The sequence below is a fragment of the Drosophila gunungcola genome, unplaced genomic scaffold (assembly GCF_025200985.1).
Source record: "Drosophila gunungcola strain Sukarami unplaced genomic scaffold, Dgunungcola_SK_2 000099F, whole genome shotgun sequence".
NCBI classification, from domain to species: Eukaryota; Metazoa; Arthropoda; class Insecta; order Diptera; family Drosophilidae; genus Drosophila; species Drosophila gunungcola.
Window position 1 is genome coordinate 39650 of NW_026453261.1, and position 121896 is coordinate 161545.

The 121896-nt window shown below is 43.0% G+C and overlaps 11 protein-coding genes and 1 long non-coding RNA gene across 24 annotated transcripts; 5 read left to right on the forward strand and 7 right to left on the reverse strand.

Moving 5' to 3' along the window:
• The first annotated feature begins 13848 nt into the window (after positions 1-13848).
• Positions 13849-24055, forward strand: LOC128265180 (delta-sarcoglycan). The gene is made up of 6 exons (XM_053001034.1): positions 13849-14273; positions 17852-18433; positions 18504-18624; positions 19921-20182; positions 21335-21458; positions 21559-24055. Exons 2-6 carry the CDS (start codon positions 17918-17920, stop codon positions 21745-21747), a joined length of 1212 nt encoding a protein of 403 aa, XP_052856994.1. The 5' UTR covers positions 13849-14273; positions 17852-17917; the 3' UTR covers positions 21748-24055.
• A 1866-nt stretch (positions 24056-25921) lies between these two features.
• Positions 25922-26893, reverse strand: LOC128265181 (uncharacterized). Its single transcript, XR_008268814.1, has 3 exons — positions 26346-26893; positions 26215-26270; positions 25922-26156 (listed from the first exon to the last, which is right to left on the reverse strand). It is a non-coding gene; the product is annotated as an uncharacterized LOC128265181 (long non-coding RNA).
• A 33157-nt stretch (positions 26894-60050) lies between these two features.
• On the forward strand, positions 60051-61730 carry LOC128265187 (trypsin eta). The gene is given in 4 exon segments (XM_053001044.1): positions 60051-60430; positions 60480-60610; positions 60613-60749; positions 60811-61730. Coding segments are annotated over 4 exon segments (960 nt in total). The 5' UTR covers positions 60051-60107; the 3' UTR covers positions 61180-61730.
• Positions 61731-75710: 13980 nt separating this feature from the next.
• On the forward strand, positions 75711-77965 carry LOC128265185 (protein a6). The gene is made up of 2 exons (XM_053001042.1): positions 75711-76078; positions 76132-77965. Exon 2 carries the CDS (start codon positions 76134-76136, stop codon positions 77349-77351), a length of 1218 nt encoding a protein of 405 aa, XP_052857002.1. The 5' UTR covers positions 75711-76078; positions 76132-76133; the 3' UTR covers positions 77352-77965.
• Positions 77966-80162: 2197 nt separating this feature from the next.
• On the reverse strand, positions 80163-81652 carry LOC128265197 (alpha-ketoglutarate-dependent dioxygenase alkB homolog 7, mitochondrial-like). Its single transcript, XM_053001060.1, has 3 exons — positions 81269-81652; positions 81048-81215; positions 80163-80989 (listed from the first exon to the last, which is right to left on the reverse strand). Exons 1-3 carry the CDS (start codon positions 81500-81502, stop codon positions 80741-80743), a joined length of 651 nt encoding a protein of 216 aa, XP_052857020.1. The 5' UTR covers positions 81503-81652; the 3' UTR covers positions 80163-80740.
• A 60-nt stretch (positions 81653-81712) lies between these two features.
• Positions 81713-102118, forward strand: LOC128265193 (coiled-coil domain-containing protein CG32809). 12 transcript variants are annotated; one of them, XR_008268828.1, is made up of 19 exons: positions 81713-82072; positions 83033-83186; positions 83280-83333; positions 83404-83546; positions 83596-84204; positions 88648-88738; positions 89068-89160; positions 89576-89690; positions 89751-89855; positions 90963-91126; positions 91378-91443; positions 91504-91587; positions 91844-91906; positions 91998-92460; positions 92517-92699; positions 92788-92881; positions 94831-94874; positions 97955-98110; positions 98176-98313. XR_008268828.1 is itself a non-coding variant. In XM_053001048.1 (18 exons), the coding sequence occupies exons 2-18, from the start codon at positions 83081-83083 to the stop codon at positions 99271-99273; spliced, it is 3687 nt and encodes a 1228-aa protein (XP_052857008.1). In that variant the 5' UTR covers positions 81714-82072; positions 82949-83080; the 3' UTR covers positions 99274-102118. The 12 variants fall into 12 exon arrangements, 9 of the variants coding, with proteins under 9 accessions (XP_052857015.1, XP_052857008.1, XP_052857006.1 ...); XR_008268827.1 differs by lacking the exon at positions 94831-94874 and adding an exon at positions 99908-102118 and having other exon boundaries at positions 81714-82072; positions 98176-99834; XR_008268829.1 differs by lacking the exon at positions 89068-89160 and having other exon boundaries at positions 83283-83333.
• On the reverse strand, positions 84219-88102 carry LOC128265196 (uncharacterized). Its single transcript, XM_053001058.1, has 6 exons — positions 86973-88102; positions 85808-85901; positions 85590-85710; positions 85243-85464; positions 84485-85176; positions 84219-84402 (listed from the first exon to the last, which is right to left on the reverse strand). The coding sequence occupies exons 1-5, from the start codon at positions 87481-87483 to the stop codon at positions 84496-84498; spliced, it is 1629 nt and encodes a 542-aa protein (XP_052857018.1). The 5' UTR covers positions 87484-88102; the 3' UTR covers positions 84219-84402; positions 84485-84495.
• On the reverse strand, positions 89865-90956 carry LOC128265177 (uncharacterized; the record flags this gene model as incomplete). Its single annotated transcript, XM_053001031.1, has 3 exons — positions 90532-90956; positions 90263-90452; positions 89865-90207 (listed from the first exon to the last, which is right to left on the reverse strand). Coding segments are annotated over exons 1-3 (549 nt in total), but the record flags the coding sequence as incomplete, so codon positions are not given.
• An 88-nt stretch (positions 102119-102206) lies between the features above and the next one.
• On the reverse strand, positions 102207-105471 carry LOC128265195 (protein halfway). Of its 2 annotated transcripts, XM_053001057.1 has the most exons (5): positions 105120-105471; positions 103820-104398; positions 103542-103759; positions 102962-103472; positions 102207-102901 (listed from the first exon to the last, which is right to left on the reverse strand). In XM_053001057.1, exons 1-5 carry the CDS (start codon positions 105135-105137, stop codon positions 102509-102511), a joined length of 1719 nt encoding a protein of 572 aa, XP_052857017.1. In that variant the 5' UTR covers positions 105138-105471; the 3' UTR covers positions 102207-102508. The 2 variants fall into 2 exon arrangements, with proteins under 2 accessions (XP_052857017.1, XP_052857016.1); XM_053001056.1 differs by having other exon boundaries at positions 103542-104398; positions 105120-105470.
• A 1313-nt stretch (positions 105472-106784) lies between these two features.
• LOC128265179 (protein C19orf12 homolog) lies at positions 106785-107680 on the forward strand. The gene is made up of 2 exons (XM_053001033.1): positions 106785-107265; positions 107337-107680. The coding sequence occupies exons 1-2, from the start codon at positions 107064-107066 to the stop codon at positions 107555-107557; spliced, it is 423 nt and encodes a 140-aa protein (XP_052856993.1). The 5' UTR covers positions 106785-107063; the 3' UTR covers positions 107558-107680.
• LOC128265178 (vacuolar protein sorting-associated protein 18 homolog) lies at positions 107633-111046 on the reverse strand. The gene is made up of 5 exons (XM_053001032.1): positions 110671-111046; positions 109946-110604; positions 108460-109885; positions 108245-108396; positions 107633-108186 (listed from the first exon to the last, which is right to left on the reverse strand). The coding sequence occupies exons 1-5, from the start codon at positions 110951-110953 to the stop codon at positions 107716-107718; spliced, it is 2991 nt and encodes a 996-aa protein (XP_052856992.1). The 5' UTR covers positions 110954-111046; the 3' UTR covers positions 107633-107715.
• Positions 111047-116472: 5426 nt separating this feature from the next.
• On the reverse strand, positions 116473-121176 carry LOC128265186 (broad-complex core protein-like). Its single transcript, XM_053001043.1, has 2 exons — positions 120981-121176; positions 116473-117263 (listed from the first exon to the last, which is right to left on the reverse strand). Exons 1-2 carry the CDS (start codon positions 121174-121176, stop codon positions 116473-116475), a joined length of 987 nt encoding a protein of 328 aa, XP_052857003.1.
• Positions 121177-121896: the final 720 nt, after the last annotated feature.

Below are 121896 nucleotides of genomic sequence, written 5' to 3' on the forward strand. Positions count from 1 at the left end.
GCATTCTGCATTCGAAACGTACAGCAGGCAACCGGAGGGCTGTGAATCGGAATTGAAATTGGGGCAGGCGTGAAAGTAAGAGCGGGAGCGGGATTGGTCGAATGCAAAACGTGATTGCCTTGTAAGAACCAACACTAAATCGAAAAAAAGACCAGGCAGAAAAAGAACTACATTGCCGCAGGGTGAAAGCTAATTTCCTTAATAGTCCCAACAATTACATGATATCTGGCCAGGTCAGTCGATTCTCCCTACCTGGTGGTGTACCAAACCATGACGGTGCATAAGCTATCTAGATGGATGTTTAAAATCATGAAGTTTAATTTCCTTAATTCGGCCAAACCCAAATCGAGACAGTGATTGACTGGCACTGGACACTGGACGAATCTATCGCAATCTATTTGCTTGGTTTTTGGCGTTGGTATTATTTCACAAGCATCCTGGCGATGAATTGCCTGACAGCAGGTCATAATGCTTGTGACCCCCGCCCGGGCATTTAATCAACTTTAATTAAAATTGCACACAAAACCCAAAAACGACTTGATAAAACACCATTAACTCAGGGCTCAAGTGACAGCGGTTTTATCGGTGGCTTTTGTGCAAAGCTTTTAATTGTGAGTGTGTGGTTGGCTACAGACTCGATGACTCACCAGTCACTGTGCTGCTTGTCACGGATGTAACAGTCGCAGTTTCTGCGTTTGTGGTCTTGGGGGCCAATGTATGACGAGGAATATTGGAACTCCATTCAAAGTATTCCTCAAATACCTAATTTAGTTTCACCCATGAACTATAGGGAGCGTCCGGCGACCACTTTGCGCCTTTTCCCATATTGTTTCAGGGCTTATATCGCGCCGGAACGAAAGCTCTACGAAATTACTCTCATTTCAAAATTGTTATTGAATCTTCGGCGAAGTAAATAATCCTTGTTGAAAGGAAAGGGAAATCCCGTTCTGGCCACAAGTGCCTTTACCAGTTCTATCCCAAGACATAGTCTCCTTTCACTCCATAAACCCACCCCTCAGCATTCGCCACTTCAGCCCGACTCTTCGGTGGTGGCACCCACTAAATGCTGCCAAATTATACGCAATCATTTTGAGCTTAACTTAAGTGCGGAAAGTCTGTGGCCAAGAATAGAACTGGTGAATCCTTGGAGGAAGTGGAAGCCCTGGGTCGGGTGAGTGGGGTTGTGTGCGGTTCAGACAACAGCGAATTGGTTAGTCGGAATGCTTTAGCTCTGGCCTCAGCACTAGCTTGGAAAAATACGATGACAATGTGTCATCGTAAATTGTTTGTCTGCCTAGGAATGGGGTCTTTCAAATTTATACCTTCATATTAAATTGCTTATTGTACATTGAGCAGCTCCTTATATTTTCAAACCTGTCCTTGTCAAAAGAAAAATGATTTTTTTCCAATAGGAGAGGCTCTGTTCTATAGTTCTTAGAGTTTGTATATTTGTATACTTAAGAGCATTTAAATTAAAGAAGTTTCTCGAATTGCAAAAGGGAATTTTTCGAAAATAAACATTAGCCCTACTTAGAAGCTTTTCGCGCTAAGTGACCATCCAAACAATTTACACAGTGTGGCAAAGGGGCTTGCGCGGAGTGGTGGACAGAATAATATGCAGCTCGCAGCCAAGTGTCAGAGCCCAGCAATCTGTGACACGCCTCAGATTTAGCTCAACAAAACTCCACCCCAAAAGTCTTTTAAGCGCCAGAAAGACATAGAGAAAATGGTTTACCAGCAAAGAAAACTCGCAAGAAATTTTGAGGTTTCTGGTTCGTCGCGCATTGTAAAATGTATATACATTTCTGAGTATTTTCTAAAATTAAATGCGACACTTTGCATAGTTGTTGGGATCATAGAGACGAAAAGCAAAAAAGAAAATGCCGCTCAATTTGCTGCACAAACAGAACGCAAATCAAATAAGAGCCTGGCAACAAAAAGCAGCCACGCAGGAGACTCCGGCGGAAAGAGTAGGGTGGCAACGAGTCCCGACTGAGACATTGGACAGATGGGTGTGAGAACACCGACGGATGGGACGAAAGGGAGCTGCATGGGTACAATTTATGACAACTTAATTGATTTACTTTACGTACGTGACCAGAAAAATGAATATTGCATTACGATGGGATTTTCGTTAGAGTTTTTTCCGTTGCCGCCGGAAGTTCTATTTCAACGTTCCGCTGTTTGCCACACAAACACCAGCACCACAAGTAAAACCATCCTCTTAAGTAACAGGAGTTCTGTAGTCTTTGCTTAAATCGCGCAATTAGCAATGTCGCTACATTGCTTTTTGAGCCAGAACGAAGGAAAAAGAGCGAAGACCTAATATAATTTGTGTATTCCGCAGATAGTGTTGTGTTCATTTCAACCACTGGCACACTTGTACGCTCTTAAAGAACTTCTACCCACAAAGGAAAAGTCAAATGACCAATGGCCGTAATGTTAAGGTAACCGAGATTGGAACCTAACTTCGGTAAGAAGTTGTTTTACTACCGAAAATTATTAAAACTATGCATAATATAGATGTCAAACAAACATAAACAAGAGGCGTGACAATAGCAATTTCAATGTACAACATTTCTAATATCAAATTTTGTGAGAAAAAATGATTAAGAATTCAACTAAATAAATACACTTTTTAAAATGTTCTCTTTCGTCCCGCAGGCATTTTTATTGCAGCGTGTCATTTTATGTTATAATTTTTTTTCATTTATTTTTCCGATTGCTAAAGTCGTCCGATCCGGCTCGTTCCGACTTATATACTACCTGCAATAGAAAGACAACTTTTGGGAAGGTTTTATGCGATAGCCTTAAAACTGAGAGACTAGTTTGCGTAAGACGGACATACATAACAATCGGAAAGAATTCAAGAATGTTTCATTCTTGCAATAGCGGCAAGGGTAAATGAACTTCGGCTTGGCGAAATTTGCTTCCTTTCTTGTTTTTCATTAATTGGGTGTCATTGGGTGTCATTCAACGCGTATTTTCAACTAGACTGCAACCAGAACTCAGCTCCAATTTTCTAAATTGATATTTTTATACTTTTACCGCTTTTTCTATTAAAACAATTTATTTTCTTAAAGTCTTGGTATGTAAACATTTTATTAAAGCGATACATTCCGGTCAGTTTATAACTCGTTTCTGCAGCTATATATTAGAGTATTAGTGCGTGTACTGTGACAGCTGTAGGATATAATCAGCCAATTTTGCTAAGACTCAACTAAACAATTAAATCTCTGAATTGCTTAAAATTCAGCAGAAATTTTCAGCATTTGAGGGAACGACACAATGTTTACTGGTGACTTTGTCAAAAAGCTGTTTCGTCAAACAGCCGTTACAGCTGCCGTTTGTCTTAGCTTTTACTTGAAGGAAAATGTCAAGGAAAAGCAAAAAGCCGAACCATGGATTTATTCATTACTTTTCAGCTGCCTCTAGTTGCTGAAGTTTCAGCCAATTGAATTTGTATGGAACAGCTGACGAGCAGCTGACCCAATTTCAGCAGTTAAAAAAATCAATTGTTTTTAGAATACCCAAATGGTATTATTCAGATCAGAAAAAGCAACTTTCGGAAAAGTTTTATCCACATTGCATTAAAACTGTGAGACTCGTTTGCGTATAAACGAACAGACAGACAAACGAGACAGACAGACAGACAGATAGAGAGACAGAGACAGATGATCTAGATCGGCTAGATCGACTCGGTTAACTACAATGTAATCAAAAAAATATTTTAATATTTATTGCGTTACATATTTCAAACATTATTCCCGTTTACTCTACAAGTAACGGGTATATTTAACAGCAAAAACACTGCACTTCCATGCAAAATAAAATAAGCCTTTATTTTCGCACAAAAGGGCGAATTTATTAATATAATTTCGTAATTAGGAATATTATAAGCCGTAGTTTTTTTGTACATTGTAACTTACATCAACATTATCATATTTTGTGGCAGCCAGTGTGTTTTGTAAACTCATAACTGTCTGAGAACCACAAATCCAAAAAAAATCTACAATTTGTGATTATTTGAAGATTGTTGATTTGTCCTAAAAAACACTCAGTGGTAGTGGGCAGCGGTCACGCACCCGCGAACGTCAGCCTACTTCTTCGTCTTTGTCTGCGGCCTCGTTATCATCAATATGGGGTTGCAACTCCGCGGGATGGAGAGAAGAGCCAGAAAACTTTGGTCGTATGCTATTTGAGCAAGTTAAGTAGACAAACTTATCCCGTCTTAGTTGCTTTGACCTTTTTCTCTTTTGTGTGTGGCAAGATTGCTTGGAAATGCGTAACGGGTAGTCGAAGCTAAGGCATAGGGATATTGACTAAGTTGCTTGTTACTGGCTCTTTCTAGGAAAGGTTTGCAAATGTAAGGCTACACAATCCACGGTCCGATGTTCCACTGTCCCATTGCTGCGGCAAAAGTTTGCTTCATCGCTTCATCAATTCACTTTGGCTTTGACTTGTCCTAGACAAAACACACACACACACACATGACTCCCACGCACGCTCAATTCTACTTGCGTCTACTTTGGCTTAATCGCACATAAGCGGTGAGTTTTTTTTGGTGTACTTAAGAAACCACTTAAGAAGTCGTTAAATAATCAATGAATAAAGATTCTGGCCGCCTTTCTTGCCTTTTCGCTGTATTTCTTCTTTCCCTCGCAAAAATTGTCATAAATAAATGAACAAGTCGTGGCAGCAAAGGCTTGCACTCGTCCTGCTTGTCGTTGTGCGCTGTCTCTGTAAAATAGTCAGACCCACCACATTCATGCCGAAAATTTCTGGATTGACGGCTGGAAGAGTACAATCGTTTTTGAATCAATGTGAGGGAAAAACAAAAAAAAAAAAACTTGTCTAGGAGGGAAAACCGTCAGAGAACATTTTTTTAGTGGAACCTGAGTCAGGTAATTGAGCGAAAACGAAGGCAGAATTGTTTATGCAGTCGCATATGAGTACACGGGGGAAAACTGGCATTACGAAGTTACCAGTTTAAAATATTTTGTTTTAGTTCGGCAAATTTATAAGTTTAAGCACTGAACCTATGGGGCCCATGACTGGTTCAATCGGATTCTTTACTTAGAGTGGTTTGTATTGACAAACGTATTTACATAAAAAACATAAACAATGCTAACGGGTCCTGAAAATACAACAACAAAAAAGCACAAATATATATACGATTTTTTAAATAAATCTAAAGCTATGTGTAATTCAAATCCCTACAAGGGTGCAGTGTAATGATAGTATGTTTGGCAGGGGAAGATTTGCGTGACCCATAGGCCTTACAGAATTATCATTAACACCTAAAATTTATCCATTAAATTTCTCCATGAGCGTCATTGTGCCGGGTAGTTTGATAAGACTTCTATAGGCAACTTAGTAAAAATAAAATCAGTTAATAATTTTAACTCATAAATTCTGGATATCCTATTTTGGTTGAGCGTCTCAAACTAAAATGTAAACTTTTGAAATGTAGGCGATGGAAAAGTACATAAAGATGAATGTGAAACAATTAAATATTGCTCGTTGTTTTCTGGTACTGCTGCCAACATTTTCGCTCGCTATTTCCCTTTCTGTTTAAATTGGCTTGATCATTGCCACTTGTAATTCCCTCTTTTGTAGCATCCTATATTTAAATCTAATAAAGCGAATTTGCGTTGGTCCTTGTTCTCCTGAGTTTTATTGCATTTGAACGCTGTCTTATTTTTCTTGATTTTCATCATTTATTTGCTCCTTCTTTGTTATTTACTTTGATTTTACTTTCGGTGTTGGCTTTGTGGCTCCTGCAGCGCGATTTTACGGTTTTTAGACAACAGTCGGATGTCAGATAGACGACCAGCCAAGCACAAAGGCAGTTGGGAGTCGACATTCGACAGCTGTCGTGACACCCGCCCTCTGCCCCAAGTACTTGCGACTGCGGCTGTCTGCAGAGAAAGTGCCTTAATTTGTGGATTTTGTACAAATGGTTCGGAAGAATTGCTTTAAGTAATTGTTTTTGCCCCTGTCTCTGGAAATATTGTGCCATTTGGCGTTGGCCTTGCCGCGTTCGCTTTTCAGATATTGCCTTTGTTGTTGGCTTTCCGGCTTCTGTTTATGGCATCATTGCGTGCTTGCGGGAGGTGTATATATGCGTGTGATTCAATCGAGTGCTGCAGACCTAAACCTATTTTAATATTGTCAGGTTTGGTGGATTGGTTTCTTCATTTCAAGGACACGTTTGTTAAACGTTGACTGCCTTTTGATATAATCGCACGTTTAAAGCACTTTTAGCTTTTTGTCGCCCAAAGAGCCACCAATAAGAACGCCAAAGGGCCTTTTCAAAGAACTCAATGGTGTTATAGGCTTTAATGAGACCCGGCTGGTCCGGAACAGGTGGGTGCAGCGGCTAAGCGGTGGCATTCGATGACGTCATGGGAATTACGAACCCTGCGGATTCGGACGGCAGTAGTCTGTGCCATGACTACCCCTCTTTGCAATTTTCATTTTACATATTGCCCTCGGAGTTGTATATTTTTTACCTTTGTGTGTTTGCCTCACTACCTTGCTGGGTCCTCTGCCTATTGGAGGAGTGGGCGCTGAATGTAGCTCTTAGAATCCGGCAGTGCGCCCTTTAATCGTCCAACGTCGCCACCCCAAATGCCTGGATGTCGGACTGTCTATCCGTGTGCCATTTTCCTCTCTGTTTGCGCATGCTGCCTTCGTGCCGCGACTCTCTGTTTTGCACCTTTTGTACGTTTTTAATTTTCCTGTTTTATTTCCGGTTTTACGATTCCCATCTCAAAACCAGATTGCAATAGCTCTCCTCACCGCTCGCACCTCGCTTTCATTTGTCTAACGGCACTTCATCCTGCTACGTCTCAATGCACCAGAGCTACACAGGCACCTACAGCACTCGCACCAAAGATCGTTGTTTTATGGGGGATGCACGGCGATCAAGTAGTTAGCTTATAATCAAACGCAATCGTAAAAACCCGTGTGGAAAATAATTTTCACCCTAAGCTAACACTGTTTACATTAAATGTGCAGCATTGGTTTTGGATTACTAATGGACCCCCCTTACATAAGTCCATGCCGGTCCAGTCCGTATGACCTATTGTATATGATTGGGCAGGTATTCCATTGACGTTGAGAGATAAAGATTAGGATGGTGATAAGGCCGAACGTGAGACGGGTGAGTGCTCGCTAACTACTAAACTTTTGTGGGGAGAAGCAGTTACCGCTTATGTGCAGGCTTGGCCCAACTGCCCCCGGGAAATATTTGCATTAAAAGGTCACTGGCACCCAATGTTTGTGCTGCGCAAGTATGTGTTTCGCAATGAGGGAGCAAACTCTGTGTGTGGTACTGTCAGGTGGCAGCATTTGGAGTGGGTCCAACCTCAGTTTCGGCCAGTACGCGGGCTGGGATTATTCAATGCGCCATTTAATAAGAATATTTTGAAGGATTATTTTTAAAGCGGAATTAAAAAATTATGCAGTCGTTGCTTTTTGAACAAAGCATAGCAAAATAGTCCTCTGTACTCCACACCTCCATAATGGTCCGGCAGGGAACAGCAAAAGGCAATTTGCAAAATAGTAGCTGCGGAAAAGGGCTGACGGATGATAGACAGTGAGAAGTAGCTAGGATACGAGACGAGCGGCGGACGCAAACGCATTGCGAAGCGCAAAACAAAGCATTGTTCTTCGCCGCTATCCCCTGGACTTCCTTAACTCTTCGACGATTGTTCCCGTTTGCTTTTTGACGCCAACTGCCGGCTGGCTGCTAGCGGCTGCATGCCAAAACAAATAAGTTGTGAAGCACCAGAGCACAATCTTTTGAGCTCGCTAAGTTGGTTGCTAGTCCGGGCTGGTGCCAGGCAGATTTCTATAATAACAAGATTGACAGCGTTGATAGTCGAAATAATTAATTGAACAAAACTGCTATAACAAATCCCTTTAATTAGTGTCGGGTTCCGTTTCTTCTCGGTTAACGAACCAGGTCCAGAACCATCCCACCCACACGCTCCTGGGTCGTGCAACTGACTTGCTATTCTTACGGTCACTCTGCGTCGGCCCGTTTTATCTAATTGCTGTTTATTTCTGGTCAATCTTAATTTAAAATGATTCTCTGGCTCAATTTAGCGACTACTCGTTCTATAGATGCGCCGTTCACGTGCAAAGCTTCAGCGAGGCTGGAACCAATATTCTCACCAGCAGCGTGGTATTAATGGTAAGGCTGGATACCGTCCTCGACGCTCTGTCGCGTATTTCTACGAAAATTATTCAAGCAGAAGGATATATGATAATTTCCGTCGGAAGTGTAATCAAAAATCGCTTAGACAAGTTCTGCTTCCACTCTGCACCACGCAGGACCAAAAGCATATACGCGTGCATACACATTAGGAAGTGTATAAGTACACTGAGAAGGAAACTGCATATGGTTAAACTGGGTTGTCCTCTCGAGTTGAAGTGTTAATTTTTAAACTTTAATCAATCCCATTAAATATTTTTGAAGTATGTAAGTTTTTAGATGGTATCAGATAAATACCAGTCAAAACGTCGTCAATGGCTTCAGGGGCACTCACTCTTCAAACCCACGCTTTTGCTATGACGAATCGCGTTAGCGGACTGTTTTGCATTCAGCAACACATCCTGGGCGACGGAAAATGCCGCACTGTGGCTATCGTGTGTGATTTCAGTTGACTTGTATGTGAAGATGCCACTTTGCAGTGTAGTCGACTATTTGCATTGTGTTTCGTTTGAGCCCTTTTCCTGTTTGCTGGATTTTATTTTTACGAATAATCCGCTTTTGTCGGGCCTTCTGATCCTAGTCAGCTTTTGTCCTTTTTCACACCAACTACGTACGGCAAAGGGACGGTGCTCTTTGTTTTCCGGTTTGCGCTTTATCGTTTCATTTTCGCTTTCACCTCGTTCAAACGGCCGAAAAACCAAAAGATTTTAATGCCATAAATTCATATTCCCATCATTCAATTGACAAATGGCCATATGTGGCCAGTGACATGGTTTCTTCTCCTCCTCCGCTGACAATGCATACCCCTCGCCCTCAGCCTTTTAGGTTTTTGTGTTTGCTGCCATTGTCGTCGATGCTGTTATTGTTGATGCTACTGATGCTGCCACTTCCACTGCAGCAGAATTTTAACAGGATTTGCAATGCATTTTAACTGAATAATTGATAAAATTTTGACACAAAAGTTTATATAAGTGCAGAGAGATGGCATAAACATACCAAAACAGGCCAGAGTGCAATATCCCGGGATACGACTAGGGGATACCCGTTACAAAAAAATCCAGCAGGTTACATAACTTTCTGCGTTCGATATATAAGAAACAAAACACTTTGAAAGCTGGAAAGTATGGAGGAGCAAAATGTGAGCGTGGGCACATGGAATATAGATTAATTGCGCCGGCCGAAATGGCGGTCCCTGAATTGTTATTCAATAATGAGGGGATAAGCTCGAAATGTTTGTGACTGAATCTCGGCAGTCAGTCAAACAGTCAGCCATCGAAGCCAATTGCCGTGCACGTCATTTGCCCATTGTCTGTCGTTGACGCTGTTGCCGTGATGTATGTTACAATGCCTGCAAAAATGAAATGCACAAAGTGGAATTGAAGTGGAATTATTCATGGGTTCTCACTTTGGCACCACAACCAGGACCTGCTAAAAAAAAAAAATGACAACGGCACCACTCCTCCTCCTTCAGCCGGCTGGTTGGGTAGCGATGCAATATTCTTATTCGCAATGGCGCTACCGATTGTAAGCTGTTTGGTTTTTGGTGCCCTTCGGCGGTAAATCGGCTGTGCGGCAGGAAAAGCAACAGGAACCGGAAAGATATCAGGACCAGCGCGCGAATCAACGATGGAATGATGCATATTCAGCAGCTTTTGTAGAAAAGTCAAAAATAACTTAGTGTTCGCGCTGAAACAATTGATGAACCACATGCCACGACTAGTCGATATACCTAACCGAGTGAATCTATCCTATGTCTTTTTGGCGGTCTGTTTTACGGAAGGCCAACTTGGAGTGCAGTTAGCCTGCGAATTAAGGAAGTCGCTTTTTTATTTACCAGCTTCTGTTTTCGTGTCCTGGGGTCATGATAATAAAACAGGAAACATCGCCCTATCAATTTTGAATTTTAATCTACGTTGACACACGCACGACACTTCGAACGGCTTTAGTAGGAGAATGCCGCGTTTAGTGTCTATTAAAGCCAAATGGTTTGGCCAATTAATACTTCCCCAAACTAAAAGGAACAATGAAATGAAACCATTCTCCGAAATCAATTTGTCATATTTATGACTATGTTTTGAACGAGCGAAAACTCCCCTTCAGAACAGTCCAGAAGGGTCCTGGGGCCGAAGTACGGATTCCGCGGTACGAGGATCCTATTATCGACAGGGCGCATGCAGTGAGATGTGAATGTGTGCGCAAACACATAGCTACATGTCATGCGTAGGGCTGTGCGTGTGGCTACGTACTTATGTCATATGCATGTTTGACTACTTAAAATTCAATCGGCTCTAAAATAAATGATTGCCAAATATGTGCGATGTGCGGCTGCAGTGCTTGATGTTGCTCTTGTTGTTGGCACCCATTGTAACTAAGTGTCAATTGTCATGTGTCAAATTGTGGCATACAAATTAGGGTAATCAGAGAACAGCAGCATGTTTGATTGCTTGCTTTATTTATGATTGTTTGCACAACTTGGAACCACGCCGGTCGCAACATCGTGTATCCGGACGCTTTCGCCAGTCCGTAGTCCAGGTGAACACACACAACCCACATACATTTGTACCCACCTAGACACAAGTGACGCACGACTTTTTGCTTTGAATGTGTATAAATTGTCAATGACATGAAGGCTCGAGCGAACATCGTGACCACCAGTCCGGATAGCTTTCCTAACTGCCAAATCAACTGGCTAGATTGCTCATTATATCTTTTAGAATTAAATACGTGAGCTGTGGTTTTATCCAAACTCTCAGTCGGTAGCAGCTGAATTTTAATTAGCTTTGAGGAAAAGTGTCTTTTGTGTTGCCTCCTAGATTTAAATTAAATCTTCTTGGGAGGCTCACAGAACGCCCTTACTACTTATGAAAAAGCAAAGGCTCATTATTTTTCCAGCACGACCATGCTGCTGCCAAATAAAAGAGCCAATCCAGTTGAAAACAAGTTAAGATATTATTAATGCATAAAGGGACAGGCGAAAACTATGAGGACGACATCTGTTTCGACCATCCAAAGCTAGGACCAAAAACCGAGCCTGGTTAGGGAGTCCTGAGTCCGGAGCACAGTATATATGTGCGGAACCTGTGTGTTGGTTGGGGATGTGGCTGTATTGGGACGGGCATACCTACTTAAGTTTTAGCCAGGTCCCCGGGACACTCCCTTTCAGATTTGTTCGAGTGTGTGAAGCGCTACAAAGGTTTTTTGGGCACACACGCCCACTTCCAGCCGAGCCGCTGAAAATAGTGTTTTAACAATACACAACGGGGTGGTTTTTTTTCACATTCTAACACTCTATTGTCTTTTGTTGCTGCTGCGTATGCAAGTGCAACGGTAAGGCAGCCCTAAACAAGGACCGCACTTATTCCTTGACTTGATCGCCCTGAGCCAGATCTCCTGGGAAAATCGTAGACCAAAGTCCCGCCCAGCCGTGTTCCGCATCTGATCTGAACCGACCCGGCCCATCCCACATCCTTTTCCGGGTCCATCTCAACGGGCGAGCAGCAGGGACAATCAGCAGGACCTGGACCCGAGGCGTTGTGCGTGTGTGTATACGGAATTATGTTGGCAGGCAAAAGCAAGCGAGAACGCAAGCTTGTTTGTCAGGCAGCAGTTACCCCGTCCTACAAGCGTGCTTCTAATGAAAGCTCAAGATATATGAACTTTGGCCAACGATGAACATGGTTTTAATATTTTAATTCCGTTTGTTCGGGAAAAGCAAAGGGATGAAACTCCCTAGATGGGGGATAGGATAGTTCCACTTTAGGCAAAGACAAGACCATTTGCCACAATCAGAATAAAAGTGGTAGTATTAAAATAAGTATTTTGAATACTGCCTCAATGATTCAACATAATATTTGTCCGTTTGTCCGTATCTACGAAAACTAGTCCCTCAATTTTAAAGCTGCGTGAAACTTTACAAAAAAAAATATTTTAGTATTTATGTCGGACCGAACCGGATGAATATGAATATATATGTATATAGGAACAATCGGAAAAAAAATTAAAAAAAAAAAGGAAGCAAATTTCGGCAAGCCGAAGTCCATATGCTCTTGCAGCTATTGCAAAAATTAAATATTCTTGAAAACAATAAAATTATGATTTACTTGCGCATATGTTTAAAAACATTGAAGCTATGATGATTTGCAGCTCAATTATTTGATAGTTCCTATGGCAGCTATATGATATTATTTTTCGATTTAATAAAATTAAAAGCGTAATTCTGAACTGTCAAGTTATTAATAAGTCAAAAATAACTAAAAAAAAAATTAAAAATAAAAAAGTTACATTTTTAAAATTTTTATACCCTTGCAGAGGGTATTATAATTTCAGCCAAAATATTGCATCACAGTGAATGAGACATTTCCGCCCTATAAAGTATATATGTATATTCTTGATCAGCATCACTATAAGAGTCGATCTAGCCATGTCCGTCTGTCCGTCCGTCCGAAAGACAACTTTTGGAAGAGTTTCATGCAGATGGCTTTAAAACTGAGGGACTAGTTTGCGTAGAAACGGACGGACAGACGGACCGACGGACGGACTTGGCTAGATCGACTCGCCTAGTGATGCTGGTCAAGAATATATATACTATATAGGGTCGGAAACGTCTCCTTCACTGCGTTGCAAACTTCTGACTGAAATTTAATACCCTCTGCAAGGGTATAAAAATTATTACTATGCTGTTTTTTAATTTTTTTTAGTTCTTCGACATATAGTAATGGTTAAATATTCTTTTTGTCTTATTAATAAATTTACAGTTCAGAATTACGCTTTTAATTTAATTAAAATTGGAAAACGATATCATATACCTGCCATAGGAACTATCGAATAACTGCAAATCATCATATCTTCAATGTTTTTAACCATATACGCAAGTAAATGATACTTGTAATGTTTTCAAGAATATTTAATTTTTGAAATAGCTGCAAGGGTATATAAACATCGGCTTGCCGATGTTTGCTTCCTTTATTATTTTTTTAATAAATATATATCCCAATTCAACTTTTTTTCTCAAGCAGTTGATTTTTTTAGAGCCTTTGCATGTACACCTTTTAGTTAAAACAATACGTTTCAATTCACAGTATATTTACACTTTTCATAAAATATATAGAAGGCGGCTTCAGACACTCTTCCGGTGCTTTTCGTCACCACGTGCACTGCCATCTACGACGCTTAAACATTTTTTTATTCGGTGTTAATACAATTTTCGGCTTATTAGAAGAGACGCATGCTTCAGAACACAAAATTAATTTACAGACTCTGTCAAAACTTTGATCACTTGGAGTCGACCCGAATGCGATTTCGAACGAAAATAGAAAAGACCACCTAGTTGATCAAATTTCGTATATTTTAGAGTCAACCCAGAGTGAATCGAAGGGCAGGGCCGACAGTAAAGAAGCAGCAACACGTGGCTACTGCAAGCCACATGTTGCTCGCTTCGGCCAAAAGGTAAACAACTCGCCTTTTCCGAGGGCCGTGCCACTCGGTATCCACTCGAGAAGTGCCGAGCATGGACGATTCAACGGTAGGGACTGGGGAACCAGCTTCAGCCAACCGATGTTTGAGTGAAAACTGGTCGGAAGCACCGTTCGGCAAAAGCTTTGCGGATACGAAACCGCCTCAGCGACTAGCTGCGCCGTGCCTCGGATGAAATGGCTGATATTGCGGCTAGTGATTCTGCCGTTAGTTGTTGTGCTGGCGTGTACGAGTACGGTTCTCGTGCGCGCATACGGCAGCGCTCCTTCAGCGTTAAATCAAAGACAGATTTCAAAATTCAAGCGGTTTTAAAAATTATGTTTGAGTGTTTTTTGTATGTGTTTTGTTCATTGCTACGTGCTGTGCTTTTTGAGTTCTGCAACTTTTGTTTATGTCTGGAGACTAAACTTGTGAAGGTCAACGCGTCGCCTCGATCGGTCTCAAATTTAAGTGTTTCGTAATAAGGCCAAGAGACCAATAGCTGCGAATTTCATTTTAATTGTATTTTGTCAAGGCTTCAAGTGAAATTAGTTAAAAATCCCTTTAAAGTTTGCGATAAAGGCATTCGAGTGTAACAGTACGTATATGGGTCTTGATTATGATTAGCTCTTGCATCGATGTTCCATTAAAAGATTAAAGTCACCAGCAAAATGCAGCTACGTCTTTATCCATTTGATTTAAATAAGTGGTATCCATTTTTTTTGTGTGAAATGCGATCAAGTACACCATGAAGATCAAGTGGCACCGCTCGCCTTGGTGTCACGTTCGGAACACAAAGATAACGTTTCAAACTCAAATACTGCCTTTTTGGTAATTTTTTTCACGTATGGCCCAAAAAGATCTGGAGCAGTGCCAATTACAAGCCGTTTGAAAGGCTTGTATTAGTTTGTTCCCACATGATTGCAAAAAGTTAAGAATTACTGCCTTACGCCACATACGCATGATTGGAATAAAAATGTCCTACAGGCGGCAACAAGGACATAACAATATCCATACGAGTACAGCAATGAAAAGACAACAAGTGTTGTCTGCTGGCGTAGCCGCTGCTGTTGCCAAAGCGGACGAAACGCCATTAAATGTGGCAACTACAACCTTTCGCACAAAACACAACATGAAATTGTTGCAAAATATGGAACTGCTGTGTTTGAGTTGGAAGGAGAAGTGTTATGCCAAGCCACGACTTCGACTGGGACTACAACTCAGTGTGCAGAACGAGGATTTAGGTCCGGGTCCGAGTCCCTTGCCAGGAACGTGCCGCAGCACAGCCTGCTCAACCCCACGTTGCTAGTTGGTAACAAAACCCATTTGGCCCAAACCACATATACATATGGGTCTTCGGCCATGTCTACGCCCGTGTCTGCTTCCGTCGTGTGTCTGTCTTCGTTGATAGCTTAATAGCAAGACAATGCAATACTTTCGGTTTACGAGTTCATTTCTATAAATGGGTGAAATCAAGAGCGCCGTCTAGATGGGCACCTGATTCTATTCTTGGCATCCGATCCACCTCCGTCTGTGTTTTTGCAACTGCGGTTGCGAAATCGGTCAGTGCCTGCCTTGACATAAGCCCATTCCGCTTTAAACTACTTACGGCAGAAAACTATTATTCACGAATGCGCAATGAGCGTGAGATGTCCATGGGCAGCAGGAGGCCAGTTGCCAGTTGGGCCATATCAACCACGATCGGTTGGGTTGATCCTTATACCGAGTTAAACGAACGTCCGCAAAACTTACGTGCTCCTGAACACATCCGGCATACGCACGGCGAAGGCAGTAATTTACCATGAACATCACACAATGTAAACGGAAAATCTGCAGCCAACATATGCATGGATGTAACAGAAGTCGTAATAAAAACGTGGGGCAGCAATAGCAAAATTAAGTGAGCGGCAACTGTATGGGCAACTTTACTATAACGTGCGGAACGTGCTGCTTGTGCCCAGCGGGGTTGATATTTCACTACGTTTCTACCCGTCGACTCCCGATCCCGGCGTCATATGGTGCGTGCTTTCGCTCACCGTCTGTCTGCAGACACTAAATCACCTTCAGCTTCCTTGAACGGTTCTCAGAGATTCTTGGAAACTGGCCGAATTTTCAGATTGTTGGGGAGAGGCTGGTTGAAAATGGCTACATCTGCTGCTCTCTTCCCTGATTTGTACGGCGGTGGGTCTGCACTAAAAGCGTTTCCAAAAAAAAAATATATATATATATCAGACTGTGTAAGTTTTTACCGATAACTGCTTATCTGCTGGGACTTTGCTATTTACTAAGATGTTGGGGCAGGATTGAAAACATTTAATGCCTCTACGGCTGTGTTAATCCTTCTCTTTTTTACATTTAGTCGAAAACCCCAAATATTCCCTTTTGCTTTTCCGTGCGCTTTGTAGTTTGCAGTTTAAATTAATTCCATTTAACTGACAAATACTACCGCCCACCCTCCCCTCCGCTAACTGCCGCTGGGGGCTTTTGGTGTTGCCCAACAGCTGCCCTACGGATTTGGTGTGGAAAAAAGTCGGCAAATGCACCTCAAATTTGTTTTGTTTTTTTTCGAAATTGACCGCTCTTGTGCAAATTACAATCCCTTAACATAAATTGCCTAAATTATTCACTGAGAACCCTTCCCTGTTCTCAGTTTTTTGTTCTATGCTCCTCGCCACTTAGAATGCACTGAGATGGAACGTAAACAATTGAAGTAATTACCGACGCAGACTGTATAAATATTATGATAAAAATAAACAAAATTCGGTCCGTGCTGACGGAGAAGACGGAGAGCACTTTGGGAGTGTGTATGTATGCTCACGAGCAAAAGGCAAGAGGTGAGGTGACCAGAACAGAATAGATCTTAATAAATACTTACGGGCAATTACTCACAACACATGTAAAAACTGTTCTACATTCTAACATTCAACATTCGAACATCGAAATAGACTTTGAAAAAAAGTTGGACTAATACATAATTCGTACCAAGGCGTACCACACACAATTTTGTAGTAAACACAAGAAAAGAAGATATCGAAAAAATGTAAGATCCGATGTGTTTTAAAAAAACCAAGTTATGTCGATTTTCAGCAACATGTGAGGTATAGTATAGATAAAAGAGCGAACATGGCTAGATCGACTCGCCGGGTCGTAAATGTCTCCTTTACTGCATTGCAAACTTTTCACAAAATTATGCTTTCCTCTGCCAGGGTATAGTAAGATACTGAACCAAAAATATCTATTCATTTATTTATACATTTTTGTTGAGCGCACACAAAATGTATCAAACTGTTCAAGCCGTTGGTTTTCGAGATAATTAAGAAGCGACGTGTCGCGATGGACGCCATAAATCTTAATTAGAGACACGGTTCAGAACTCGCGAGCATTGTTGATCGACCTGGTCAGTCGGAGAACCCGAATTTACTTTACCATTACCTTTTCATTTGGTATTCTACTTAACCCTTTAAAGTAGCAAAGGCAACACGAAACAATCACATTTACCAATTATCTTTAACATCAGATTGGCTGGAAAATAATTATTTTGCTACTCTAGAACTACCTATTTATTTATTTATAAGTATCATGAGCAAAAAGTCTATAATATATTCATTTACAACTTTTTATTTTATTTATTATTTTTTCCTTTGGAAGTATGCTTTAATAAATACTCCGAACCCACCCTGTCGTCAGTTTCATAGCTGTTGCATGTAAATTCGCCCACGCAGCACACATATTCCCCAGCATTTCGTAAATGTAGCTGCAGGCATGCATAATTGAATGACTCCACGTGTGAAGTCGTCAAAAGCTGACGTCACTAAAGTCATCAATTGGTGCATTTGTAGTAACAGTTGCAACCGGAGCTGAAGCTGCAGGTGGAGGTGAGGCGAAGATGGATGCGTGATGCTATTAATGAAGGGTAACTGCAGCAGCCTACTGCATATTTAAATGCAGCATATTTAAATGTTGCAGTTCGTTCCGACAAACGAGGACTCCATAAAGGAGCGGCAACACTTAACTATTGCTGGCCAGACTTATGGTTACCCATGCGAAGGCTCCCAAATACATAGGGACATCAGCTCAATTTGGCACACACAATACGAGGGTCGAAAGTGGCTCTCAAAATTATTCACTGCACCTTTATTGAAACTACGAATTTTGTTACAATTGGTTTCTTTGCAGAATAAAGAAAACCAGACAATCATGAACGCCTCATGCAGCTACTAGCTGCAGTGCAGTAGATGAGCAATGTTGGCTGCTGACAGTAGTGAGATCAGTGACTTCGGGCCAACCTCGCGGCCACTGCAAGCCAGCTCCGCTGAGAACAGCAGACACCGATTAACGGTTGGTACTACGGCCAAGCGACCCCCTAAAACCAGCCACCGTTCTGGCCCAATGACAGCCAGCAGCACCGGCGGAGCAAGCGGCAACGGAAACGGTAGCAGTGGCTCCGCAAGCGGCTGTGGCGCTCCAAATGCCCTATCCTCGGCTAAGGGAGGAGGTACCATGACGACTGTGACAGCGACGACGGTCAAGGCAACGGTCAGCCACGGCCAAATTCATGGGCGAAACGACAGAGGGGGTCGCAGCGCCGCACCTGGGGGCTCCAACGTAGACGGATTTGTCGGGGGGATCGAGATTTATTTAGGCCTCATTGGATGGCGAAAGAAGTGCCTGTACACTCTGCTATTGCTGCTAATGCTGCTTATTATCACAAACCTCGTGCTTACCCTCTGGATTCTCAAAGTGATGGAGTTCTCCACGGTAATTGCGTCATATACTCCGTCCCCCCGTCCCAGATTGACCCCACTAACTATTCGCTTACCGCTTTTAGGAGGGCATGGGTCAGCTTAAAATCGTACCCGGTGGCATACAGTTGTCGGGACAAGCAATAATTATGGACATGCTGCGCGCATCGACAATCCGTTCGCGTCACGGTCAACCCATCTCGATAGGTGAGTGTGAAATGCGTTACCGAGGGCGATTAGTTGCGAACAAACACCGTCATACAGGCAGCCACCACCCCATTCAGCATTGCGCCTTCCCTTACTATCCCCACCATGGGGTCTACTCAGTGCGACGCCCGCGAGTATTGCATATCATAAATTTTTACCATTCACGTTCCCACATTCTACATTTGGTTGGTTTAATCGTGGTCACGCCGGAGCTCAGCATTTCAGGTTTGAGGGACATTAACCAAACGACATTACCACTGTTGAACCTCCTCTGCAAATGTTAAAGTCATGGACGTCGCCGTGCGCTGCCTCCGATGACTGGCTGAATGGCTGGCCGCTTTTACGCAGCCTCTAAAAAGCGTTAGCAGACTCATTTGTTGACTTGTGCTTAAGGGCATGTGTACTGAGCTTACAAATTCATAGATGGTCGGTGCACAGGCAGGTGTTTAGGGACGGCGATGGACAACGACAAATGTGTGCCGTTGCAAGTCAAGACATAAATCAACAGATATCATACATTTTGGCCACGAAGGCGAGCAGGAAAACAGAGGCGCAAAGCGTCGGCAAATGAGATCGGGGCGGCTGCTCCTCCATCTAAAACGGCAGCCGATTGAACAGCAACCAAGATGTACAATTACAGATAAACCATATGAAACCACGACCAAAGAAGACTGATGCGATTTCCAAGGAACCTTCGTCCATTGTCGCCAGGAAAATACTATCAAAAAGGAAAGCAGGAACAGCACCGCAAGAAGCAGAGCATTTCCCGCAGCGATAAGCAGCCACAGAAACACGCGCGGAAGCTGGGACCGTGAGTGTGACGGAGAAGTTGGTGCGATGGGCGACGGATCCTGACCGAGAGGGTGAGTCGGTGGAGGGTCATGGCGGAGGACAGCCCAACCAGGTGACAGCGATGGTTGATAGTTGATAGCCAAGAGCGATGGTTTCGTCCGCGGCGCGGTGCACTGGGCTGAGACAATAGCGGAGAGAGGAGCCAAAGGTTTGATTTTCGTTTCCGCCGTCTTGTTATGTCCTATCTTTAAGAGGAACCCACTTCTATCTGCATAATCGTGTGTGGCGACTGCTTGGCGGTGTGTGTTTACTAATTTATATTGCAATTACTGCTGAAATTATCCGCATTTGTTATACTATCATTTGGATTAATTTTCCCTTACCCTTACCTCTATAAAACAATCCTCCGTAAATATCTATCTCATTTATGTCGCATCTCTTCTTCCGTTTCCATTTCTCCGACTTTCGTGCGACTCCACGGCCCATCGTCGCCATCATCAACAGAATCATCACGTAATTTTTCAATCAATACACGTGACCCGAATGGTATGATTGAGAATCATTTATTTCTGGGACACGATAAGTTCGAGTGCCTGTCTGCGGGATTTCGCATAAACGACACCAACGGTCGCAGCCTTTTTTCCGTAAACCGAAATGAAGTCACAATCGGAGCGCACGCCCTGCGGATCGACGGCGAAGGTGGCGCCGTATTTCGGGAGTCCGTGCAGACGCCGCATGTGCGCGCCGAGCCAGGTCGGGAGTTGAGGTAAGTGCAGAGCCACGTCCATAGCCAGAGGTCCAGACCCTGAAAACCGAGGACTGCGATTTGGCCCAAACGATCTACCGTTGAAGAGGCAAGGAACGGAAAACATGCCAGTGCCAAGTCCATGACCAATTAAAGTAAATGAAATCGAAAGCCAATCTACTGCAGCCACTCGCAGTCCGGTGTTGAAATTCAATGAATGCAATAAATTACCAGGAATTCGTAGCAGAGCAGCGACGGGCATGGTATACTGTGGTCGCATATTAGTCGTTCTTCGGTTGGGGAAATCTGAGAAATAAAAAATTAAAAGCAAACACTCAGTTGCGTTCGTGCGCCTCTGTCAACGTAACCTTTGCGGTATTCAAAACAACAGTCAGACTACCGACAGTCTTCCACATCGCCCACAAACAACAGTCAAGTGTGGGACAGGTGGTGGCCTGGTGGTGCACTGCACCCTTACCTGCATCGCCATCAACACCCACCAACCTTTTCATAAGGTGTCGGTATTCAGCTCACTGAGCGCGGGCTTGGGAAGTGCAAATATTTATACACATTTGTCAGAATGTACACAAGCGATGGCAGTGAATTAAAAAGCGCTAAAGGGGCCAGACCTTTTTCCCGTTTGACTAACGCCGGACGGGAATCGGACTGAGATTGGGGCTTTGACTGGGATTGGGAGGCAGTCATTGCATTATGCGCAAAGGCCCATCCATCGCCCATCTGTACGTGTGAGCGCGTGTGTACGCATAAACCATTAACAGGATCGGCGGCTTGTAATAACATTTTCATTGACAAATTTGGTGATAACTGCCTGTTGGTTCATGAAAATTACAAATTGTCTGGCACCAGATACACACTCGGATATTTCAGTTAACGAGCTGGTCGGCGATGCCAACGCGTAGTCATATCAGCAATTTAATTTAAATTTGAATTGTTCTTTGGGCATTATTCAGCGGTCCATTGGCGACACCCACGCAATTGAGTGACTTTCCGTTTCATTAGGCTGACGATCGGGGAAAACGGCTTCGTAACCATGTTCAATCTCTGAGACTCTGGTCATCCACCTCCTGCTGACTCCTCTGGGACTGGGCAAACGCTGTTCCCATTAACTTAGTAAGGCGGCGTCGCAAAGCTTGTGTCCTGATTTAATTACAGACTCGAATCCCCCACTCGCCAATTGGAGATGACGGCGGCCAAGGACATCAACTTGCAATCCCGGGCAGGAGGAATAGAAGTTGTGGCCCTGGAAGACGTCAAGTTCCGAGCCCTCGATGGGAGCGTAAGTATGATTTTTTGAAAGGCAAATTGGTGTAGTAGTAGGCACAGCAAAGGGCTTACTTCAAAATCACTTGCCCTTTTATGTGCTTTTATCGATGCAGCTGCGTTTGGAATCCTCGAAGATACTTATGCCCAACCTGCGAACGGCCCAGCCTCCCATCCTGGGCAACGCCCAGAGTCGGGACCATATGCACCGAGTCTTCCAACTCTGCGCGTGCTCGAACGGCAAGCTTTTTTTGGCAGCGTCGCATTCGATATGTGCGGGCGATGACTCTACCGTCTGCAGATGATTGCAAGACAGCACGCGCTGGCAGTCCACGTCCACGTTCAATAGCGATGCCCGAAATGAAGGCGGTTTGGATACAGAGTAGGCTACCGGACAACCAGTATACAAGTATGCGGTTCAAGGCAATGAAGAGGACAGATCGCTCACTGCTCATTACCATAACTTTAGCTGTATGCACAGAAATCATGTTAAATTATTCATATGCTAACTGTAACATAGAGTGGTATACCTAACTAGTAGAAAAAACTTAAAAAAATATGATTAATCATGCATACGCGTATATCTGCATCCATAATCGTTTATACCGAAATTTAAAGAACAAAATCAAGAGCTTCTTAGACATTTGGATGTTGTGTATACTAGTACAGATGGCAATTCAGAGGCATAGGCATGTCCTATATAGATACATACTATATCAAGAAAGTAAATATTGACGGAGTATACATTACAGAAAATAATAAATTTATAATCAAGCATAGGCTACCACCAAAGGGCAGTCTCGTAATAAATATATTAACATTGTCGTTATTGCGACGTAAAATCCTTTAAAATAAAATGGTATAGACTCCCAGGTTTACTGTATTTACCCCTGTGAATGTGTGCCTACCCAATTGGGATCGGTTTTAAAGGATCGGTTCAGAATACAAATTTTTTTTTATGTTAGAAATCGCTCCAAATTTTTTCCAAACATAAGTCGTCACATATATCAGTTAAAATATTTCCAAATATGCGCAGTTTGCATACCCTTGCGGAGGGTATTATTATTTTCGTCAAAAGTTTGCAGCGCGGTGGTCACTTTTCATTTTCCATATTTTACTTTTTTCATAATTCATATTCTTAATCAGCCTAGTCGACTTTCTGCTGTCATACCTATTGCTAGATCTGCTTAAAATCTAAAGGCTTAACTTTTGCAGTTACATTTTACGAAGATCTAGTTTTGAAAACTCAGCTTTTTGTCTAATGTTTTGTTTTTTATTCCATTTCCGGACCTATACCTTTTGGACGAAAATCGAATGACTAATTCTTATAGCTGTTATATTTGTGTCATACTGGCCGTATGCATTTTACTAGCGTAATGCAAAAACCTTTAACACGAAATATATCAAATCGTTTATTACGTCTACACCGATTTTGTTAAAAAGTCTTTGTGATCAGACGAATATATTCTATAGATGCAAGAGGAAACGATCGTGTTAAATTTTTAATGAAATATGCAAATGTTTTTTTTTTATTTCTTATATGATGGTTGCACATTAATTCAAATCCACCTCTTGAGTTGACTATATTATATATCTGTCTTATGTATATTCGCATAGTTTTTATTTTTAATAATCCTCCTTTTTATCAAATCAAAAACTTTAACCATGGAGGATTATGATTGATTAACAAAAACCCAGAACCATTTACACAAAGCAGTCCAAAGATATTGCAAATGTGTTTTTTTTATGTCTTATATGATGGTTGCACATTAATTCGAATCCACCTCTTGAGTTGACTATATTATATATCTGTCTAATGTATATTCGCATAGTTTTTATTTTTAATAATCCTCCTTTTTATCAAACCAAAAACTTTAACCATGGAGGACTATGATTGATTAACATAAACACAGAACCATTTACACAAAGCAGTCCAAAGATATTGTACATAAACTGTGCATCATACTGAAATACAAATTGACTCGGCCGTAATCCTAACTGTATTCATGTAGATAATCTTGCAACGACTATTATTATTTAGAAAATGTTTGTATGATAATTATGATCAGATGCATCATGCTGGCATTAGGCACAATACGAAGACAATGAAATATCATCCAATGAATCATAAGAGCTATTTATATCTAATCGTATACCTATGTACCATTACAGGTACACATATGAAAACAAATACGAATACCTGTATAATTATGCACAAAAAAATAAATATGAGTAAATGAGTTTGAACATGGATATGGATATAAATACATATATTAATACAGTTGAATATGAAATTGTCGTTGGATTTTTCAAGTGCGGGAGCACTGATACGTATATATTAATATTAATGTATCAGCGTTTTCAAACTTGAATAAATAAATATATATAAATAATCAAATGTATTTGTATCTGTATCTATGTTAGTAAATAGCAAATGCTTTGAAAAAGGCAATAATATTAATTTGTTGTTAATTTTTTTAAGGACGGATAGGAAATATAAAGTTTATGTATAAAGTGTGGAGTGGAGGTACGAAATCTTTATATATCATATATTGTAATACTGAAAGTACAGAAAGATAAATACATGCGTAAACAACAATTAAACAATTAATGTTTTTTAAAAAAGAAAATTCTGAAAACAAATGCCAGGATATGGAGTTCTAAAAGCGGAAAAACAACAACTTCTGTCCCTGCAATTGGTTGGACATACGGATTTTTAATTCGACGGCTAGGATTGTGCGCACTTTTTACAGCAAAGCGCTCAAACGAGGACTCAAGCCGAGTGCTCGTTGGTTAACGCCTTCTAGCACCACTTAAATTGAACCGTAGAACGTTTGAAGTGTTTTGTGGGTGCGTCTAAGCGACGCCGACGATGGCTGTGTGACGATGACGGGACTTCAACGGCATCGCAAACGCGGACTCAGACATAGGCCCTGCATGGCCAGCCGGGACAAGTGATGAGGTCGTGGTTTTGTCTTCGTCCTTACGGTCGTGGTAGTCGTCGTTGTGGGAGTTTCCGACCAAACGTACGACGGCACACGATGACTCCTCGGGCGGCTAAATTGAGTTATTCTTTCATCCAAGGACTGCTTTGAGCTGAAAACGAGCTTGCCAAGCGCTGCCAGGAAGCTTTGTGAGCAGTGAAAGTTACCTCGCGCGCTTGCCAATTCAATTTAAAAGCTTCTGTAGCCGCAACTTCACGGACTGGATCCAAGTGCAGACGCATCGTTGGCCTTTGCCTCAATGGACTTGCCATCGTCAATTGCTCATGCATCATTTATGGCCTGCTCAGCAGCCAACAGATTGAATACGCCAGCTGAACCCTTTAAATTGGCCTGCGGTGCATTGTGATGGGATGGGTTCAAGTTTAGTCACCGAGCTCCCCATTTTGTCCGCTCTGCGGCAGATTCATCCTATCCGACAAGCAGGTATCTGGAGTTTGGACAATGCAGTGGGTATGGAGGGAGGCGATGGCATACCTGACGTTTTATTTAGTATTCTATTAATATTCTAATAGGCGCTTTTGTACTTTTCCCTCCTCATTGGCGCGGTTTGCTAACGCTTTCGTTCTTTTCGTAATACGGTCCTCACACGTGGGTATGTGTGTGTGTACAAGCAGTAATCACATAAAATTTTGTAATTACCACACTTACAAACTGTTAGCTAGGAAGCAGCTTTCGCGAGCCTTCCATTTTGACACTAGAGTTGCGTTGCGCCCCTTCCCACATGTGCGTTACAGCCTTGAGCACATACATAGTTTAAATTACAATGCAAACTCAACTGCTAAAGTGGTGGTGCTTCGACCTGTCTTAAGTCGTTATAAAATTTAAATGAAAACACCTTGCGGCCCCATATGTGAGTGACTATAAATTCTGCAGGCCACCGTTGCACGAACCCATCCACCTTCCGTCACCCACGTCCTCATCGGCCGTCAACGGCAGAAAGGAAGCTTACTGCCTCCCCCAAGGACGTGTTCTTCCCGTGGGGGAGGGGGTGAGGGAGACGCAACAGTTAGTTAGTTAACGTATTATAAAATGGGTGTAAGCCTGTGCCAAGCTGACAAATTAAGTATGCATGAAAGTGGCAGAGACGCACACTCAGGTAAGAGCTATGTATAAACTTACACTTAAACGCGTGAGAGGGAGTTTCTTTTAGGTTGCAGTTAATAGGATTTGGCTGAAGAGTGGAACCAATTTAATTGTTTTATTTGTTTACAAAACCCTAAAGTCATTGTACATACAACGGTGTTGACAGCGAAGCGTTGCGGGACTTAAGTCGGCATGTGTGCACGTTTTTAGGGTGAGTGTGGATGGGTGTGGTTGTATAGGTGTATGGATCTTTGGGTGCATGCCGTAACTGACGTTTAAATCGGCAATTAGGCAAAACTGTGTAATGTTTTAATCGTTAAGGACGTACGTGGCAAGGCCACCCAGAAAGCCCCCCCCACCCCTTTTCCGCCACTCTTCTTGCAAGGTCGATTTAGGCATTGACCCAGTCTTTGTGGCCACGAGTGGCTGAATCGTTCAGCCGGGCAGCTGCTGACTTGCCCTGATGGTAATTTGTGTAGCAGGTCAAACTTGCACATACACCGACATATGGAACTGAGGTTAACATATTGACGGGTTGTATTGCTCTTCGGAGGCCAGTCTCCACGACTCAGTCAGTGCAGCTCCACCCAAGTATCTTTAAAGAGCATCTTCAGCGTCATCCTTCCCTGGCAGCAACGTACCGTGGCCTCATTCATTTATTAACTTATTAAATTACACACATACTTGCACAGGTTGCCGGGCCACAGCCACATCCCAAGGTGGCTGTCTGGCAGAGGAGACTGCAGCCGGGCGGGGTACATGGTTAATTTATTTGCATGAAAACATATGTACAAAGTTGCAACTTGCAGACTTACGACTATATAGTGAGTGCTCAACTCTCATCTCTTGGATCCCTGTGGCAAGGACGCACTTACTTTACGGCCCTTTGCGCCGTGCGGAGCTTGTAAATGGAGACCAAGAAATAGTCACTGTCGGCATTGGCATTTGCGTCTTATCTCGTCCTTGGTGCCAGACCCGGGTCCAAGCAACTAAACGAATTTATGTCGTAATGAACGTCAGTGGCCGCATATCTCCGTGTCTATCAGCGCTTTATGCACAGTTCAGCACTTCTTTTACTACGATTTCAGCCTTTGGGTTGTACTAGCATATGTGAGTTCGAACGTGTATCCGGCGGGATTTTGATGTTGTTCGTGTTATTTTTATTGCGTTGCGGGCTTGGCAGTTTAAGCAAATTTAAAAGTTATTCAAAGCATTTGAAATGTATTCGTATCTGGGGTTGAGGGCTGGCAGCGGAGATACCAATTCGCTTATAAAGATGTTGCGCATTTGCGCTGGCAGCTTATCGGCAAAAGTTAACAAAATGAAAACAACAAAATTTTTTAGTAATAACCGATGAAGCCAAGCTGAGTTCTATGTTCTCAAGGCGAAATCAAACCAAACCTCATAATTGCATTTGAATTATAAGCTGCTCACTTTGTGCTTAATAGTTTCCCCTTGTTTTAACTTATTCACAATATCCAAACGTTTTCCTTTTCATGACCTTTCCTAGGCAACATTCGCTTAAACACATGCCTTCGACCGGATTTCTCCGAAAATAATTTTCTGGGATACCCTAATTCGGTCAACGTTAAAGAACTTGTTCTTTAATTCTCTTCGCCCCAAAAGAAGAGAGTATCTTTGGTACGGCTTCCCATTGTCCGGGGTAGGAGTTTGTCTTTTTTCGCCCCTTTGCGCGTTTTTTACGAGCTGTTACCGGTCGTGCCCGCGCGAGTGCGTGTTAAGAGGCAATTAAATCCGAATTACATTGCTCCTTTTTTGCAGCCCCGTCAGGTATACCCATGTGTGTATGGGGTTGTTAACATAAGTTCCTTTCAGGAGTTAAGCGGCAGGTGTGCCGAGCACCTCGCTGCCTGGTGCGACTTGGACGCCACTTCCATTTCAAGCCCCAGTTCCAAAACAAGCCCTGGCCCCCAGCAGGAACCGAGTTCATATGCCGATAAGGCTTGAAAAGTTTAAGAAGCTAGTTGCCATTTTGCTGGACTAGCCAGCCGAGTCACTGCTCTCTTTTCATGGGCCAACTGGCTGCACGTGCCAATTAAAGATAAATTTAATTGCCGCTACAGAGTGGAGATTTATGTGTTAAGCATTAACGAAGCAAATCTGATTTATTTATCGGCTGTTTTAACTTAATTGAACACACTCACATACTTGCAGACGATCAAGAATAATCATCAGAATGTCAAAAGCGAAAGACCGCAAAAAAGTTAGCTAAATTGAATTTGGGTTACTTTTCCCGTTCACATTGTGACTGGTCATGCAAAAAAAAAAGTTAACAAATGTATATAGTTGTGCTTCAAGACCAAACTTCACTCTGCAAAAGTTTTATATTCGCCACCCGTGCACTCGGAAACACTTTTGTTTGGAATAAAAAGCTGTTTAGAAGAACTTTCATCTATTATTATTCAGTTATTATAATTTCATTAAGAAGTTTGCAACGCAAACGCAATTAATGAAAATTTTTAATTTTTCGAAACATAGTCATGGTTTATTAATTTAGAATTGCTGTTTAAATTTGGCTCAAATCGGACGACTATATCATATAGCTCCCATGGGAAGAATCAGAACATTACAAAAAAATAAATTTTGGAAAAGTCAAACTTTTATTTTTAATTTTTTTTTTATTTCATTTGGATAATATAATGGTTTAATAGTTCAGAATTACGCTAGTAATTTTATTCAAATTTATTTGCAAAAATCATACTAAAATTGGTTGAAAATTCTTGAAGGTATAATCAAACAAAATAGTAAAAAACGTGATTTTCTTATATTAAAGATACCAGAGCTGATTAACTAAAGGTGCAGAGGGAAACTATGCTCAGAAAAGACTAATTTATCATAATCAAAAGCCAATAATTCTGGCCACTATATATATTATACTGAAAATCAGCAAAGATAGTCCGATCTTAAAATAGCTGCCATAGGAACTATCGAATAGTTGAGCTGCAAATCATCATGGCTTCAATGTTTTTAAACATATTCTGGCCACTATATATATTATACTGAAAATCAGCAAAGATAGTCCGATCTTAAAATAGCTGCCATAGGAACTATCGAATAGTTGAGCTGCAAATCATCATGGCTTCAATGTTTTTAAATATATTCGCAAGTAAATGATAATTTTAATGTTTTTAAGAATATTTAATTTTTGCAATAGTTGCAAGGGTATAGGGACATCGGCTTGCCGAACTTTGCTTCCTTTCTTGTTTATATTATTTTCCCCACCAAATTAATGATACATTCCTTTTGGATACATTTCATGTCCAGGCATCTTTAGCTGCTCTGAATTGAGAAAAGTAGCCGTTTTTGTTGCTTAATAACTTTTGAAAACGATTTCTTACGCATATGGGTTATACATTAATGAATCTCAAGGGCTATATATTAAAAATGTTACAAAAAAAACTGGTGGACCGTTTTTGAAAAGTATGCTTTAAAGTGTTGGAAAAAAATGTTATAATATTAAAACTTTTATATTTAGATAAACTTTGTTAAGGCGGCGTGGCTAGCATTTGAAGAAACATTTTTATCGGTTTGCCATATTTACCATCTGAGAGATGTTATAATCTCCTTGTTTGTTTTAATATGGGCATGTGCTCCAAATTAGCTGTTACTTTTTAAAAAGAATTTATTTGTGTATGATCTCTGATTTTTAGCTATGAGTTATTAAATACATTTTTTTCTATGCAGAGACCACTTTTGCAGACAGTAAGCTGCAATCGTGCACAGTGTAGAAAAGCAACAAAAATTCGTGTTATGAAGGCCTGCTGGGGCGGTAGAAAACGGGTTTACCATATCGCCATCATATCATTACTAAGGCCCAAATAAAGCCATTCCTCCATTTACCTCAAACTACTCCCTGCGGAAAGGGAGTCTGCAAATGGAAGTCAATAGAGGGGGTGGGGCTCCAGTTTGTCGCTGTGTGTTCAGACCCAACATAATCCTTTTGTAAGCGAACATACGCTCTTTAGCTCGATGACCGAGCCTGGCGACTCTGTTCCCGAATCAGAATCAGAATCTGAACTGGTACTGGCTCTGTTTCTGTTTCTGACCTGGGGCGGAGAGGAGGTCACAAAAAGTGTGGCAAGCGGAAATCAAATGAAAAACTCGTGCGTCGCCCCAAAATAGCACAGAAATAGTATAAAACAAAATAAAATAAACTTTTCCGAACGCATTTCTATTGTCAGCGGCACAGTCTTCGCCGTCGTCGTGGCTTTCGGTGGGTGAAAACTTTCCTGGGCCATTGTAGCGGTGTGCGGGTGCCCGCCTTTTGTTTGTTGTTCTCCGGCAGTAAGACCGTTTGTTTTCTTTTCCCCTTTATTACGTATTTCATTTTTTAGCTGTGGCTGTGGCAATGGCAGTGGCAGAAGCAGACGCAGAAACCAAACCGTTCACTTCATTTGCCTACACGAACGAGTCAAGGAGCACTTTATATGGATGGAATGGTGCAGGCGTCGTTACTGCGGCTGTTTCTGGCACAGCGAGGAGGAGCAGGAAAGGGCGAGCTTGCGCCGGCAAAAGGACAAACTTTTGTCGCTTGGTAATGATGGCATTTTGGCATTGCTGCTCCTATCGTTGTTATTGTTGTTTTTAAAGTTTCGTGCACACAAGTTTAAACAAAGCAGCCGCCAGTCCCATAAACAGTCGACAGGCGTTGCGTTCGTTCATGGGTGACTTGTGGGAGGAAAGGTGGGCATCAGCTGCAATCGCAATTGCACCGCGTTACGCTAGTCGTATACTTAATGCTCTAACCGTTTCAGCGGCATTAAGTATACGCCCGCTTGAGGCGAAGAAAGAATCACATCAAGAATAGAATAAAGCGCTTTGTTTGCCCTAACCCGGTAACAATGCCAACCAATTTGGTTGACTTGCCCCAGGTTGTGTGCTTCGGAAACCTACAGCTGGGCGTGGTGCGGAGCTGTTATCACTTAATTGAAAACATAAAACTTGCTGTCATTAGTGTAGCAAACCCATAAGTTCGCCGTAACGGGCTGGCTAATCAGCTTACGCACTGCGCTATAATTTTTCCTTTGCCCCTCGCATTAGCACTGGCAAATGGCAAATTATTTACCACGCAAACGTTAACAGTGACCAACACGTCGGTCAGAAGTTTCATAAAGCTGATCTTATCGAACGCAGGAGCTGTACGCTTCACTAAACACAGTATTCTGGACTGGGGACTTTCGTTCGCCGGGCGCTGGGGACGTGATAAGGGACATGAGCAATGCTTATGGGTGAGCTAGATAACATAATTGTGTCCAATGTTACGGCAAAATTTGCAATTACATAACATCGCTGGGAAAGAGATGGCTAGCAAGCAGGTCATCGGGTAAATTTTGAGCTTCAGCTGCAGATGCTTTGTCTCCAAGTCGCTCTATTTTAGCGTTTGATTAACTCTTTCATCACCGTCTTATCATCAGTGGAAGGAGCATCCGCCATTGGTCGATGACAACTTGACTCATTTTTGAGATGGGACGCAATGAGGCATAATGACGTGGCTGTCGGGTCGCCGTCAAGTCTTAAAATGCGTTTAATTTGTTTTTCAAGAATTCGCACAAAGCGTGCAAAGTTGTTTCATCCCTCTGCTCCTCTCGCCGCTTGACTGCCACAGCCTGAGTGAGGATAGCACTCCGCAAATGCTTCTCCGCTAGCGCCCGGCTATCCCAACAATGATCCTTCTTCCTCGACCCACTTTGGCGCGTTTCTTTTTATGAACTCTTTAGCGTGGCTTGGGCGCGTTATCTCCGATTCCAAGTCAAGTTCGCTGGCACGCTTAATTACCGTCCCCCCGCTGCCCGTTCTCCCAACCATTTCCTTGGATAACCGACAGTCGGAAAATATGCTGTGACGTCATTTAGCTTCAATTAAAATAGCTAAGGATTGCATGAGGATTTTTAATTAAAATTTACTTTGTAAATTATACGTTCAAGGATTTGGTCTATGCGTGCTTCCACATCCTATTCCCCTTTTACGGATGACTGTTTATCGTTTAGAGAGTTTCCATTTGCCAGTTTTGCTATTTTGGACAAAACAAAAATCCCATCGAAAGAGAAATGTCCTATATTCATTCAATCAAGAGGAAGGTCCAGTTAAAGTTTTTTAACCGCTACTAACGGTGCTTTTCGACATTATTTTTGTCACATCGACATCACAGTTAGAAGTTATTTTAGGCCCTGAATAAATTACCTGGCTGGTCAAAATCAAAACAAGGTAACATTAAGAACATATCGGGAAGAGCTTGGGATTCCAACAAACACACATGCAGATGTTTCAAACTTGTTTTATGTGGAGAATAAATTGGTTTTTCCATGGCATACCATTGTCGATGCTGTCATTGTGTTGTAGTACGCTATGTTTTGCTTTTGTTAAGGATGTCGATGCTTATTTGCCAAACGAATTTACAGGCAAAAATGTCTGTTTATTTGCATATGTTGACCATAAATAAATAATTTCCGTTAACCGATACAATTTATGCATATTTCAATATAATTTTATTGCAAATTAAATCGGTGGCCAATTGCAACAATTAATCGCTAACTAGTCCCCCCGTTTGCTCTGTCTGTTCCTTGGCATCACGACGTGGTTTCTTCTGACTGAGGATTAAGACCAAAAAGGTTGCGGTCTTGGATCACATGAGATGTTAGAAATCGACTTGACTTCCCCAACCCAAGTCGTATCCGTTCGACCAACAGCTTGTTGTATCAATTGACAGCGAATAAAAATGTCAGTTGGTTAGCAAACATGAGGGTGAATATACAAGGGCCATGCGAGCAGAGCATTTAAGTGTCCAATTTTTAGAACCCACAAACAAGACAACACGAGGAAGACAAACAACACAAAACAGAAACACAAATGCCAATCGAATCCAGACCTAGCAATCTAAGCCGTACAGCTCGGAAACACGCAAACAAAACGGAAGAAAAAGAGCTTGACAGCACGCTGAAGGAATATAATAATGATGTTGGCAGCGGCAGCAGGACTGGGTACTGGGTCACAGTCACAATCGAACACCGAGCAGCCAAAGGTCGCCCATCGACAGACAGCCACTTACTTGAGCTAGATCACGCTGGAGTAAAGGGGCCCAGGGCCCAGGGCCGGGGGCCGGAATCCGGACTCCGGAGTTGGGCTCCACGATGCCGAGAACGGTGTGCGTATATTGAAACGTATGAGCATATTATCTACGTGTTTACATCCCAATTTGATTTCCCGATGATTGCCCTAGTCTCCCTCTCCGCCTTCCTTTTTGTTTTGTCTTGAAAGATTTGTTGGCAATTTCTTTAGCCCGTTCACAGCTCAATACGCATACAACGCCACCCGGTCTACGGAGACCGTAGACAGTGGTGTTAGGTTTGGCTTATTTCGATTTCCGTTCGACAGCGCAGGATATCCTGCGAGCTTAGTCACTTACCGCCAAGTCTCAGGGACAGACATCCCAACTGCGTTCCATTTATATTTCCTTGCAGAAGGTATTATAATTTCAGTCAAAAGTTTGCAACGCAGTGAAGGAGAGATTTTCAACCATATAAAGTATTAATTTTTCTGGTCAGCATGAGTTTTAAAGCTATGTGGATGAAATATGGATGGTCTTCTTTCAATTGTAGGTAGTATATAAGTCGGAACGGTCCAAATCGGATCGGATCATATACTTCCCAAGAAACAATTGGAAAATAAACTTCGCTATTTTTTTAATAAATTCGAATATGTTCAAGTTATAGTAATGGTTTCCTAGTTCAGAATTGAGGTTTTAGTTTCATTAAACGATAGCATTAGCTGACATAGAAACGATCGAAAAATTCAGCAGAAAGGCGACATCGATTCAGGGTTTTTAAACAAAAGAACATAAAAATCGAAATATATTTTATTTTACAGTATTTGACTTGCAAGGGTATGTAAACTTCGGCTTGCCGAAAGAATGCTGCTTTTCTTGTTTTACGTTATTTTTACTGCCGCCAGCCTGTCTTATAACTTCCGAGGTAGCCCTAATAACTGCTGATTGTGTGATTTCTTCACAAGCCCAACTTTGTCCACCCGGTTGAATTTGTTGTGTACCGTCCCGTCCTGTACGCCCAGCAACTTCGCCTACAGCCTTGCCATACCGCTATTTTTGATGGCTGTCAACGTTTCTGTTGACATTGACCCTCCGGAGACCTTTTCGTACACTCATAAATGTCTTTCAATCATAATGTTTCAATAAGTCAAAATCGATTACGAACTTCATATGAAATTTATTGCACTTTCGCAAATATGACATTGACTGGTTGTTGGTGGCGATGTGTGTATCGGCGTGTGTACATGTTTACCACTCTCTGTGTGCTGTGCGTGGGCACATAAGAACAGCCGGATGATGGGCTGACATGTAGAAGAGGGTGTGGGCAATGGGTTATGGGTGGTTAGCGGTTGGTTAAGCATCGGCATTGCCATCGAGCCGGACTTCAATATGGCGCGCGTGTGTACCGCATTTGTGGTTTGTTTATCACAAGGTGGGCCGCAATGAAAGTGGCAGCCTGCACACAAAATTGAATTTGCCGAAGAGGCAAAGTGCTTAAATATTTAGTTAAATGATTGACAAGGATTGCTCGACTGTATTACCGTGGTCCGACCCGCCCACTCGTCCACGTTCAGGTAACACGGGTGCACCAATGAGCAGACACATGCCCACGCACTATCCATTAACACATTGACTGTTCGATTATTTGAATATTGACAAATTATTAACTGCTGAGCATTTGGGCGACTAAAAGGATTAGCACGTGATCCCCTTAGTTAATGGGAGTAAAAGCTACACCGGTTAAGGCGTTGTTCGCCATTTCATTTGCTGCTTTGGATCCTTGCCGCATCTGACAACATATCTTTTCATGAGCTATCCCATTGAGTTTGCTGAAGCGGAAAGTCGTTGGACACCGTCCAGTCGCAGCTGTGAGCAGAGGCAAATCATCTGCTAAGAGCATAGCAATAGGGCCGCACGACAAAGCCCACCCATAGCCACAATCACATACGCATACTGGGCATGCCAGAGTTCGCTTGAGCAGTTTTCCTCGCATTTCCTTCAAAACCGCCTTTGCGTCTTTTTAATATCGCATTTACCGGGCCTTCAGCTCTGGAAGGAGCACCTGCGAATGGAATTGGAAGGTGAAAACAGGTAAATCTAAGGTGCAAGGACTGCTAGCAGGCGGCGCTTAATCAAAATCATACGCGACGCTGCATCGCATTGCACAAACAGTAACATAAGCAGCAGCCGCGAGAATGGAGGACAATAAGTCGTAAAGTGGGCCGCGCACAGGCTGAGACCTGTTTTGTGGCCATCCAAGCCTACTGTTGGCGAACAAGCCAAAACCTGGTATAGAGCACTATAATGGGTGGGGTCGGAATCGGGGTCGGGAACGAGGCATTCATTATTTTGAAATTTTTAGCGCGCATTTCAGCGCTTTCCGCTTCCGTCGCCAGCGACACCGAGCGGGAAAGAGGCGGGGCAGTCATAAGAGAATTAAAAGAATACGCAGGGCGAGAAAAGGATAGGACAGGGCAAATGCTTCCACAGGACCCGCTGCCAATGCCACCAGAGCGTGCGGGAAAAGCCCGCAAGCTGGTTTAAATAACAATTTCGCGATAGCGGCTGGCATGAAGGTGGGGGGGGGTGGGGTGTTTGCCAGGCAGCTGGTACCGCAGGTGTGCATCACCTGCTGTTCGGCTTAATGATTACGACATAATGCTGCTCCGACGGGGAGCAGCAGCACGAAAGCCCAAGTCCTTGAAGCGGATTAGTTTAACTCAAGCCCGGTCGCACCAACCAGTCCACCCACCCTTCATCCACCTTTTCATTTCGCTAACCACCTTGATTAGTATAATGCGCAATAATCGCTGAGGCTGCTCAGTTTGGCTTGGCTCGGTTAGCGCAACTGAAAGTGAAAGGATTTTATTATTATTACCCCTGCTGTTGTTGTTGGGCTCTTGTTATGAGCCAAACCAGAGCTGCATAATTACATCCGGAGACTCGGCACTGTCAGCAACTCGTCAGTCAGGTGGCCGCTGAATATTAAGGACCTATAACAAAGTCTGCTGAAGAATTAAATGATACCATTTTATTAGGAGCAGACCAACCGAAGCACTGTGGCGCAGTAGAACGACATCTAAGGTAAAATAACACTTTTTCTACATGCATGAAACTTTCCCAAATATTTTCTTTCTCAGTATATATCAGTAAATAAGTCGGAACAAGCCGGATCGGAAGACTATATCATATACCTCCCAAAGGAACTTTGCTGTTTCATAATTTTTTTTTAGTTCTGCGATATATATTGTGTTAGAACTACCGTTTAATTAGGATTAAAATCGGACACTACCGTTTAATTAAGATTAAAATCGGACAACTATATCACTCAGCTCCCATTGAAACATTCGGAATATTAAAATATAAATGAAACAAGAGAAGAAGCTAACTTCGGCAAGCCGAAGATTATATACCCTTGCAGCTCGGTGCTCTCCATATCCCCAAGAATACGTTAAGGAATAAAAGTGATACCAAGTTTACTAGAGTAAGATGGTAAGATAAAGTTTGCATCGCATTTAAGGCCCCGTAGAGCAAATATTAAAAAGTTTTTTTTTCCCACAGACTCTATTTGGCTATATGTACACCATATTAAGGACTCCAAACTGGTGAGCAGTACTCCAGTATTGGACGAACTCATGAAATAAATAAGGTATTTGAGTTCCTTAACATCCTTTTTATTAATCTAAGCACTCCCCTGTCTTTATTCACCAGGGAAATATGGTCAGAAAATTTAAGTTTTGGGTCCAGAAGGACGCCAAGGTCATCATCATCATCATCATCATCATCATCATCATCATCATCATCATCATCATCATCATCATCATCACCATCATCATCATCATCATTGTGTAGTTCTAGTCAATTCACAAACACCCAAAGCTTACGTGGCATACTGTGGATCAGTCCGATAGAATGTCATTACTTTGCATTTAGGGCTTTTTAAATCCAACAGATTTTCACATCACCATGTTGGAAAGGCATCAAGATCCGTTTGTAAATCCGGACTGTGGAAAATATCGCGATATTGCAGGCTTAACTTGACATCATCTGCGTGCATTAGAACGCGCGACTTTGTCAAGACTAAAGGCAGACCAAAAAACAATTTTATAATTTTTTGGTTCCCGTGGGAGCTTTATGTTATAGTCGGTCGGTTTTGATGAAATTTATCCATGATTCTGAAACTTTCAATCATTTCTACATGTCTAAGACCTAAAAAAAACAAGAAAGAAAGAAAGCAAACTTCGGCAAGCCGAAGTTCATATACCCTTGCAGCTATTGGAAGAATGAAATATTTTTGAAAACATTTAAATTATGATTTACTTGCGTATATGTCTAAAAATATTGAAGCTATGATGATTTGCAGCTTAATTATTACATAGTTATTTATATATTTTTATTATTTCTATGGGAGCTATATGATATAGCCGTCCGATTTTGATGAAATTTAAACCGTAATTCTGAAATATTCAACCATTACTATATGTCGATGAACTAAAAAAACAAAAAAAAAAAAAAAAAAAAACAACAACGATATAATTTTTTTTATTTTTTTTTCGATTGTTCCCATGGGAACTATATGATATAGTCGTCCGATTTTGATGAAAATTAAACCTTAATTCTGAAATATTTAACCATTACTAAATGTCGAAAAACTAAAAAAAAAATTAAAAATCAGCAAAGTTATAATTTTTTTTATTTTTTTCGATTGTTCCTATGGGAGCTATATGCTATAGTCGTCCGATCTGGCTCGTTCCGACTTACATACTACCTGCAATAAAAGACAACTTTTGGGAAAGTTGAATGCAGATAGCTTTAAAACTGCAAACTTCTGACTGAAATTAGAATTGCAGAGGTGCAAGGGTATAAAAATTTAAAAACGGCAGACTTATAATTTTTTTCATTTACTTTTCCGATTATACCTATGGGAGGTATATGCTATAGACGTTCGATCCGGCTCGTTCCGACTTATGTACTACCTGCAACATAAAGACAACTTTTGGGAGTGTTTCATGCAGATAGCTTTAAAACTGAAATACTAGTTTCCGTAGAAACGGACGGACAGACGGACGGAGAGACGGACGGACAGACGGACATGGCTAGATCGACTCTCCAAGTGACGCTGATCTAGAATTTATATACTTAATAGGGTCGGAAATGTTTCCTTTACTGCGTTGCAAACTTCTGGCTGAAAATTTAATACCCTCTGCAAGGGTATAAAAAGAAGTGGTCCAATGTAGCTCCCTTGTGAGACGCCTGAAATAATTTGGACCACTCAGATAACTCAAAATCCATGTAATATCATTTGAAAACCCTAATAAGTCTAATTTCCGTACAAGAAGCGATTGATTTAGGGAATCAAACGCGTTGCTAAAATCCGTTTAAACTACGTTAGTCTGAAGGTTATTTCTAAAGCCAATTATAACGCACGATTTTATCTCTAAAGCTTTGTCAAATTTAAGAAAAGGAAGCTTTCACTTAGACTCGGACAACAGATTAAGTTCGACATGGCATCTGAAAAAGACTGATTAGGACGGGAAGAAACTTAATTCGTCGTTTGGAAAAACTGGGCGAAAAGATAGGCAGTTCTCTGATTGGTGTTAGTTGTAACAAAATTATAACGAGTAAAATAAGCCCTATAACACTGGGCGAAAAGCTCGTTATAGTTAGACCGATCACTTATGTATCTTGAAAGGCAGCTTGTGATCCACACTCCTTATAGTTATTATATTGTAATATTGTAATGGAACACACAAATAAACAAGGATATTAATGACATTAATAAAGTTCGGACCATTTAAAGCCAGAAATATAGGTATATAAGCGGTCAAAGTTTGCCTTGCTAGCAAGCCGTCCATAAAGTCATACTGCGCTAAAGGAAGTAAGATATTAGTTTTTTCATCAGTAGAGCAAGTCGCATTCTAAATATTATAATCACCTTAAACTATTAACTGATCTCTTTATATGTATGGACTGAACACTGGAAAGGAAACTCAGATGCTGGCGGAATGTGTGAAAAAGTAATATATATAAAACTACCGGGGAACAATAATTTTATACATTTTATATGAATTGGTTCACTTTTACGTTAACATGATCGGCTTTAGTTTTGTCTTGTATATAAGACAGCACATCCGAAGATGTCTAAGCAGGGGAAAGGCTAAAAAAAATAATTTTTTTCTTGAGTGAGACCACTGAGTTTAAAAGTATATCAGTTTTTAAGTTTTCTCCATATAGGCAGAAGGGCAGCTTTAATGTATTTAAACCTATAAGCACAGAAAATCGAAATATCGTCGTTTTGTATAAAACTCGGCTATCCGAAATTTACTTTCTTTCTTTTATTTTTTTATTTAAACAGCATATCTGTCAGGATATTGAAATGATGAATCACATTGAGCCGTGTAAATGTACGACCAATCAGATTAGCGTTCTGTATGGCGAATGCGTAGTTAAAATAATTAAAATGCCGAAAAATATTCGTATGGGCTCGGTTGAGGCCCAAGCGAGGGGTACATATAATCAAAAGCAGTGCGGATGGCAAGAAAGTGACAGGGCTAAAAATGATGGTAAAATGAGCAGGGCGTGTCTGGTGCATAAACAACAATAGCAACACCAGCGGCGGAAAAGAGGTAGGGACGTTGCTAGGGTCATGACTCTAGATTCCACGTCTGCGGCAAACAATGCTGCTGCTTAGCCTCAACAAACAAACGCAAACACCGGCTATAAGAGTGGTTCCACACCCACGTTGGTGTAGGTGGGCAGACCGCCTGCATGGCGACTGGCTTCCGTTTCCTGTTTCGTTGTACTTTCGACTCTACCCGAATCCTGTTTGCCGTTTAATTAGAGACACACACAGACGCACACTTGCCCACAGACAGATGCACACGGACAGACACACACAGATGGGACCTCCTTGCGTTACGTCAATGCCGTCTGTTTGTGTGGAGTGTGGATTGTGAGCGTATAACGATGTGGTAGGTAATCAGAAACTGCTTTTAATTATTCAAGGTTCCATTCTGATAAATGAAGACAACAACGATAACAGCGCCGACCAGCACCAAACTGCGCAATAATGGCCAAAGTGAGCGGGGCAGCAGCAACAACCAATCGGCAACAACGAATGGAAAAGAATCTTCCCGCTGTCCACGGTTCATGCTCGGCATTGAGGCACCAACAACTCAAAAAACTCCAACTGACTGACGTTCACAGAAAGGGGATTAAAATTCAGGGCAACAACAAAGTGTCCTGTGCATGTGTATGTGGATGAAGGTGTGTGGGTGGATAGGTTCTGCTTTTTAATGTTGATGCTGTCCACCGTGGTTGCACTTGCTCCAGCTCCGCCTTTTGCTCCCGGTGACGCCGACCCATGCCATTTAAATGTGTGCATAAAAAAGTCAAGCACTGATGCCAGCGCGGCAATGGACTACAGCGACGGACAGCGACAACAGGAGGACTGACCACAACAAACGCAAATAAGTCACATAAAAAATTCACATCGACATGGAGATGGGGGTCAGGTGCTGACTGACGGGTGTCTGGTGGCGGTTGGCCAACAATAAGACGCAACACAAATAATTTTAATGCACTGCCTAGCTGCGCTCCACCCGTCGCTTAATCCGAGAAAGACCTGTGGATAGGCTAACTGGTCTCCGGGTTGAGCAGGTGTCCAATCCCCGAATCTTGAAACCATTTAATAATTATAAGTAGACAAATTTGTTCTTTATGTGTCGCTCGGAAAAAATTTATCAACTTCCTATGCTGTAGATTGGGGGTGCTCAAAGTTCATTTATACAAAGTTTGTTTTACAAACTCTGACCGACTTGCCTGAAACAGTTTCATGGAGCACATCGGAATATAATCGTTTTTATACCCTTCGAGAGGGTATTATAATTTCAGTCAGAAGTTTGCAACGCAGTGAAGCAGACATTTCTGACCCTATAAAGTATATACATTCGGTAACGTCTCCTTCACTGCGTTGCAAACTTCTGGCTGAAATTACAATACCCTCCGCAAGGGTGTAAAAAATTAAAACTTAGCTGCTTTTTAATTTTTTTTGAGTTCTTCGACAAATAGTATTGGTTAAATATTGCAGAACTACGGTTTAAATTTCATTAAAATCGGACGACTATATCATATAGCTCCCATGGAAACAATACAAATATATAAACAATGTTTTTTTAAATGTAACTTTTCTATTTTGTTATTTTTATACCCTTGCAGAGGGTATTATAATTTCAGTCAGAAGTTTGCAACGCAGTGAAGGAGACATCTCCGACCCTATAAAGTATATATATTCTTGATCAGCATCACTAGGAGAGTCGATCTAGCCATGTCCGTCTGTCCGTTCGTTTCTACGCAAACTAGTCTCTCAGTTTTAATTCTATCTGCATGAAACTTTCCCAAAAGTTGTCTTTCTATTGCAGGTAGTATATAAGTCGGAACGAGTCGGATCGGACGACTATAGCATATAGCTCCCATAGGAACAATCGGAAAAATAAATTTAAAAAAATTATAACTTTTCTATTTTTTAATTGTTATTTTAGTTCTTCGACATATAGTAATGGTTAATTATTTCAGAATTACGATTTAAATTTCATCAAAATCGGACGACTATAGCATATAGCTCCCATAGGAACAATCATAAAAATAAATAAAAAAAAAATTATAACTTTGGTTTTTTTTAATTTTTTTTAGTGCTTCGAGATATGGTATTGGTTAAATATTTCAGAATTACGGTTTAAATTTCATCAAAATCGGACGACTATAGCATTTAGCTCCCATAGGAACAATCGTATAGCTGCCATAGGAACTATCGAATAATTAAGCTAGAAATCATCATAGCTTCAATGTTTTTAAACATACACGCAAGTAAATCATAATTTTAACGTTTTCAAGAGTATTTAGTTTTTGAACTAGCTGCAAGGGTATATGAACTTCGGCACGCGTAAGATTGCTTCCTTTCTTGTTTTAAAAAAATTCTTTTTGACTTATTAATAATTTGAAATCGAAAAACGATATCATATAGCTGCCATAGGAACTATCGAATAATTAAGCTGCAAATCATCATAGCTTCAAGGTTTTTAAACATATACGCAAGTAAATCATAATTTTAAGGTTTTCAAGAATATTTAGTTTTGCAATAGCTGCAGGGGTATATGGACTTCAGCTTGCCGAAGTTTGCTTCCTTTCTTGTTCTAAATGAAGTGTTTAAGTTTGTTTTAATAGAAAGACATCAAGAACACATTTTCCGTTTTACTGGAATTTTGAATAGATACTGATGGACTTTAAAATAATAGATAAATCTAGGTAATAGGTAAATCTTTTTCAACGAAAAGTAAATTTATAAAAAGGTTGTTTTATAAACTCTGACCGACTTAGGCTGAAACAGTTTTCTGAAGCACATCGGAATATAAACTTTTTTTTTAAGTTAAGTGATTAAGTTTGTTTTAATACAAAGACACCAAGAATACACCTTCCCTATTGCAGGAGGTTTGACTAGATACTGATGGACTATAAAATAATAGGTTAGAATATAGGGTGGTCTTCTTTGCTTCCAATTGTAACCTCGTGATCAACTCGCAGGCAACTTACAAACAGAATTGACTGTGTATCGCCCTACCCTTCCTTACGGCCCTGACGCTCCAATGCAGAGCTCCCCAAAAGTCCAAAAGTATTTTGTCACGCTCGTTAAAGCAGGGAAAGTAACGGCTTAGCCTTGGCCGCCATTTGGACTGGACGGAGTTTGCGAGCAGGTCGCTTAAACTTGGGTTCAGGTTGGGTTCGCTCTTTTAATGGGTGGCACATTGTGATCCTGATTGCGATTGTGGCAGTGTGAAGTGGAATGGGATGTGGATGCTTTTATGTGCGTGTCCGTGAAACGCGGCCTTGCCAGCTTTTGTTGTTAATTCTGTTTACTTTAAAATGTCCAACTTCGCCTACGCCAGCGCCAATGCGAACGTCAACGACGATGCCTCGTCTGGTCTGGCAAATATTTGTCGTATTAATGAATGCACGGGTTAATGTGTTTACATGCGGCTGCCCCGGAGTGGTGACGCGGGGGTCGGCAAAGCGGTCGGGTGGAGGGGTGGGGGCAGCAGTTGATGTGGAGGGTATGAATCTGACGACGACAGCCACCGACTTTGCGAGCAGAGGCATAAAAAGACCGCGTGGATTGATCTTCTCTCGTCGCTTTTTTCTGGGGCTAGATAATCAATAAGACGTCCTTTGTCTGATGCGTATTTGGGGGATATCTCCAAAAGAAACAAAGTGGACCGGCTCAAGAAGTAAGTAAAAATGAAACAGACGACGGCTTCAACGACTGCCCGCGAATTATTTGGCCAGAGCTCATTGACCGTATTCGGTTTACTTTTACTCGCTGCGCAACAAATTATTGTACACATGAATTTCCACTTAAGGCCAATGAAAATGTTCCAACAATGCCCAGCCAAGTGCCAGCGAGTGGCGGAGTGAGAGGGCGGAGACTGGGGAAAAACAGTAAACTGTTTTAAAATGTAAATTTCTTTAGCGAGCCGGCATTAAGGCCAATAAACAAAGTAAATGTGCCATTTAATAAATGCAAAAAAGAAGTACGTAATCCAAAATACAAAATACGAAGTACGTACTACGTACTACGTAGAACAACCGCGCGGCAAAGTAGGCTAACGCCTTGTGTGGGCTGGCAGATCTGGGAGTAGGACCGGCCAGAAAAAGGCAATAAGTTAAATTGAATTAAAAACAAATTAATTAAATCCGTCCTGAGCCTCCTGAAAATGTGCCAATGAGCATGGCCGAACAAGAGTTGCGCTTTTCGAACTGGGGTTTCATTTCCGAGAAGCTGATGTTTAAAGCTAGATGTGTGCAGAGGGTATACGATGGGTGCACATGGAACACGAATCGTGCCCGAAACGAGGTTGTAAAATGCCCGAAAAGCATTTAAGCATAATTAGCAAACAAATTTTAAAGCCCAATTGACGGCACACCTGATGTTTCTTTAGGCATCAATCATACGGCCCTGACACAACAATCGCTGGCCGGAGTAATATGCGCTGCGAGCAAAGAGTCTGCGTCCTAACAAGACAATAAACCGTTTATGAAACGGGAAGAAAACTAATTCCACTAATAGGAATCATAAAAAGGGTAACACGCAATAAATAATGGCAGCGAAAACTTCTTTATTGGAAATGCGGCTCACGTATATATTCAATTACTTGTTGAACAGGTTTCGCCCACTCTGCTGCGAAGAAGTCTCAATTGACTCCCATCGTCCATCGGAGGTCGTGGCTCGTAGCTCTTGGGTCGTCTGCCGTGGTTGGTTCGTCATGTGCCCCAAGACGGGAGGCGTAAGGATCTTTAGATTGTGATTGTTCGAAAGAAAATCATATTTTCTGTTTTTGTGGCAAAATGAGATTATTAAATGGGTTTTGGGTAAGACCCAATAAGGCGCCGGACTGGCTCGAACCAAAACAGCAGACGACGGAAAGTACATAGTAAACCGACACGGGGCACCTTCAGATTGCCAGTTCTGTAGTGGCTGAAGAAGCGGAAACAGAAGCAAGAGCCACGACAACGTCAACTGTCTGCTCGTGAAAGTGTAATGGGTTGTGGTGTAAGCGCGTACGTGACATGTATACAGTACTCCCAAATATATAGGTATGCATGTGTGGATCCCTCCGCTCGTCACCCGTTTTCCCCTCTGGCCGGGAGCAACCCGCGTCCGGCATCTTTGGATGAATTTTCAAGGTTCATTTGTTGACTTCCACCGCTGCCGTCCGATCAACAATGGCAACAGTTGTCGGAGTTCAAGTTGTGACTAAGCCAGGCCAGCTGACTGTCTGCAGCAATTTGTAACCAAGTTTTGATGGCCCAGCGACGCCCCAGACGGCTGCCATCCCCGATCCACACAGTAGTATCTGTTGCTCCTCCGAAAAAATATCACGCAACTGGGAAAAGGTAGAAGGCGTGCTCGGCACGTATTGTTTGTCCACTCAATCAGGCCACGATTATGTGTGTACTCGTATATGTGGGGCTCCGTGCCATTCTTGGCTTTGGCATTCAATAAATATTTAAGCCCCAGTGCTAAATGAACTTTGCCACGTCTCCAATCGGCTGCATAACCTACCGTTCTGTCCACTGGTAAAGGGAACGGGCTACAAATACAGCCTTCGGGCCAGGCACTCAAATTAGCATCCAGTCAGCGTCAAACGGAGCGTCTCGGCATCTTTGCCCTCGTTAATTGTGGACGGAAATTGGCGCCAAGAGCCAGACCCGACAAAATGTGCAAATTGCACTTCAATTGTCTGGCTGCAAACAAACGCAGATGAAAAACGAATCATGGAGAATGAGATTCCCGTCGGGGAAGTTGCAGCTGCAGGTGGATCTAGGGATGGTGATGGAACTGTGTCGGACGTGAGTTGGCTAATTTGCGCGGGCCGGCACATTCCGCTGAAATCACACTTCTCACGACACCTTACCCGTTCACCTCTGACCCTCGACAGTTGGTGAAGATATGGCAAGCGGGCGAAGGGGCAAAAAATAAAATCTCACAAAGCGCAGGGAACCTGGCGGTGCAAAGCTTATGCAAATTATTCTGCAATGAGCCGCCAGCGAACATGTCTTTGAACGTACGGGATGCAAACTGGGAATAGCGAAAAGCGAATTGCGAAATGAATGTCATCTTTCCACTCGGCTCCACTCAATCTTGGGCAACGCCACTTTTGCAATGTTGCAGCGTAAGTTGGTGGGTGTGCAAATTAAAATTCAAGCAACGACAGCACGGCGTATGGAAAACATTTGCATTTGCATGCTTCTCCATCTTATTCTTCGTGTTCTTGGCCTGTCCTCTCCCTCTTTGCCAGCACTTATCCCATCCGCAGAGCTCGCTGCTCTGCTCACCTTTAGGTTGACTTTTGCTACACCTGCGGTGTTCTCAAAATGTCGAAGGTACGTCTGTTCGCTGCTCGTCTGTATGTCTTTGGGTGCTCGACGACAAATACAAACTGCTGATTACAAACGAAAATTGAAAATCTTAAGCACTGGCATATTGAAAACGGCAAACGGGTCATGGCAGGGGCGTTTGGCAGGGATGAACCGCAATCGCAATCAGAAGCCCAAACTTTATTTCCAGCAGCTGTTTAGACTATGAGCCACGTGTGCTTTCATTTAAGTCAACTGTCAATGTTTTGTTTTCTGTTGCCTTCGTTTTGTTTTCTGTCTGTTTCGTCTTCCCTCAATGATGTTTTCATAGTGGTCGTTGTTGTTGCCATGCCCCGATTCCCGATTCTGATTCCGTCTTCGTGGCAGTTGCCTAGAGCACCCAGATAAATTCAAAATTGTGTCGAAAGTTGGAACCGATTTTGGTGCCGTGCATATTAATGAGCGGGGAGATCAAACAGCTTGGCCTGGAGTTCAATCTAAAAGCTGGCACGGCTGCATCGGCAGGACTCCATTTCCATTCCAGAGCAGCCAGCAAAAGTAATAAAGTTGCGGTAAAATTAAATTGTGCAGATGTATCGATAAAGCTTTACGAGCTACTCAGCGAGCACTAGGAAAACGGCTAAAAGGGATTGTGCTGTAGAACTCCACCATGCAACATTTTCGAGTTCAAGCCCAGTTATTTGGGTTATCATCTATTGATAGCATGTGCTTTTCTTCGCTGTGGCACTGGGTGGCATGCATTGGGGTCGGTCAAAAAACAACTGATTAAATGTTGGCCACAAAACATATTAACATGTCGGCTCCAGAAGATCACTTTGGCTGGCAGTGACAACACGGGGCAATCCTGAAAGTCGGCGAGCCACAGACGATGGCGACCGGCGGAGTGCAAAGTCATTGAAAAGAAAACAGCCGCAGCGGACTCAGAGACAGAGGCACAAAACATGGAAACGCAGGAGTAAACAGACAAAACAAATAAGGCAAGCATAAAAGTTTATATTGCGGTCTATGATTCACTCCCGGCCGGTTGGGCGTAGATGTGGATGCTGGGTAGCAGGGGAGTGATGGAAGTAATGGGAAAGCGGCTTGGACCGGGCTCTGCGGTTGGCTTTCCCTCGACCTCGAGCGACAGCCCAGACCATCTTCGTCGGAGGCACAGCTGCAGCAGAGCCATTCGAAAATTTTGACATTTTGCGCTGAATGCGTCGTGGTCTCCGTATCCGAGATGCTCCAGCTGCCTGTTTACAGTAAAGAGCAAGGGCCTGGCTGGTCGACAGAGCAAATGAGTCATAGGTTTGAGAGCCACCAGCAGGCAGCCTGCCAGCCTTGGTAGATTGTTCGAAACCCATTTACTTAATGGATATAATAAATTTTTCTACAAATTGGAACTCGTTATTTCCATTGTTCTCGCGCTGCTTGCTCCCCTCCCACCTTGTCCTCTTTCCTCTCCGCCTCGCCGTTGGAGATTGTTTTGGACCGGAGGTTGGTCTGGTCCTTGTGGCCTAGCCAAAATTTTAGATAAAAAGAACAGCCAGGTTCTTGTCGTGTTGTTGCCTACAGCCCAAGCGTACAACTACTTGTAATTACATTAACCATTGTGGCTTCAGTGACCATTTTTATTCTAACGTCTGCTCACATGTGCGGCTCCCACCTTCAAGGGGGTTTCCGGCGTTGGAATTGCCCGTGTCCAACTTGTAAGGCCAAAAAGACTTCTTAACTCGTTGACAGCCGAAAGTCAGAGGCGATGTCTTGTCTCAGAGGACCAACGAAGGGTGTCATTAGGCCGAATGGTTCGGGATAACATGAAAAAGAGCCGCAGACTACTCTCAAGGATCCCGACCCATCTCCAGTCCAAGATCAGCAAGGCGTTATTTTGCACTGCCACTGGGCTGGGTGTTCTAATTTGTAACAAGGATAAGCATCAGTGATGTAGGAATTAGTGCCAGTAAAAATGTAATGTTCTTAATTCGCTTTAAGGAAAGCACACAAGCATACAAGAGGGAAGAGTCAGGGCCCAACGGTCCAAAGAAAATATGTTTTGAGTTTCTTGCGGGCCCCCGACTTAATGTCTGGCTTCATAAATTTTATGTCGGTGATGTTTAATTTGGCAACGGTAACTCATGTCTGCTCGGACTTAAGACCCTCAGCCTGCAGCCCATGCCTCGTCTCCGGCCGACTGCTTCATTTGGGTGTATAAATAAATTTGCCTTATCCCCATCAGACCCTTGCCATCCTATCCCTTCCCTGCTGGTAAAATAACACCGAAATGAAAACGACAACGACACGTAGCGCTGCTAGACAAGAGATGGATTGTTATCGCTCAAGATTGGAGCACACACAGACACAAACACCGAACAGCAGGATCCCAACCGCCTTTTTGAGCCGACCGTTATTTCATTAGTGTCTGAGCTTAGCTAATGCCACGACAAGCAGCCTTGCCACCTTGCCATTTTCTCTAAGTACGTGAAAATTTTTCATCAGCAAATTAAGAATACGTTGAGCCCTGCGAAACAGCTGCGAGTACCGGGCGCGTGGGTAAACCAAAGTGGAAGATAATTTCCATGTTGTTTCAGGCCGCGCTGCTGAATGCTTGGATTGGATGTACCCCACCACTGTCTACCGTCTGACCCGAAAGACAGGGACTAAAGGCACTACCCGATATCGCACACATTTTTTGCCTTCGTGTGGACGTGATTGTGGCCACACATCAAACGACGAGGAGTAAACAAAATTCGTACATATCGATATTAAGATTTATGAGCTATTTAATAAGTAATTACGTGCACCCTTCCAAAGGCAGCTTTGGGGGCATGTGTATGCATGATTATTTGCCGAGGCATCAACATACTAAAAAATTCAATTAGTGCTGCAAAGCCCGATAGTGAAAGTTTAATATGCATACCACTCTGCGGCCGAACCTGCTTATTATATTTATAGAATGTGTGTGCGAGGGGGTGCGTCAGTTGGGAAACGCGCCAGTATTTATGTGCCTAGGTATGCGTCCCACAAATGTTAAGTCCAAACAATGAAATCAAATGATTTAATTATAACAGACAATAAAGCAACAGAATAATTGCGGCCGGTGAATGCAGCTGCAAGGGCTGTGTTCACGCTCCCTCTCATACCGCTGATCCCGCTCCTGCAAGCCATGGCCAGGCTGCACTTTTGGGCGTTGCAATAACCACAAAATACACGAGACGGCCGGACAGAATGGGCTGAGACTCGACAAGCAGTGGCGGACGCGGCAGCAACAACTACAACAATGAATTGCAATAACAATACAAACGCAACTGCAATAACAATTGCAATTAAAATGCGTGCAAAAACAACGCATTGAGCCGCGGCAACATTTAGTCGGCCAATAAAAAATAATACAAATAATATACGCCAACAGCAACAACCGACTGTTACAACAGCAACAGTATGATGTAAACTGTTAAACAATTGATTAACAACAATTAGCCGCTTATTAAATTACAACAACAACGCAGCCTCAACAACAACACCAGTGATGCGCTGCCCATGAACAAGTCAATCGGTTAGAATTTAACGCGCATAAATTATTGCCTCTCACACTATGCATGTGTGTGTACGCAGTGTGACCTGGTATCCAGTGTCATTCTGTCCTGGTAGGCAAATTGGTGGCAAGTGATGTAATTTAACGATGTGAACGTTTTAAGCCGGCTTTTGCAGGCAGAGAGTGTTGCCAATTACACAGGCGGTTTGGTTTTGGTCGCGTTGAAGTATGGCCGTCTTTTGGAAAGCCGCAAGACAAACTTTGAAAAATGTAGCATACTTATGCCGCCACCTTTCTCCTAGATGTATATACTGGTACAGGGCACGAGTAACGCATGCAAATTCTAAAGCAACACATGGTGACAGAAATGGCAACAACATGGAAGAAGATGGGCCAACGTAAACAGAAACAAAAGGCCGAACAGAGCTGAGCAAAAGTTGCAAATGGCTAACCACAAAATGGGCGACAAATGTGAAAAGTTTTTTGTTTTAATTTCCGACACTTTTTGAAGCCACCACTCAAAGTGGGCCGATCAATATGTCCCGCACACAAGTTACCAGGACACTATTGAACGAGAGAGAGACACACCCATTCACACTCATTTATGTTGACCTTCTTGAAAGTAATTAAAAGTGACCATCAAGTATTACGCTTAGTAATTTTTCAATACAGGAGCGACGCACATTTAAGGATCGCTGCAGGCTACAAAAGTGACCGCAAATCCGAGCGAGCAGAGTCCTCAGGACAAAAACAATTTCCATAAGCAATTTATGCATAGCGATAGTTTTTGCACACGATGACCCACACCAACAAACACAAATACACCCTTCACCCGCATACCTTCTTACAGGCAAAGCTGCAAACATTTTGGTTAACGAGACTTTTAATCTGTCCAAAGGTATTTAAAGTTGGCTAAGCCCCAACACTGACTGACTTTTATGGTTACGGAGCAAGTGTCAAAATGTTTGTTAACGACAATGACCGCCCCTGCCGCAACCACCCCAAGGAGGACAACATGAGTGGTAATTTATTTTGCCTTTGCCGGCAGCAGCAGCAAAACCAACGCCCACAGTGGCAACAACACGGAGCACAAAGGATAAGCAAAGGTGGTCTCCTGGAATAGACCTAGCCTAGGGCTCAAGTTGCATGTGGCCCAAACGACCACCCACACACTCGCGGCCAGACGCAGGAAAAGTGGAGGTAGAACGGTCCAACATTAGGCGCTAATCTTGATATTGTACAAAAGTGACCAGGCTGGCCTCAGTCATCTGGCAGTGACAGGGACTGGCGGCCAAGGTTAAGCAATTAAAGCAACAACAGAATGGTCCCATTCGCATATGATGGACTCAGCCACGCCCACATTCAGGGCTAACGGATGGCATGCGAATGGGGGCTGAACGAGGGATGAGTCGCCTGGTTTGGCGAAGCGTCGGAGATTTAATTGAGCAGGCGTACATAAAGTCTGGACCAACGATGCTGCAGACATTGTTGACCCTGATTCCCTAGGTCAGCATTAGACGAGGAAGCCCCCGCAAAGGCAACATTGCCGCTGATGGCTGATGACTCGTGACGGCCCGGAAACTCGAAATTCATCCTATCCTTTTCACTGAGCTGTGACAATATGACCAGCAGGACCAGCTCCATTGTGCGGTTTATAATCCACCGCTGTCTAAAAGTGGGCGGAACGAATTTTAAACTGTTCGTTAAAAACCTTTAGGATTAATTTTAAACGTGTAAAGACGAATCGCTCCAATAGATGCCCTGCGAGTATGTGTCCTTGATGTATCACTTCCGCTGTCTGTTAACTTACGAGTGCGCCATAAATACGCTTGGCGGCCAAGAGCACACGCGCCAAGCGTTACGATGCAATGCCAGCGACGGCACTCAAACCATTTGATAGCAACACGTCTTTCTGGTATTTTCACACGCCTGAGCATCGCATTGGATTCAACGTCACGTTTTAGTATCAACCCTCTTCCCAGTTTTAGCCTTTCAGTTTCAAGCAACCACCCACCAAACACCGCCCCTACGCCCGGCCACCGTCAAATGGCGACGACTAATATGCTTATGCTGAATGCTCGGCCAACTGTCTGGCAGCCAAAAGAGAGCCAGGCACGACGGCGGGGACAGATGGGTGGACTAGTCGAGGGGGAATTGAACCCTTTTCGTTTTCCGGCTTGGAGTTGCACTGGAATGAGATTGGAGCGCACACTAGTGACCACGTGCCGCGCCGCACATCCAGCGGGCGCAAACCACCCACACAAACCCATACGCACGGAGCACGTCAATGTTGATATTTCAACTACAATATTATTTTCACTTTTAGACAGACAAGCGGGTAACCAAAGCATACAGTTAGTTTATTTTGGAAATTATAATAAGCCACTTTGTGGCGTCGACGCCTCCCCCGGGCCTGTCGGTGGGTGAGATGCGGGCAGGAGGTTTTTCGTGAGATAGGGAGCAAGTCTGCAGGCCCCTAACCTGTTTGCCAAACTTAATTCAAGTTGAACGTGCCGTCTGCTGACTTCTGCATATTCTCTTGGCCAGAGGCAGCAACCCCAGGAATATTTTCTACATTCATTTTCTGAAGCATTGGTTTTCTCGTCATAAAAAATCAATGTACTTTTACTTCGGCCTACATGTATCAAGAATAAAATGTATTAGTGAATTAAGCCGGGACCAATCAAAATCCGATATTCAATAACTTTTATTTTTAAGGAAATACTGTGATTTTTATTTATAAACGCCACAAATTAAACCTGTTTTACCTTTGTCTAGAAATTAAAATGGAGCCAAATAGGATAACGAGTAAACCGCTATAGTCAAATTATACACAAGAAAAGAAAGCAAACTTCGACAAGGCAAATTTATATACCCTTGCAGCTATTGCATAAATTAAATATCTTTTAAAACATCTAAGTCTTAAACATTTTAAACATATGTGTATATGTTTAAAACATTAAAGCTATGATGATTTGCACATTAATTATGTCATATAACTTTAAACAAAAAACTTAAAAAACATCAAAGTTATCATTTCTTAATTTTTTCCCCGGTTGTTCCTATGGGAGCTATATGATATAGTCGTCCGATCTGGCTCGTTCCGACTTATATACTACCTGCTGAAATACAACTTTTGGAAACCTTTCATGTAGATAGCTTTTAAACTGAGAGAGTAGTTTTTGGACGGAAATGGCTAGATCGACTCTCCTAGTGATGGTGATCAAGAATATATTTACTTTATAGGATCGGAAATGTCCCCTTCACTGAGTTGCAAACTTTTGACTGAAACTATAATAACCTCTGCAAAAGTATAACAAAACCGTGGTAAAAATCTATACAAATAAATAACCAGAAACTGCGAAACGTTACTCAGAAAATACTCAGAAAACATCAAAGTTATCATTTCTTAATTTTTTCCCCAGTTGTTACTATGGGAGCTATATGATATAGTCGTCCGATCTGGCTCGTTCCGACTTATGTACTACCTGCTGAAACACAACTTTTGGAAACCTTTCATGTAGATAGCTTTTAAACTGAGAGAGTAGTTTTCGTTAAAACGGACGAAAATGGCTAGATCGACTCTCCTAGTGATGGTGATCAAGAATATATTTACTTTATAGGATCGGAAATGTCCCCTTCACTGAGTTGCAAACTTCTGACTGAAACTATAATAACCTCTGCAAAAGTATAACAAAACCGTGGTAAAAATCTATACAAATAAATAACCAGAAACTGCGAAACGTTACTCAGAAAATATAACACAAACACTGCACTAACAAACTGCATAGAACCTGATGGCCAATATAATAGTGATATATGTATTTTTTTTAACTTATAACTCTGTTTTAAATTTTGTGTTGCAATTTCACTTAAATCGAACCAAATCTTAGGAAGCTACAGCCTTTGACGCTAAATGTACCATTACAGTCAACTTTAAATCGATTTTTTAACGAATGCACAAACTATAACAAATCGATTTGTTGAAATCTAGTTTTTTCTTATTTATACAAAAATTTAGTAGTAACTAATGAAATATATTTGACTATAAAAGTTTTAGATTTAAACGTTTTATGTAAAATAAGTTTTATAGAGTTAAAATAATTTTGTTACTATAGAAATGTTGTTAAAATATTTTAAAGCCAGATAACTATATACTTACTCACTTTTTTTTAAGAACCCGAAAAAATTCTTCAGAGAAGCTATGATGATTTTCCAATGAATTATTCGATCGTTCCTTTGGCAGCCATATGTTATCGTTAATAAAATCCAAACCCGCATTCTAAAATAATAAACCATTATATTATAATTTCAGTTAGAAGTTTGCAACGCAGTGCAGGGGACATTTCCGACCCTATAAAGTACATTCATTCTTGATCAGCATCAAATAAAAACAAGAAAGGAAGCAAACTTCGGCAAGCCGAAGTTTATATACCCTTGCAGGTATTACAAAAATTAAATATTCTTGAAAACATTAAAATTATGATTGACTTGCGTGTACGTTTACATATAAGCTATATGAAGCTTATTTGATAGTTCCTATGGCAGCTATATGATATCGTTTTCCGATTTTAATAAAATTAAAGCGTAATTCTGAACTGTCAAATTATTAATTAATCATAAAGAATTCCTAAAAAAAATTACAAAATTAAAACGTTAAATTTTTTTAAATTTTATACCCTTGCAGAGGGTATTATAATTTCAGTCAGAAGTTTGCAACGCAGTGAAGGAGACATCTCCGACCCTATAAAGTATATATATTCTTGATCAGCATCACTAGGAGAGTCGATCTGGCCATGTCCGTCTGTCCGTCCGTCTGTCCGTCCGTTTCTACGCAAACTAGTCTCTCAGTTTTAAAGCTATCTGCATGAAAATTTCCCAAAAGCTGTCTTTCTATTGCAGGTAGTAAATAAGTCGGATCGAGCCGGATCGGACGACTATAGCATATAGCTCCCATAGGAACAATCGGAAAAATAAATTTAAAAAAATTATAACTTTGCCGTTTTTTAATTTTTTTTTTAATTAAAAAAATGTTTCAAATTTTTATTTCTATGAGCATAGTAATAATATAATAATTCAGAACTACACAGAGAAAATTAATCAAGTATATTGCACACAATCAGTTTGAGTACAAATTTTGAAGAATGAAAAAAATCAAAATGAGAATCTACCAAAATAAATCGGTCAAAAATGTCGCTAACATTTTCTTTCAACTTTGTTGTTTGTTTTACTTACATATGTATAGAAATTTAATTTGAACACTATCGTCGGTCTTTGTTGTCCATTTGTAGAGCTAATTTGATTCTTTATAAACTTAATAATTCATAATTAAATGTTACATTATGAATTAACGTGTTATATGAAATCATTTTATGAAAAGTACATGCCTCGCCTGAGATTTGAATTCGGGACCTTTTGCACTCTAAATGTAAGCCTTAACCACTCATCACTTTGCCGTTTTTTAATTTTTTTTTAACTAAAAAAATGTTTCAAATTTTTATTTCTATGAACATAGTAATAATATAATAATTCAGAACTACACAGAGAAAATTAATCAAGTATATTGCACACAATCAGTTTGAGTACAAATTTTGAAGAATGAAAAAAATCAAAATGAGAATCTACCAAAATAAATCGGTCAAAAATGTCGCTAACATTTTCTTTCAACTTTGTTGTTTGTTTTACTTACATATGTATAGAAATTTAATTTGAACACTATCGTCGGTCTTTGTTGTCCATTTGTAGAGCTAATTTGATTCTTTATAAACTTAATAATTCATAATTAAATGTTACATTATGAATTTACGTGTTATATGAAATCATTTTATGAAAAGTACATGCCTCGCCTGAGATTTGAATTCGGGACCTTTTGCACTCTAAATGTAAGCCTTAACCACTCATCCACTCACGCCCTAACTTGTCAGTAAGCAAGAGCAGCACAACTATTTTCTTTGAAAAGTCGAATTCGTATTTTAAGCAAAATATTGCGGTATTTTTTAGAAATGATAAAGAGTTACATAAAATAAGCATTAATAAAATAAAAATAAAACAAGAAAGAAGCAAGCTTCGGCAAGCCGACGTTCACATACCCTTGCAGCTATTGCAAAAACTAAATATTCTTGAAAACATTAAAATTATGTTTTACTTGCATATGTGTTTGAAGCTTTGTTGATTTGCAGCTTAAATAATCGGTAGTTCATATGGCAGCTATACGATATTGTTTTTAAATGCGTAATTCTTAGCTATCAAATTATTAATAAGTCTAAAAGAATTAAAAAAAAAAATAAACAAGGAAGAAAACTTCGGCAAGCCAAAGTTCATATACCCTTGCAGCTATTGCAAAAATTAAATATTCTTTAAGACATTAAAATTATGATTTCCTTGCGTGTATGTTTAAGAGCATTGAAGCTATGATGAATTGCAGCTCTATTATTTGAGTTCCTATTGCAGCTATATGATATCGTTTTCCGATTTTATTAAAATTAAAAGCGTAATTTTAAACTGTCAAATAATTAAATAATCAAACAGAATTTCTAAAAAAAAATTACAATAAATTTTTTAAATTCATCAAAATCGGACGACTATAGCATATAGCTCCTATAGGAACAATCGGAAAAATAAATGAAAAAAAATTATAACTTTGCTGTTTTTTAATTTTTTTTTTTAGTTCTTCGAGATATAGTAATGGATAAATATTTCAGAATTACGGTTTAAATTTCATCAAAATCGGACGACTATAGCATATAGCTCCCATAGGAACAATCATAAAAGTAAATAAAAAAAAATTATAACTTTGGTGTTTTTAAATTTTTCTATAAGTTCTTCGACATATAGTAATGGTTTAATATATCAGATTTACGGGTAAAATTTCATCAAAATAGGACGACTATATCATATAGCTCCAATAGAAATAATAAAATTATATAAAATAACTACCTAATAATGAGCTGCAAATCATCATTGCTTCAATGTTTTTAGACATATACGCAAGTAAATCATAATTTTAATGTTTTCAAAAATATTTAGTTCTTGCAATAGCTGCAAGGGTATATAAACTTCGGCTTGCCGAAGTTTGCTTCCTTTCTTGTTTTTTATTTATTTTTCCGTTTGTTCCTATGGGTGATATATGCTATAGTCGTCCGATTTTGATGATATTTAAACCGTAAATCTGATATATTAAACCATTACTATATGTCGAAGAACTAAAAAAAAAAAATTAAAAACAACAGTTATAATTTTTATACCCTTGCAGAGGGTATTATAATTTCAGTCAAAAGTTTGCAACGCATTGAAGGAGACGTTTCCGACCCTATAAAGTATATATATTATTGATCAGCATCACTAGTAGAGTCGATCTAGCCATGTCCGTCTGTCCGTCCGTCTGTCCGTCTGTCCGTCCGTTTATATGCAAACTAGTCTCTCAGTTTTAAAGCTATCTGCATGAAACTTTTCCAAAAGTTGTCTTTCTATTGCAGGTAGTATATAAGCCGGAACGATTTTGATGAAATTTAAACCGGAAATCGGAAATATTTTACCATTACTATATGTTGAAGAACCAAACAAAAAATTAAAAAACAGCAAAGTTATAATTTTTTTTATATATTTTTCCGATTTTTTCCTATGGGAGCTATATGCTATAGTCGTCCGATCCGGCTCATTCCGACTTACGTACTACATGCAATAGAAAAACAACTTTTGGGAAAGTTTCATGCAGATAGTTTTAAGACTGAGAGACTAGTTTGCGTAGAAGCGGACGGACAGACAGACATGGCTAGATCGACTCTCCTAGTGATGCTGATCAAGAATATATACACTTTATAGGGTCGGAAACGTCTCCTTCACTGCGTTGCAAACTTCTGACTGAAATTATAATACCCTCTGCAAGGGTATATATTATCGGTTAAGTCGTGATACGACTACGATTTTTTAACTAATACCTTTCGATTGGCGTGTTACTCTTTATAATCGGACCATAATTCAAAACATGTTTTATTAACTTGAGACCGAAACTAGTTAATCAGCTAAAGTGGGCTCTTCAATTTGAAAAATTCGATTTAAGTAGACCCATCTTCTTTGAGCTAATATATGTTGATCTTAACTATTACCAATTTTTGCCACTGTTTCCCAGCACTTAACGGCAAGTTTAATGGTTTTTATGTGAATGCTAGGATTCGAATGAAGCCGCCTCTCTGTGATTACTTTAAATAAGATAAGCCGCGGCCGCACTGCAACTAATGTAATTTGGCTGGACAGAGACGATGCCAACTTAGAGTGCAGCCGACAGCATTTCCAAATTCAATCAGCCGTGGGAAAATTCCCCCCCATGTCGCTCCAGAGTGGTTGCTTTTCATATAGAGCAGGGCGGGTCTGGGGAAAAAATGCAATTAAGCCAGAAGGTCAGTGAAGGAAGAGCTTTAAGGAAGCACACATCAGCGCTCAAAGGCTCTGGCTTCATGAAGGTAGTCACTCGAATAATTTTAGAGATAGGATACTCTAGAAAGAGAGAAATGGCAAGATAATTAGGATTATAGTTTCGTCGAGCGGAAAAGTAATTTGCCCGCGAATCGGCCAGTTTAATCTGGATATGGTCGACGGAAACTGCAGAGTAAGAAAGATGAAGCGAAGATTAGTGAACTGTATCGGAAGTCTCGTTTCAATAGTAATCATGTCAGGTGCAAGAGATGGGTATGTTTCACTAGAAACGTAACTTTGTATGGCAGGCAAAGAAACTCCTCGCTACCGTTAACCCTCAGACTGCGAGGTTGTAGCTTTGCTGACCTAAATGAAGCGAAAAGAGTAATATTGAATGGTGCCCCACAGTCTCTTCCTCTGCAAAAACAGCAAAACTTTTATCATAAATTTAACAGGCCGCACAAGTGAAATAATGTAGCGCAAGCCGAGATGTTGAGTGGGGTAATGTAAATATATTGCAGGTCCCTCAGCCCCCTGATCATTTCCCGAACACCCTTCGAAGACAATGGCCTGAGGCTCCGCTTTTAAAAAATTCGCATATTCCAACTGAATTCGCAAGGGGAGTCCTTAAGCCGTCCGAAATTCGATTTCCCAGTTCACGGATTTATCACAGCAGAGAAAAGTTCCCACGGGATATATAATTTCAATTTTTCAGCGCTTTTCGGTCCCTGATACACCGTTTTGTGGAAAGTTAAGCACTGTTTATGCCTGTTAAGTGCGAATCAAACAAAGGTCAGCCCACTTAGCTCGATCCGGCTGAGCCCCGAGAAAGGTTCTTGGACTAAGGCTTTTTAGTTGACAGCTGACAGACGGAGCGGAGTCTGGAGTAGTGACAATTATCCCGGACTGACCTTGTCTTGCACTGGTTGTCGGTCGTTGACAGGCGGAATCAAATGTGTCATCAAGTGCCCCATTCCAGGGCTGTTTTGCTGGTTTGCCGGTTTGCCATATGAATAGTTAATGGCTCAAATGCCAAACCTGCACTAGGATACAGTGTATGGTCCTGGCCTTGTCCTTGCCGAAAACACCGACACGGACACGGACCCGGACAATGACAGACACAACAGGAGCTATGTTGAGCAATAGCCATTCAACAGCCGGGGTTGTTGTGCGGTAAAATCTTACACTGCATTTTATGCAAAATTGCCGATAGCAATTTGCAAATTTAATGGCGTGAACAAATTCAATCAATGTATGCAAACAAATACAGGTCAGGGGCGGCGTCGGGTCCAAAAAAGCCGGGCCAGGCTAGGGGACTAACATAGCTTTGGAAAATAAACGGGTCTGGCTGCATTTGCTTCACAACCACCCGCTCGCCTTGACGTTTTTATCCCTTGACCGAGTGCGAGTCGGACTCGTCCGATTGTGTTTTAGTTAAAACTGCAAAAGGCACCAATTATCAGAGCTCGGCATCGTCCAGTGGCGATAAGTAATAAGAAGAGCACACTCCTGCATGTCTGGCTTGTGTGGAATGCCTGGCGGTGTGCTATCAGAGAGCAGTCAGGTGCCATAATTGTTTGGCTGTATGACAACCGGTTCCTACCCACCACCCTGGCGAACTTATGCAGCTGCTCCTGGCCTTGTCTCGGAATCCGATTTAGATTTTGCGCTCATCGAAAAAATTTCGGTGCTATGGCATTCATGCACGCAGTCGCTGGATTCTGTTTCGTATTTATCAAAATATGAAGCTAGCTTAAAATTGACTGATATTCTAAGCTGCCACTGCTCTATCATTACGCATGAAGGTAGTCTCCGAGCATTCTAAATGTGGGCCATAAAAAATGGTTTCCCTTTTTTTCTTTGCCGCAAAAATTTGTTTTTAGTAAGCGGGCGAAATGACAACTCAACTTAAAAACTTTGCCAAGGCAGCAGGAAGTCAGGCACTACCGGTAAAAAGCTCAAGGAGCAGCTTAGGGTCCTTGGACCTGCCTGCTACGACCTGCTCGACTGCTAGATGACGACCACTAGTACCGAACAACCCACCGTGGATTGTCTTGTCGGCGGATTCAGGCATGCCCATCTCAAAGTTGGGCTAAGGAAAAAGAAGTGTCTTTTAAATTATTGCAAAAAGCGGGCTGCAAATTAATGATAACGACCCAACCAACACCTTCACCCCGGACGTCGACTGCCTGGCTCGTTTGCCATAGAGGACTTATGGAAAGAAGCCTGGTAGGGCAGCGACTTAAGTGACATGAAACAACCAACTACTAACTGGCAAGGGTGTGCGTGGAGCGGGGAAAAACTTGACAACAAAGTGCCAGTGTGTGTGTGGTTTTGGCCGGATTGCTCGCCTAGAACGGCTTGGCCTGACTTGACTGAGTGGTTCGAAATAGGGTAAAGTGCAGTTCACAGAAAGCTGGGCGGTTTAGGGGATAAATAAATGCTTCCTGTTGCTTCACACGCACACTTAGCACTTGCCTGTTAACGCGTGCAAGTTATTTATGACGGCGACTTTTTCATCAGTTTATCAGATGGCTGTAAGCGCTATCTTTCAACGGCAGTGCTTCCATTTACTGGTCTTCTCGCTTAGGTCCTATTTTATGTTGCAACATAACAGTCTGGCGTTTTCAGTCAGAACACTTATAAAAAAAATTCAAAATGTGTCCGTCCAAATTTGTTGTTTGTTTATTGCTGATTTATGTAAATGCTGCTTTAATCCCGTTTGATCTTAATACAATAGTACCCGATGAATCAAGAGAATCACAGACGACTCCGCCCGCTAGTCGGAATGATCCCAGCGCCTCAGACTTCCAGTTCATGATCACGGGTGGCTATCGGCCGCACACAAATGATCTGGTCAAGTATGTAGTCTCGCTGCGAATGGGAAAATCAAAGAAGTTCTTTGGCGATAACCACTTTTGCGCGGGTGCGATCATCAGCCAGCGGTCAATCTTGACGGCGGCCCACTGCCTGTATTATGAGTGAGTACTGCGGCAGCCCTTAACAACGCCCATTTATCGACCCCTGCAGTCGCCGCAAGCTCATGCCCAGAAAATTAACGGTCATCGCTGGAACGCCGAAGAGGCTGGTGAGAAGCAGCACCACTCAAACTGTAGAAGCGAAGAGGCTTATACCGCACCCCAAGTACAAAAAGGGAAAATCGCAAAATTTGACATCGGCCTTGTGTTGGTGAAGAAGGATCTGAACTTGGGGGATGCTGTCGCCAGCATGCCTCTGTATGACAAGGCCCCGGTGGCCGGGGTCCCATGCACCATTGTCGGCTGGGGCACGGTCATACAGGTCAGTTCCTTCGCCTTTTTCCTACTTGCCTATCCTCAACGCACCTTTCCACAATTTCTAGTACGGGCCACTTCCCGATGAAGTCATCAACGGCGAGGTGAAAGTTTTGCCAGATACCTTCTGCCAGAAGCTCCTAGGCTGGACCAAGGTGGGTATGCTCTGCGCCAATGACAAGAGGAACACCGAAGTGGACAGCTGCCAAGGCGACTCCGGTGGGCCGCTTATCTGTGACAATAAGGTGGCCGGCGTCGTATCCTTCGGCACGGGTTGTGGTGAGCCCGATTCAGCCGGAATCTACACCGATGTCTACCACTTCAGGGATTGGATCAACGAGAACTCATGCCCCCGGAGGCCGTGTCCAACGTTGACGCTGTTGACCCTAATGCAGCTTCTGCTGGCCTTCCTTGGCTTTTTTACGGGTATATGGTAGCGCCGGCGGTTTATTCAACAGGCTTTTTTTGCGCCGGAAGGTGCTGGAAGAGCTACTAAGTAATCGCAGCTACTATCCTGCAAGCCAGGAAACCTCCGAGTCTGTAGGCGACAAACCAAAAATGACTGAAAGCAGCGGCATGGCCTGTCATCCATGAAGGTGAGGGCGGGCAGCTATGGCGATGGAGATACGAATGCGAGGTTGCAAATGGCGCAATGTGCACGCCCCGCTATTACTTGCTCACACACGCACACCCAATCTTTCCGTATGGGCTGGGTGGAACAACGGTTTATGGTTACGCTGACGCTGTGCTGCCAGTGGATTCACTGTTTGTGACAGCAATTATCGCATCACAACCGAGGTTAAGGCCTCCCCTCTCGCCGATCCTGAACCCACAGCATACCAAGCAGAGAACATTATGCAACAATTCGCAATGGTTCATTTGGGGCGCTCACCAAATGTTGATTGTATCAATTAGGGTTAGCGGTGTCCTCGTCCAGATTATAGGGAACTCTGCGCCTGAGGCGGTACAGTAAAATGAGCTTGATTTTTTTGATGCTGCATTGCGTTTAGGTTGATGACCGCAAGACTAAAATGTTCCTACCAAATGTCCTGGTCTCTGCAAAATGGACCCCCAGTCTCAGCTCCAGTTGAATCTCATGTAGAAATCAGTGCGGAAGTATGTTGATTTCATATTAGCAATGCAATTAGTAATCAAGTCCGCACACTCCAACAACTTACACATACGATTGGAAAAGCCAAGACCTTAGCAACACAAGTCACGAACGTGTCCCTAGCGAGGGATGCTCCGTGCTCCAGGCTTTAGACAAGGCCATTGCGAAACAGCCTCGGTGACGACGACAGGGAGGCGACAAAACAATGTTGAATTGATGTGGGACCCGACCCGACCCAGACACATATTTACAGACATTCGCTATCAGGTTTGTCATTTCACAGCCGTATTGTGTGCTGTTCAAGTGTTCATAATGAATTTAATCGCGTATGTTTATTGCTCACTTCGCCATGGCTCTGCTCCGTCCTGCTGCGTCCTGCCCAACAAGTTGTTATTTTCTTAGCCCCTCCGCCAGCGGAGTCGACACTTTATCATTTTGTCACGCTTCTTGTTTACCAAGTTGGCTCGTCAGCGCCCCGTTCTTCTGAATATTGATTCAGCATTGTGTTTCCGTTGTTGCGACACACGCACGCGCTAGTTCTGTGTCTGCTTTTGTAGCCAAGTCCCTGGCATTTCCTGCTCCCTTTTTGCGCCCCCAGCAGTAAATTGTTTGCATATATTAGACACATGCCTAAATTGCATTTCAAGGCAAGTTCATTTGGAAATAATTGCAGTTAAACTTTGTCACCGTAGTTGTCTGAATCCGGCGAAATGCACAGGGTATTCCATTAGCCAGCCTGCAACATGCATTTCCTGCTTGGATCATCGACGTGTTTAGCACCAAATCCACGCTCTAATCTCGGGATGATGCTCACGCACAGTCCGAAACCGTCGAAACCACCGCCAGAAAAGCGGTAGTTGGCAAGGCACCCGCCCCTTTCGTTCCTTCGATAAATTTATTTGATCATGAAACAGCATGAAAAATCCTAGCTCTGGTCGTTGAACTTCGGAACAAAACAGGGTGAACAGACACGTGTGCATGTGGAGGTGACTGAAGGGCGAGTCCGAGCGGTTTAGGTCGCACCTGCTGACAAATCGACGGCTAAGCTCCAACGTCAACACGTCGAACACGAGCGCGTACCAGTCCCTACCAAAAGTCGACCAGTAAGCAGTAGCAGGGCACGATTTTCTGGCCAGATCCCAACCGAAATCGCTATCAATTTGCGTTTGTAAATACATTTTAATGGCATTTTAAAGTGAGGATGAGTTGACCTCTGAGCACCGCCCGGTCAGCCCCCCTTCAATCACCCACCCACTTTCCACAACCTTCACCAAGCTCAGCTCAATCCACTACAGTAATCAATTTGAACATTTAGGCGGAAAAAAGCAGGTTCTTATGGGTGGATTCGGGTCCTAGTGGAAACGGGGTTCGGTATGACACCGGAAATTCAAACTACTTCCTGTTTGGCGGTGGCATTCGTTAGCCATGTTTCATTTTCGCTGGGATTTGCTTTGGTCTGACGGATGATGGCTTGGCCTGCGATTTGATTTGTTTTCATTGTAACGAGCCTTTTATTAGCTTCACTGCCTTCCCTTGCATCTTTCCCATATCCTCCGTTCTCCGTTTGCTGTTCCCATCCCCGACCCGTGGAATACCGATCCCAGCCCATTTCATCCCATCATGTCTGTTATATTGGCTCTATTGTTGTTTTTGTTGCTGCGTCGTAGTGGCCCTGTTCGTTAAATGCAAACACCAAAAGGGTTTTCAAAAACAACAATCAACGCCAGTAGCCCCCTTTTGACCGCCAAACCCCGGATTCAACGCCACCCATCAGAGCCGCAGTCCAATCACCCAAAAACTCCAACTACTCGGGATGGGGTGACGAGCAGGATGGGCACGACAGGAACGCCAGCGGCAGGCAACCCGTTTTCAATTCTGTTTGCCCAACACTGGCGGGCTACATTGACGGCCATTTGTCTAGGAATGCTAAAAAACATGATTGGTCGCACTTTAAAATCTAAATTATAAAACCCCATTGCGAATATACTTTAATCCATCACGTGTATTTAGTGATTCGCTGACAATTATATTATATTTTGGTTGTAAGACTGGCTTTAATTTTAAAGAAGAAAATAATTTCTGGAAGGTTAAAATTGCAATTAATTTAATTTTCTTTGGATATACTTTTTTACCTTAACTATAAATATAAAGCAGAATTCATTGATTTCTATAGACCAATTGGGAAATATCGATATATCTTTTTAGTGGATATTTACACAAGCTTCGTAATTTAAAGCGGTAACTGCCACAGAGGTCGTAGCCCTAGGCAAGTGGCCCATGCAGTATGGTTTTAATTGTCTGGCATTTCGCGTGTGCCTGTCTGTGTGTGGGCGGATGGGTGCTTTTCTTGGCTTGGCTGTTTGGCCGTATTGCTGAGTGGAGCAGTGTGCGTGTGCCTGGGTGGGTGTGTATGTGCTCGTTATTGTCAGTCTGTAGCAAAGCGATTTGCATACAAATTTGGCACGAAGTGTAAATATTTAAGCAGATACAAAGTGTGAGTCTTAAATTTTTGATACTAATTAATTATGCATGTGTAAATTTTCCAATGAAAATTATTATAACGCCATATTTTGGCTGCCCCCTCAGATTGCGTGTAACGAATGCACTTTTAGGCAAATCAAATCAAATGTTTGATAAACATAGGTCGGTACAAAAATCCGATTACACCCTTTGCATCTGTTCATAATTAAGTGGCAAGCTCTTCGACTTTATTGAGCTCATAGATGAGATGATTATGTAAATGGATCATTACATTATCCAGCTTGAAAGGTAAGAATCGCAGCGCTCTCACCTGGTCTATAAAGAAATGTTTCTTCCATTGTCAGAGGATGTGGAGAGCTGGCAAATTACCCCCACACACAACCAAAAACTCAGGACACTTTAAGGGCAATAATAACAAAACATTGAGTGCGAACAAAACGACCAAACAAATAGACGAACATGGAATATCGAACAAAACCAGGGAGACAATGTAACTAACGCCTCGAATGGCGGGTCTCAAGTTGATTGGGATCGGGCTTGAGGCAGGGATAAGGTTCAGTATTGAGAATGCGAATGGGGATGGAGCCAAAGGTCGGAGCTTAGCCAGAGCAGACAAAGCAATTCGCAAAAAGGATATCAAACACGAAATTCTATTAAAACTTTTTCACTTCTGCCTTGAATGTGTGCTTTTCGCCCCATGTTTCGTAAGTGTTCAATTCAAAAGCCAAATATACCAATAAATAATTTACTACTCGTGCAGTCCGGGAGTTCTTTGTCCGCATACGTAAAGCGCATTAGCCAGCCGCCACTGGTTTCTGCCCAAGTCCGAGCTGAACATTAGAGAAAACTTCCCAAGAGACAGACAGCGGGATGATAGCTATAGCTGTAGTTGACGGTAGTGTCGGAGTGAAGCATCTAAAGAGCACCAAGATCCACGGTTCCGAACGCGTCATACCCATTGCCGTTTGCTCTCCGGACTGAAAGCTTACAGTCAAAGACAACCCGATTACCCTCCTTCAACTGGCCACGAGGCGGACGACGCCAAGAATGAATCTCTGAAAGTGTAATCTATGGCCCAGACCACAGCAGACTATTTGTATTAATTTGTTGCTGGCGACTTTGCTGCTAGAGGGACACCACCCCCGCTTTTAAAAACGAGCAGCGTCGAAAAATGCGACCCCGACCGAGGCCCAGGTCCAGACCGCGCCGTCAGTCGCCGGTCGAATAGAAAAGTTCCGAATAAGGATAGCAAATTAGTCTTATTTCCAGCCCCCAAGTGTACCTCCTGATTTTTGCAGAATGCGTGTGATCCGAGGAACATGGAATGGCAGGGAAAACCCGTGGTCAGCTTAATTGTTTTTAATTAACAAACAAATTGGATGTTTTTTGTCTGCGTGGGAGAGGCAACCTCATCGCATTGATGAATTAAACAACATTATTTTAGTTTCGATGCATAAAGCGATTCAGCCAATCAAAAGCTGCAAAGCGAGAATTCAAATGCTCTCTCCCCTAAGAACACAAAAAATAAATCCAATAAGTGCAAATTAAAAAAATTCTTCCTGCTTGGATCAAACCGGCAGGTGCGGTCGAAGCCAGTAAAACACCGCCTTGAATAGGGTAAGGCAAAGCTAAGGGAAAGGCAAAGGTAGGACATTGAAATTTTTTTCTTCTGTGCCTCCTACATCCATATATTAACTTAATTTAAATGATTAAAGTGTTTTTTTTTTTCAGTCATGAAGGGGAAAATATAAATATGCAAGCACTTTATAATTATTTGCAAAGTATTTATGAAAAATGTAGTTTTTAATCTACTGCTTTGTTTTAAATTGTTGGCATTATTTTGCATTCAATGGTTCTGAATAAATGATGTGATGAAAAACACAAACCTAAAATATATCAGGACAGTGGCAGTCACCGGGAATTCCGCGCGGCTATTTAGCGAAGCATAACGGATAACGGAGAACTTGCAAAGCGTTTTATCCAATTAGAAAGTGTAGTTTTATTGTTAATTGCTCCATCATAGCATCTGCGGTCCGAGGACGGAGGCAGCTCAACTTTTCCCGGCTCACAGCGCATACCCAATGAGCAATAATTAACTTTATCCAAAATCTTTTCCGCCGCTATTGTAGAGGGTGGCTTTGGCTCGAGGGGTTGGATGAAGGATGGCTAGCGAGTCAGTCACCCAGCCAGCTGATGTCTCGTTACTTTGCTCCAAAAGCAATTTCCACTGCTCCAGTGTTGGCATTTTTATTGAGTTAAGCAGCCAAAGTTATGTTAAGATGCCCTAATTTATGGTTGCTTGATGCGAATGCCCATCTTGTACCAAAGACATCCGGCCCGTTATCCAATCATCCTGCCAAGCCAGTGGGGGCTATATTGGAGGAGTACAGGCCTGGTCACTGAAGGCGTTCCAACACATCAGCCACCCTTTATTCGTGCTAGCTTTTTCTTATTTTGTTCTCAGACATTTCCCCGCACCCGCACCCTTCGCTAACTCTTCCTCTTCGCCGACAGGGTTTGGCCATTGTTGTTGCCGGTTTTGTTTCCTGACTATTTTGGTAATTGCTGTTTAAGTTGTTGTGGCTACATCAGCCGCGCTTCCTTAGCGGTTGTCGTTTTGGGCGTGATTTAATTGAAATCAATTAGCGGTAACGAGTGGTCATTAAGTTGGCTTAGTGGTAGTTCCTCCAATCCGTCAGTTCATTCTTTTTTTTCGCCTAAGCCATGTAAATTCGGAACGTCCTCTTTTTAAGCTGGGAAAACTTGGGCAAACAGAATTAAAAGGCTCACGAGTTATAGGTCTGTTTAAAAAGAATTCAATGCAAATTGAACGCAAACTTTTGCAAATACGTTTCAATTAGGAAGTGGACCCTCGAGTAAAGGGAAGCCGCATTCGAGGCCGAACAATTACAATAACAAAAATAACTTGCTGCCAAACTCCCTACCCAACTCCTGCCGAAGCCACACAAACGGCCACAAGTCCAGTTCACATATTAAATGAAGGCATTTGCCTTTTACAAACGCAACCAAAAGTTGGGGAAGAAGAGGATGGTGGGGCGTTGAGAAAATGGCGGATGAACAGTAGGTCGGTCGCACTTAAAAGAGCACGATCAAAGAGGGAAAGGGGAAACAGAGGAAGAAAAGGGCAGGAAACAGGAAGGGAAAAGGACGAAGGACGAAGAGCGCAACTTTTTAACTAGGTTTTTAGCGTTGCCTATTTCTGGAAGTGTTCATGGGGTAGGGTGGTGTGGTTGGCTCAGCGTCGCTCCACTTGGCGAAACGTTACATCCTTTGCTTTGTCGTCGCTCCTCCCAGTCCCTTTTTTTTAAATTGTTTTGCTGTTTATTGCAAAATTACACAAAAACAATGTACGTTGATGAAGACGACAGCAAAGCAGAGCAAGAAGCAGAAACAGGAGGCGAGCACAAAAGTCAAGTCGGTTCAGAAGACCGAGACTAAGAACACTCTAGACAACTAATTTTATAAAAAACAGCTGTGGTACATAATTATTTTCGATAAAAATTGCCTGCCAATTACTAAATGTTTCTGAATTTAACAGTAATTTGCTCCTTAAGTCCAAAAAATATTAAGATTCCTATAGACTGCTATATTTTTATTAATTTGGAATACTCTCAAACAGGGTATAAAACATAGACCTATAGACTGTTATATTTTTATTAATTTGGAATACTCTCAAACAGGGTATAAAACATAAGCCAAGCAGCGCAACCGTTAATGATGATGATGATGATGATGATGATGATGATGATGATGATGATGATGATTGTGATTGTGATGACGTTGGCTGCGGCGTCGAAGAGTAAAACGCAGAGGCAGAAGCGAACCAAAGCAAAAGTCCCAAAACAAAAGAGATAACTGGGCTGGGGGCAGCATTCAGTAGTCAGTGCAACTGCAGGCCAGCAGAATCAGCCAGAGCAGCAGCACAAAATAAAAACTTTTCGAAATGGAAAAACTTTTTTCTTCAACGAGGACACAGTCAGGACACCAAGGACGGCTAGGGGCGGCAACGACCAGTAACGAGCCAAGTTGAAAAATCTTTATTGTGTATCAAACCATTTGTATTAATTAGAAGCGGTATCGCCAGCAAAATGATTACAAAAATACTTCCTATTGCATTGCCCAAGCACACAAAAACCGAAAAAGCAACAACAACAAGAACAGCAGCCCAACAATTGCTACGACCGTTTCGCAGCTAAGAGTATTTAGTTCAACTCGTTCTCTACAGGCCAGTTCAAAAGAAAATTTACCAAACTGGGCCCAAGTGCAGGGCGGGAGCATTCCTCCTGATCGACAAATCCAAGAGCTGTTATGTAGTGACGTCGGAAAGAGTCAACTGGTGAAAAAAGGAAGTTTTAAAGAGAGGCCGGCATAAAACAAGGAGCGTCATGTGGGAAGAAAACTGGAGCGTGGCCCAATATTGAATCTGAAGCAGCCTGAGGAAATACAAACGAAGCCAAGTGATAATAAACTTATTTACTGCATAGTTTATGTACTGCAGATATCACTCATACGGCATGGTGTCGCACATTTAACATGCACCCTGCTGTAAAGTACGATACGGCTAAAAGTTGCAGAAACGAACCCTGGCGGAGTAGTGGCGGAGTGCGCCCAAGGAGTCGCTGAAGAAGCCCTGAACAAGTTTATGCGAGCACACTTACATCCGCACAAACATATCCCTGGGTGCCCGCCGTTCTGGGTATGGGTGTGTATCGAATAGACGCATGATATAACTACTGAAATATAAGTACGTACAAGCATAATGCGATCGTAAAAAGGCTTTTCATTGCGAGCATAAAGTATTAAGCTACTTTGCAGCATCTTTGCATGCAAAAGCAAGGATAACACACAGACAAACGTCGCAGGCCTGCTCAAGTGCCACCATTCCCGCCCACACGCACACTCTAGCCAACGAAATCACGTATCGTACAGCCAGATTAGCACAAGTATATGTAGTCAGAGCGAGCTCTACCTTACTGATGGAGTTGCAAATTCATGAGAGGAATCTTGCTGGCCTGAAATCGTTTAGCCGATCCAACGAAGACAACTCGCGAAATTGAAGCTGACATCAGCTGATGACTTGCCGAGCAAATGAAATTTGCCATTAGCTCAATACGTTAGTAGATGAGAGGTCTAAGTCCCAGTCTGGTAGAAACAACAAACCGAATTCATAAAATACCACATCCATCCCGCCAGCCTCGGCATTGCTCGCTATCTCGAAGACTCAATTCGCATACGGACGGATGCATTTACAAGCGCTCGCAAGAAACCGAAGGATATTTTATTGCTGCACGTCCTTGTGGTCACACGAAGACAGTCTAAGTTAGACCCTACAGGCATATGTGGTGAAGAGAGTGAGGGGGTGGACACAAGGATTTCCACATATGGATCTGTATAAATACATTTTTGCGTCGCGCTTCCTTGTTTATTGCGACTACGGTCCGACTTCGTTTTCAGTTAACTTGGCTCCATTCTCATACCAACACCATCACTCCCCAGAGCACACCCACACATGCTGGCAGCACAAGCAGACCATGCACACCCAGGCGCTGCTCAGTTGGACGGCGGCGACAGTTTCGTTTTGGCATTTCGCATGCAATTTGCGGTTCATTGATTCGGAAGTTTTCCCATTTAACTTAAGCCTCTTTAACCATCCTATTGACACAAATTTCTACTTACCGTTGCCCGGGTACTTGCCGCCGCATCCGCATCCGTGGCACCAATACTGGAAACGATACAGATGCAGATGGAGCTACCGACACCGATGCGGAACAGATGGCTTTGCCGCAGGTGAGTGCCTTTGATTGCCGTCCACCTCAGTGTCCACTTAGACGGCACATTTCTCCAGGCGTGCTGGCTGGTGAGTGAACCTGCCCAATAATTATACTCATTCTATCATCCCTAGTAGAAGGGTGAGATATTAAGAGTTACTTGGAAAGGGCTAAAAGCTCCTTAATCTTTGGAACCACGGAGTTTTCATCATTAATGAAATAATAAAATCGGATTTTGGCAGTGCGACTTGCAGTACAGTTTTTGTGTCGGAACAATAAAATATCCCACATTTGTGAAGCAAATATGCACGTAATCTGCGAGTGTTATTCCGCATGAGGAGAGATCACCTCTCTCCCACAAGAGGAAATGTCCCAGGGGAGTACTTACAGCCGCTGGAAGAAGATCAAAGTAACCGATGAGCTTGGTCAACCAGCCAGCAGGCACATCAACAATAGCAGCCGCAACATCATCACTATCAGCAACATCGATGAGCTGGCCATCAGGGAACTGAGCAACAAGGGCAAGGACCGAATGGCCGGATTGGATGCCAAAGGACTCACACCCAGACCTTGAACATAAAAAGAAACCAAAGCGCTGCTCCAAGGGCAGGTGCAATGTGCAATCTTTTGGTATTTTGTTGGCTTTGCACATTTGGCGTAATGCCAAAACACAATATAAAAGACGCGGGCGGGGGATGAGCAGCCGGCTGAATGAGGGACAACCGAGCCGAAGGTGGGAAAGTCTGAGGCAAAACAACTGCAGCAGACGATGAAAACAAAAAGACAATGCCAACTTGACTCAACTCAACACCTGAAGAAGGCAAACACTTGAAGTCGCGACGAGACTCCCACGCGATGAGGGAAACGGGAGCGGGAGTCTTCCGACATCAGCACCGGGATGAGCAACAAGGACGTGCATTCATTCAAATCGACTTCAGTGCGCAGCTCTTGCCCCTCACCCGGCTGTTCGAAAGGAATTTACTTTAATGCACAGACGGGTCGGGTCGGGTTGGTCGTTTGAACCGGGAAACGTTTGCAGGCACAGTCTTACCGACCTGGAAGAGATGAGAGGTGGACACGGATACGGAAACAGCAGTAGAGCTGGAACAGGAGTGGGATGTCGGATCCAAAGCCAGGGAGAGTCGATTACGGGTGCATGTGGCGCGCCAAGATGCGGCTGCCTGGGTGCTCGTACTCCACACTACGCGGACCTAAACGCCCAAAGTGCAATCAAGAAACACAACACAGCACACAAACAGTCAAAGGAGCTGCATCTGGATCTGCATGGAGTCCGGCACGGAGGTGCTGAGCCAAGTCAAGAAGGAGTCTATAATTTTGGTTGTGGTTCCCGTCTATTGTCTTACGGCGCCCTGCTCCGGTTTGGAAGGTTTCCCCTTCATCTTAGAGCAGTCCCCTTTGCTAAGAGCAGCTCCGTCTCCAGCTGCTTGGCTGGTCCTGCTCTTGGTGCTTGGCTAGGTGGGGAAATGAGCCATTCGCGTGCAATACTAAAATCGGACCTTTCTAGTCCCTCTTTTCTCTTTTCTTATGGACCTTATTTGACTCGTGGGTGTTGGACAACACGCTTTCAAAGTTGGCCGATTCTTTCCTAAATGATTAATAATCCCCAGCTTTGTGGTGAATACGTTGAAAGTGTGTTTAATTTAAATAACCAATTAAAGCTTTAATTGGATTTAAACGTAATTTAACCGTTCAATATTGTTTTGAAAATTAAAATATATTTTGAAATCGTAAAATTATTATTTACTTGCGATATGCTTAAAAACATTGAAGCTATGATGATTTGTAGCTCAATTATTCGATAGTACCTATGGCAGCTAAATGATATCGTTTTCCGATTTTAATAAAATTGAAAGCTTAATTGTAAACTGTCAAGTTATTAGTAAGTCAAAAAAAATTTGTTTAAAAAATTACAAGATAGAAAAGTTACATTAAAAACAAAAATTTGTATTTATATTTTTATTGTTTCCATGGGAGCATAGGTCGACTCTTCTTGTGATGCTGATCAACAATATATATACTTATAAGGTCGTAATTGTCTCCTTCACTTTGTTGCAAACTTCTGACTGAAATTAAATACTTTCGGACGCCTATATCATATAGCTCCCATAAAAACTATCGGTGGACAAAATTAAAAAAAACTGTTTTTATACCCTTGCAGTGAATGAGACGTTGCCGACCTTATAAAGTATATATATTCTTGCTCAGCATCACTAGGAGAGTCAATCTAGCCATGTCTGTCTGTCCGTTCGTTTCTACGCAAACTAGTCTCTCAGTTTTAAAGCTATCTGCATAAAATTTCCCAAAAGTTGTCTTTCTATTGCAAATAGTACATAAGTCGGAACGAGCCGGATCGGACGACTATAGCATATAGCTCCCATAGCTCGGAAAAATAACAGAAAAAAAATTTTAACTTTGCTTTTTTTTTTTAGTTCTTCGACATTTAGTAATGACTAAATATTTCGGAATTTCGGTTTAAATTTCATCAAAATCGGACGACTATATAATATAGCTCCCATAGGAACAACCGGAAAAAAATGAAAAAGAAATATAACTTAGCTGTTTTTTAATTCTTTTCTTAGTTCTTCGACATATAGTATTGGGTAATTATTTCAGAATTACGGTTTAAATTTCATCAAAATCGGACGACTATATCACATAGCTCCCATAGAAATAATAAAAATATATAAAATAACTATCTAATAATTGAGCTGCAAATCATCATAGCTTCAATGTTTTTCAACATATACGCAAGTAAATCATAATTTTAATGCTTTCAAAAGTAATTAATTCTTGCAATAGCTGCAAGGGTATATGAACTTTGGCTTGCCGAAGTTTGCTTTTTTTCTTGTCTAAAGTTTATATATGTTTAAGATCTTAAAATAATTTTTTTATAGAAATTTATAGAAATCACTATATGCGTTCTCACCTTTTTTTTCAGGATCCGCAGGTGATGATTTTTTCTCAACATTTTTTACCACATGTACTTTTAACTTGAAGGTTATGTTGAATTTACAGCTGAAATTTACTGCGCACTTATAGAAAACTTGTGTTCCGCGTTCACTTTCCAACATTAATATGATGCAAAGCAATAAGTATCTATTTTAAACTATTGTTGGGGTGAGGGGTGGCTGCTTTAGGCTGGAACAGTAGGTTGAACCGATTCCCACGTAGGAATTCGGGAAAATTGTTGGTTTTTGCGCGACGTGCATGTGTTTAGCTACACTTGTGTAAATAGGAACTGACTTGGAGCAAGATCGATTCCAACATCGAGAGAGAAGAAACTGGAATGTTGCTTAGACAACAACAACATGTTTTGTTGCCAGCTGATAATGCTGTGCTCTTTTTTTTTGCAACTTTGATGCTTCGGTTTCTGCTCTCGCTTATCTTCCTTTTCTTGCATTAAATAACGATTTGGAAGCAACAACATGGAAGGTTTGGAAAATGCAATTATTGCAAAAATAAAATAAAAACATTGAAGCTATGATGATTTGTAGCTCAATTATTCGATAGTACCTATGGCAGCTAAATGATATCGTTTTCCGATTTTAATAAAATTAAAAGCTTAATTCTAAACTGTAAAGTTGTTAGTAAGTCAAAAAAAATTTGTTAAAAAAATTACAAAATAGAAAAGTTACATTAGAAACAAAAATTTGTATTTATATTTTTATTGTTTCCATGGGAGCATAGGTCGACTCTTCTTGTGATGCTGATCAAGAATATATATACTTATAGGGTCGTAAATGTCTCCTTCACTTTGTTGCAAACTTCTGACTGAAATTAAATACTTTCGGACGCCTATATCATATGGCTCCCATAAAAACTATCGGGGGACAAAATTAAAAAAACTGTTTTTATACCCTTGCAGTGAATGAGACGTTTCCGACCTTATAAAGTATATATATTCTTGATCAGCATCACTAGGAGAGTCGATCTAGCCACGTCTGTCTGTCCGTTCGTTTCTACGCAAACTAGTCTCTCAGTTTAAAAGCTATCTGCATAAAATCTCCCAAAAGTTGTCTTTCTATTGCAAATAGTACATAAGTCGGAACGAGCCAGATCGGACGACTATAGCATAAAGCTCCCATAGCTCGGAAAAATAACAGAAAAAAATTTTTTTTTAGTTCTTCGACATTTAGTAATGATTAAATATTTCGGAATTTCGGTTTAAATTTCATCAAAATCGGACGACTATAACTTAAAGCTGTCATGGAAACAATAAAAATATTAAAAAAAAAAATTTTTTTTAATTCTTTTTGACTTTTTAATAATTCGACAGTTTAGAATTACGCTTTTAATTTTTTTTAAATCGGAAAACGATATCATAAGCCATAGGTACTATCGAATAATTGAGCTACAAATCATCATAGCTTCAATGTTTTTAAGCATATACGCAAGTAAATCATAATTTTAATGTTTTCAAGAATATTTAATTTTTGCAATAGCTGCAAGGGTATATAAACTTCGGCTTGCCGAAGTTTGCTTCCTTTCTTGTTTAATATTTTCTTTGGTACTTCAATATACAGTAATGGTTTATTCTTTTAGAATTAAGTTTTAAATTTTATAAAAATCGGACGACTATATCATTTAGCTCCCATAGATACATCAAAATATAAAAAAAAAATGAAAAAAAATTGAGCTTCTCTTTTTTAAATTTTTTGTTTTTTTTCTTTGGACATAGTTATAAATTAATAATTCAGAACTACGCTTTTAATTTTATTCAAATCGGAACGACCGAATAATTCAATTTAAAATCATCATATCTTAAATTTTTTTAACATATACGCATATAATTCGAAATTAAGGTGTTTTAAAGAATATTTAATTATTGCATTAGCTGCAAAGGTATATAAACTTCGGCTTGCCGAAGTTTTGCTTCTTTTCTTGTTCACTTTGGTTTGTGTTAATTTTATAGAACATTAGTTTCTATAAAAGCTTGTGGATAAATTCTGTTTAAGTTTGAATTACATTTTTTTTTAAATTTGAATATTGTCTATCGTCTTTGGCGATTTCAAAAATTTTAAAGATATTGAAGAAAAATCGTTTGCATGCGTTCTATGAAACGCCGACCAGAGGTGTCAGCTGTATTCGTAATTGAAGGCGACTGCCAACTGACTCCTGCCGAAGTTGGCTGCATTCTAAACGTACTAGCGGATTTCGAGTGAATGCTGCCGCCGGATTTGAGTGAAAGCTTCACTTAGAGCGCCTGCGCCAGCGTTGAGTGGATCTCAGAATTGTGGGTGGCGCCAAAGTTAGCTTGAGTTCTTTTTCTAACTTGCAATGCCAGTCTTTTGTGTTTTTTTTTCATGATTTTTTTATTTATTCCCGCACAGCTGTTTGGCTCAAAAAATACAAATTTTCTAAGGCTTGGTGGTCGTTGAGGTATGAAAATCCTAGTTAACCCTAGCAATAAGCGTAATATTCATAATTATATCAATTCCTTTATATATTAAAATGCCCATACGGATTCATTAATTTTAAAGTGATTCAAGCCGCGCGCCAAACTTGCAAATTACTACTGGTGTTACCAGCCACTGCCCATGAATATCGATAGACGCTCTATCGATATGTGACTCTTATCGATGCAGTTTTTCACATCGCTACCCCAATTTTGGGGTCCCCAAAATAAACAACGCAAGGAAAATACAACAGAGGCGCGCTTTCAGCAGCTGGAGCACTGAAAACCACTAGAATCGGCCCCGCTTGCATCCCGGCATGTCTTGCCGCGGGAGGTGCAGCGCCTAAGCCCGCGCAGCCGCCGCTGGAGCGCCCTGTCCGCCACGCATTATGCAAGTTGCAGAAACAGTAACGGACCGGATCCAACTGTACCCGAACAGCCGCCAGTGGAAGTGGAAGTGCAAGAGGAATATCTCCAGCTTAGAGTCCATGACCGCTGGTCCGCAGGCACTGCCGCCAGCAGAGCAGTCCACACAATTGGTGAGCTAACGGAGCATTGGAACCTATGCAACAACTTATCTTTTCGCTTGCAGACATGAACCAGAGACATTCCGAACCATTCTACATATCGCCACGGCTGTTCGACAACAGGCGGCTCAAGCGGCGCCGCTGTCGATGGATGGAATGCCTGCGGGAGCGCCAGCGGGTCTGCATGGCCCAGACGCGCACCCAGGCCCAGGCTTCCAAGACTGACCGTTTGTCCCAGCAGCAGCGGCGCTATATGGCTGCCACCCTACCCGCGGACGTAACCATAGACTTGCTATCAGATAACGACGACGACCTGGAGGCGGCTGGACCGTCCACTGCCGCTGGCCACAATCGCATTCCGAATCCTTCCCCCTGCCGCCCACACGTCAGGCAGCGACGGCATAGAGTGGGTAGGAGGAAGGCTAGCACCCACTCTTACACTGTGACCGAGAGCATCCTGATAACCAGCGACGACGAGCACAACATCCAGGAAGCCAGGCGCCCGCAGCTCTGCATGCGCTCGCCGCCGCCCCTTGCACCGCTCACCCTCTCGGAGACCATCGAGGAGATCACCGTTTCGCTGGTGCCGCGCAACTCCACCACTGCCAACTGCCAGTCGCGAATATCCGGCCATCTTAAGCCCTGCCCAGTGCTCAAGGCGGCCACCAACGGGGAGAAAATTGCCGGAGAAAGGGGCGGCAACGATACGAATTGCTTCCTGAAGGTGGATGTGGGCGGTGGCATCTCAGCCACGCTGCCCGACGAGACCACCGTGCATACGGTCATCGCCAACCGCATATACGAACTCTCGCTAAGCAAGCTTCGGGAAGGCCTGGCCTCTAGTGGAGTGCCGGAGTACACACACGACCTGCTGCCGGAACAGCTGCAGAAATTGTCGCCTGCATTGCGCGCCAAAGTGGCACCACTGGTGGCGCCCTCGCCGCCTACGCCCATCTCCCTAAAACTGTCCAGCGACCTCAGCATATCACTGATCTCAGACGACGACGACTGCGAGAGCAGCGGCCCACATGCCAGTGGAGGCGGGTTTGGTCGACCAGCCGAGATGGTGCATCCTGTCCTGGTGACGGCGGCAGAGGCACACGCTGCTGCGAAGTTGCTTAAACAGCAGCAGCCGCAGCTCTCGGTCGTACAGCACCTGCAGTACGTCGGAGAGGGAATCGCGACACCCGTTGCTCTGGCCCTCCCGGTGATGGCGCACGCCACCGCGTCCGCTTCCGCAGTAGCTCTGCCGCTGCAGCTTCCGCGCCGCCGGAAGCTGGGATGAACCTAAACGGGACTGTATTCTGACCCTGCTATCCATCGCCATGAAATCATTCCCCGAGCCGGACGTGCTGCTCAGACTTTATCTAGCAGTGGCTAGTAGTGCAAATATGAACTTAGATTTATCGACAACCCATCAGAGTTTCCCCTATCAAGTGCCAAGTAATTTTTCGGCCGTTTTTTCTCCCTTTATCTTTCCGTACCACACGCTCCCCATCACACTCTGTTTCCCTTATCTATCCCTGTCTCTGTCTTTCTCATATTTTAAGCTTTAAAAGAAACGAGACGACAACGTACAAAAGAAGTAGAAAGGCGTCGATTTGAGCAAAAAAAAACATTTGTAACTTTAATAGAAAGGACTAGAAAATTTGAAAGATGAACCCAATATCTATACCGTAAAGTTTAGATTAAGTTATGCATTGCGTACATTTTAAGTCAAAAATTTGGAAGATGAACCCAATATCTATCCCGTAAAGATTAGATTAAGTTATGCATTGTGTACATTTTATTAAGTGGAACGTACGTGGGTGATTCTACACGTGTTATCCGCCGCAACCCTCCTAAATGTAACTGATCACTAAATCGGAATAAACTTTTATTGTATATAACTGTTCACAGGGAACTAGGCATTTTCTAATTATGAACACTGGTCATTCTTTAAAATCGGTTTATATCAAAGAAAATAAATAATGGACCTCGATGAATCGAGATTTTTAGACATCGATTTTCAAACTGACTTGTTTTGTTACAAAAATCAAATAAGAGCTTCTACATATTTTTGTATATATCACTCTCGATTTTTTTTATACCCTTGCAGAGGGTATTATAATTTCAGTCAGAAGTTTGCAACGCAGTGAAGGAGACATCTCCGACCCTATAAAGTATATATATTCTTGATCAGCATCACTAGGAGAGTCAATCTAGCCATGTCCGTCCGTCTGTCCGTCCGTTTCTACGCAAACTAGTCTCTCAGTTTTAAAGCTATCTGCACAAAACTTTCCCAAAAGTTGTCTTTCTATTGCAGGTAGTATATAAGTCGGAACGAGCCGGATCGGACGACTATAGCATATAGCTCCCATAGGAACAATCGGAAAAATAAATTTAAAAAAATTATAACTTTTCTATTTTTAATTTTTTTTTTTAGTTCTTTGACACATAGTAATGGTTAATTATTTCAGAATTACGATTTAAACTTCATCAAAATCGCACGACTATAGCATACAGCTCCCATAGGAACAATCATAAAAATAAATAAAAAAAAATTATAACTTTGGTGTTTTTTAATTTTTTTTTTAGTGCTTCGAGATATAGTAATGGTTAAATATTTCAGAATTACGTTTTAAATTTCATCAAAATCGGACGACTAAAGCATTTAGCTCCTATAGGAACAATCGTATAGCTGGCATAGGAACTATCGAATAACTAAGCTGAAAATCATCATAGCTTCAATGTTTTTAAACATACACGCAAGTAAATCATAATTTTAACGTTTTCAAGAGTATTTAGTTTTTGAAATAGCTGCAAGGGTATATGAACTTCGGCACGCCGAAGTTTGCTTCCTTTTTTGTTTTTTTTTTTTAAATTTTAAACTCATTTGACTTTTGTTCTGTATAAAACCACAAACTAGTAAAATTATAAAATTGACAACGATGTTTTTATAGTAAAAAGCGAAATAAACACTGCCAAGCTGTTTAGACGAACATTTTAAGGGGCTACATGGGTTTTACGGTTTAAAAATATTTAATTTTTTTGTGTTTTCTTATTAAAGTCTTTAACATCTCTAAAATATTTTCCCTAATTTTCAAGTTGATCCGAGTGATAATTTTGGACTATCTATGTACTGGAGATACAGCTTGAAACTTTAAACGCCTTTTTATCGAAACTGTTTTAATGTCGGTTGTCAAGATTTCTCGCGAACTACTTAACCGAACTTAATGAAATTTTGCACAGGTCTTCTAGATATAATTAAAAAGGTCTTAAACGAAACGAAAAACGTCTAGAAGTTTTTACCAAAATGGTTTTATTTTAACTAAAACACTAATTTTTTATTTTTTACTTGTTATGATCCTACAAAAAGTTCTGCCGTCAACGCGGAGATACATTTTTCCAAGGGATTACCCGATTAATTTAAAATCAACCCAAGGTATATCCTTAAATATTGCAAAACAACTTTATTATACCCTTGCAGAGGGTATTATAATTTCAGTCAGAAGTTTGCAACGCAGTGAAGGAGACGTTTCCGACCCTATAAAGTATATATATTCTTGATCAGCATCACTAGCAGAGTCGATCTAGCCATGTCCGTCTGTCCGTCCGTCTGTCCGTCCGTCTGTCGGTCCGTCTGTCCGTCCGTTTATATGCAAACTAGTCTCTCAGTTTTAAAGCTATCTGCATGAAACTTTCCCAAAAGTTGTCGTTCTATTGCAGGTAGTATATAAGTCGGAACGAGCCGGATCGGACGACTGAGCTATATGCTCCCATAGGAACAATCGGAAAAATAAATGAAAAAATATTATAACTTTGCTGTTTTTTAATTTTTTGTTTAGTTCTTCGACATATAGTAATGGTAAAATATGTCCGATTTACGGTTTAAATTTCATCAAAATCGGACGACTATAGCATATAGCTCCCATAGGAACAATCGGAAAAATAAATGAAAAAAAATTATAACTTTGCTGTTTTTTAATATTTTGTTTAGTTCTTCAAAATATAGTAATGGTTTAATATTTCAGAATTACGGTTTTAATTTCATCAAAATCGGACGACTATAGCATATAGTTCCCATAGAAATAATAAAAATATATAAAATAACTATCTAATAATTGAGCTCCAAATCATTATAGTTTCAATGTTTTTTTTTAGCACATACTCAAGTAAATCATAATTTAAATGTTTTCAAAAGTATTTAATTAATGCAATAGCTGCAAGGGTATATGAACTTCGGCTTGCCGAAGTTTGCTTTCCTTCTTGTTATTAATTTTCTGACACTTCTGAAAAATTTTAACTAGGCCAAGTTGCTAAAAAAAATTTAAATAAATAAATGCTGACAAAAAGAAGAAGAGTATTTTTCATTGATGCTACATTAGAATAATGACCACAATGATGTCTGGCCAGGATTGGTCCTTGGGGAGGTTTTTAGACTCCTTGGTGCTTCCAAGCCCGGCAATATCTTTAATTTAAATCAGATCGTAATGCAGTTACCATATTAAGTGGCTTACGCTCACTGGTCGTCCGCTGGATCGGACTTGTATGGACTTTCGCGGATCTCACAGCCAATTAATCGTGGATACCGTCCCGACCCGTAAAGTCAAGTGATTTTAGTGCGTTCCCCACTACCTATAAGCAAGAGTGTGTGTTCAAATGTCCGTTTGAGCTGTAAGCAAGCGTGTGTGTTTAAGGTTCCGTTCGACAAATGACAGAAACGCGTCGCTTCCTTTTTACTGGGTGTTTTCTGAACCGCGACTGTTCTCCGACTAATATTTCGTGGGTAAACTTGTATCGCGCCAGATGGCTCATAATGTAGAGTGAACGTCGCGGCAGTAGCACATCCGCGGAGTGGCTAGCGGTACCTTTCGCCACACGTTTCATTCGCATAACGCAATCGCTAAGCAGGCTGATTCCCGCGATGGTGTGGCCGCAAAACTGTCCATGAGAAAGATAATTGAATTTTGGTACATTTCTATTAGCTCGTCCAAATCACCCGAGTGCTGTCCACGTGAGGCTTAATCCCGCCAACCTCTGCAAGGTCCAGAATATGGACGAAGGGCATCACTTGGCCTCCGCAAGCCTCTCTGCAGACACGGTCCAAAACGGAACGATTGTGGGGTGACCACTTCCTTCGTTGCACTTCACGGTATCCATGAATCGCCTGTAAAGGGCACAGATGGCTTCACAGGAACCTGCCCTACTACTCATACCCACGTCATCCCAGTGGCTTGACTCGTAGGGCAAGCGGCTGATGTGAGGCTCGATTTCCCATATCAGGCATTGTTCCTCTTCAGCCGTAACAAAGTCGCTGATGACCCGCATATCCGCTTGGAACTGTAGTTTTTCTGTACTAGACCACTGGCCGGCGTACTCCATCAAACTAAAATTACGCCACCTCACACCCGGAAACTTGGGTCCCAGAGGCGCTAGTCGTCGTAGAAGAAGCATATTGCGTCACTAGCGTTTAAGGGCCTTCCGTCAATCGCCTATCGATAGGTGTCATTCGATTAGCACCCGCGTTTACCGTTGTACCTTCTCAAACCGGTCGAACAAGTTCGTGAGTTTGCATGGCAGCAAAACAAATCGGGCTGTGTACCGTTGGAATGCAGAGATGCCAGCTGGCAGGTGACTTTGCTGGTCCGGGAACACTCGATTTACAGCGAGTGCCCACGCATGCGCCGGACAGGCGCACCACACAATCCGCGTTCGGCTAGGGCGGAAACGCTTTCCGGTGTAGATATACCAGAAATATTTCTGCTCTTCAGCCGTTATGCTACGGCGGTGGCTGAGTGCTGATATCTGAGTGCAGAGTGTCGGTGTCGAGTGCTGGTCGCAAATCGTGTCGAACGGATTTTAAAGACGGTCGGTCCAGCTATGAGCTGTGCGGCCAAGATCTGTTAATTGTTAATCGTTCCGGAATCGGCAAGTGCGTATGATTTGCAGTTGCAGTCCCAAAAAAAGCGAAAAGCACCGCTGGCGGTGTTCCAGTGAGCCGCGCACACGCCCACATGTGCATAGGTACAGACAGGTTGAGATCCTCTGGGAAAACTTCCCGGAATGCAGTCAATTTACCGCTGACGTGTGCGAAAAGGTCCACAACCCATTTCAGTAGACGTTTCTGACCCAAATAGAGGCGTGCTTGGGAAATACGAGATTTAATTCTCGGCACCGCACTTATATCGAATCAAAAATTCCTTTGGTGACTCGCAATTATGCCAATGGGATTGTGGAGCATGTGTATACACAGGCACACAAACACAAGCCCATGCAGTGCGTGCACTGAAAAGTATACCATGTTCTGAATGTACACATGTCTATTCCTGTTCCTCCATCCCTGGAGCTTTTGTTTGGGAACAACAGGCAAAATGTATACATGCGTACTTCATGCTGGGCGATGTTCATTGAGCCGAGTGACGAGTGTGCCAAAACTTGCTGTACATCTGCTCCTTTTACTTAGACTCCGTCAAACTCAAAAAAGAGATAAAATGTCACTTCCCAGCCGGCATAGTTTACAAAACAACTCCAGAGTCCAGAGATAGGGAATATAATAAATGCGAAAAAAAGGTTTTTTTATTCCGACGGTCTAACTTGTACTGGCTGTCAATTGGACCGCTTACGGATGTCCCTGCATAACGTAATCTTTGGTGTCCAGATCCAGATTCGTCTGCAGTTCCAGATTCAGTCACGCCTTCTGCTCGGTCCGCGCAGCAGAGTTTGCGCACTCCCGTTTTCTTACTCTTCCGTTGCATGGGTTTTTTTTTTTGCATGAAGCGCTGTAATAGGTTCCTTTCCACCACACCCTCTTGACAGTTCGAGGATGTGGGCGAGCAGTTGCTTCGCTAACCAATTCGAGGGGGTTTGTCTGCATCAAAGTTGAATGATGTACATTTGCAGGTTGTGTGTTTGAGCGTTTAAATGTGTTGTTACCGGTACCAAATGTAAACAAAGTCCAGTGACAAACATTGCATTTTTATGCAGCCGCAACTGAGCTACTGAGCGCCACGCACCTCAGAAGAAAGCAGCAGGATGTTGATCCGCTGGAAGAGCAAGGATAAGAGCGCCTCCTCCAGCCAAAGCGCCTGCGGCAGCAGCAGCTCCTCCTCAAAAAAGAAACGCAAGGGACGCGAGGGCGGTAAGTATCCGAAAGCGAAAGCCAAGAAAAGAGCGAGATAGAGCAAGCCATTAAGGCAGGACAATGCCTAACTCGGAGGTGCCTCTCTTTCAGAAGAAGATTGGCAGAATGACGCCAAGTCGGGACGACTTCCTTCAAGCGAACAGGGTAAGTGCAGATGGCTTAGTTCCTGGTTAAAAGTTCACTGATCCGGAGCTTCTACACATACTTCACCCAGTCGGCGACGAGAGACGTAGAGCCATGCGACGCGACGATCCGCGGCGCCACACGCTCGGTGGTGACATGTTGGTGTACGGCGGCTCTCAGCACCCCCATGCCCATCAGATGGCGCCCCAGCAACAGCGCGCCATGGATTTGGAGGTAAGATCGTCGTTGGAGAATCCGCACTATTAATCCCATTACCTTGCAGATGAGTACGCGCGCCCAGAAGAACAAGAAGAACCAGCCGATGCGGGGATATGCGCCCGTTAATCAGGGACCGCTGTTCGATGACGATCCGGGCATCATGTCAGAAGTGGAAACGGCCAGCACCGGATTCCGGAGGGGCGGCAAGCAGCGCTCTTCGCTCCCCGTGGTACGCACGCCATCCAAAACGCTGGAGCGGCCGCTGGGATTGGTTTTTCTGCAGTACCGCTCGGAGACGAAGCGCGCCCTGCTACCCAACGAGATCACCTCGATCGACACGGTGCGCGCCCTGTTCGTGCGCTCGTTCCCGCGCCAGCTGACCATGTCCTACTTAGAGGGGCCCAACGTGAAGATCTACATCCACGACGCCAGCAAAGACATGTTCTACGAGCTGGAGGACGTGCGTTCGCATCTGCGCGAGATCCGCGATCGCTCCGTGCTTCGCCTCTTTGAGTCCACCGAGGTGGCGGCCCCACCCCAGATCCTGCCCGGCGGCCCTGGCATCCCGCAGCCGCTTCCCCCGGCACAGGCAAACTGGGACCAGGACCAGAGCTATTTCAGCGAACCGGAGTTCGACTCGGACTACAAGCATCAGCACATTCACAAATCAAAGGTTAGTGCCTGCTAGTTTGGTTAAAATATTCCTTTATTTAATATCACCGCGTAGTTGCTAGGGTGTGGGGTTTAAGGATGGGTGTCCATGAGCGAGTCAAGGATTGTTTGGGACCATGGCGCCTCTGTAAAGCGTTGACTCCCACATGGACATGGGAAAAGGTGGTTCGGGATAGAATATGCCAACTCCCATCGAATACTTACACGTATGTACAAAAAAAAAATGGAATGATAAAAACTGGAAGGCTCTGGGACACTAGATATTAGGATTATATCCGTACCCAAAGTATAACTAGAAGTTGCCGCACGGACCCACGCTAAGGCCCTTGAGTGCGTTGTTCATGTGCTCCCGCACATCCTTCCACGCGAACACGATGGCGCCCTGGAAGGGTTCCGAGTTGCAACTGCTGCAGATTGCCATTACGGCCTTTACCTCCTCCTCAGCAGGCTCTCGATCGTGCGAGCTGATCTCCTCCTCCAAATTCATCTTCATTGTCAGGTCCTGCTTGAACTGCAGGCCGCCAAAGTCAGCCAGGCCGTTGTAAATCTCGCTGGCGCCCGTCCCAAGTCCGTCGTCCACCACGGATCCGTTGTCCAGCAGCACCAGACCACGCTTGTGGAGTTTTTTCTTGTCGGCCTCACGCTTGAACTGGATGTGAGTCTCGGTTTCATCGATAAACTGCACGTTGGCTGAGTTGCTCATCATCTGGAAGCGGTTGCCTCCCCCAGGCTGCAGTTGTCCCTGGTTTAAACCGCTCGGCGACGAGAGTCCCAGAAGCTGCTGGGCCACCAGTCGCGATCCTGCGTTTATCTGTCCGTTAACGAAGTTCGTATTGATTGTAATGGCCTGCTGGGCTAAATCGTTGGACCCAGCGGCAGCGGGCGCAGGGGGCGGATTGGCCAGGTTGATGCGCACCCGTGTCGGGATCTGCCCACTGGCAAGCAGTGTGTGCATAGGCTGAGGTCGGTTAATCTGGATGCGGAGCAGGAGCAGAATGGTTAAGCAGAATATAGAGAACTGGAGAGATTTCCAACTCACTGAAGGTGGGGCACGTGTGGTGCTGGAAACCTCTAGGCCCTCGTGGTCGAAGTGATGAACATGGTGGTGCTTGTGATCGCGGTGTGCTTTGCCGGCACTGAGAGCCACTCGGTAAACTTGGACTAGCGTCATCTCGAAGTGCAGGCCGTGGCTGACGTCACCGGTGACCGAACTGCCGCCGGAGCGCAGTCTTCCGTTCGTTGGAATTTTATGACCCACCAACTACCAAGACAGCAAAGTGGAGATGGAGATTACAGCATCTGCCATTCGCATGCCGAAATCAAATGCTCGTGGCAAAAATGGCTTTTGCAATTGGACGTAATTGGAGCCTTAGCAGCTCTACTTACCGAATTGTGGAAACCACGCCCAATGCGTTCTGCCTTTAGCCAGGCCTGCCACTCGCCCGTCTTGCCATTCCACGAGCTGCACATGTGATGCCACTGGCGCATTTTCAGTGGGTAGTTCAATCTGCGTCAGATACGGTATACGGTAAAGAGACCATTATTCAGCTGGATAGATTGACGGCTTGATCGATGGATGAACGCAAACGCAACGCTCGACTCACCTGTACATTTGCTGACCTTTTATGGCCATTGAAAGGAAACTTGAATTCTGCGCATTTGCGACCCAGATTTGCACTTCGCGTAGTTCCTTTCCAGCTGTGAATGCAAAAGTGGATCAAATTGGCTTCGAGACTCGCTTTCATGTCATTGATGGCGATGAATAGTGAGATTTTGCAATCAAGCGAAGGAGAATGCCCAACAGCCAGCAATCATCGGCAGAACGCTAACCCTTTTCTAAATAAAGACCCATCCCATCCATTTCACTTGATTTGCCCAAGCCGAGTTAAGAGTCCCAATGAGCTCAGTTATACAACTGGCGACTGGATGCAGTAAATCCTGTTAGGCTGCTGAGCATGTTGCGATATGCATATTTACATTTAAATGTGAATCACCGGCTGTAAGCAAAGCATTTCCTAGCGGCGCGCCGGCCCGAAATCCGGAAGTTCAAGTGCTGATCGCCGTCGACGCGACTCCCTGCTACTTGAATTGAGACTCGGGAATTATGTCAAACGCAAAAGCCAACTGCTTCAGCTGCGCTCAGAGTGCGACACCAACAATGCCGACGACATCCAACTGGAAACAGGTAAATTATCGCTTATGTAATGCGACCGCAACGACAACAACACTAGCGCCAATAGCTCAAGATAACAACAACAACCTCACAAACGGTGGCAGTTGAAAATTTCAAACGAGGAAAAACAAAGCGAATCTTTAAGGTGGCAGCCACCAGACTTAGTCAGTCAGCCGCCTTATCGATATCACACTCCTCATCCATCATCCAAGCCGGAGTCAGCAAGGTGAACCCGACATCAGCACCATCTTCATAGCTGACCACTGAACTGAGCGAGAGCGTAAACGTGTAGTGGGCTGACTTGCATCAGGAAGTGCGCTTCCTTTCACTTTTGCAGGTGCGAGCGCCGGAGCGTGGCCCACAATTCATTGCCCACAGCGAAGGTCTATCGCTGGCGCGGTGGCCCATTAAATGATCGGCATCCGTCACCAGTCGCCCTTCGCCCGTTATCCGCTTATGCAACAAAATCGGTTAGTGGTCATTGTGGAGCCATTGTCTTGCTTGCCGCTGAAGCTAATGCAAGTTACGGTGAGAGGCTGTTCACCACCCAACCCGTTCGCGATCTACCCAACCCCACTCACCCAACAGTCACTCACCCTCGTAGGTTAAAAGGACGTGATCGCCGCTGTGATTGGTGAATCGCATCCAAAAGCAGATTGTGAACTGGTCCAGCTCCGGCATCTGGTTGCCGTACTCCACCTCGCCGTCTTGGTTAAAAGCAAACTTCTTGACACTGCAGCGTTCGGAACCGTACAGCGGAGTTCGCGTGAAGGTCGCCGGCTCCTCGGCTTCGATGCTGTAGGATTCGTACTGGTCCTCCACGTGATCTGCAAAGCTGATGGGGTGTACCACCGAGGCGCTCGAGTCCACTCCGCCCAGTACGGCGGCTCGGCCAGGGAGCACCTCGTCCCCGACCTCGGTGGTCTTGTCTTCGCTGGCAAACTGCGAGAAGCTGGCGGAAATTTCGTGGCTGCTGCTCGCTGTCCCCGGATGTGACTGCTTGAGGCTGTAAGCGGCTGTGCTGCCACTGATTGGCTTCCAGGCGAAGGAGACGGCCGCATTTAAGAGCACTGCAATGAGCAGAGTTCGAGGAATACCCTGCGCCATTTTTATGATCTCGCCTTTTATGTGTGTATCTCCAATCTGTATATGTCTGGGTCTTGAAAGTTTGGATCTTTCACGCGTCTGCAACGTCCGATTGCCGCGATGTCTCGCACTTCACTAATCATCCACGCATGCGCCACAGCCAGGTTGAGTTGCGCCGAAAACCCAGCTGCTGGCGTAACAATACAACGGCAGCAGCTTTGCTCAGCTGGCCGCTCGTCTGGCTTAGTTGTAACAAATTGTAAAACTGTTGTATTGAAACCGAAACTGGTTGAGCTTTGTCGGCTGCGCTCGTTGTGGCCGTAGCAGGCGGGGAAAGAGTAAAACACTTGCACTTGCTGCACTCCAGGGACCGCCGCCCATAGCCGGATGGTTCCATAATGCAGCTCTTATCGACAGTCGCTGTACGGGCAGAACCCATAGTTCTCCGAAACCTGACCAGTACACTAACTAGCTGGGCAGAGCCACCTTCGCAGGACGTGCTCTTGGCCCACTGATCCTCAATAGTCCCAGTAGAAAACACAAGAGATCTTTTGCTTTACAACGCTTCAAATTCGTCGAACCTAGCAAGGGAGTGTATCGATTTGATTGAGTGATGGGTGGGTCAAATGTTTATTATAAGGTATTCATTTTGTCACGGCCCTGAGCCCATGCTTGGGCTCACAAACAAAGCCACAGTCTGCACCGATGTTGCGCAGAAAAATATACACTTGATCTTTATTTCAAACTTGAAATGCGAATTCCGAAATTATTAGTTTAGTTCCTTTGTCATAACATCTGTACTTTATACAGTAATCTAAAATAGACCCAACTATGCTTTACAGAACTAAATAAAATATCAAAGATTGATTACCACCTTGAAATAAAAATTTAAAAAACTGTGTATTTAATACTTAGTATGGAAATATGAACTAAATCAACTTATTGTTTCGATACAATCATTTTTCTCTCAGTGTGATTACTCAAAAGTGTCTATGCGCAATTTTTGGGATGGGCCACGAATCGTCATTAAAGGAAGGAGAAACTATATTGGTTATTTCGCTACTTGAGCGAAGGCCAATTGGCAGTGTTAACCGAAATACCACTTGCCCCTGTCCCCGTCGCTGCCTCGGGCCTGCGGCGGTTTAATGAACTAATCCACCGTTTATCCATCTATCTATATTTCAGATTGGCAAACAGCCGGCGCCCTATTACGTGGGATCGTCGCAGACCTTGCCCCGCGGCATGTACTCATCAGAACGAAACAAGGTGTCGATGGGTGCGTAGCGTTGTCGAATCGACTAATTGATTTCGTATTCTTTCAATTCTTTCCTTTGAGTAGTGGACCCTTTTTTTGAGTTGACCTATTCTACTGCACCTCCTTCTTGCTCACTTGCCGCTCCCCTCATTCCCGGGTCTCCAGTATTTTTTGGGGCCATGTCTTGCTTGTATTGTGCTGTTTGGTTCAGTTACCAGTCATTCCAATTCTCTGCTCCAGTAAAACCCAGTCTAAATCTGATTCATGTTCCATCCATTAACCCCACACTTACACCCGAACACCAACTCAAACCAAACCGAACCAAACCAATTTGAACCAAACCGAAAAAGGAGCGCCTGTGAAACCACTCAGATCTCTCAATCCAAGGGGTAGCATGGAACCCCTGTTCCCCTACATCCCGGATCAGTTATACAGCATTCCAGGTACACAAGAATTTTTCTTTCTATCCATTTATAGCAAAGAATGTACGTCCACTTCCATGTACTTGTGGAATGTGAACAGTCGCTCATAATATTCGCGCTTACTCGCATCTGATCATATATTGGCTTGCGCTTGCTTTATGGAACCGATAGAAAATCAAATACAAACTCATATTTATTGTGCTAATTGACAGTGCACTATCCACACAAATAAATCGGAAAGCGTTTATTTATGCGGCAAAATCATGCATCCCATCTTTTTCATTTCAAATCGATCTTATGCGTTATTTTATTGCGTTTCGTTACTCCTAAATTTAACTTCAAAGTGTTATCAAGTACCGCCAGAGTACCAATGCCACACATACTTACTACCTACCTATCTGAGTTGCACTGCTAACCAAGCCAGTTCCTTTTGTAGACGGCTACACCAGTTCTCCGGAACGCGGCAGCCGCGGCAACTACGAGGAGCCGTACTACAGCCAATACGGCACAAGGGGCAGTGTCGTGGCCCCCATCATCGACGAGGAGCAGAGGTGAGTTCAGGAGGAAGGTTCGTGCTAGGATTTATCTTTGCCAATCTGTGCTATCTACAGCGACGGAGCCATGACCGAGGATCAGTACGCCCTCTACGGCATAAAGGTGGGACCGGGACCCAACCGCCTAGGCCACCGCGGCAACCAGATCTATGACCCCACTAGGTAAGCATGCTCGTAGTAGGCGTAGTCCTGCTCCAGCAAAATCCGCGTGGGCGGCGCCTTGGGTAAATGCCCTGACCGAACGAAACTGCGCTTGCTACGGCGGTATATTTTAATGCGCTTCACGTTCCCATTGGATGAGGTGGTGGTAGCCGTGGCCACCGGGTGGAAGTAGGTGGTGCCCTTGCTCTTGATGGCCTGCACAATTAGGCAGAGCAGGTAGCCGCCGAATGAGAGAAAAGCCAAAGCCGTTATGCTGATTTGAAAGAGGGTTTGCAACTTTGACGGCTTCTGCTCGACCCAAGGATGCGGCGAATGCCAGGAACCACTGGAGCCAGTGGTACCGTGCTCACCCCTGGAACGGATAGTTTATCACAGCATGCCAGCACCTGTTTGAAGAGCAGGCTTACCGATCAGCAGCCATCAAGGCCATACGCTCCGGCATTTGCGATCCATGCACCTCCGGGCAATCCGTGGCTGACGTCGGCAAATCGCCCGAGTCCAGGGACTCCATTCTCAACACGGACTTTTTCAGCAGCAGCAGCTCGTCCATTTGGAAGTTTACCAGACAGCGGGCGAACCGCGCTGGTGTGCTGGAAACTGCCGGAGTTGAATGCGAGTTGTATTCATCATGAGTCCAGGGCCACTGGGTTTCCCAATCGAATTGAATTGTACATACCACTGCATGTAGTCATGTTTTTGCAGACAGCTCAGTGGTTCTCGCACCGCTCCAACTTGCCTTCGATTGACGACTGCAAAAGCGGTTCGCAATTGCGTGCTGGCGGGGCTGTTGTTGCTGCTGCTTAACGGAACGGAGGGTATACTGGAACAGTTCCAGTGCATCTGGGTCTACGGTATATTGGAGTCGAATCGCAGTAGACGCCGGCTGCATTCTCACCTGTCTCAGCTCGCGCTCCAATGCACTAAGTATTTCGACCTGCGTTTCGACTTCGACTCCGATTCCGGTGTTGAAGCCTAAGCTTGGCTGCGCAATTGGATCATTTAAGTACCAGCGGATGTATGGCCCAGAAATCGCGGCGGCACAACTTGGAAACACGCAACATTTGGAGACAAGTTTTATACTGATTTCAACTTTTTGCTTAATTTCAGGCCAGAAGACTTGCACCGCATACGCGTGGAGCACATGGAACGGCAGCTGGCCAACCTCACGGGATTGGTCCAGAAGGCTCTGGTTAACCAGAATCCCCAGATCGCTCCTCTAGCTGTGCCCACCCTGGACCCGAATTATCTTGTCGTGCCAACGCAGATGCAAGGTATGTTTCCGAACCATCCGAATAGTTGGGTCGGCATCCGGATGCGTTGTAGATCTTGTACTCGGCACCCATTCAGCTTGGAGCACCGACGTTGGCATCACCGCCTGACACCGCTTTGAAGAACTAATAATGGCGGGACAATCTCTTTTTGCTCGCGCGAAGCTTCTTTGCCGGTCCCTTGCCAATATAAAGCCTTGAGCTTTTTTTTCCTCTCATTATCTTATTTGTTCTCTATTCCGCACGTTGCGCAGCCAATGGTTCTGGGGACGAGCTGTACATACGGGAGAAAGCTCCCAAACTGGGCAAGAACTCCTGCCGTAAGTGTCGCCGTATCTCTCTTCCAAACAGCCATCAAATTTCATGTCCTTGTCTTGCAGAAAAATCCGTGTCCTTTGAGAAGTCCGTATCGTTTAGCGATGACATACAGGGAATACCAAAGTCTCACAACCCTCTACATGCCGGTAATTCTATCACATTGGTCTTTCTACCTTAACACTCAAAATAAAAGTCGGCAAACAAAGTTTACAAAATTAGAACCTAAAAAAAATCTTAAATGTTTAAAAAGACATTTGAGTAAGAGTTTTGTTCTGAGTGTAGGAAAGTGGTGCGCATGAGTCGCTTCCTAAACCCAATGCAAGCAATGCTCGTATTAAGGCATCCGCTTTCCTTTCCCACCACTGCCACCCAATGCCCCCGAAACGGACACGGTTTTAACAGCTGACACGAAGCCAACCAAGCCGGCAATCAAGTCGTCCACCCTACCACGCACCTCGTCACAAGGTAAGAACAGCTACAACTGTAACGCATGCATCAACCCCGTTTTCCCATGGTTTTTCAATTTTCTTCCTCACTTCTCTGGCCACCACAACAGAACGCGACCGCCTAAAGCCTCCTCCGCCGCCCAAGCCGATTGTACTGGCCCAGACCACTCATCCCAACTACCGGGCGGACATTGCACTGGCCCCCGAGGTGTACAATCATCTGCGTGGCTTGCAAAAGAAAGCCAAGGATCTGCGGATGGAGGTGCGCACCTTACGGCGCCTTTCGCAGGCCCAGGCTGTCGCCGTACGCGAGGACATTAAGGGCACTTTCATGCGTATTCGGGCCACGCTGCTGGCGAGCAGCGGCAGCTTTTGGGACCACCAGGGCGACCAGGACGCCACTCGCATTTCGCGCGAGGAGGAGCTCTACAAGCAGGAGGTCATCCGCCTAGAAAAGGACCTGAGCGACCTGGAGGGGTCCGTGGAAAACCTGCGCGGCGAGGTAATAAACCGGCGCACCCGCGTCAACATGACCGCAGTGGAGGACATGGCTTTGGTGCTGAGTCGCGCTAGGTGAGTGCTGCAGTTGACCAATGATCGACAAATGAATGAATCCTGCTTCCTTTCAGCAAAACTGTCGCTGAGCTGAAGCTTAAGTTTCCGGCACTCTCAAATGGCTTGCGCTGCATCCTGTCTAACGAGATGGAGAAGGTGGTACGAGAAGAAAAGTTCCTCAAAGAAGAGCCCGACCGCTTGGAGTCGGCTCTGCGGCGCTGCAAGAAGCTGACTGGCACATTGGTGACGCTCAAACGGTTTGTAGCCCCACCGACCACCTAAGGCCATCTATCATCCCGTGTACTTAAGTCCGGACCGATGAGCTTTCTCTTTTTGCCTCCACAGCTTGGCCAGCGTGCAGGAGCAACGGCTACCGCCAAACGAGCCGACTATCAGTGAGGAGCCACCGCGGTCCGCGGACATCTCGGCGCCCGACAAGGTGAGTGCGACACCCAAGGTTCAGGGAAAAATAGAGATCGTGATGCTCATACATTTACAAAGAGCTAGTTCAAATCTAAATCCAAGAAAACGTTATAAGGCCCAGCCATAGCTCCATGTCCATATACTTAGATACATATTATACAGCTACATAGCGTGTCATGACTATCTTATACATATGTATAAAAGTATTGTTTCTTATTGCAGAGATTAGTTGCTTTTGTCTTACCATATATCGAGTTTGCTATGCTTTCATTTCGAACCCACCTTACCGGATCAGATCTGATCTTGTCTCTTTCACCCAAATTTCTAATCCTGCGATATTTTCAAGTAAGCATTATCGCATAGGTGCCCAAATGTGCCGCCTTCGCAGCGGTCCTTCCGTAATTCTTCGTTTCCTATCCGGTTAAAGCGTATTTCTGGATATATGTGGAAGCAAAGTCGATTGAAGTTTATCCAGCTTTTTACCTCAACCCCTGGCGGTGATTTAACAATTGAATTGGTTACTGTGCTAAGTTAAAAAAACCTCTTAGTTGTGTATACCGAAATATCGTTTTTCGTTTGTAGTCTTTGGTTTATACAATATTTTGTGCGATAATTATACCCTTGCAGAGGGTATTATAATTTCAGTCAGAAGTTTGCAACGCAGTGAAGGAGACATCTCAGACCCTATAAAGTATATATATTCTTGATCAGCATCACTAGGAGAGTCGATCTAGCCATGTCCGTCTGTCCGTCCGTTTCTACGCAAACTAGTCTCTCAGTTTTAAAGCTATCTGCATAAAACTTTCCTAAAAGTTGTCTTTCTATTGCAGGTAGTATATAAGTCGGATCGAGCCGGATCGGACGACTATAGCATATAGCTCCCATAGGAACAATCGGAAAAATAAATAAAAAAAAATTATAACTTTGGTGTTTTTTAATTTTTTTTTTAGTTCTTCGAGATATAGTAATGGTTAAATATTTCAGAATTACGGTTTAAATTTCATCTAAATCGAACGACTATAGCTTATAGCTCCATAGGAACAATCATAAAAATAAATAAAAAAAAATTATTACTTTGCTGTTTTTTTATTTTTTTTTAGTTCTTCGAGATATAGTAATGGTTAAATATTTCAGAATTACGGTTTAAATTTCAACAAAATCGGACGACTATAGCATATAGCTCCCATAGGAACAATCGTAAAGCTGACATAGGAACTATCAAAATTAAGCTGCAAATCATAATAGCTTCAATGTTTTTAAACATACACGCAAAATATTTAACGTTTTCAAGAGTATTTAGTTTTTGAAATAGCTGCAAGGGTATATGAACTTCGGCTTGCCGAAGTTTGCTTCCTTTCTTGTTTTATAAATAAGTTGCAATTGGCTGTTGTTACATAAATTGTGTTTTGGTTCATCATTCATTTCACAACAAATTGTTCAACCATTCAAAAAATTCATTCAGCGAGACTATCAGTATCAAAATTCTATTTAGTACAATCAATTCGATTTGTATGGTATCGAGATGAAGTCCAATCATATCGGCACAAGTTGTAATAACCCACATAGCACCGCAAAACACCGTGAAGCTTCACCGATCCAGCCAACCCAACCCAACTTTGACGCGTTGCCTATGCCCTTGTCCCCTATCCATACTACTGCCCTCTGTCTCTCTAACTGTTTTGAGCTTGCCTTATTGGGTCTTAGATATTTTAAGACACAACTAACAATCAAACTTCACAGCTACTATTGCAGATACTTAAGAGTTTATAAGCAATAGAATTTATAAAGTATCCTGTTGCTATCATCATCACATGCTGAGAACCAATAAATGAAAACAATCAAACAGAACACAACAGTTAATTTATAAAGCTAACGTCTTATAAAATGAGGTTTACCTTCGTTTTCTCTCTTTCGCCTTTTCTCAAACATTTTGAATATCGTTTACAACAACAACAACCCACATAGTTTAACTGGCGATGGAGTTCAAACTTCAAAGAGGCAATTACTGAGTAATGACTGAAAATCCAAATAAAAAAGAACATTTACAAAATCTAACCGAAAAAAAAAAAAAAAAAACAAAACAAAATATAATTAAAAAGCGAAAAGAAACCATTTTGAAAAGATGAAATCATAAAACTAAGTCAATTTTCTTTTTGCTAAACATAATTTGCTCTGCATTAAACATACTAGTTTATATTTTGTATACTATTTACTACTGCTATAAACTTCTAACTAAACTAATCCTCGTACTAAACTCCAACCACATATCAAATCTCATCAAAGCTGTTTTTAATCCACGAAAAGAACACTCCTAATAATCGCAACCCTTAAACCTACCAACAGCAACATAATCATGTTCTTATGTACATATTTATTATAAAAAGCCCATTTGAATGACTGTCTGTGTGTAGTAACCATTTAGAGCCCCATTCCACGGGTTGCGTCTCATCCCTCGTGTCTTAAATCCGACTTATTATATACTTCCGGATAAATTTTAACACCAGTATTCTCCTTTATCCACGTCTTCTGATCAGGAGCTTTTCCTGGGCCATTCTTCAAATTAAATGATCAAAATGAAAAATTTGTCAATCCAAACTACTTATTTTTGCTGGCTTTTCAATTGAAAAAATTGTTTTGTCTTATATATAGACCATTAATTATTTAATAAGTAGAGCCAGATCCAGAGCAATACAGAAATAAAAATTGATTAATTTTGAGAACTTTATCCGATGGGATAGACGTACTTGACAAATTTATCCACACCTATAGGTGTTTTCAAAAGGGCTCCTTTCATTGATTTTGCTCCACTCCGGACTTTTAGTACCCCTTTAATGATAATACACTCATATTCTTCCTGTCTCCGTTCCACCCACCCGTTACCGTAAACGTACACGGAGTTTTGTTTTCAGTGTTCGCTGCTTTGCAAATCTTCTGTTGGTATTCGTCCTTGTTCTACATGTTGTTTTGTCTTTGTCTTTTCTCCCAAATCTGTACACTCCTTTTCGGTAAGCTCGCATAAGCCTTGATTGTTTGTCTCTGGTTCCGGTTAAATATCCTTCTTCAATCATATGATCAATCATGTGAAATCATTCATGCGCTGTCCGAGACTTATCCTAGCACACCTACACACATCGAAGCCGGAGGCAAAATGATTTCAAGCGAGCTCTTGCTTGAAACTAATTTAACGAAACGGGACTTAATGAAACATGCACATCTACAGAAACAGATACAGAGCCAATATACAGAGATACAGAGCTAAAGATATAATATGGATTTTTAGTGAACTTTACTGGTTTGCTTTCATTAAGTGTTTTTATTTGTTTTATTTATTCGAATCATACGGACACTTTCCGCAGAAAAAAAAGATATCGCATAACTTTTAATTGATATTTTATAGTTGAAGCCGACGCATATATATGTATATATACAAATATACAAATTAGAAAATATGTATCTATTTGTACCCCTGTTTATGTACGTACACACCAGCCACTTCCCCGAACCTCCCATTCCCTCATTCCGCATACCGAACCCTTTAATCAAAACTACTAATAGTAGCTAATAACACTGGCTTTCATATTTAAATTGACAAAATCCTCCAGAGATCAAACTTTGATTTTCCGGTGCAGTTTAACTTCTTTATTCAGAAAATTACACTCAAAATGATGTTATGGTACCATTTCTCTTTTGAAGTGTAAGTTAAGTTTTCATCTGTTTTTTTAAATTTTCACTACTGCTTAATCGATTTCGGTCATCGATAGCTTATTTTACTATAAATATAACGTTCCTCGGAACTTCAGTTATAGCTCCTTTGTCGAGCTGCAGCACCTATATAAGAACACCTTTACTCATAATATGTATTAAAGAGTTAAATAACGTTATATTACTAGCAAAAAAAGCTATCGTTGAAATAAGAAAGGTTAAGCAGAACTGGGGATAAAATCAGGGAGTTCAACTGCACCGAAAAATCTAGGATTGTTCTCTGAAGGATTTTGTCGACTTACATTTTTTTACCAGTGTAATTTATCTTAAGCAGACAATCGAAGGTCCAATTGTAGTGCAGTCACCACTGTTCAGTCACTGTTCTCACTCATCGATTGTTGTCTTTGAAGTTTCAACAATCTATCAACCGTCGACCCATCATTAACGACCACATCAATCACATGCGTAACTCTAAAAGTGTGTTCCCTCAATCTGATCAGATTTAAATACCAATTTAGCAATTAAAGCTTCTCATCTTGTCCACCCCCTACTCATCAGATGTATCCCTGCTGGGAGCGAAGTAATATTAAGGCTATAGGTCATTAGGCAGATCGTACTAAACTAGAGATATAATGCTGGTAAATCCCTCCACCTGAGGGAAGCGTGCGGTCGAGTTGATGTTTAGAAACTCAGAAACTTACTTTATAAAAAGACACTAGTCCCAACATTATGCATCAAAATCGGTGAAGACTTCCTTAGAATCGACATCTGTCGCGTTCGCATCTCTCCTGCATTAAACGTCGCCTTTAAAGCTATTTGTTCCTATTTACCATACACCTTTACTCGTCCCCACATGCCTACCTTACTATGCCTTATATCGGCAATATATTGTTTACCATCATACCTTACCATCTATTTCCCCTTTTTAGAATGCTTACTTTGCCTGCTGCCTGCTTGCTATGTATGCCTAGCACCTGTGAATATTCATAAGTTCGATGTACTGTGATTCATGGCGATAGATCATGTACTATTTGTAAGGTCATATATATGTTCGTATTTGTTTGATACAAATTTTGCTACAAGTCGGCTTTTTTCACTGCATGATCCTTTCCTAAGCAACTGCACATTTTTTTGATCGCCATGGCGATTGGTTTGCTTAAGCTATCTATATATTATGCTGGGTTACCTACGTATAAGATGTGTACATGTAATAATCAGATAATTTGCGAGAATATACATATTATATGTCCCTTTTGAGTACCTAATTACAGAATGTTTAAATGTGAGATGTTATCCGACTATTAAAAACATATCATGTATCTTGCTTTTGCCTTGCGGGAGCTGCATTAGAGCCTGTGTTTCACCGACAAATTGTGTGTTTTTGTAGCCAATCCCAACACCCAGGATGGGGACGTTCGCTCTCAGCGGGGGACTCGCACCCGAAAACGCACTCGATGCTTTGCTAGATGAGCTCAAGACATTCTCCAAGCCCATTGCCCAACAACAGCAGCAACAACAGCAGCCACACCAGCAACTATACGAGGTAAGTGTGGTCACCAGGCCCACCATTCCCAGCCGAACTCAAGGGGTCCAAGTCTCCTTCCGCAGATTCGGCCGGAGGATTCGGCATCCGATGAGAGCGCCCAGGCCGCAGTACAAAGCACTGTCACCACGCAAATTTCGCAGGCCCGTCTCTACACGGAGGCGAGCGTCAACATCCAGCAGGCGACCACTGGCAGCATGGTCATCGCTGTCGCCTCGGGCAGTGTGCCAGCTCAAGCCCAGCGCGGCGTGCTCACCCACCAGCATTCACAGTCGCAGCATTCCTATCAGTCCCAGTCCCAGGCTCAGCTGATGGTGCAAACCAACATGGGCAGCCTGCGCCGCCTGCACTCCTACCCCAGCGAGTCGGACGGCGAACTGCAGGCCAGCGAGACGGCACTAGCCAACGGTGGCGGCAGCAGCAAGCCACCCGTGCCCGAGCGAAACGCTGAATTGATCACCAAGGTGGGCCACAAGCGCATCCCGCCACCTCCGCCGCCACGCACCAGCTCACGCAGTCCACTGGCCAGTCCAACAAGCCCAAACATGCCACAGAACCAGGCTGCCACAGCCGCAGTCAATGTCAATGTCAATTTAAATGTCAATTTAAATGCCAATGCTAATGCCGCCGGAAACAGCGTCGTGGGTGACGCCATCGTGGCCAGCGGCGACACCTCCAGTGGGGACAACTCAAGCGGCAACGAGTCCGGCAACGACCACGTCCAGCGCCAGGTGGCGCTCGAGATGCGTCACCAGGAGCTGCTTAAGAAGCAGAAACTGCTGCAGGAGCAGTATCAGCGGCTGCAGCAGATGAGCAAGCTGCCATCGGTGGACTTGCCGCAGACGCAGGACATGGCCGGTGGCAGCAACACGCTGCGCAAGCTGGGCAGTGAGACCAACATCCAGCAGAAGATTGCCGCATTGAGTCTAGCTTGTGAGGCTAGTGGAGCCGCAGCTGCGGCGGCGGCGGCTGCTGCGGCTACCAATGGTGTGTTGGCCAGTGATGCTACGAGAGGTGCGAACGGCGGCGCGCTGGGTGGTGGGGGAGCTGCAGGGGCGGCTGGTGCGGGCGCTGCTGCTGTTAACTCGAATTTGAATTTGAACTCCCAACACCAGACAGCCCCGACGACCACCAAACAGCTGTACGAGACCGAGATACTTTAACACAACTGGAAATTGGCGTGGAACGAAGCAAAAATCGACATTTAATCGGAGCGGTCAGGCGTCTGAAATTGAAGTTAAAATTGAAGCATGGGCAAGTTAAACCAAAGTCTATCAACACCACCTTCATTATTTGTGTGGATGTGGATTACGATTTCGATGGAAATAAGAATAAGAATAAGAAAAAAACGTTGGAATTTACAGCCCCTGGTCGCTCGCACTCAGACATTATCACCGCTGACAAAACAGTACAGAACCGATAGTTATGAATGAATAATAACAACAAACACCATTTCGTTTGTCAGTGTGAGCAAAGGCTCGCACCGTACTTGTATTTACTATCATCTAATTGTCGTACATAAATGTGTATTTGCACAACTCCAGCAGTTTGTTAGGTGTTGTCTTAGAAATCGCAACGCAAATGATAAGAATCAAAGCAAAAACAAATATCGAATGGAATCACAAATTAAAACCCGTGCATATGTGTAATGCGTAATCACCATTTGTGCAACCCCATAAAAAGTGGGCATGGCCCTATAAACACACCCAGATGAATGTATTTATGTATGTATTCGTTTACATTGATGTACATGTTGCATGTTGTGTTTTGTTGTTGTTTCAATGAAGTTGCACACAGGTCAAGAGCAGGAAGGGAAGCGATTAGAGCCCCACCAAATTGCACAATACTACGACGCAGTCGAAGATTGAGATGGAACACAAAATGTTTTTCAGCACGAACACCCCCCAGCACTAAGCCTCAATATATCAGTCTGTGTGGATGAGTCAATGCCCAAGCAGCACTCCTTGACCCATAGTCCAGGACCTAGAACCTGGCCACAACACCACAACCACACGTAGAACTAAGATTCCTCAACATAGCCAAGCACAACGACACTACGAACATAAACCGATTAACAATTAACTATTATGCATATGTACAGATTTACGTATGTACTTCAAATATGGCATAGATTTTTATTATTACCTTGGACGTGAGACTGATAGTTCTATATATGTAGCTCACAATATATATACAATATGAAATACGAATACGAAGATATTGTACTTATTTTTATTAAAAAAAAGTGATTAGCTAATTTTATCCCAAAAAGTCATAAGCACTTCCCCCACTCGAAGAAGGGGTCTTGAGCTTTCTATTCTTGATGGGAGTTTCGGAGAGTGTACGGAACACTTCGGACTACCGAAGGTTTTATTACTTACACAAAGCACCTATCAAACGGGTAAAGGAGTTGCGCGCCTTCGTGCATATATATACATATGCATTTAACGCAACATGCAATATCGCATCCAATGGTGGTCGGTCTGGAAGGCAACCCAAAACCATATCCTGGGTAGTTGAACAGGCATTGCCTTATGGCTCAGCGACATACGGACACGGACGGAATCGTATTGTATCCTTGTTCCTCCCTACCCGTTTTGGTCTTGATCAGGCTTTTGGGTATTTCGAAGTCGAGAGCTCTTGACTGCATTTATTTTTAGCAAATCCAAAAGGTACCCGAAAATAGTACACCAGCATCCCTAACATATAAGTATGTACAAATATTCCGATGTTTGGAAGCAATAATTAAATAATGTGGATAGACAGCTTGCACACTTATACACAGACATAATTGGTTATTTTTACTGTTTGGACAGCATTACACATCAGTATTATAGGCTAATTTACTTATAAATTAAATTGTACCACACCAAGAAAAAAAAAATTTTTTTGCACCTCTGCCACCTTCTTATATTAATTAAACACAGTCATGTATTTTTTAAATTGTTCAATTTTGAAAGTCTAAATGAGGACTACAGTTGAGTCTGCCGATCCCAAAAGTTGTGGGAGCGAGTCGAAACTACGTCGAGCGTTTTAGCGTAAGATCTAACACCACGCATAAAAAGATACAACATTTTGGAATATATATATTACATACTCATATATGTAAAAATTCATAGTTATATTATATGTATACCCAATAGCTCAAATACAGCCGCAGAAGGTCACCTTCCCAAGGCTTCTGCTGATCGTACTTTATAGACTAGCACGGTTAGCCGAATCTTTTATAGGAAGGCCGAGCTTTGATACCCAAAAGTCCCGGCCCGGAGCAGTAGACTTGACCATGGTGCAACTATACAAGGTGGTCCCGACGCACGAGCTGCCCTCTTTTGAGGACGTTATTTTTGCCAGTCGTTTGTCAAACGTGAGAAAGAAATCGGTTGCTATCTCTTTCTAGCGCTTGTCTCTGAGAAATGTATCGTCCTCGGCAGAGCTGACGGGAAAACCTTGTTTAGTTGCACCATGGACATGACTTCAAGACTAAAATTTCAAACACAAAGCCCTTAGATGAGCGCTCAAGACATAACATACACACAAAGACAAATAATTACCTAATTTAGCAGATTTGTATTATTTATTTAGCGCCATTCGACGAATATGTATAACATATATATTTACATGCAAATTCACGCAACGAATACACATTTAAATAAACATATTACATGCATATGATGGTAACAATACGAACTCAAGATATTTAAGTATAAAGTTTAACAAGCGTGGCGAAATCAATGGCATCCTACACCTAACTGTTATCCTTAAAAGGCACATCACAGTTACACGACCCACTCTCCTACACCTACATAGGTATTTGTATCGCTTATAGGCGAGTATGATCAAAAATCAATATCCCTGCCCGACTGGGAGAAGGGAGGTGTAAAATGCAGAACCTCTGAATGATGGTAAAGCTGAATTAAACGTGTTTGAAGTGCGTATTTTTTTCTTAATAATAATTACTCTATTTAAATTACAACAATCCACAAAAATAAATATCATTCGTAAAATGGACTCTTAACAAGACTTTCTCTAATTTCATTGTTATGTTCCCTGCTGTTTTTACTTTCATCTGCTAAAAGCCTTAGGCAACGGTTCGATATGCTTTGTTTGTTCTGAACAGCGTTACTCTGTTTATATTTTCAGATGCAGCAGCAACATTACGACAAGTACAAATACATGCAAACAGTTTTTAAAGCTAGTAGACTAAAAACAACAAAAATCATTCACATTTACATTTAAAAGGCACAAAGTTCTGCAGTCGGATATATATGTAATACACGTATCAAAATACGTCCTGTCATGTGTTTGTGTCACGGTCGAAGCTGTCCAAGTGGCCAATATAAGACTAACCAACCACTTTACCCTTTTCTCAATATGTCCTCGGCTCGTCGATTCTCTACTCTACGATTCGCACAGCCAGTCACAGGGCAACTTGGGCATTTTGCTAGCTGGCCATGGGAGATAGCCGGCCGTCTTGAAAACCCAATAGTCGTAGGACACCTTGGCAATTAGGGCTAGCAGCAGTATGATCTCGGCGGCTATTAGATAGTAGATGTAGTCGGTCCAGTCGGGAGGCGATTGGCACAGTTTAGTCTCTTGCAGCTCAATTACACTCAGAGGTATGTTGCGACAGCGTATGTCCATGTAGTCGGGAATGTCCGAGCTGCGCTCTTTTAGCCAGTTTTGCAGCGTCTTGGCCGAATTGCAGTCGCATTGGAGCTTGTTGCCCGCCAGATAGATGCGACGTCCCAGACCCGAGTCCATTAAGGCATTGTTTAGAAAATACTCGGGAATCTATGAGTGGCGGTACTCTTCACTTTTTTGTCCGATCGGAAATGGGTTCTGCGTACTTACCTTGCTAAGCGAATTGTTCCGCATGTAGATGCGTTGGAAGGTTTCGATAAACTTGGTGCCCTCGAACTCGTAAATGGAGGATATTTGGTTGTTGTCGGCAACCAGACGGTTGATGTTGTGGTAGGTTGGATTCGTCTGGAAGTAGTCGCCCAACCTGGTTATTTTGTTGTTCGTGATGTTGAGCATGAAGGTGTTGTCTGGCAGCCTTTGCGGCAGTTCCACCAGACCAAGGTTGGAACAGTCTACATGGCACTGGGGCTTTGACTGGTTGTCCTGTATAATCATTATGTTCTCCAGGGTGCACTTGCAGTTGCCGTAGTTCGGGATCACCGGGCAATTAGTCAGACACCGCTTTCTGTTCTCCAGTTGCTCCACAGACACCTTGTCTGTGGACTGGAACCATGTGCGGGTGGCGTTGTACTGGCAGTAGGAGTGCTCGGGGTTCAAAAAGTTGATGGACTCGTTGTAAATGATTTCGTTAAGTGGGGTACACAACATACGCATGTTGCCACTGAAAGTAGTTGTTGGGTTAATCTGTATTGTAGTTTTCTGTACGTTTGGTCATTAAGTGAGGCCTCACCTGATGTCCAACGTAATGTTCTTGTTCTGATTCCGGTGCGGCACCAGTGACAAATTGTTGTGCGACATGCCAAAGAACTCCAGATGCGGCACGTCCTTGACCGCCCGCGAATGGATCTCCGAGATGTTATTGTTCGATATGTTCAGGCACTTGAGGGCCGAGAGTCGCGGAAAGGCGTTCACTAGGCGCGTGATGTTTCCATCCGTAACGGCGAGAGACTGCAGCGACCGAAAAATGGGATTAGACAGGTCCATGTCCTTAACAGTCATGTTGCGCACGTGCAGGTTGGTCCACTTGGATATGTTGCTGCAGGTCGAGATCATCGTTATTTGAGATATGTTGCAGCAGTACCACGAGTTGGGCCTGGCCGAGTGCTCCCTGCACTGACAATGGTTACCCTGCGTCCCACCATTCTGGGATTGGGAGTCCGACTGCATCGTTTTTGGGCTGGCGGGCTGGCCCTCGAGCGCCTCGGGCCGTCCATCAAAGCCGTGGCCACATACCTGCTCCTCGGCATGGAAGCAGTTCTTCAGGTACTCTGGCTGTTCAGGTGCAGCCAGCGAAGGTGGGGCGACCGATGTAGTCGAGGTGGAGGAAGGCTTCGAGTCGGCTGTTGTTGCGAAGGCTGGCATCTGAGTGGTTTCTGTCACGGCTCCTGAATTGGACGTAGTTTTCGCCACTGCTTCGACCGGACTCGATACCGTCGTGGTTATTTCGGCCATGGTCACATTAGCGGGTGTGGATGTCCCTTGTTTACTTTCCTCAAGCCGGAGATGCGGGAAGGACTGCTCGTCCTGTGCTTCTTTTGGCCGCGCGCATGCTCCTGCAAAAAGGAGCAGCAGAGGAAGCCACAAGCCCTGTAATGACAATCAAATGGCACATTATTGAGAACAGAATGGACGCTCGGTATCGGAAATGGGGAAAGCTACCGAGTCAGACGTTGGGCATATGCAAATATTTGCCAGACGTGTTTGTTTACGATTTGAATTAGCTCATTTGCCCCAGGCAGCCCAACAAGGGGCTTGGCTCGTCCTCCGGTCACCGTAATTAGGGTAAGTGAGGCGCACCCTGAACCAGACCCGCCGAGAGGTCCGTAATTGTTTGTCCCACTTAGTTTTCGCGCATTTCGGCTTAGCTAATAGTGACATCGCTCCGCTTATTCGGCAATTAATTAACGAATCGAATCGGCCGTATTTGATAAAAGGCCAATAAAAAAATTAATTGTGTTGGGGAGCACAAGTGGGCGGGCAATTTGGTAACTCCTCAGTAAATGAATGTGGTCTTAAATGTGTGATCAGGATACTCTACAAACTTTCAATAAAACACAATTTCTATAAACTGTGCTTGGCAAGATCTATGATAACAAAGGTTGTATATTACGTATTTGCTATTTTTCTTCAAGTAGAACTATACAATTTGCGCCTGTTGAAAGGGCTCTGAGGATAATTGATACACTTTAAATTATTTAATTAAAACAGCACAATATGCGGCATAAGCGCGAACCAGTAATTAACAAGATTATAAATACAATATCAGTATACCCACACTAACAATGGCCTGCATGCGCATTCTACTTACGTAGGTGTACGCGAACATCGCCTCCCGAATTAATTCCGCTGGATTTCAAGCAACGCGGCAGGATAGTTTACTTCTTGAAAAGTTGAGAAGGGAAGCAACTGCACATCAAAGGAATCACACTCCGCGTCCACAATTTAAATGATTTGCGCACATCCCACTTTCAGCACAGAGAAACTGTTTCTCGGCGGTTTCATGAGCCTGAATGCTCTGCCAAGTGATCTCCCACCAATCCGATGTGTAAATTATTAGAAATACAAAATATAATGTGTACAAAATGTACTTGATCTCTTTAAGTATGTAATGAACAAAAACAAATGGGAACTGTTAAGCGTAGCAGAGGACTGTTAAATGGTCAGTTGGCCTCAACCTACCGATACAACTATCGGTAAATCGATAGGTACCGGCCAACAGACCATTTAACAGTCCTCTGCTACGCTTAACAGTTCCCATTTTTTTTTTGTTCATTATATACTTTAAGAGATTAAGTACAACAGAGTTCTTAGCAGTGCTTTTAAATGCTTTGGTATACGATAATATATATAAAATATTTTGCTTTACAGGGTGAGACGCAGAAATCTCTTCGGTTGAAATTTACATATGATTTCCAAACGTACTCGATTATAAATCTAATACGGTATAATTCCGATAAACCCCAACGCCCGATCAGTTTTAAATATTCAGGATCCATTTCCAAGAAATCGGTTTTGTCGCAAACTTTGACCCACATATTTATTCGTAATCAGGACACCAAAATACATGGTTCCTAAAAATTTGATGATGATCGGGCGTTGGGGCTTTTCGTACCGGAAAATACTGATGTTTCACGATATTTTGTTCGTGCCACCACTACAACAGCGGTTTTCTATATGCAAGGTTGGCGCAATTTTTGATGTCTTTTGAATATAAAATCTATTTTGTATAAAAATGACTGAAAGCTAGATCACACGCTGCAAATTCTGCTCGCAGTACCACAATGCATTACTGCTGGATCTCTGGCATAAAATAACTCCCACATGTTCGGGGATCCTAGCCCTTTTTGGAAACTGTGGTGGTCTCCATTGCAAACAACGCAATCAGCTTCTCTTCCTTGTCGTCCAATTTGGCAAATGCCTCGGTCGCATTATAGATGTCCTGCTGAGCATTACAAAGTTTAGTAAACTCACTCTCGTTCATTAATTTTAATTAATTTCTTTTGGATTTGCCAAAATGCAAAAGTAAACAAACCCAGATCAGCTGCTCGCGTCACTCACATGTCGGAGTAGCATTAGCTAAATGCTAATGCGCCAATGGAATCAGGATCATTTAAAAAGTCCACTAATGCGAGCGGTTGGTGCCTGCCCTACCGACGATTGCTTTTAAGGAAAGCGGGAAAGCGAAACTCGTGCAATGAGTGCGCGAGCATAAAAATGAAAATAAGAATGAAAGAGCAAAATTCCCGAACGCACACAAAGTGCGGGGGCCTGCTGCTGTGAGAACGGGGGTCCTCCCGTTTGCCGTTTTTTTGTGTCAAAAATCGTTGTATGAAATGACCAGTCTATATGTTGTATGGTTAGTGCTATAAGCCACAAAGCTTACAGTTTTTAGAACATCCTAATTTACATAGCAAAAAATATACAAACGGTTATATTTAAACATCGACTGCCAAGGGCCAAGACGATATTTATCGATAGTGCCATCGACATTTTCGCAGCTCTAATCTGGCGCTTTGCGATCCGCTCCATTGTTTTTTTTTTAGTTGATTTGTGTAATTTTGACGTCCATTCTGTTCTCAAAGAGCAGACGCCATTGTTTATGTTGTGAAGTCACAAGTTTGAGAGTCCGGAATCGATCGGCTTGATCAGTGACACATTATCGAACCGATCGCATACGCATACGGGACAAAGTCTAAGCAGGAACACGAGCGTTGCGCATTGCGAAATTCGGGCAGCACCACGTAGCCGAAAGATGCCTATAGATACAAGGGAGCTGATGGAGGCAATAGCCATAGTGGCGGACGATCGCAATGTGCGCGTCACCGTGAAGCAGTCCGGCAAAGGAGCGGCCATCTGCGCCGCCTGCTCGTTCGCGGGTGGCATGCTGCTGGGTCCCGTGGGACTGGCAGTGGGCGGGGCAGCCGGCGGCATCGCCGCGTACAAGATGACTAGTGGTAAGCGGTGGTCACTTTACCTAGGGCCCCCTGTTATTGACCAGCATTGACCATTATTTCCTTGCCAACAGGCTCTTTTAGACCACTCGGTGAAGTCATCCTTAACGATCTGACGGACGCACAGCGCGAGCAGCTGGTTCAGCACGTGTCTAAGGCTGTGGCCGACATACAACCTACCGACGTCGTGATGCTCCTGCCGCTGATTGTCCAAAACGCCTCCATCCAGCAGGCTGTGCTCAACACGGTCATGTCCTTTGTGACCAACGAGTTGCGCATGCAGATTGTCGATTGACCTGCTGCGCGGAGCAGTGGGCGATGGCCAGGTAATTGTGAAATTCGGATTCGGGCATTGATTTTAGTCGAAACCTTTGTGATCTGTGTAGATTTATTAATAAATACTCTATATGTACATAAACATTTGGGTCGTCCAATAGCGAGTGCGAAAGCACACTACTCCCACTCGACATTGACCTGCTCCCAGTCGTCGACGAAAGGCTGGTCGATGGTGTCGATTAGGAGGCAGCAGAACAGGCAGTCTGCCGCCAGGATGTCCTCGATCTCGGTCTTTAGTGCCACTCGATTCCTTTGCATCTCCATCGCCTGCTGTTTGCCCAATGAGCTTGGCTGCGGCTGCGGCTGCGACTCCAGCTGCTGCTTCAAAGTGGTAAGGCGTCGACCCTGCTCCTTGGTAAGCATCGGAACGACTTGCTTCTCCAAGCAGTCGCTGTGGAACTTGTGGCCGCAGATGAAGACGAAGAAGGGCTTCAACAACAGCATCATCTCACAGATGCCACACGTGTCCTGCGCGTTCATGGTGATGCTGTGCTGGCGCAAATGCTGCAACTCGGCGCCGACGCGGTCGGACTGCTCTTGGGTCTCAGCCATTTCGCGTTGCAACTCCTGGATACGCTGATTGTAATCCTATCGAGCAATGGAACTGATTGAAACTGGAGCAACCCACATTTGAGCCTTCGCTTACCCTTAAGGCATCGCAGATCGCCTCCTTGAAGTTGTCAATCTTCTCAAAGTCGGAAAAGAATGGCAGCAGGTCCTCGATGCGCAGAAGGTCACACTCCTTGAGTAGGTTCAGCGCCTTTTTGACGTCGTTCGTTCCCTTTATGTCGTGGTATGCTTAAAGTAAATGAGCATTAGGTGTATTTATTTGATACGTGGCACTACATTGAATTAGGATACCAATACGAAGCCAGAGCTTGCGGCGCATCTTGCTGTCCACCGGTCTCGAGGCAGTCTCCTTGGCTAGTTTCATGTCGAACTTCAGGGCCAGGTCCACCGCGGAGACCCATTTGCACAGCATGCACTCCAGAAACACGCAGGCTTCCTTCACGTTAAGGTCGGTGCACACCTTCAGGGCGTAGTGGATGTCGTAGTGCACGAGGCTCTCGTCACGGCCCTGGATCTCGAGGTACTTCATGAGCAGCTTGGGCTCGTGCTCCGCGTACAAATGCAGAAGGAAGTTGTGGATGGCGTCATTCGTCGTGTTGAGCTTGTAGATGGCGAACTCGAGGTATCGCTGCGTCTGCTCCCTCTGCTCTCGGGTTTCCATGATGATGAGCGTGGACACCAGCTTCTCGACCTCCAGTCGGGGGCCCTGGGCAATTAGGGCGTCCACTGTGGGCCTCGGCAGCTTCACTATCAGTTCAGGCGCGTACATGTAGAAGAGTTCTGGATTCCTCTGATTGTTTAATGTTTGCAGTGCCTCGGCAAAGCGCTCGGCCTTCAGCTGCTGTCCCACCACTTCCTCATAGTCCCCGATTGCAATGGCGAACTGGGCCATGTTGTGGGGATCTGCGTGCTCGGCGATTAGCTGCTTCACGGCCTTGCGATTAAGCCGCGTGCAGGTGAGAATAGGTGCCTCCATCATGAACTCGTCGTACTCCGTCTGCCACGCCCTGCGCCACTCCTCGCTTTGGTCGGGCATGTTGATCTGGATGAGGTAGAGGTCGATGAGCCAGATTACCAGAGCCTTGATGGCGTTCGCTTTGTCCTGGTCCACAGCCTCCATATCTACTGGCTTGGTGGTCAGCCGGCTTAGACGCTTCTTTACGTAATTGATGATGGGTCTCTTGTCCGAAAGCACCATAAACTTTAAGCACACCTCCTCGAAGGACTTATCTGTCTCCGCGTAGTAGTCGGCCGCCACCTGGTAGGATCCGTCTGTAAAGGCGGCGTCTGCCCGCTGGCCGAGCACGAGCTGCAAGTGCTCGGGGTCTTCAGCTGCATGCGCCGTGGCCAATTCGTACTGACCCTTGTCTAGGTAGATGCGCCACACGTTTCGCTCCTCGCGCGTAACCCTGAGGTTGAACACGGTTTTAGTGGTGTAAACGTATATGGCGCCAGTGAGTTCGTCCCTTTCGATGTTCAGCGGTTTTCCCACCCGGGCCTCGTCGAAGGATTCGTGGTAGACCTGCTCCTGGTTCAGCAGGCAAATTGCGCGTATGTGGTCCGCGTACAGCAGCACGGCGTGGTACTCCGTCAGCACGAACGTCTTGGGGATGTTTAGACGCCGTTCCTCATACGACAGGTGCATGGCCTTGTCAAAATCCAGGTTGATCAGCGTGCTCCCTAACAGGGTGGCGGCGCTGTTGCCCTCGATTGAGAACTGAAAGCGGAAACCAGAGCTGTAAGTGAACTAGTGCTGTCGTCTGGAGCAACTACTCACCTCGCCCACACGGATGCCCTCTCCACAAAGCCACGCCCACTGCTTTGGATACTTGCTGTTGGGCGGCGCAAATAAGCGCAGCTGCGAGTAGGTCAGATCAGTCTTCCGCTCCTCGGAGTGCGGCTCCTGCACACCGCTCACGTAGCCTGCGAATATGGGCTGCAGGGAGCGCTCCTCGGCCTTCAGCGTCTCCTGGAATGTGTAGATGCACTCTGGACTGGTGACCAAGATTATGTAGCGGCTGCTGTTCGGCACCCGCAGCAACTTGAGGCCTGTAATGGGGTATTTCGAACGACCCAGGCCCAGGTCATAGAGCTGCTTGCGTTGGACGTGGCCATCGGCGGCGGCACTTAGCTCCGTCTCGAAGATTAGACCGCGACTGGTGCCGAGTAGGATGGGGCCAGTGGTCGACTCGTTGCCTTGGTAGGGATTGAATGCCACGGCCGTGATCTCATGATCCTTGAACTTCTCGATACGCCTCACCTTCAGCTGCTGCGCCTGTGGCGACTCAAGGCAGTGGATGTACAGGAAGTCCGGCGAAACGCCGGCCGAAGCGGATTTTGGCACCAGCGCGATGATGAGATGGTGGCCTGTGTGGTCAAGGAAAATCCGAGTTATCTTGTAGCCGGACCCCGAGAGGTACTTCTCAAGGGTTACCTCTGTCAGGACAAAGACACCAAAGGAGCTTGATCAGGATTAAAAACAGGTGTTTTCAGTACACTTACCGCCGGGCGGGATCGCGCGCGGCAGAAAGAAGCGCAGAAGAGTGGTCCGCTCCGCTGTGCCTAGCAGACAGACGAGCCAGTTTCGCGAGACGGCCAGGTGCATCAGGTCGCCGGTGCATTTGCTGGGCACACGCAGCACCATCTTGTGCCTGCTGAAAATCTCCTCTTCGTCCGTCTCGAAAGGATTGCCGGAGGCGGTCGCCACGTAGTTGTTGCCAGCGCCCGTGGCGTTCCGCTCGATGCGGGGCAGGAACTTGGGCTGGTTGGGCATTGCCTGGGCCATTCTTTTGCACAATGTTTACTTCCCTATACCCAATAAAATAATAATACGCCCACACAGCAGAAGTGATGGCACTCGGAATATCGATTAGAGGTGGAAAAACGTCAATGTATCGATGTTTTAACAATTTTTGGAACGTCGATGTTTTGTGGTTGACATCGATGATTTTGCCACCTTCGGTAAAACCTTTTTATATATAATATATTTTTAAAATCAACCGAAATGAACCCGAATACTGCGACCCATTAAAATTATGGGAATGGGTATTTAACAGTCGGGGAACACGCCTAAAGCGTTCATTCTTGTTCTGTTTTTATTTCACGCCGAAGAATAAGACTTTCATTTACGTGAATTTTATTTTGCCAAAACATTTTGTTTTTTAATATCGATGTTTGATGACCTTACAGCGACAAGCTATCGGCCGGCATGGCCTGGCGCAGTTGGAAATCGAAACACAGAATTGATGAGCCAATCGACTTTTAATTTACAGCCGTTATACATTTGCAAGCTGCGGCTTATTTGCAGCGATCCTGGGATCTCCAGAAATATCCGAAACGTACATATTTTTGTCCCAAAAGCAGTGAAATACGAATCTTTTAATTTTGTTTAGTTTTATTAATAATTTGTGTTTTCTTTGTATACATGTAATTATATTATTATATTATTTATTTATGTATAATTATGTTGAATGAGTGCTTTACTGCCGTTGTTAAACATGTGTCAAATGGGGTCAGTACACTTCAGCATGCAAAATGAAATCCGTTTTGATAAACGGATTGATCTATTACACTCTGACTCAATTCATATTTGTATTTTTCGATTTAACTGCTTCTTTACTGAATTGCATTGAAACTGCTGTGTTGTGGCACAGCGTAAGCTTGCTTCGTAGCACTGCGCCCAGAAGGGTGTTGTTTGATTTTCCAATAGTGTAAGTAATAAAAATGTACAGTTAGTTTGTATATATGTATGTTTTTATGCATGAAATGAGTTTCTTGTTATTTGTGCAATTTATTTACTAATGTGTAATTCTTTGCTTGACTTTATGATAAATATGCATCTGCTTTTTTCCTTTAAATTCGGACTTTAAAAGTGTTCGAAATTACAGATATATTAAGTCTAATAAATCCTAAAAAAAAATTTTTATATTATTATTTTTTCAGGTTCCCTTCAAGTACAACATTAAACGTGCGTTGATTTGTATCGCTGAAGGATGTGTCTGCGTGTTAGTTAGTGTATCTATATCTGCATTTCAATCCGAATCTCTGTCGGGGTCACCTTGGCTGCCTTAGTAAAATATGCATGTGAGTATGTATTGCCGAAAGTATGAAAAAATGCAATCGCATATACATAGTATTTGGCTATTAGATAAAATCCAAAGAGTTCGTGTTCCGAGTCTGATTCACATTCATTTCTTTTTGTTTCGGTTTGCTCGTAATTAAGCTTAAACATCGTTATCGCTCACTTGGCGTTATATATTTAATTTTTAAAATTTAAATTTTGTAGTTAATCACAGATTTTTGTTTTTAATACCGAAAAATTAAATAAACAGCGTAGTTCCGAAATGTATTTGGATTTGTCCAAATTTACATATGCACACATGCCTGTACACATATAAATATTTATATATATAATATAGATGTATGCATATGTACTTTTTATATTATAATAAATAATTTCGACTAATAATTTTCAATTATCTAATTTACCGATTTAAGTTTTGTGTTCGAATTTGTAATAATTTTTCTTTCCTATCGTATTGGATGCTTGTGATATGCGTTGCATTTTTTTCTTTAATAATTTCATTTTTTTCGATCATTAAAATTTTGCCCACACATACATGTACAAGGTACTTGCTCGTGTGTGTGATTTCTCTAGCATAGAAGAGTGACAGATAACAACAGACAAATAGATAGTTAGATAAAAATTTAGTGACTGCCAAACATATCTGGTGTCTTTTCCTTAATGCATTTGAGTATAGGTCTGTTTCGGGTGGGGAAAGTGCGTCAAATGTTGGTATACATATACGTTTCTATTTCTAAGAATATCTTTATACGAACTTTAGAACTATGAACTACATTAATATGATTCAAAATCGTCTTATTAATGGTACGAATATATACGTTTATTTTGGCCATGCTAGATCCTCTCATTAGTAATTCGTCTGTTTCATTACTGATTGCGGATAGCTGTAAGCACGATCTTAGCGCGGTGAGGCGTTTCCGGCAGGGGTATGGGCAACCTGGAAGGGTCTTACAAGTAGTATTCTGTGCAGTAGTTAGCTTCCCTAAGTTTTCCCGATTTTTCGATTCATGGTGGTCAAACAAAAGGCTTTAAAACTAAATAAAATTGTAACAAATAAGTATATGTATCTAATTCCCAACTCGTTCACCTCTGTGGCGTACCGTTTTGGGCAGAGGAAAATATATTTTGAGGTTGTTTTTTTGTTTGAAGTGATTTGTTTATTGTGTATGCCAAAAAGTATAATTTTGAATAGGTTTAACTGGATACATAAACAATACGTGTATAAAAGAAGGTGCACAAAAAATAATACAAAAGTTCGCATTCACAGTGTGGTAGAGTATCTAAACATAAATTTTGCGAGACAAATCTTGTGTCTCGTTTGAGGTAAAATAATTATAAAATATTAACAGCCAAAAGGAATTTCGTACAAAGAAAATACAAATTTTCACACGTCAAAGATTTTTAAGATCACAGTTTGTTTTGCATTTGCATTATTTTTCGTTTTTTGTCTCTGCTTTCCTTTTTTGTATTCGTAAAAAAAGGAAAAAAAGAAGTACGTATTACAAATTTTAAGAAATTTTATACTAGAATAAAATGTAATTTCATTAAAGTTCAGAATAACAAATTATAAAATACTTTTACATTATGGTTTTTAGTGTACAAAAAAAAATAGTATAAATAACTGAAATGTAAATGTAAGTGGACAAATTAAATCTATGTAAAGAAAAGATTCTAAGATTCTCTTAGGGAAAGAAAAAGTGCAATTGAGCTCGTCCCTCCCATTTTACCTATCCCAACCTTTTTTACAACCTTCTCTACGCGACAGCTCACAAGTATGTGCAAGGTTGAATAAATTAATTAAGACTAAGTCTGACCTGCAGTGCGCACCTCCCCGACATTAATGTCTGATTACTTAAAACGAGCCTGAGTACGCTGTAAGCCATATATTTTAACCTGGATGGAACTTCGCATCAACGCTGATAAGGAAGAGACCTTGTGAAACCTTATGCTGATCACCAATCCCTATTACACTCGGAAGACTGATCCCGGTCTTTCTATCCCTATTCTAAGGGTTTTCTCTGGATAGCATGGCACAAAGATTAATAATTACTTGCCTACAACTGCTACTATTCCTACTGATGCAATTCGTATTTATATTTGTTACTGCCCATGATGCTGCACATATAACTATGTTTTTTTGCGAATGACAAGAAATCAGAATACTCGCACTTGATGATAAAGATGATATGCCCTAATACAGGTGTGTTGATTGGAAGATTTTGTAGCTGTCTTTCTAGACGTTTTTGCAGTACATAAGTGTGTGTTATAATATAACGTGTAAATTGGTTAAATGTAAGAAATTCCTGAGACATTGAGTTGATACACAATCTTCGTGTTTCTTTTTCTTATTGACTTTGAATTTTTTCGTAACACAGATGTTCGTGGGTACTTTTTTTTTATTTCTAGTCTGCGCGAGGGCAGTTTTTTTTCTAGATATATCTGTTTTAAAGGGCAGTATCTGAAGTGCCATGAATAGAAATTGGTATGCAGCGCCCCCGAGAGGTATATACAATGTTCAGAGGTGCAAACTGTTGCTTTTTCAGATTTTGCTCTTGTTGCTCCCTTGCAGAAGCTGGGTCTTCGCATTTCTACTCCTAAAAACATCCTCTTTGCGCTGATATTTAATTCTCCTTTTCGTTTAATATTTTTCTGCTCTTCGGACTGAGACTTGTTATTAGTTATAATTTCAGAACATTTGTACTTCGCTGGTGAAAAATCACTGAGTTACTTTGCGGTTTTGTTTAATGCGTTAATCCTCGATTTGCAAAAATGATTACAGCTCTTCTATACACCACACGTACTAGTACTGGTGCCTGTGCGTTTGTAGTTGTATATATATTGTATATGGTAAATGATGTAATGTATATACATGTACATATACATAGACTTTAATATAGTTGTTTTCTTTGCTTACACGTACGCATATGCATATGTATATATATAAAAAGTAATTTTAATTTCTGTTACTTTATTCTTCGTACACGTGTATTAGTAGAAAAAGAACTTTTCCACTACATACTTGATATTTTATCCCTGATAACGTTTTACTTTTGTATGTTGGTTGGTTTTGTTTGTTTGCTTATTACACTTCTCTCTGCTTTATAGACTTCATGTTTAACATTAGATTTGCGTTAATCTTACATTAGTCTTACATAAGTCCTACATTTACAGATAGGTTCCTTTAAAAAAATTACACACATCTCTTACTCTACTCTGCCGCTGATCCGCAGCATCTTCATATCTGATTTTACTGGATTCCGACTCTTTAGAGAACGCACCATAGTGCAGCAGTTGGCAAAAAAAAAGTTAAGATAATGGGTAAAATCTAGCAAAAAAAAAATGTTACATATGTATGCATCTATGTATGTGTTTATATTTTTGTTGTATGACTGTGTGTGTGTCTGTTCGCGTTGCTGTTGGTGTGTGTTTAAACCAAAACAACAAACTTGCGGTGGCAGGGCGGTGCGGGGACGGGGGCGAAGCGTAGGTGCCGGATGCGACCGGCAGATGGCTCAAATTCTATTTAAGATTCCATTGCGATTTCGGATGCAGCTCCAAATTAAGATTCAGTTGCGATTTCATTTGCAGCTTCGTGATATGTACCGTTATTGTTCAATTCGCACAGCGCCAGTCCCCGCCCTCAAACGCGCCCCCATCATTTCCGTTTGTGTGTTCTAGTCCTTCGTTCTCTTGCCATTTTGTTGTCGTTAATGGTAATGGTAACATAACTCTTATTCTAATAAGTATTCCCTAAACGCAACTTCACGCTGTCTGTGTTTGTGTTGGCCTGCTCGTGCAGTTTCCAGAGGTATTTATGATTTATCGAAATTATTTACACGATTCTTGAGGTATTGCACATGAAGCAGCGATGGTGCTCCAACTACTATGTAGGTGAGAGAAGCACAAATAACTAATAGTAAGAACAGATACAAAAAAAAACTGTGGCATAATAATAATCGTAATAATTACGTAAGAATAATAAAACAGTTGACGCCAAAATATGTCTAAGCTTAGAGTACGCAAGTTAATTAATAATAAAAACTAAGACCTAGTGCCGGCTGAGGACCCCGCTCGTTTGAAGGCGGGGGGTCGTCGGTCCAGTGCAAAAACATTGGGCAAAGTATTTGTAGCTGGTCTGGGTTGCTGCTCACGGGTCGTCCGCCTGATTGACGGACTGGCGGCAGGCTCGTTCTCTAAAAAATGGCGTTCCAACCTAGCTCCTATTGGATGCCCGGCGGCGGCTGTCCCAGCTCGCTGGTGAAGTCGAACAGGCTGGTGCGCGGATGGGAGAGGGCGTGGTGGTGCGGATGCGGGTGGTGGCCATGTCCATGTCCATGGCCGTGGCCCACCAGCCCGTGCTTGATGGCCGACGTCTTGAGCAGCCGCTTGAGCATACCGCTCGAGCCACGATGCTGCAGGCTCTTGTGTGTCGTCAGAGAGTTCTTGGTTCGGTACCGTCGGTGACAAAACTCGCACACGTAAAGCGTGTCCGACTGCTCATGCTTGTCCTGAAAGTGCCTCTTCAGTGAGTAGTAGCACGAGAAGGTTCGGCGACAGTAGGGACACTCCTGCGGCTCGTTGATGCCGCCGCTGGTGGGTGGCGGCATGCGGAGCGGTAGCTGCGGAGTGCCTGCCTGTGCTACGCCCCCACCCGCTGCCGCCTGGCTGCCAGGACTTGAGCCGTTGTTGCTGCTGTTGGCGTTTCCGTTGTTGCTATTTGTGTTGGCGTTGTGGTTGGCGCTGCTACTGTTGCTCCCGTTGCCGCTGGTGGAAGTGGAGGAGCAAAGGTTGCTGCCAACACTACTACCCACGCTTCCGGGACGCGGTGGTGAGGTGGCCTGGGCGTGGCCCAGGACGTGCCCGTGGGCGTGGCTGTGCAGGTTGTAGACGGCAGCGGCCAGGCTGCCGTTCAACGAGCTGGTGGGCGAGGTCAGGGCCGTGGGCGGCGACGGCGGCGATGAGGTAGAACTGGTGGGCGAGGTAGCTGCGGAGCGGCTGATGCTGTGCTGTCCTGCACAGGAGACAAAAAGGAATGACATTAGAGCGGTTGGACTGGACGTGGTGGCTGTGGGTGGTTGGTAGGGTTGTGGGGTTTTTATCGATTCGAATTAGATTAGGCATATTTGTTGAAATCGGTATTGTATTTTATATTTATATTGCTGTTGTGGTTGTTCAGAAAGTATGAAAATAAAAGTGCAAAGTTAAAGGATTAAGATACATGGTTGATTGTCGTTCGGTTCGCAGCCCTTACGGGCGACTAGGATAAGGGAGATGGGAGGGTGGAGGTACAGGACAGAGGAACAGGATAGAGGAAGATGTTTAAAATAAAATACGGTAGGTAGGTAGTAAATGCTTGAATGCTCTATTTTAGCACTAGGAACTTCCTGAATTGAGTTGAATTTCATTTTAATTGGTTGCTAGCAGAGATAAGAGGTAAAGCGTTATGTAGTTTAATACTCGAATACATAAGTACAATTTTAAAGGTAAATATAAAGGTGTGTATCGGTAAAAGTTAGATTTAATCTTCTGCCACTACGTAGGTTATTCCGAATTTGGTTTCCAGCTCGTCGCGCTCTTTTATTCAAACGTTCTGTACAGTACGAAACGGAAAGTGTACGGAGTGTAAATGTAAGCGGTTAATTTTTTTATGTCTCAATACGTTCGGACCTTGATTTTTACAATTTTTCTTCAACATATCTGAGCTTATGTTTTATGAATATGTGTAGAGTTATGGCAGAGACCAAATTCTACTGGATTGTGCTAACTGATTTCCTTCTAGAAATACCATCCAGCCCCCGTCGAGCGTCTGGTGGCAGCGAATCCGAATCAGAGTTCAACTCGGATTTGAATTCGGAAATAACATGCACTTGCCGAACGGGAATCTGGGGTATTTGCAACTGATATGTACACTATACACTTGTGACTACTTCGTAGGCGTAGATAGGGAAATTATTCTAGTGAACAACGGATTGTACATTTATACATACGTGCTACGAACGAGTTACACTACAAACCAAACAAAGTACACATGCAATCACACATGGACGAGTAAATGAGTGTCTATGAGTGAGTTTGTTTATGTGTGTGATATGAACATACATGCAAGCAAGCATGTGGCGGTGCGGCAAGCTTGTAGCGAGTGACGGTGAGGCAAGCGAGTAGCGAGAGGCATGCAGAGAGACAAGCGAGAGCAAAGAACCAAAAGTTATGCAATAAATGGGAGGTAGTTGCATTTCGAATATGGATTTCATGTGTCGTCGGTTGAGTTTAATTTGGCTTGTTTCGGTTTTGTTTGGTTAGGTTGGTTTTAGTTTTACTTTGCTTTTCTTTTGTGAGTTAATATGGTAAATATAACTAAACAAAAGTGGTACGTAAATAATAAACTATGATTGCGGTTAGTTGTTGGGACTAAACTGGAATGAATAGATCAAGCGTGGACGAAGCGTGGCGGGACTGGATTTAATTTGTATTTGTCGTGGCCCTTCGACAACGCAAACTTACCAAAACGAAAGGCTAAATATTGGAATAGACTGTTTTCTAAAAATCTATTTCTAGTTGCAGCGTTCGATTTCCATTTCTCTATATATTCATATTTATATTTTAAGTATATAATATTCTTTGTACAAATGAGGGTAGTACTCTTGCTTATTTTTACAGTTGCATCAAAGCGGGAACAGTAGGTGATGAGACAGAGAGAGAGAAAGAGATAAGAAAGAGACAACAATACGAATACTGGAAACGCAGATGCCAAGTCAACGCGGCGTAAGAGGAGCAGAGGTTCGAATATCAGATGTACAGAGGAGCTGAGAAAAAGGTGTTAGTGGGTGTTGCTTCCAAGAGAGAAGATCCGGGCGAACCTTTTCGCGACTAACGCTGAAAAGTGTTTAATTCATTCAAGAAGAAGCGATATCACTCTGGTTACTACGGTTAGTAAAGCTTCAGATAGAGAAAGTAGAATGAAAGATAGGGAAAGTGCGTCCCGTGAGCTAAACGCCCTGATGTTATGTCTAAAAGTCGCTTTGCTGTGAAGTATTACCTGTTAGGAGTGTGAACGAGTAGTAAAGGACAGATCGAGTAGAAAACGAAAAGAGAGAAAGATAGGGAGAGAGCGAGATCGACTACGGTAGCGAGTGAGTGGTACTTACAGATCGCAGATGTTCTTTATACATGAGTGGTTTGGCTAAAGCTACGGCGAGTCTAGTGGAAAGAGAAAACAAGAGCGAAAGCGGGAAGGAATTTGGAGCGCATGAGCAGGCAAGATATGTTTACAATATACATAAGAGAAGTTAGGCTGATGGTGCCATAACGGAGGATATAGACGTGGAGAGTGCGTAGCAAGTGGCAAGCTGACCAAGACTGGCTTACCACATGCGTTGGTCTGATTAATTGTTTGCATCTAGAAACAATTTCAACAGGATATATCGATAGCGCTGAGGTGGCGAGATCATTCAATGGATCGTTAGTAAATATGGCAAGTAGGAGGAAGATAGATACAGAGGAAAAGAGAGATACTTGTACAGATAGATTTAGCCGAGTTGAAATGGCTGGCCTCAAGAGAGAGACAGTGTGTTGATCTAGGCCATGAGAGGGAGATAGCATGTAATGTACTAACTACGTATCGGCGCATGGTCGGATACTTGACTACCAATGTAGTTTAAGATGTTGGGCTAACCTTTAGCAAGCGCGCGATCTTCTACTTTGACTGACTAACGAGTAGCGGGTGCGGGTAGCGAGATGCTGGTAGCGATTAAAGTTAAAGTTGCAGCTCTTGCGCTGGTGGGTGGCACGAGGTCAAGTGAGGACAGCTTACATCCCTCCGATTCGGGTTAGACTTATAGATTCTGGATTCTTGGTCTCTTGCATCTTGATCTCTTGCTCCGCTCGACAAATTGTGTTCTATGTGCGGCCTGTGGTTGTAGCTGTTGTCTGGTAGTTGTGGTTGTTGATGTTGAGCCGAGTAGCACCAAGCCACGCCGCGGTTGTTGCACATTTATAGCACTAGGCACAAGTTGACCGGCAAACTGGGGGACTTACGCCTAAGGTTTAATATTGTTGTTTACATTTCATTATGAGTTATTCGTCTTCGAGTAAAGCATGTTTTATATATATTTATGAATGTATATATTTCTTTTGCTTTATAAAATTATTAAAGTAACGGAAGAAAGCACTTTTTAGTCTGTTCAGCTTGTCCAGGTCGAGTGGGAAATTACGTAGATATTTAGAAAGGCAACTTGTGCGAGGTCCGTCCGTTTCCGAACTAACAGAAACACGAAAAGAGCTCTATTTGTAAAATTGACTACGAGTACGTTGTATGAGGTATAAGGTAAAAGAAGGCCACAGAGTGTAAATAATGTATATCCGTATTCTTCATACTGGTCCATAGGCATGAATTATGAAAATATCAGTAAGTCTACGTGAGGTCGACATTGATGTACAGGTTGATCTGGCTAGTCTAAGTCTAATCTTAAAGTGTTCCAAATGTTCTCTAATGCATAATAATAATAATATGCGTATAGTCCTATTGTTCGTAATCGTCTCCCCTCAATATTAATTGGGGCTGCTCTCTTTGTTCGTCGTGTATAATAGATTAGGAGGTATGTATATATATCACTACATAATGGCATTGCTTTTAGTTTGAGCCAAGTTCTAGTCAAGGTCTAGTTGCTCCTGGTGGCAATCGAAGGGCCGTGACTAATGATGTGACTGCCGCTGTGTCTGGGGAGGTTACCCCTGGTGGTTCGCTGGCAGAGATAATAGTCGTACAGCGTCATTATTTGTTGCTGCTGGATAAGCAGCTGGTACTGATCGTTTAGCGGTATTGGTCGCTTTGGATAGAGCACGGGATAAGCGTGATCCATGTGATCGGGTCTGAACATAACTGTCATGGGAGTCGTTGTGGGAGTCAGAGTAGTATTGTTTGTCATGGTCGTATTGGCATTCTTCGCTGGTGGCTGTGGCTGTTGGTGTTGACTTTGCTGTGGCACGCTGCTAGGGCGACCTGACAAATGCGTTAAGTCTCAGATCGACGAGTTGAACTGGTTGTAAAGTTTAATGTCCTTCATCTCCATTTCGCCGGGCCGGGACTTGTGGTAGGTATAAATGTGCGTCATAAGCGAGTTGCGTGAGCAGTAGACACGCTCGCAGATGGCACAACGGTATTCCTCTTGGCGAACGGCGTGCTTATCGGCAATGTGGCGCTTGAGCGAGGCTTTCGAGCAAAGGAGCTTACCGCAGAGCTGGCATGAGAAGAGTTTCTTGGGCGAGTTTCCTGCAAATTGGTGGATTGGTGGATTTGGATTTGGTATGGTTGGTATTTTGTTGGTACTAGTGCTGGAATAGTTTGATTGGTTTGGGTTGGGGCTTTATCTTAACTACGGAAAGTGGCCGATATTTTACTTTTCAATCGAGTGTCGTTTGGTTCTCACACGAAAGATGTCACAGTTTCGTCTGACCATTCTTACGCTAGGGGGAACTGAAATGCATGAATAGGCACCGAGCAGAGCGGTAAGCAACTGTCGGTATGTGATCGAGTGTCTGGTTTGGTAATGGCAAAGGACATACATCATTGACATAACATATAGATACATAAACAAATTAAAAGTATAGATATATTTCTCGTCCAGTCACTGCACCACCTTCTTCTC

What these genes read in the sequence shown, in the direction of transcription:
- LOC128265180 (XM_053001034.1), top strand. Translation starts at nt 17,918, where the DNA reads ATGTTGGCTGCTGACAGTAGTGAGATCAGTGACTTCGGGCCAACCTCG. An exon ending in AAGTGATGGAGTTCTCCACG is followed by an intron (nt 18,434 to 18,503) that starts GTAATTGCGTCA and finishes TACCGCTTTTAG; the next exon opens with GAGGGCATGGGTCAGCTTAA. An exon ending in TCCGAGCCCTCGATGGGAGC is followed by an intron (nt 21,459 to 21,558) that starts GTAAGTATGATT and finishes TTATCGATGCAG; the next exon opens with CTGCGTTTGGAATCCTCGAA.
- LOC128265185 (XM_053001042.1), top strand. Translation starts at nt 76,134, where the DNA reads ATGAACCAGAGACATTCCGAACCATTCTACATATCGCCACGGCTGTTC.
- LOC128265197 (XM_053001060.1), bottom strand. Translation starts at nt 81,502, where the DNA reads ATGCTTCTTCTACGACGACTAGCGCCTCTGGGACCCAAGTTTCCGGGT. An exon ending in AGTCAAGCCACTGGGATGAC is followed by an intron (nt 81,216 to 81,268) that starts GTGGGTATGAGT and finishes TGCCCTTTACAG; the next exon opens with GCGATTCATGGATACCGTGA. An exon ending in CTCACGTGGACAGCACTCGG is followed by an intron (nt 80,990 to 81,047) that starts GTGATTTGGACG and finishes TCTCATGGACAG; the next exon opens with TTTTGCGGCCACACCATCGC.
- LOC128265193 (XM_053001048.1), top strand. Translation starts at nt 83,081, where the DNA reads ATGTTGATCCGCTGGAAGAGCAAGGATAAGAGCGCCTCCTCCAGCCAA. An exon ending in TCAGTTATACAGCATTCCAG is followed by an intron (nt 89,161 to 89,575) that starts GTACACAAGAAT and finishes TTCCTTTTGTAG; the next exon opens with ACGGCTACACCAGTTCTCCG. An exon ending in ACCACGCACCTCGTCACAAG is followed by an intron (nt 91,907 to 91,997) that starts GTAAGAACAGCT and finishes CCACCACAACAG; the next exon opens with AACGCGACCGCCTAAAGCCT.
- LOC128265196 (XM_053001058.1), bottom strand. Translation starts at nt 87,483, where the DNA reads ATGGCGCAGGGTATTCCTCGAACTCTGCTCATTGCAGTGCTCTTAAAT. An exon ending in CGTCCTTTTAACCTACGAGG is followed by an intron (nt 85,902 to 86,972) that starts GTGAGTGACTGT and finishes TTGCATTCACAG; the next exon opens with CTGGAAAGGAACTACGCGAA. An exon ending in GGCGTGGTTTCCACAATTCG is followed by an intron (nt 85,465 to 85,589) that starts GTAAGTAGAGCT and finishes CTGTCTTGGTAG; the next exon opens with TTGGTGGGTCATAAAATTCC.
- LOC128265195 (XM_053001056.1), bottom strand. An exon ending in AACATTACGTTGGACATCAG is followed by an intron (nt 103,473 to 103,541) that starts GTGAGGCCTCAC and finishes AACTACTTTCAG; the next exon opens with TGGCAACATGCGTATGTTGT. An exon ending in GGAACAATTCGCTTAGCAAG is followed by an intron (nt 102,902 to 102,961) that starts GTAAGTACGCAG and finishes CGCCACTCATAG; the next exon opens with ATTCCCGAGTATTTTCTAAA.
- LOC128265179 (XM_053001033.1), top strand. Translation starts at nt 107,064, where the DNA reads ATGCCTATAGATACAAGGGAGCTGATGGAGGCAATAGCCATAGTGGCG. An exon ending in CGCGTACAAGATGACTAGTG is followed by an intron (nt 107,266 to 107,336) that starts GTAAGCGGTGGT and finishes CCTTGCCAACAG; the next exon opens with GCTCTTTTAGACCACTCGGT.
- LOC128265178 (XM_053001032.1), bottom strand. Translation starts at nt 110,953, where the DNA reads ATGGCCCAGGCAATGCCCAACCAGCCCAAGTTCCTGCCCCGCATCGAG. An exon ending in AGGGCATCCGTGTGGGCGAG is followed by an intron (nt 109,886 to 109,945) that starts GTGAGTAGTTGC and finishes TTCCGCTTTCAG; the next exon opens with TTCTCAATCGAGGGCAACAG. An exon ending in CAAGCTCTGGCTTCGTATTG is followed by an intron (nt 108,397 to 108,459) that starts GTATCCTAATTC and finishes ATTTACTTTAAG; the next exon opens with CATACCACGACATAAAGGGA.
- LOC128265186 (XM_053001043.1), bottom strand. Translation starts at nt 121,176, where the DNA reads ATGACAAACAATACTACTCTGACTCCCACAACGACTCCCATGACAGTT. An exon ending in CTGCCAGCGAACCACCAGGG is followed by an intron (nt 117,264 to 120,980) that starts GTAACCTCCCCA and finishes TCTCCTGTGCAG; the next exon opens with GACAGCACAGCATCAGCCGC.